The sequence below is a fragment of the Suricata suricatta genome, chromosome 9, assembly GCF_006229205.1.
Source record: "Suricata suricatta isolate VVHF042 chromosome 9, meerkat_22Aug2017_6uvM2_HiC, whole genome shotgun sequence".
NCBI lineage: Eukaryota > Metazoa > Chordata > Mammalia > Carnivora > Herpestidae > Suricata > Suricata suricatta.
The window spans coordinates 25910286-26021547 of NC_043708.1; the positions used below are offsets into that span (position 1 = coordinate 25910286).

Consider the following 111262-nt stretch of genomic DNA (forward strand, 5'->3'; position numbering starts at 1 on the left):
ATTTGGGAAAACCTTTATCTCTCCTTGTATTTTGAATGACAGGCTCACTGGATAAAGAATTCTTGGCTGCATATTCTTCTTGTTCATCACATTGAAGATTTCCTGCCATTCCTTTCTGGCCTGCCAAGTTTCAGTAGATAGGTCTGTAACCACTCTGATAGGTTTCCCTTTGTATGTTAAGGCCCTTTTATCCCTAGCTGCTTTCAGAATTCTCTATCTTTATCTTTTGCCAGTTTCACTATGATATGTCATGCTGAAGCTTGGTTTACGTTACATCTTAGGGGAGTTCGGTATGTCTCTTGAATTTCAGTGTCTTTCTCTTTCCCTAGATTGGGGAAATTTTCGTGTATAATTTGGTCCAGCACCCCTTCAGGACCTTTTTCTCTTTCTTCTTCTTCAGGAACTCGTATGATATGGATATTTGATTGTATCACTCAGGTCTCTGATTCTCCTTTCGTGCCCTGTATCAATTTCTCTCTCTTTTTCTCAGCTTCTTCTTTTGCTATAACTATGTCTTCTAATTCACCTATTCTCCTCTCTGCTTCTTCAATCCGTGCATTGGCAGCCTCCATCTTATTATTCACCTCATTTATAGCCTTTTTAAACTCATCAGAGCTATTTTGAAGGTTCCTAGTCTTTGTGTCTATATCTTCTCTGACAGATTCTATGCTTTTTTCAAGCCCATTGATTAATTTTATGATAATCGTTCTAAATTCTTTTCAGTTATGTTGCTTATGTCTGTTTTGAGCAGTTCTGTCGCTGTGATTTCTTCCTGGAATTTCTTTAGAGGAGAGTTCTTTCATTTCATCATTTTGGCTAGCTTTCTGTCTCTTACCAGTTTTAAAAGCTCTTTCTGCACTGTGCACCTGTTAGTATAGCTCTATTAAAGGAGGCTCTTTGACTATCCAGGGCCTGTCAGGAGATGTTCTTTTAATGGTGTCTCTCAGTTTCTCTTGTTGTGCTTGTGATTAATATATTTCCTTACTCAGTGATATTTGAGACTTTTCACTATGTGTGCTTTGGCCTGTTTTTTGAGGTAGCCCTGAAAAGGAACACAGACAAACACAGGGAACACAAGCACACAACACACTGACAGAACCGATAAACAAGCAAACCAAATGGGAAAGGAAAAAAAGGGAGCAGGAAAGAAAAGAGAGGACAGGAAAGGGGAAAGAAAAAAAACGGGGGGCACAGAGACAGCCAGAGATAAAGGACAGTCTGAGAGCCTAAAACCTGCGGAGGATAAAGATAAGAATGAGATAAGCGAAAAATATCTGGGTGGTAAAGGTTAATCTAATCACAGCAGTGTTAAATGTTGGTCTTTCCCAGACTCCAGGGGAAAAGGGAGAGAAGGATGAAATAGGAAAATAGAAAAGAGAAAACAAGGGAAAAAATTATGGAAGCTTAAAAATTAAAAATAATTAGGATAGAAAAAATTGAAAAAAAACCTTAAAAATAGCACAAAGAGAAGAATCCAGCTATCCAGCATGGATGGGCGTGGTTTGATGTGAATATGTCAGGTCTCTGGGCCTGGTCTCTGAGGCCCTGCCTTAGTGGATGCAGGGAGAAGAATGGCGGTGCCTCAAGTCCCTCTCAGACCATGTGTTGCCAGCCACTGTCTGGAGTCCAACCTCCCCGTGCCACGGGCGGGTCACGTTGTTTTGGTTTTCTAAGGTCCGCTAGGCCTTCAAATCCTAGTCCACCCACTTTACAAGTTTCCACCACCATTAAAATAACCTCTGGCAGCCAGGTGGCTTTCTGGTTGGGACTGCGCAGGGGGGTTGGAGAGACAGCCCTTCCCTGGCTCCACCTGAGGTCTGCGGGCTGCCGGGCCCACTGGATCGCAAGCCCGCTGAGGGGGTCTCTCCCTGCACCCAGTGGCTGCGAATGGAAAGTTTGTCTCTCCGCCACACCTCGGGCTAAGGTCTCCCTTCAGTCTCTCCTCTTCCCCTTGGTTCTGTACCTCCCTGGGGGCTGGTTCCCACCCGGCGTCTTGCGTGTAGAGCGGCCGGCTCGTGTGCAGCTCTCAAAATTCTGTGCCAACCTGCACGGCCGTCCTGCGGGCTCGCGGCCCTGCATAATGTTGTGCAGCCTTCAGACCTGCACTCTCTGCGGCCCGGGGCTAAGTCTCTGGGCACTCGCTTTCCCAGCTCCGCTTTGAGCCGGTGCTCCCTCCCTCAGAGTCTCTGTTCCCAGTTTTCACTCACTTACTCGGGCATCCGTGGGGCTAATATCAATAAGGGGTCAGGGCGCGCACCTCCGCTCCTAGAGATCAGAAAGTTGTGGCTTTTAATTCCTCTCATTTTGATGTTTACAGGCGTGCGGAGGTAACAGTGTTCCCTACCTCTCCGCCATCTTGCCACTCCAACTAGATCAGTGCCTTGTTTTTAAAGCTCTTCTAGCTTTTAGTTCTATTTAGAGTGAACCAGGGCTGGGAAATATGGTTCAACCCTTGGCTTTGCCATTTATCAGTTTTACGTGTCTGGACAAATTTGTTTCTGTGAGTCCTGGTTTCTCACCTAAAAGAGGAAAATAATACCATCTATTTTGTTATGGTTGTTTTGAGGATCAAATGAAATCATGTCTATGAAAGGACTTTGGGAAGCAGTATACTCACTTGAGGCAAACATGGGGTGGTGGGCAGCTGTAGCAGGCAGGAGGACTGTTTGGCTTAGGGCTGTCTCAGTTTTATTTATATTTAATGTTTATTTTTGAGAGACAGTGCATACACATGTGTGCGTGATGGAGGGGCAGAGTGAGGGAGATAGGATTTAAAGCGGGCTCCATGCTGACAGCAGTGAGCCAGGTGTGGGGCTTGAACTCACGAACCACAAGGGCACCTGCGTGGCTCAGCTGGTTAAGCATCCGACTTCGGCTCAGGTCATGATCTCACTGCTCATGGGTTCAAGCCCCGGGTCAGGCTCTGTGAAGACAGCTCTGAACCTGGAGCCTGCTTCAGATTGTGTCTTTCTCTCTGCCTGCCTCTCTCTCTGTCTCAAAAATGAATAAATGTTTAAAAAAAACACCTCACGAACCACAAGATCATGACCCGAGCTGAAGTCAGACATTTAACCAACTGAGCCACCCACGTGCCCCATGCTTGTCTCAGTTTCAAAACAGAGAGTTCTGAATTCCAGAAAATCCTACAGTCACGGGTAAATAAACAGTTGGTCACCCTGCCTGCAGCGAGTGTGACGATGTTGGCTTTATTTAAGGTAGCATTATTAAGGTATAATCTAAGGTAGTATTATGAGCTTCTCACAAAACTGTGCCTACAAATCTTTAGAGGTCAACATTAAAAACCTCGTCCTGGACTGTGGTGACTGGTGGCAGTATCGTTAATGTGGAATTGTGTTTTGTTTGGACAGGAGGGGATGCATTCCAGAGGAACTCAGACTGCAAAGGAAGAGATGGAAATGGATCCAAAGCCTGACTTAGATTCAGATTCCTGGTGCCTCCTGGGAACAGACTCCTGTCGACCCAGCCTCTAGTCTCCTGAGCCTGTCCGGCCTCCAGGAAACTGGGATCCAGAGAACTTCACAGCACACTTACTGAATGCAGAGAGCGCTTTCCTGGCTTTGTTCACTTGCAGACAAGGAGTGCAAGGCGGAGGCTCTGAAGCACTTTCCATGTACACTTGGAGAGTGGCATTGCCTCTTAGATAGGATCTAGGGGTGGTTTTGTTTGGAGAGTGGAAGGGCCCCCTGGCCCTGGCTTTGTCCTCAGTGACTGCCATAGCAGCAGCTCTGTACCTCATCTGGTGATCCCACCTTTGAAGAGGAGACACAGTGCTCACCTTAACCTTGCTGGTAGCAGCTTATATCTCATTTATCATTTCACCATTACTTGGAAGCTGCCTTGGGGATTCAACACCAGGCATTGCACCTCTGGGTGGAGGAGGGGAGAAAGTGTAAAACTCGAGCGGGCTGGAAGCAGATGGGGCCCGTCCAGCATCGTCTGGAGAGTGGTGAAGTGGTGAACCCTCTCAGGAGCCCTGAGTCTGGGGAAATATGTCTGGTGGAGTCAATCTAGGGCTTATTTTCAGAAAGTTCAGTTACTTTGCGCAGCTAAATGCTTTAGGAGGAAAAGTGGGCTTAGATTGCTTTTCCTCTGAGGGTCGATTGAAGTTTCTTCAGTGAGGAGTAGAGGAAGAAGGCTAGGTGCCGCCTCCTCACACAGCTGCAGTTTCCGTCTGTGGCCAATGCAGGTAGGATTTCCTAACTTTGGAAGACGCCTCTAAAAGGCGAGGTGTTTCATAGAGAGCTGAGTCAGCGGGGCAAGAGGAACAGGCTGAAGAGAAGACCGTGAGGGAGAGAGGTCCTCCTGTAGCCGCCTCTCCTTGGTATCTGTAAGAAGGTCTGGGGTGCCTCTGCCTTCGTGGCGCTGAGGGTTCTAACCTTGACTTCAGCAGCCCCAACCACTCCCTTCCTGTATGTCTAGTCAGTATTTTCCCCTTTTGGTGTTTTATGAAGCCATATCAGTGAATCTGTATCATCTTTCCTACTTGAGTGGCCCAAAGCCAGCACCAAAACCTGGTAGTCCCTAAAGCCTAACAAAACAGGTAGAAGCCAAGTGAAAGGAATTGGGCTGAGAGCTCCATTCTAATCCCATAGTCATTGTGTCATTAGGGACAGGAACGAGCCAGCTTCCCAAAGAGAGAAAGTGTCTCAAAGCTTTTGATGGTTTTATTTAAGGATATGAGCTTTGTGTTTCCACCTAGCCTTATGAAATGTTCTGTTAGTGTTTTGGGTTATAGGAGCTGCCTTGATAAGACTCACATGCTACCTCCCTAGAAACAGCTAAATTAATTTTTGTTTCATTTTCCTCAAACCCAAAAAATGAATGTTTGATATCTCTATAATATTTTGGAAGGACCTATGCAATGGAAATTTTGCCATTTCCCCAAAACTGGTGGTGTAAAGGCTGATGCTGGGGGAAAACCCATGGCTGGGGACGGGCAACTCTGTCCAATGGGATCTTCTTTGGTTTGATATTCCCATTGTTTTCTCAATTCTGGGAAGCCTAGTACAATGGTACTAACGTAATCACTAAAGCCTTTTCTTAAAATAAGGGAAGGGGCCAACTCCAGATTAAAGTTACAAGTTCTGGGGACTTTGAGAGTTTGCTGTAAACCCTAAAAATGGGTTTTGGTTCACCGTGTAAATGCACCTTTGATTTTTTTAAGGGCTGACTGGCCTTTCACGTTCCTGTATCCCTCATACTCACCATCTCAGCAGGCCTGAGAGGCAGGCTCAGTTTGGGTGTGAATCCTGAGTATTGCTTCTGTGGAATGGAGGAACAGGGGCGCATTGCTGAGACAAGGATGGAAGCAAGCATTGAAGGGAGGGGAGAGCCGTGCTCTTGTTCCGGAAGGGAGCCATTCTCTAGCAGGGGAACGCTGGTCATTTTCTCTGGCATTTTCCCTTGGGAAGTGTAGTTTGCTGGCAATCTGGCTGAGAATCTGAGTTCTGTGCCTTAGAGACAATTTGCACTTTCCCAAATTGTGCCTGGGACAGCCGTATGATTTTTTCCCACCAAATAGCTATGCAAACAGAAACCGATTCAAAGGTGGGAGCCATGAATTAGATAAAAAGTGAAAGGTTAGGCAGCAAAAATGCCTTTGAATGGTTTTTTATAGCTAATTCTTTTAAAGTTTGTCCTGCTGTTCTTTCTGCCGTGCTAGGTGTTTTCAGTTTTCTAGTAGTATTGCTTTTGAGTTATAGTATAACCCAAGTTACTCCTCTGCTCTGACATTGTCGCTGAACAGCTAGCTTATTGTTAGCCAGATGTTTGAAAGGTTGAGGGTGGAGTGGTTTGGCATTTCTGTTTTAAATAAACATTTAAACTCTCAATCAGTGCTATGCCTGCGCGTGGACCTTAGTCACTGGGGATGAAACACCCAGATTCTAGGCCTTCATGAATCTTTGATTCAGTGAGTCTTTATATAAATAAATAAATGCCCTTGTAATAGAAACAACACAAGGGACATTTGCACAAATAATCTTTAGCTTTTTTCCAGTTTCTTTTTCTTCCTAATAGAATCATTTCTGCTGCTACAACACCCCCCTCCCCCAAACTTCTCAAATATAGTGCTTAAAATGCAGAAGGAGGGGGGGAAATTAGCCACTGAAAGAGGAAGGGTCATTTCTTGCACTTACCCTCTCAATCACAGTGGACTTTTTCAAGGTATAATGTGTGTCTATGTTTATAAAACTGTTTTTCGTCAAAGAGGGTGAACTGTATTTGGTCTCCCTGGCATATTAAAGTTCAAAGCAAAAGCAGCCTTAAACTCAAATTTCATTTGATTTGCCATATATTTGGAAACATTCATAAAAGAACAGCTCTGGCACGAGGATGTATTATAAATAAAATTCTTTCAACTGAGAATCCCTGGGCCTCCAAAGAAGTATTATTCATTAGTGTCAGGGCGGGCTGGGTTGTAGTCAGGACTACAAAACATGTTCCTTCCTGCCACAAAGCCAAAAATCATTTATTACATCAGTGATTAACTACAGAAATAAACATGCTGATCACTAAATGTCACGGAATCAGGAACATTAGAGAGAAAAACACTATATCACATCTGTGCTACCTCCTTTGTAGTTGTGAAGAATGGTAAATTAATGACCAAAAGCAAATGTTGGCCAAAAGATACTGTGCTGCATTAAATACACTGTTGTTAGGAAATACTCAGCACATCTGCATATACTTTTATATGAAGTGAATTTCACCATGAGATTTTTTTCCCATTGTTGAACCTTTTGAATCTTAAAATTTATAATATTTGCATGTACTGAAGGTTCTTGGACAAAGTAGTATAACACATGGATATTAACAAGCAGCATTTATTTATCCACTATTATTCTCTGCTATCCAGGAAGGGACTTAGATGGAAAAAGGGTTCTGACCTCTTCCCAAAGATCAGATCAAGCTAAATTTAAAAGACTAATAGTTATTCCTAATATAATCAAGGCCTAAACATGTTGAGAGTGGAGGGACCACTAAGGCATTGACTATTGTTTTACTCTCTAGCAATGTAAGAATGAATAACTGCTTCCTGTGTCTGAAGGAAGCACTCCCCGTACATCCATTTGTTCCCCCGGAGGACCCTGGTCTGTGAACTTAATAACATCATTCAGGGATCCCAAACCCAAGTGCCTGTTGAGCCAGGCAGATAAGGCAGATAAGTGAAGCGGGCCTGGTGGGGCTGTGGTGACCCGAGAGGCCAGCCCCTCTGAAGGACACTCAGTGGTGCTGTGTAGGGTTGCTGGCCTGGGTGTTCCAGAACTTCTGGCTTCTCAAGAGATTCTCCATATCCCAATTTTTATTTTTATTTATTTAAAAAATGTTTTTTAATGTTTACTTAATTTTGAGAGAGAGAAAGAGAGCACAAGCCGGGGAGGGGGTACAGAGAGGGGGAGACAGAATCTGGAGCAGGCTCCAGGCTCTGAGCTGTCAGCACAGAGCCTGAACTGGGGCCTGAACCCACAAACCATGAAATCATGACCTGAGCTGAAGTCGGACACTTAACCAACTGAGCCACCTAGGTGCCCCTCCATATTCCAATTTTTAAATGTCAATTTAATTTTAGTTCCACACCAGCCAAATAAAACACGTCTGTAGGACAAATCAGTCCATAAGCTACTACTTTGTGATCTTGGCCACAGCTCACTCTTGTCACCTATTGCTTTTACCGTCAAGTGTGAAACTTACAATTTGTACTTCACTAGACTTGCCTGGGGGATGAATGTATATATTGGTTAAAAGATCCATTGTGTGCATGAGGGCACTTCAAGTGGCCAACCTAAAGCTCCGTATGTGATCTCTCTTTGCAACAATTAAGAAGAAGGTAAAGCAATTTAATATGTACCATTTTTAAAGTATGTACATTTTTTTTTCAGCCTAGTGGCCTGCCACTTCACAGCTAAATTTTAAATTCAGATTTCATATTGGTCTGATCTGTTAGCCCAATCACTCAGCAGAAGCTGCAGAGGAAATGGAACAAGGGTGAGTGGCCATTTATTGTTTAGTAAAATACGGCTTTATTGTCTGCCTAGTCACGTTGGTCCAGGTCAGGTTGAGTGGTTTTTTTCTCCAGTATTTTTTTTAATGTTTGTTTATTTTTCAGAGAGGGAGACACAGAATCAGAAGCAGGCTCCAGGCTCTGAGCTGTCAGCACAGAGCCTGATGTGGGACTCGAACCCACGAACGCTGAGATCATGACCTGAGCCAAAGTGGGATGCTCAGCCAACTGAGTGGTGGCCTCAGGACAATAATCCCAGTTATTTCACATCTGTTGTGCAATCTTCACCCTATCTGATCTGATACTACCCCCGAGAGGCATTACCTTACCACTTCTCCCATTTGACCAATCTAGGACTTACTCATTTTATTATTTAATTTTATATCTCTAAATCCCATTTATTGAAGGTCTCATTATGAAGGTTACTTGGGAATATGCACAATTCTGCACAAGGAAAATTAAAAAGATCTGGTATCTTTTTTATCAGTTTATTTTCTAAAATAGGGGTCCACTGTGGTATACTGGGGAGGGACATGTGACACTGCAGTGTCTCAGCTTGCTTTGATGGTAGATTTTGCTCCTCATTTAAAAAGCGATAACAAGGGTTGGCTTTAGCTCAAGCGGTTACTCCGCAACTGGCTGTCTAAAAAGCGATACAAGCAAGCTGGTTTCAAAGCAGAATGCTAGCGGTAGCTGAAGCTGAAGTTTTTTTTTTTTTTGACATGAAATCCATTAGAAAAGAACAACTACTGAGACATACAGGGTACTTCCCCCCTTCTTACCCAGTAAAGCACATAAAGATAAGGTTCCCTTTTTTTAAGTAACCACAGGCGCATTTAGGATACACTGGACCCTAACCTGACCTGTTTGTATTGGCTTTTGGCCAGGACCACGCATCAGGGAGATCAAGGACAAATGATCACTTGCCTTACAGTAAAATCGTATTATCTTTCATAAGAGATACCACCTGGGTGATCCTGATCCTCTGAACCAACTCAATCTAATGAACCAACTTCTTGCAAGAGCAAGAGTTAAGTGGAACCACAGACACACAGAGAGGCCTGCCAAGAAGGCACAGCGGACGCAGGCACTTAACGAGCATGAATCACAAGTCAGGCTCGCGAGAAGAGAGCTTTACTGTAGCCAACTCGCTGCCCTTGAGTGTCTTCACCCATCAGTCCTTAGAGCAATAACCAGGCACATCAGCCCGAGGTGGTACCTTAGTGGGAAGCTGAGGCTTCCTTTGGCCTCCTGCCACTTACCATGGGGGTCTCTCACTGGTTTAAGCTCTGCAGACGGATGTGGGAGATAGGAAACAGTTCTGTTTTCCATCAAATTCTTCTGCTCCCGTGTACTGCTGAAGAGAAGCAGAGCCTTCTGAATGACCAAGGAGGCTTCCGCTGCTGTCCGCTCAACTGTAATGCCTCCTTGGAGGTGGAGGCCGGTTCTTGATGGTCTTACACTTGGGAATGTGCCGCTCGGCCACCTTGGGGGCAAAGTGGCGACTGCAGTGAGGACACTGAATATAATCTGGGTTTTCTGCAGGCAGGATAGGAGGCAAGTCTGAAGGGTTCCCACCTTTGGCAATGACCTGCTGGACCTCTCGAGCCTGACGGAGGGTACGGATGAACGACTCGTGCTTCTGTCTCCAGTTGCTCTTCCGAGGAGGGTCAGCCTGTAAGCAGGAGGAAGACTCGTCATTCAACTTGGCGTTTACCTCATCTCCTGAGTCTTCATCAGAATACAATGTAGGAAGGCAGTGAGAAGGGTGCTCACCCATAAGGTCGCAGAGCACAGGAAAGGAGCAGCAGAGCTGGCTTGCCAGAGTGGAGGCGCTTAAGTTAAGGGCCCGCCCAGGAGGATAGTACTGAGAGGCTCAGTGAGCCAAGTACGTGCATGGTAAGAATAAACGACCCCTGGGCCCCCCTGCCATCTTGCACATCCAAGTGTCCATCACTCCCAGCACCCTTACAGGAGAACAGGGTTTATTCTCAGGAGAGACTGAACCAGACGGGTTTCAGACTCAGGAAGTTCAGGCATAGCGGAGAACAGGGCTAATATTGAGGCTGAAAATTGGGATTAAGTGCAAGTGTACATGACGAATTATGGAACTGTTGGCCTGTTTTCCCCACTCAGCTCCCAGGATCCAACGCATCGGCACTCTAGTAGGAGACAGGAGTTCTCTGGATGCACCAAGCAGTTGAGAGAAAATCCATTAGATGCTGACCCTGAGTGACCCCAATGAAAAGGTTCACTATTTGATAACCCGAATATGAACAAGCCCCACTTAAGCTTAAACACAAATGGACAGCCTAGGATCACCAGATATCTGAGTGAAACTCTACTGAGAGAGAAACAAAAATAAGTACATGAACTTGTTCCTGCTCCCTCAGGAAACCGCAACAAAGCAGGTGAAGGAAAACTTAACAACCAGAGAGCCAGAAGGAACTATTATAAATTAAAACCGTGATAGCTAGAAATAAAAACAGAAATGTTGTAAAATACTGTCATGAAAATTACTCTGAATGGGAAAAAAAGATAAGAGAGAGAATACAGAAGACTAGAAAATTAGAAAGCCAAACCAAGAAGTCCAACACCTGACCAACAGAAGTTTCAAAAAGGACAGAAAAAGCACAAGGAGGAAATTATTAAAGAAATAATACAATAAACATTCCGAGAATTAAGGTCACTGCTCATGAAACTGAAGTGGCCTACCAAGTATCCAACACAATCATTGTAAAATTTCAGAATTTCAGAATAGAGAATCCTGTAAGCTTTTAGAAAAAGAGAAACACCAGAAGAGATTTCCTGTTGGGGAGCAGAAACAAAATGGCATCAGATTTCTCAAAAGTAACATTGGATGCTAAAATCTACTGGGAAAATGCCTTAAAAGTTCTAATAGAAATTTATTTTCTACTTAGAATTCTATACCTGGCCAAATCATCAATCAAATAGATTGCTATTGTATAGATATTTTTATTCATCCCAAGGGGGGGGAAAACATGACTCTCATGCATATTTCTTGAAAGCTTCAGCAAAGAGTAAAGCAAGAAAAAGACATAAGAAGCTGGAAATAGGACCCAAAACATAAGAGAAACAAAAAGAAGTCCTAAAACAACAGGTCTGCACCAGACCTAGAGAATAACCAGTCCAGACTGACACAGCAGGAAAAAGAGTGGTGGGACAGAGGTTTCCAGAAGTAAAAAAACAAACAACCAAAATTAAACTGATGGACTATAAGAGGTGTCTGAACATTTACAAAAACAGTAACAGGCATCAAACATCAAGATGGATCAACTAGGGGGAAAAAATGAGAGACTGGTACGTAAGAAACCAAGCAAATGAAAACATGAGTCAACTATTAATTCCAGGTGCATGTGGGCAGAGGCAGAATTTGTTCACTCATTAATGAACAACATTTATATTATTATAGTGGAAAAGCTGATTACTGGCTTAACTCCAAATTGTGATTCCACTACAATGGAATGAGAAGGGAAAGAGAAAAATAAGAGGAGAGGAGAGATGAGAGTTTTACCCACAACACTCATAAGAGGAAGTCAACAGAAAATGTGTACAATGGATTAATCAAGAAAATAAGCATATTATTGAGAAATATGAAAATCCATACCAAAGAAGTCATCTGGGGCCAGGGTAGGATGGAGATGGGTAAGGCAGGATCCTGCTTATCTGCCTTATAGGTCACTTGGTTCAGGATTTTTAAAAATGTATTCAAATATTATTTAGATTACTATAAAATTAATTCTTAAAAGAAGAAAAAAGAAAGAAGGCAAGTAGCTGCTTGGTGATCTCACATCATCAATGATGAATAACAGGATATTATCAAAAGAGAAGGATCCTTCAAGAGAAAGTCTTACTGAATGAAACAGACAAGGCGGCAAGAGAATCTGAGTGTTAGAGACGGAATCCAGGAACTTTAAGAAGAATTGAATTAGGGAGAAGTTCCTCAACTATATGATAGCTACACTTGAATTCATCAGATTGAAATTAACACTCATCACTCACAGAGCACAAAGATGTGGTTGGTCCCTGTGCTCAAATGCTTAGGGTCCAGTGGAGAGACGGGAGGTACAAGTCTGCTGGAAGTTATGGGGAAGTTTAAGGACACAAGGAAAATCACCTATTCTCATGAGTACACTAGAGAGATAAGAGGGAGACACAAATCACTCAGCTTCCAAAGGCATAAAGCTTTCAAATAAGACTTGGGACATTCCAAGGAAGGGATCGCATCTCAATCCAGACCCTTCCTGCTTCGGTGTCTTCAAGGCAACATACCTCCCCAAACCAGTTTCCACGAAGTTAGGAGGTCTGATTTCAGAAATCCAATTCTTTTGCTTCACTTCTAATATATTTAGGAAATTAAGAAACACAAAAACTCTTAGGTGCTAGCCAGAAATAACCGCTATAGTGGTATAGAGAAGACCCCATTGGATTATTGCGTTGACCAAAAATAAACTGGGAAGGAGCAGGAACTGGTGATCATATCATTATCTGCAAGAGCAAAATGTTGGAAACTGGACCTCAGGCAGATTATCTCTAAACACAGAAGGGAATTTCTTGTGGTGATCTTCCAAACTGTACTGAAAAAAATAACTGCAAGTGACTTCTCCTAACAGCCACCACATAAATTTGAGTTTTCAAAGGCACCAGCAAATGTGCATACAAACTGTAAAGTGCTTAACGGACAAGAGGTGCTAGTGCAGCAGAGGGAGTGTTGAAAAGAAATGAAAACAGAATATGCTCTCATATTTTGTTAGAAAATTAGAGTTGAATGGGGCTTTGAGGTCATGTGATCTGGCTTTCCCAAACTTTGCTCATTTGCATACATACCACTTTCACTCTATTCCCCTTACGATAGGTTACTCATATTTTTCTTCATGATTCCTAGACACCACGGGCTTCATATGATGTTCTATTTTTCTAACACACACTAAAAACTACTAAAATAAAAAGTGTTTGCCAGCATGCCACACTTTCAGAAACACTCATTTACAAACCAAGGGGCAAAACCTTGATGGGGTGGTGGACTTATCCATGAGACAATCTTCTCCAGATCTGACTGTCCAAACGTGACTGTGAGGTACCCCAAAACTTACCACAGAGTGTCTCACAGTTTTTTTACAACCTACTTTTTCTGCAGTTGGAATGTTACCCGAAAGTGAAGTTCTCTACTTTTAAGGTGTTTACACTGTAATGGGGAGAGACAGGATTGCAAACTTAATTGTGTTTTATGCACTTACTAAGAAGGTATATAAAAATTGAGCTAATCTTGAAAAAGCAGATATGGTTATAGGTGAAGCAACAAATCCTAACCTTGGGAGGTGGCATATTGCAAAGAGCAAGGAATTCTCTCAGAGGGATGAACTGCCGAATCATTTTTTGTCTTTATATTTTTCCTATCTTTTACATTTTTCACAGTAAACATTTATTACTTTTATAATCAATAGGACATAATATTTTTAAGTCTAGATTTTGAAGTCATTCTAACCCAGAATTATAGTCTGACTCGGCCATTCAAAGCCTTTTGTGATCTCAAGCAAGTAAAATTCTCCGAGACTTGATTTTTGAATTGATAACATAAGAGACAATGAAACCCCCAAAGGGCTGTGGTGAGTATCTTATGAAACGCTCCCATCACAGTGACTGGCCCACAGTAGTAATCAATAAATGTTAATTCTCACTTTCTCCCTATATGACACATGAACTTTTTCTTTAAAAAAAAAAAAACTGATATAACAGTCCCTTTACAATGATCCCCACTCAAAGTCAAATCCATAAAGCCCTTGCCTTGTTACCTTGACTGAGGCTGGTCCCTTCCAGTTCAAGAACTGCTCTAGTTCTGTGCCCTTGGCCCGGGCCTTGGAGGAGTCAAACACTTTCCTCTTCGAACTCTGCACCCTGCTGCAGACATTGGAGTGTCTCTCCAGCCTGAGCAAGAGAAACTTGCGTCCACAATGCCTACATTCGCCAAGTTCTGGCTCTTCAGTAGAACAGGTGGAAACTGAGGAGTCTGGTGCCGTCGGCAGACTAGAATTGCTGGTGGATCCCTGTAGAGCACTGCCTGGCACTTCTAAAGACTGAGAAAACTCTTTTGGTGACTCCAAGACCAACTCTCGGATTTTGTTATTGCTTGCCACCAGTCTCTCCCTTTTGAGCTTCTGTATTCCATCATCAGAGAACTGGAGTGGACTAGAATTTTCTTGAGGCCATCCTCTAGTTTCATCCTCTCTCCTGTGTCTACTGAAGACCTCCTCAGCCCCAAATTCTGGGGTGAAGGTGGACTTGTATGTGGTGTTGCTATTACCTTTAACTCCCTTCCTGGGGAGTGTCATTCTCTGTAGCCCTCTGTTTTCATTCTCCTTAGCTTGTTCCTTTTCTTTCTGGATCCTTCTGAGTTCCTCCTCTGTCTTCTTCAGCTTTTCCCTTAGGAGGGTCTCTTTTCTTCGGATTTCCTCCTGTAAGCTCTCCCCTGCAGCTTCTAGTCTTTGGATCTGCACCCATTCAGTCCTGGTGGGATCTGCCATGGCCCTCTCCTCCCGTGTGGCAGCAACAGCACGAGCCCCAGAGGAATTCACCCAGTTCCTTGAGCCAACACTGCTGTATGGAAAGCCTCTTGGTTCCGGGGGTCTTGGAGAGACATTCTGGTCCCCATCAATGGCAGCCCCACTTGTACTATGAAACTTCCTGTGGAACACAGGTTTCAGTGGGTATGCCCGGTCCACCCCAACTCGCTTCTTTGTAAAGGGGATGAATTCCTGGTTATCTGCTTTGGGATACCAGGACTGAGGATCTGATGAGTAAAACCAACCCTTCACTTGGCCCTGGGGATTGCTTCTTGAATCTTGCTGGCTGATTCCAACACACTGGGGATAGGAGTAGCTCCGAGCTTTGCTGTACGTGTTCCATTTGGAGGGAGTGGAGAAGTTCTCCAGCGTCCGCTCTTTGTGGCTCAAAACCTTCTGCTGGAAATTGTTCCTCAGGGGCCCCATTGAGGACCGCTGAGAAGAGTCACCGTTGTCACAGGGCGCTTGCTTAGCTGAGAGGAGTCCTGGAGCTTCTGCTTTATTATATGGGAGCATAACGCCCACAGGCAGACGCGGCGCCAACTGGAGTCCAGCCATTCAGGGACTGGACTGAAGCCTAAGGGAGATTTAAACCAGATATATGTGATGGGTTTGAGGTTCACCCCAGCTGCTAAAGTAAACTGTTTCCACATTTGTCCTACCTACATATTCTCTTGAACTTTTTAGGGACAGTGGTGACGGGTTGCCAGAGCTTTCCTCAATTAAGCATTTGGTGAGTGCTTATTATTTCCTGTGGGTACTTATTAGGTACTGAGGACAGAAAAATGAATGTGACATAGGTGTTCCTGCCACCTGGCTTTATTCCAGTACCAGCCTCTGCCATACACAGTATGCTCCCTAGTGGGTGGAAAGATTTAATGGCAAGAGCTATCGAATTGAAAATCACGGTTTAGGCCTGTGACACAGGACAAGCAACTTCCCCCTTGCTGGCTCGTTTCTTCACCTATAAATTGAACGTTTCGCTCAGCTACATGACTTGCATTTAGGGACCTTAGGACTCTGAATCCAACCCTATCATCTCAGAGGTGAGCAAACTGAGGCCCAGAGAGCTCTAAGGGCTTGCCTCCTGCGGGAACCGTGCTTGACCCCAATCACAGGCCTGCAGCAGGTGCCTGGCGGCCGAACTCTCACCCTGGAAGTCCCCGCAGTGCAGACGGCGGAAGGTCTGTAACCTGAGAGGTGGGGGCCACCTCACCTGGCCGCCGCAGCTTTTAGATTAGGAATGCCGAAGTCACGCTCCGTCCTACAGCGTCAGTCGCGGCGTCCCCACTGGGGATTCCGCTGTGGGAACAAGCCCTCGCTCTTCTGTCCATGGAGATCTTGGGGGGTCGAGGTGCTGACCCCATGTCTGTCCCCTCTTCCGCGTACCTGAGGCACTGACGACCGTTTCTGCTCTGGGAAATCCCTAGGACTTTGGTTTCCAGACCAGACCCTCCCCACCGCAACCGACCGCCGCGCAGGCGCTCTCAGTGGCCTCTGTTATTTCCGTTGCCTGGAGACGGGAGCGCATGCGTACCCAGCCCCTTCGCTAGTGGCGAACGCGGACAGCAAACGCGCGCAGGCGCCGTCCTCAGGCGGTCGGGAGCCGCCCGCGAGGTGGGTGTGGTCAGTGTGAGTGTCACTTGACCCGGTGTCCCGCCAACCCTGCAGCTCTGTCCCGCCCCTGCCCTTGGGGAACGGGAGAAGGGGCGGGAGAGGTCTTCTGGGGCTCCATCAAAGAACTTGTATTTTTCTGAAAACGATGCTCCCAGACCCTAGGGTGTGCCCTTCTCTGGCAAAAGACAGAGCCCCTAGATGTGCCTTGGAGTCGTTCAGCCGCAGGATTCCGGTGTCCGCCCACTTAGCGGGAGTGGGCCTGCTGATAGCCTTTCTTAGCACGCTCGGCTGCTTTGTACGGGCCCCAGGTATGGCTGTCCCTCTGCTTTTCTTCCCCAATAGTTTGGAGCTTGCGGTCAGATTTTAGCAACTTGGCTAGGTTTTGCTACTCAGTGTCTTTCCGAGGTAGTTTTTGTAGCCAATCTAATTATTTTGATATAATGTTTTACTCTCACGTGGTAACTTGGCTGTCTCTTTGTGGGGCCCAACAGTGACTCGGCCAAGTGTAATGATAATAAAGTTAACGACCAGATCGAAAATGATCCGTATAACCTGGTTCCAACACTAAATGATATTCTATAACTTGTTAACATTAGAAGAGGATTTATTTGTCTTCATGCTTCAGTTCATTCGTGTAAGCTGTTTGAAAACACGCGGTTTACTTTTTTCCTGTAACTACTCAAAAGATTAATGCACATGGGAAATAAAATGGACAGCAGTAGTCGGTGTTAATGCTTCAACATGTCGTATTACAGCTTTATGCGTTACAGAGAAACTTCTCGGTGGGCTCTCCAGGGCAGTGCTTTTTGATTCCTCGACTTCTTTCCTAGATGATTCTACTGCCTTCTCTGTACATGCAGTTTCAGACATTTCCCGCTACTCTGACGGTCCCAATTATCTCAGCATCTGGCCTGCCTGTCATCAACTCCTACAGCTCCCCTCCAGTTGGCCAGAATTTCCCAGGGTGCTTCCGTCCATCTTGAATTCCTTCCCTCTTGTTTCTGAGGAAAAAGGATCTTTATCTTTCCGTGGGTTCTGTTGAATTAGACCCCTTCCAGTACCCTCCAGGAATTGACTCCATCCCTTTATTCCTCCATCCTGTTCACTTCAAGCTGTATCTACCCACACACTCCTCTTTGATTTTAAAATATGTTTAACCTTCCTCTGCAAAACAAACTTCATTTCCCATGACCTGTTGCTCTCATCAGAGGGTTCCATTCATTTCTTTTCTTCTCCACAAGACTTCTTAATAGATAGCTGTACATTTGCAGTCTCCACTCTCCTCTGCCCCTCGTTGTCCAGTCCATTGTGATCTGGCTTCCGCCATTTCCATTTTATGTAACTGCCAGGTTGCCAGTGACTTCACAATGGCCAAAGACAAAAGCTGCTATTTCTTCAGCCTATTCATTTGCCATCATTGAATTTTCCCTCCCTTGGAACTCTCTTCTCACTTGCTCGGGTGCCTTCTTGGTTTCTTTCATGTTTTTGCTCCATCTTCTTCCAGGTCTCTGGCATTTGTGTCTTTTCCTCACCTGCCCCCCAAATTTGGTGTCCTCCAAAGCTCTCTTATTTCTCATATATACACAGTTCCAGACATTCTCTCCCTTAATGATTTCAACCAAATGCTGACATTTCTGGTCTCAGCTGTGTTTAAATGATGCTCAGCTTAGCACTCTCTCCTTAGTTACAGACTCAAATTTCCCACTGCCCATTTACCACCTCCACATGAGTGTTCCTCAGGAACCTCAAACTCAGTATGACAGAAAACACACTCATGATCACCTCCCCATTTTCTCATCTACTTCTTGTCCAGTGTTCTCTTCGTGCTTTTAGCACGTCATATTCCAGTCCTCTTTGTCACCCCTTCTGTTTAACCAGTCAGCAGGTTCTGTTGAATTTATTCTGCATTATCTCATACGTGACTGTTCTTTTGTTTTTTACATTTATTTATTTATTTTGCGAGAGAGAGTGTGTGTGCCGCAGAGAAAGAGAGGGTGAGAGAGAGAATGCCAAACAGGTTTAAACAGTGCAGAACCCAATGCAGGTCTCAAACTCACAAACCATGAGATCATGACCTGAGCCGAAACCTAAAGTTGGTTGCTAAACCAAATGAGCCATCCGGGTGCCCTTATGACTGTTCCTTTGTATTTCTGCTGTCCTTGGCGGGTGCTTCCTTAGACAGCACTCTCTTAATCACTATTCTTGCTTTCAACATCTGTTTCCAAAGCTCGTTTTTTATGCTGCTGCCAGAGTAATTATCCTATTACCTCTGACCCCTGTCATTTGCCTATGTAGTGGTTTCTTCTTTACCTATATCTTTACCTATATGTTCTTTATCTTTCCCTTTCAAGTTGAAACACATAATTTAATGTGGTGTTTGAATCTGCCAGATTAGTTAGGTCCAGCCTACCTTTCCAGCCTTGTCTCTCCAGGGTCTACCCCAGTGGATAGCAATGCTGGCTGGGCTTTAGGACTCCCCGGAAAACAATTTCTGCGGTGAGGCCTGGGTATTGGTACTTTAAAATTATTTTTAATGTTTTTTAATTTATTTTTGAGAGACAGCGCAAGCAGGGGAGGGTCAGAGAGAGGGAGACACAGAATCTGAAGCAGGCTCCGGGCTCTGAGCTGTCAGCACAGAGCCCTACGCAGATCTCACGAACTGTGAGATCATGACCTGAGCCGAAGCCGGACACTTAACAGACTGAGCCACCCAGGCGCCCCGGGTATTGGTACTTTTAAAAGCTTCCCCCAATGTCCTAGTATTCAGCCAGGGTTGAGAAGCCCTGGTCTAGCCACACCTGACTATTGCACTTCTTTTTTTTCACTTTCTTATCTCAGCAGTACTACCTTGCCCCAAGTCCCGTGCACTGGAAGGTGGCAGAGCATAACATTTCTGGGAGTGGGCTCAGTACTCAGACTTCCTGGAAGTAAGTCCCAGCTCTATCACGTACTAGTCGTGGTTGTGTAACTTTGGATAATGTGCTGCTTCCTCCAAGAACACTTTCCCAATCTTCCTAGTCAAAATGAGTCTTTTTGCTCCTTTGTGCTTTCAGATATTTTCTGTCCTTGTGGTAGGCTGACTCATGATTATTTGCATGCATATTCATCCCTTACTAAATAAACTCTAAATTTTTGTAATGTTTTATTTAATTTTGAGAGTGAGAATACAAGTGAGGGAAGGGCAGAGAGAGGGGAACAGAAGATCAGAAGTGGGCTCTGTGCTGACATCAGCAAGCCCAATGTGGGGCTCAAACTCAAACTGAGATCATGACCTGAACTGATGTCAGACGTTCAACCAACTGAGCCACCCACGTGCCCCCTAAATAAATTACTTGAAGACAAAGATTATATATTATTCATCTTTGTATATTCTACAGTGTCCCAGATGTAGTAGACAATAGTTTAATTCTATAGAGAAACTAGTTGTTGTGGTTTTTTTTTAATGAATTTGAGGGGTGCCTGGATGACTCAGTCAGTTAAGCATCCACATCGGGCTCTGTGCTGACAGCTCAGACCCTGGAGCCTGCTTCAGATTCTGTGTCTATTTCTCTCTCTGCCCCTCTTCTGCTTGCGCTTTCTCTCTCTCTCAAAAACAAATAAACATTAAAAATGAATTTTAGAAAAAGAAATAACATCAGCCAGGCACTCTGTTTAGCATTATTTCCAAATATTTCCAAGTATAACATTCAATCCTGCTTCCCACATCACCTTCACCCTCTACTTGAGCACTAAGGTTATATGATTCCTCAGGATCTAGATCCTCACTTTTCAGTGGGGGAACAAGTAAAATGATTAATCTTTACAGCTTCCATTGCAAATCCATCTCCCCTCACCAAGTCTGCCCACTTGGAATATTCACATATGGTGCCTTCTGCTATGAAGGGGTGTAATGTATACAAGCAATCCCAAGAGGAACAATAAATGCCACATTTTCCTTCACATGCATTCTTAATCATAAGGGTAGCTGTGTTCCAATGCCTGCAAGGGGGCTGTACTTTTAACATTCATCAGCTACAACCCCTTTGACAATTCCCTTTTCTGAAAAGAAATTCATGAATTTTGGTCATCTGGCTTAGATTGATTGATTCAATAGTGATTCCAGGGTCATGGGGTTATTTTGCTTGTGCTTGTGATTGGTTGATTTAGATAAGCATTATTCGGAGTTTTCATAGTAAGCTAGAATCTCATGGGCATCTTCCAGGAGCACAGAAGGAAAAATAACCTCCATTGCAGCCGCTATTCACTTATCTCCCTTACTATCAATCCCAGATTTGGGCATGGCCCCAAATTTGAGAACTGAAAGAAAAAGGGCAGAAAGGTACCAGGCATACCTCAGAGAAATCATAGGCTCTGTTCTAGATCACTGCAATAAAGTGAAGGTTGTGATAACATGAGTCAAATAGAAATATAACCTTTATATGCACTGCTTTCCCAGTGCACTATATTGTAGTCTATTAAGTATGCAATTGCATTAGGTCTAAAAAAATGTACATACCTTAATTTGAAAAATACTTTGCTAAAAAATGCTAACCATCATCTGAGCTTTCAGTGAGTCATAATCCCTGCTCATTGGTCACCATAACAAATATAACAGTGATCAAAAAGTTTGAAATATTGGGAGAATTACCAGAGGGTGACTCAGGCACAAAGTGAGCAAATGCTGTTGGGGAAAAAAATGGTGCTGTTAGACTTAATCCATGCAGGATTGCCACAAACCTTCAATTTATAAAAAATGTAATATCTGTGAAATGCAATAAAGTGAAATACAGTAAGACGGGGTAGGCCTCTAGGCCTCCTATTCAACTCATTTATAGTATTTAGTGTCTCTCGTCTATCTCCCACCTCCAAAGTTTAAGTACCTCCAGACCAGCGATCCTTTTTGTCCACTAATGTAGAACCACTTAGAAATGTGCCTGGCACACAGAGGGCTTTCAGTAAATATTTGTTGAGTGAGTGAATTTATCTCAAGTGCTTCTTCATGTATGTCTTTCCCCCCACGAGAAAAATGAGAAAAGGGGTGCGCTTAGGGACCGAGGTGGGGTGAGGCCTAGGTCTGAAGAATCAGAGAGAGCTAAGACCCTGGACAGATCCCCGACCCGCGGCTGGCCGGCGCTCCCAGACTAGCCCAATGGAAATCCCGCCTTCTGGGCGGGCTCTGGGCCGAGCGCACCATTTATGATTGGTCGAACGAGGTGATGGGCATGAGAGGCAGCGAAGGAGGAGCCGTTCTCTAGGCTTCCGGGCGCCGAGGTTACTAGGTTGTGGGAACCGTTGGGGTGCGGGTCGCCGGTGTAGTCCCAGGCGCCTGAGAGGAGGACGTGGAGGGTGAGCCTGGGGACAGGGCCCTGTAGCGTGCTCATAGTTTGATTGCCCCTATCATGTTGGTAGAGGGGACTCTGGTGGCCGAGGGGGACCAGGTCCGTGGGAAGAGGAAGGGATGGAAAGGGAACAGGACAAGGGATGGGTTTAGGGAGGTAGTTGGATAAACAGGTAATTGCCCCCACAGGGGCCTCTGTGGGCATTTGCGACACGAAGCTCCTCGGCTCGGGTGATTTCCTGTCCCTTAGCATGCTTGCACTTGCACGTATCCGTTTCTGTGCCTTGAAGTTCGAAGATCATAATGTCAGAGAAAGGTCGCAGTGGTTACAGATGGAGAAGTGTGGGTATGGCCCTTTCTTCGGCAGGATTTGGGGTACTAGGGGATAGGATATCGAACCCTTTACTTTTCTGCTTTTCCGGTCCCTGACAGGTATGAGTATGAACATGGCAGACGGGGACACCCTGATATCAGTGGATTATGAAATTTTTGGGAAGGTCCAAGGGGTGTTTTTCCGCAAGTACACTCAGGTATGTGGTCTACAGGCTTTGGGTAGGCTATATGTATGGGAACAGGACACAGTGTTCCTAACAAATGTGTGTGTTGGGAGAAGCTGGCTGTTCGGTAGCTGCATGGTGGTTGTAGAGCAATGGGTCTGAAAATGCTTTGCAGTGGGTGAAATGCAATATAAATGGCAAAATCATCTGCTGTTATTATCAGTGTTTCCGACAATGGTACCAGCGTACCTAAGCAGATATTAATGAGCTTCTCTCTTCCCCAGGGGAATTGAGGGCTTCCCCAGTTCTCCCCAGATCACAATTCTTTTTTTTATTAAAAAAATTTTTTTTAATGTTTTTAATTTATTTTTGAGAGGCAGTACAAGCAGGGGAGGGTCAGAGAGAGAGGGAGACACAGAATCTGAAGCAGGCTCCAGGCTCTTAGCTGTCAGCACAGAGCCTGACACGGGACTTGAACCCACGAATCATGAGATCATGACCTGAGCTGAAGCCAGACGCTTAACCCGACTGAGTCACCCAGGCGCCCCCCCAGATCACAATTCTTGTAGAAAAGTTAACATTGGTCAGATGGCATTTAGACGAATGGTATTTATGCAATTAAGGTAATTGTTTCCTCTGTAGCTGCTGCACTTTCTTCAGCCCTCTTTTATTTCTTCAATCTTTCCCGTTCACCCACTTGATTCCTTCCTACTCGTTATGGCTTTGAAAGAAGAGTTACCTTTTCAAGCTGAAGCTTTTCTAGTAAAAATACTTTTTCTATTCCAGGGTAAGTAATGGTAACACCGAACATGGAGTCTAGTATTCCTACTAGAGTAATAGAGAGTAATTGTGGAGATGAACAAACCGTTGACAGCCAGACTCGACCTCTGCCTTAATGGCACTAATCTACCCTCAGCAAACACACACAACTGCAATCTCAGTTTGCTCTCTGTCTCTGTAAGAGGGTATCAGGCCTCCCCACTGTATTGCTGACCCCAAAGTTAAGACTGAAGAGCTATCTAAGTGGCACAGTCCTGGTATTGTGGGACATAAAATTCAATCCTGAATCTTTGAAATAGGAATGTTATATGTCATACCTCTTTTTCCAACACTTGCAAAACATCTCCTCTTGTTTCAGACTCATACATGAAGTGCTTGTTGAAAAAGAGTTACTTAAAGCAAGAACTATGTTCTAATTAGCTTTGGTACCAACTATGCAGGGTAAATTCCTGTGTCTTAGTAAATCGAGGTGATAGCATCAAAGATTAGTTACACTTGTTGAGGGACAAGGACCAGGCAGTAGTAAAGCCCATCTTTCTCTACTGTCCCCTCACCCCTTATGTCAGTACCATACTGTCTTGATTATTGTAGCTTTGAAGTAAATTTTGAAATTGGGATGTGTGAGTCCTTCAAATTTGTTCTTCCTTTTCAAGATTATTTTTTATCTATTCTGGGTCCTTTATGTTTCCATGTGAATTTTACAATCAATTTGTCAATTTCTGCAAGGAGGCAGCTGGGATTTTTAATAAAGACTGCTTAAAATCTGTAGATCATGGGGCTCCTGGGTGACTCAGTCGGTTAAACATCTGACTTCGGTTCAGGTCATAATCTTGCAGTTCGTGGGTTCCAGCCCTGTGTCAGGCTCTGCGCTGACAGCTCAGAGCCTGGAGCCTGCTTCCGATTCTGTGTCTCCCTCTCTCTCTGCCCGCATCCTGCTTGCACTCTCTCATTCTCTCAAAAATAAATAAACATTAAAAAAAATTTTTTTTTAATCCGTAGATCCGGGGTACCTGAGTTGCTCAGTCAGTTAAGCGTGTGACTTTGGCTCAGGTCATGATTTTGCGGTTTGTGGGTTCGAGCCCCGTGTCAGGCTCTGTGCTGACAGCTTAGAGCCTGTAGCCTGTTTTTGGATTCTGTGTCTCTCTCTCTCTGACCCTCCCTTGCTCATGCTCTCTCTCTCTCTCTCTCTCTCTCTCTCTCTCAAAAGTAAATTAAAAAGAAACACTAAAAATTTTTAAAAATGTTTACATAAAATAAAAATCCATAGATCAAATTAGGAAGTACTGTCATCTTAATAATATTATCGTCCGATTTTGAGCATGGGATGTCTTTCCATTTATTTACATCTTCTTTAATTTCTTTCAACAATATTTTATAGTTGTCCATACGTAAATCTGGTGCTTCTTTTATTAAATTTAGTCCTAAGAAATATATCCAATGCTATTATAAATGGAACTGTTCCCTTAATTTCATCCTTCATTGTTCACTGCCAGTATTTAGAAATACAGTTGATTTTTGCATATTGATCTTATATCCTGAAATCTTGGGAGCTTATTAGTTCTCATTTGTGTATATGAGTTTATCCCTTAAGATTCTTCTGTATATGGGATATGTTGTCTGTGAGTAAAGATAGTTTTACTTCCTCCTTTCCACTTTGAATGGCTTTATTTCTTTTTCCCTGCCCTGACTAGAACCTCCAGGGTAATAATGGGTAGATGTGGCAAGAGCCACTTGTCTTGTTCCTGATCATAGGGAGAAAGTGTTCAGTCTGTCATCATCAGGTATGATGTTAGCCACAGATTTTTCACCGATTCCTTTTTATCGGGTTGAGGATGTTCCCTTCTATTCCGAGTCTGACGCTTTGATTTTTGTCAAATGTTTTTTCTTCTCCTATGAGATGATCATCCGGTTTCATATGGTTTCTGTTTTATTTGTTAATATGGTATATTACATTGGTTTTTATTAATATAATACTTTAAGTAATATGATTTTTTTAAGCTTTGGTGTATTGATTTTTCTATGTTGAACCAATCTTGCATTCCTAGGATAAATCCCAATTTTTCTGGGTGTGCCATCCTTTTTGTATGTTGCTGGATTTGGTTTGCTCATATTTTGTTGAGTTTTGCATCCATATTTACAAGTATTTTTAGCTTATAGTTTTTGGGGGTTTTTTTTCCTTGTGATGTCTTTGCCCAGTTTTGATGTGAGGGTAATCCTGGCTTAATAAATAATTTGGGAAGAGTTTTCTTCTGTTTTGTGGAAGAATTTGTGAAGGATTGGTGAAAGATTCTTCTTTAAACATTTGGTATAATTTGTCTGTGGAGCTATCTAGTCCTGGGCTTTTCTTTGTGGGAAGTTTTAAATTACTAATCCAGTCTCTCTAGTTAATATAGGTCTATTCAGATTGTTTATTTCTTCAAGTCACTTTCAGTAGTTTGAGTCTTTTTAAGAATCTTTTCATCTAAGTTATCTAATTTGTTGGTACACAATTGTTTATGGTATTCCCTTATAATCCTTTTTACTTTTGTAAAGTTGATGGTGATGTCCCCTCTTTAATTACTGACTTTAGTAATTTGAGCCTTCTCTCTCTCTTTCTTTATCAGTTAGGCTAAAGGTTTGGCAATTTTGTTGATCTTTCTAAAGAACCAACTTTTGGTTTCATTGAGTTTTTTCTCTTTTTTTCTATTCTCTAGTTTATTAGCTCCTACTCTAATCTTTATTATTTTTATTTTTCTGCTTGTTTTGAATTTTGGCTTGATCTTCCTTTTCTAGTTTCCTAAGGTGAAAGTCTAGGTTATTGATCTGAAAGGACTTTCTTTTTAGATTGAGACTGGAGTTGGTGATTATATTCCTTAAAATAGTGTTTCCAGAATATGGTTATGAGGAGGAATTAGCTTCCTGTGATTTTCTCAGGAACACTGTTCACTTGTTTGATATATATATTCAAAACCGAACATGATTCAGCAACATTATGCTATCATTTAAAAATAAGAACAGAACAGAGGAACCTACGTGGCTCAGTCAGTTAAGCATCCAATTCTTGATAGCAGCCCAGGTTGTGATCTTACTTCTGTGAGATCAGGCCCTAAGTTGGTCTCTGTGGTGAGCAGAGGTTCCTTGGGATTCTCTCTTTCCCTCTCTCTCTCTCTCTCTCTTTAGAAAAGGTTTTTAAGTATGTATATATGTATTTATAGTGTATTTGTTTTGAGAGAGAGAGAGAAGCGGGGAGAAAGTGCATGCACAGAAGCCAGGGAGAGAGGGAGGGAGAGAGAGAGAGAGAGAGAGAGAGAGAGAGAGTGAGTCAGAGTCCCAAACAGGCTCCAAGCCTCATAACTTGAGTAGAAATCAAGAGTCAGATGCTCACCCAACTGAGCCACCCGGGTGCCCCTCCCTGTCTCTAATACTCCCCTCTGCTCTCTCAAAATAAATAAATAAATTTAAAAATAAGAATAAGAACAGGGCTTATTTTTTGGTTAAGCATAGTGGTGGCTCAATTGGTTAAGCATTCAACTCTTGGTTTTGGCTCAGGTCATGATTTCAGACTTTTGCAGGTTCAAGCCCTGTGTTGAGCTCTGTACTGACAGCCTGCTTGGGATTCTCTCTCTGCCCCTCCCCTCATTTGAGTGTCTCTGTCTCTCTCAAAATAAATAAATGAGCTTTAAAAAAATAATAAAAATAAAAATAAGAACAGAATCAAACGCACAAATAAAACCTATGGGACATTCCCATTCTCAACACCAGTGAAACTTGGGAGTGTTTTTTCACTCTCAGGAGTTCAGATAAATCACATTGCAATTTGAAGATAATGTGACTTTATAAACTGCTCACAACTCAATGTAAACGTTATTATATCTAGTTACCATACAAGGTAACCGTTAAGCTTTAGGGATATCAAACTCTCCTCGGTTATTTTGAAGCAGAAGAGGACAATTGTTATACAAAGTCAATGGGATGTAATCTTCCTTAAAATCCATTCTCTTGTGTTCTTTTTTTATGCCACCATTTTGACACTCAATGCATGCTGTAGGTATCTTCTATTTTTCTTCATTCCTTAATGTTCTCTGTATCCCTTAAATTTGTTATTTATTCTACTGCAGTCTCTTTGTTCATTATACAAACATGTCTTTGCTTTGAACATAACTGATTTGATAGATACTTTAGTTTCTCATCAAACACGGTTTTGCCGTGCATAACCTTTTCTTTGGCCAGTGCAGCAGTTTCCCATATTTACTAGGTCACTACTCTGGCATTTGGGCATGCAGTCATGTTAACTCCCATTTTCTTTTGTAACCCAATTCCTTCCATTTACATGGGTTACTTTAACAATAACTTTTACATCTCTGCTTGCAAATTTTACCCAAAAAAAATTACCTGTAAAATTACTACCTTTCCCAGTTTTTCAGTCATTCCACAGTTTAATGACTTAAAGGAAAGAACATTGTAAATGCTAAGAGAAAAGCAACTACAACAAACAGATGGTCTTCATAAACTTATTCAACTTTAGTATATGTGCTGCCGAAGCAAGCACTAACTTATTCAACCTTAAAGGTGCTGTGATTATTGAGCAGAAGAAAAGAAAGTCAAATGAAAACTAATAGTTATGTAGTCTCATGAAACTTCGATGTTCAGAGGCTAATCACTATATGCTTTTTCCTGCTCTAGGAGGAGGTTAGAAAGTGGGCTTTGGATGCAGCATAAAGACCTTGGGTTAGACAATTTTTCTACAGTGAGAGCAAAGGAATGAGTTGACCAGAAAATAATGATTTTTAAAGATATAATGGACATTCATTCATCTGGATTTGTTTAGGTGTGGTCCTGGCTAAAGACAAAGAGAAGGATCAGATAACTTCATGCTTTTTCTGTTTAATATACCCACTAGATTCTTGATTAGGAGAAGGGAAAAATAAGCAAGATACAGCCCAGTATCCTAACAACAATCAGCCTTAGGGAATCATTTTGAAAGCATCTGATTTGCTTTAGTACTTAAGTCTTTAGTACTTAACCAAACTGATTACATCATGAAAATTTCTAGTGCCTGGGTTTTATAGGGTAGAAGAAGGAAATGGCATCAAGCGGCCAACACTTCATGTTAAGGTCAATGAGATTCTCCTTGCTGTAGTTCTGTTTTGACTGTTCTGGACAATATCAAATTAGTTTCAGTGGCTTGATTCTAGGCCAAGATGCTGGCAGCAGATTGTAGGCACACTGTTTTGTTCAATCTCACTGTATTTTTCTCTCATATTTTTCTTTACCTTAGGCTGAGGGTAAAAAGCTGGGATTGGTTGGCTGGGTCCAGAACACTGACGAGGGCACAGTGCAAGGACAACTGCAAGGTCCCATCTCTAAAGTACGTCATATGCAGGAATGGCTTGAGACAAGAGGAAGTCCCAAGTCACACATCGATAGAGCAAACTTCAGGAATGAGAAAATCATCTTAAAGCTGGATTACTCAGATTTCCAGATTGTGAAATAATGGCCTGAATTTAAGTCTTTTGAGATAAACTCACTGTTTTGTTTTTATTGTTAATATAGAACTATTCTGTGTTCAGTATTAGAATTTGTCAGTAAGTTATGTTAGTATCAGATGTTTGAATATTACTGTATATGTATGATAGAAGAATGACAGCTATACACAATTCTAATAAGTAAAAACACATTAGAATGTTCTGTGTACAGTACTTTATCTTTGGTGACCTTCATTTTGGGCAAAATAAGAGGTATTTACTCAGTAAGCATCTATGGGAAGAGAATTTTAAGGTAATTTAAAGAGAACTGAAAGAAAAAGCAGTTATTTTGAATCATTTTAAGAAATGGCGTTCGTGAAGTTTTCTTCAGGAAATTGTACACCTAATAAGGTTAGCTGTTTAAATGACATTTTGGACTAATTACTTTTACTTTTCTGGAGTTCCTGCTGTCATTCCCTTCCTCTGGGCAAGGATTTCATATAAGGCAATGTTATGGGCTAAATTATGTCACCCTTTCCCAAATTCACATGTCAACGTCCTACCCTCAAATGTGACTCTCTGGAGATGGAGCCTTTAAAGAGGTAATTAAGGGTAAATGAGGACATTAGAGTAAACCCTAATCCAATGTGCCCCAGTGTCCTTTAAAAACGGGAAATCGGACACAGACATGTATGTGCACTGAGGAAAGGACGTGTGACGACAGAGGGAGAAGAATGCCATCTACAAGCCAAGAAAAGAGGGCTCAGGAGAAATCAACCTGTCAACACCTTGATCTCAGACTTCCAGCCTCCAAAACTGTGACAAAATAGACTTCTATTGTTTAAGCTACTCCGACTGTGGTATTTTGTTACGGCAGCCCTACAAACAATGATTGAGATGTTGCCTCATCAGCCCCTCACATTTCTCAATGCATCTCGGTCAGCCATTACACAGGTGTATAGCAAATGGCTACTGAGTTTAACAAGTTTGTCTTAAGTTACAAATTTTGGAAATACTAGATTTCCGTGAAAATGAGACAGAAAGCAAAAACTGAGGATTGATTGGTAATTCCCCAAACATTGGGAGACCTGAGTGGCTCAGTAGGTTGAGTGTCAGACTGAGGTTCAGGTCATGATCTTGGAGTTCACAGGTTGGAGCCTGCTATCGGGCTTGCTGCTGTCAGCTCATTGCCTGCTTTGGATTTTCTGTCTCTATCTCTCTGCCCCTGCCCTGCCTGTGTGCTTGATCGCTCTCTCTCTTTCTCTCTCAAAAATAAGCATTAAGGGGCACCTGGGTGGCTCGGTTGGTTAAGCATCCGGCTCATGATCTCTGGATTCATGGGTTCGAGCCCAGCATCGGGCTGTGTGCTGATAGCTAACTCAGAGCCTGGAGCCTGCTTTGAATTCTGTATCTCCCTCTCTCTGACCCTCCCCTGCTCGCACTGTCTCTGTCTCTCAAAAATAAATAAAAAAATAAATAAAATAAGCATTAAAAAACCCACAAACATCTATTCTCACAGTGTTCTTAAAGTTCTTATTCAGTTTGAAAAGAAGCTGCAGTGGCATCAGGAACATAACAAAAAAGTCAGTGAAAGACGTCTTGGTGTCCTCATTTGTAAATTAAGAGGGTTGAGCTAGTTTCTCGGTCTTTTCCAGCTCTGAAATGTTGTAATTCTTAAGATGCATGGCTATGGATTTACTCAGCCATTGAGTGCCTCACAGTCCAGGCACTGTTTCTGGGCTGAGGGATACAGCAATAAACAGAATAGATAAAATCTCTGCCTTCAAATAGTTTGCATTATAGTGAGAGAAGACAAACACAAATAAAATATATATTGAATTAAATGGTAATACGTGCAGAGGAAAAAGGGGGGGAAGGAAAATGACAAAAACAGAAAATTGCTGGAAACAGCTTTTCACATCACGCTAACGGGATAAGGATGGAGAACTAGGGGTACGAGTGTGAAGAGACCCCGCCTAGCTTTCCAATCAAACGACAGCTGGTGCGCATGCGCATTCGGGTGTCTCCGCGAAAGCGCGTTCCCTGCGAGTCGTCTCTAAAGCGCATGCTCGTGGCGCGTGCATGAGCCCCGCGAGAGAACGTGCGCGCGCTCGGCGTCCGAGGCGGTTGGTTACTGGGGGTCGGTGAAGCGCGGTTCGAGGTGACTTGGGGGAAAGCCCGCGTCGGATGGATGACTCCGGGAGCCCTTCTTACAGAGGATAGGCAGTGGTGGCCGCAGCGAACGTTTTACCCACCCCGCTGGGCAGGGGCTCCGGGAGGCCTCTTGCGTTGGGCGGCCGGGTTCGGCCTGCGAGTTGGGGGAGGGGACGGGGTAGAGCCTGAGGCTGGGGGTCCTGAGGTGGTGGTCCTGCACCCCCGCCTCCGCCCGCCCCGCGGCTTTTCCCAGCTCGAGACCCGGGCCGAATCGTCCTCTCGGACTGTGGCCCAGAAAACACTGGGATGTGATGAGAAAATCGTGTTGGGTAACCGTCGGAATACCTACCTGTTAAATGATTACCTCTCATTTGCTGCCGGCTGCAAAGTTCCTTATTTTGAAAAACATCAGATCTGCGATTGCAGCTGTAATTACAACTGTGATGTACGGGCTTGAAGAACTAGCCCTACTTCCTTAGGCCAGCCCGTGCTGCTCTCTCCCCTCTGAAGGGACGAGACCTTTAATGACATTATGACCTTCATATTTTTTACCTGAAGGGAGACCTTAAAATCAAGTTTGGACAGCCCCTGACCATCACTTTTATTGTGAAAGTAGTTTGTGGCCGGCCATCTGTAAATACCAGAAGAGTATTAATACAGGGACCTTCTGAAAACTTTTTATCAGCGTAATATGTGGACAAGAGTTAAAAATCGAATGATACAGAAAAGTTCATAATGAAAATTCCTGCCTTATCTTTTTGCATTCCCGGTCTCTTTCCCCTGAGACAACATTTAACCAATAATAATAATAATAATAATAATAATAATCTCTTAATGCCCATCTCTTCTTGATGCAACCATGTGATTTCTTCTGTCTTCACAGTTCATTATAAGTTTTTACTAAAAGTCATGGTTATTGTGTAATGTATAAATATTATGAAACTAGCTTGGACTTTTTTTCATGCATTTCTAGCTGACTTTCATTTAGACATCTGTTTTTGGTGAAGTGATTAGAATTGTGCACACTGTCTTATGGGTCAACTTCAAGCGTGATTATGATTTCACTTTAGGGCATGTGGGATTTAGAAAGGAGCAGTGAAAATTATGAAATTGTGAATGCTGCTTTGGATATTAAATCCACTGCACTAAACATGAGCTGTGTGATCTGCGTAGGGATCAAAGCTCTAATTTGTTTTGTTTTTTACAGTGTGGTTTAATAAGCGATTTAATTTACCTCAAATGGTATTTCTCCATTATGCTTGAGAGAAGTGGATAATGCTGTGTAACTCTGAGGGTTTGATTGTGTGTTTTTTCCTCCTGTAGGCAATTATTTCCAGTCAGAGAAGGAAGCCAGTGCCTGGCATTCTTAGAAGCTTTCTACCTGCCATGATCAAGTGCTTGTCAGTTGAAGTGCAAGCCAGATTGCGTTCTGGTTTGGCTGTATGCTCCTTAGGCCAGTGTGTTGAGGAGCTTGCCCTCAACAGTATTGATGCTGAAGCAAAATGTGTGGCTGTCAGGGTGAATATGGAAACTTTCCAAGTTCAAGTGATAGACAATGGATTTGGGATGGGGAGTGATGATATAGACAAGGTGGGAAATCGTTACTTCACTAGTAAATGCCACTCTGTACAGGACTTGGAGAATCCCCGGTTTTATGGTTTCCGAGGGGAGGCCTTGGCAAGTATAGCTGACATGGCCAGTGCTGTGGAAATTTCGTCCAAGAAAAACAAGACAATGAAAACTTTTGTGAAACTGTTTCAGAATGGAAAAGCCCTGAAAGCTTGTGAAGCTGACTTGAGTAGACCAAGCGCCGGGACAACAGTAACAGTATATAACCTATTTTATCAGTTACCTGTAAGGAGGAAATGCATGGATCCTAGACTGGAGTTTGAGAAGGTTAGGCAGAGGATAGAAGCTCTTTCACTCATGCACCCTTCCATTTCTTTCTCTTTGAGGAATGATGTTTCTGGTTCCATGGTTCTTCAACTTCCTAAAACCAAAGACATATGTTCCCGATTTTGTCAAATTTATGGACTGGGTAGGTCCCAGAAATTAAGAGAAATAAAATTTAGATACAAGGAGTTTGAGCTCAGGGGCCATATCAGCTCTGAAGCACATTACAATAAGAATATGCAATTTTTGTTTGTGAACAAAAGACTCATTTTAAGGACAAAGTTGCATAAATTAATTGACTTTTTATTGAGGAAAGAAAGTGTTATATGCAAGCCAAAGAACGGTACTGCGACTAGACAAATGAATTCAAGCCCTCGGCAGCGGTCTAACCCAGAACTCCATGGGATATATGTGATCAACTTACAATGCCAGTCCTGTGAGTATGATGTGTGCATGGAGCCAGCAAAAACGCTGATTGAATTTCAGAACTGGGATACTGTTTTGGTTTGCATTCAGGAAGGAGTGAAAATGTTTTTAAAGAAAGAAAAATTATTTGTGGAATTATCAGGTGAGGACATTAAAGAATTTAGTGAAGACAATGATTTTAGGTTATTTAGTGCTAGTCTTCAGAAGCATGTGCCCTCTGATGAGAAGGGTGACCAGGACAGTTTCCAAGAAGCCTGCAATAGTATTTTGGATTCCTACGAAATGTTGAATTTTCAGTCAAAAGCTGTGAAAAGAAAAGCTACCATGGAAAATGGAAGAAACACACAAAATTTTAGACATTCAGAAGCCATCAGAAAAAACACAAATGATTCCTTTTTGCACATTTATGAATCAAATGGCCCAGGACATGGTAAAGTGACAGAGTCATCTTTACAAAACAACGATAGCTGTTGCTCAGAATCCAGGATCTTAGAACAACAGACAGCTGACGAATCAGAATCAGGAGAAAATGAGAAACCTAAAAAACTTTGCTTAGAACTTAACTCTTCAGAAAATCCATGTGGAGTCAGTTCAGAAATGTTTGTCAGCCCTTTTCAGACATCACACTGCTTTGAGAAGAATAGAGAAGATCTAGAAATACAGAAGGCAAGTACTATGGTTAATGGCATGGCTGCCAGGACCCTAAACAATAATGGAGTTCAGAATCAATTAGAGAGATTTAAAGATGCTACCAAAACAGGATCTCAATCTCTGCCTTTTGAGACATTATCGAGAGTACATGGTGCCCAGAGAGAGAAAGAGAAAAAACAACAACCTAGTAATTGTGGAAGAATAAACATTTTTAGTTATGGACAAGTTAAATTATGTTCCACAGGCTTTATAACTCATGTGGTACAAAATGAGCAAACTAAATCAACTGAAAGAGAACATTTACTTAAAAACTGTATTCAACCTGGTCCCGTGAGTGCCAGAGAAACATTTGTAAATACAGCATGCCATTCAGTTGAGACTCCAAACATCGAAGATATAACCAGCACTTTAAGTAAAGACTTTGCTCAACTGTCTAACAAAAAATTGCACAGAACAAATACAAGTTATGGGCTAGAAAACAAACCCATAGCAACTTGTAAAAATGTTACCATTTCTCAGGAAAATACTAAAGAATCACACATAGATTGCTTATTACAGGATACATCCTCTTCTTCCCCTTGGTGTAGACAGGTTTCAAATGGTGGTAAGAAAATAGATAAATTGATTGGTTTCTCCAAACCCATAAGCCGTAAGAAGCTAAGCTTAAGGTCACACTTAGGATCTTTAGAGAAGTTTAAGAGGCAATATGGGAAGGTTAAAAATCCTCTGAATACAGAGGCAGAAGAAAATAATAGTTTTGAAATCTCTACCAGTCTTAGTCCTCAAGTTGAACCTGACATTCCATGGAAAGACAAGAATCACTTAGACAACTCAGGCGTTTGTAAAATCACTGCTGTGGAACATAATGATTCAAATAACAGTTGTCAGCCAGTAAGTCATGTCTCTTACCCAAAGAAGTTCCCATTCTCCAGTGAGGAAGATTGTTCTGAACAACAGATGCCTTGCTTAAGAGAAAGTCCTATAACTCTAAAAGAGTTAACTGATTTTAACAGAAAACCTTTGGATGCCAAGCAGTTTCCTAAATCTTTAGCCTCTAAATTATCCAGAATGAAAGGTTCTGAAAGAGAGACTCAAGCAATGGAATTGATGAGACATTTTAATGAACTTCCACAATTAGATTCTAGTAGGAAAGACCATGACCTGTCCAGTGGGTTAACCCTAGATTCTTGCAAGTTATTTAAAAATGAGTTTAAAAAAACAGAGAGTGACATCATTCCAGTGTTGGACTCTGTCACACAGAATAATTCCTTCAATAAAGACAGTGAAGCATACTCTAACAACAGTATAACAGGGAACTCAGTGATACCCAAAACTCCTTTGGTATTACCCTGTAATCATTCTACAGCTGTCAATAAAGACTCAGATGTTCTTATAGCTTCAGACCCACAGATAGGAAGTCCTGACTCTCCCAGTAAGAGGTTAATGAGTCACATAGAAGATTCCACAGCTGACAAAAAAGGAACTTGTTTTCAGAGTGAAGAATCGATAGCAAGAACTTGTTCTGAAAATGAAGAGACAAACGTGTCCTCTTTGGATTGGCAGCAGCATTTTGATGTAGCCCTGGGAAAAATGGTTTACATCAACAAAATAACGGGACTTAGTACCTTCATTGCTCCTACTGAGGATGTCCAGGCTGCTTGTACTAAAGACCTGACAACCGTAGCTGTGGATGTCGTGCTTGAGAATGGTAAGTATAGTGTAGTGTTTACTGGCATGGAATGCTTTTGAAGATGGTAATAATGGCCAAAGAGTAAGGTAATCGTTGTCCAAAGAGATTATCTCAGCTGATAGATCATTTTGAAGTTTAATTCTAAAACGTGTTCTATGGTATCTAAAGATTCTCTAGTCCCAATACCATTTATATCTAGAAATACAGTAAAAGACCTAATAGAATGGAAGTGTATGTGTATGTTATCTATGGATGTATGGATGTGGAGGAGGGTGAGACCATTTTTATTTTATTTTTTCCTGACAGATTAAAGTTTATTTTATTTATTTTTTTAATAGTTTGTTGTCAAATTGGTTTCCATACAACACCCAGTGCTCTTCCCCATAAGTGCCCTCCTCCATCACCACCACCTCTTTTTCCCCCTCCCCTGGTGAGACCATTTTTAATGAAAATGGTACTATTAATAGTTGAGAAGATCCATGGTGCTTCCCTACCCTCCTTTCTTCTCTCTCCCAAACATACAGCTCTCCTAGAAATTTGGTAAGATACCTGCTGTGCCAGTGTGATATTTTTCTCGAAGCTGCTCTCTGCAGCTCCCAGGTGAAGAGCCAGAATGACCCTGTGATCATCCTAGGTTTTCCCCCAAATCTGTGGCTCAGTACAGTACTATATTTTTGAACCTTTTTTGTGTTTTTAGGAAAAAGGACTTGCATAAATTTTTGGGGATGTAGATTAAGTGTGTATTTTCCTAACTATACTTTTCAAACATAATTTATTATAATACATATGCTAATCCATTTGATCTGTTTATGCTATAAGTAGCCGTTATTCAGGAAGACAATAAGGTAGTTTTAAATCATACCACAAAGTTACATCAGAGCCTAGATTGGGACTCTTTGGGTTCTCACATCTCAGTCAACATTAAAAGTGACATTGTTTTGGCAGTGTGTTGAGAGCCAGATGTTGAGAGATGGTAAAACTGATTTCCATCTGGCTATAATCTTGGTTTTGCATCAGGAGGATAAATGTTAAATGTGCATCCATATTAAAAGCCTTGAATGTTGCAGAAGAATGTAAACTGTATGAATGTAATTGTAAATTAACTTGTAACTCTCCTTAGCATGAATATCTCTAGTAGGAGGCTCTGATTTATCTGGAGTTCATAAATAAGGCCTTTATTTTTCAGTGGTTTCCCATTTTTTTCTCATGAAAAAATAATCACTGTAGTAACTTTGAAAGTTTTAAGTCGGAGAACTGTCTTTCAGTTCTGTTTCTGGACTCTCAGGTTGCTCTTAGGGACGTATGTGTTTTTCAGTCGATGTAGTTTTATGTCCTGTTTTATACTGACTGCTTATCAGAAGTAAACCTAAGGCCCTGGCAGCTCATCTTCCTGAAATGCAACCGCTTTTAAGTGGAGACAGAAAAGACCGGGATTAACCTGAGATGGTTGCAGCTAAAGCAAAGGGGGAAGGAGTCTCGGCTGCCATACGGAATGTAAACACCCGCTCCTATTGAACCAGGCTAGATGTTGAACACACTTCGGCCTGCTTAGCTTTCTGGATTAGCGAGTCTTGTAGTGAGCTTTGAAGTGTCATGTTAACTCAATTTCATAAGAAAAAAATAAAAAGTATGTTGGGTATAGAAACAAGTTCCATGGAAAGATGACTCCTAAGCCCCATCCATTCACATCGAATAGTGCCGTCTGGGGCTCATGCACGGTGGGACACTGGGACACTGCTGAACCGTACCAAAACGTTACCTAAGAGGAATTGTGAAGAGGTAAAATGAATTGTACAGAAAAGAAGATCTATAAAGGGAATTTAAGAGTATGTCAAGTCTCCAAGCCTTGACAGTTTTTTTCTTTAAAATGGCTTCAATTCTAGGGCACCTGGGTGGCTCAATCGGTTAAGTGTCTGACTTTGGCTCAGGTCGTGACCTCACTGTTTGTGAGTTCGAGCCCCACTTCAGGCTCTGTGCTGACAGCTCAGAGCCTGGAGCCTGTTTCAGATTCTGTTTCCCTTTATCTGCCCCTCCTCCACTCATGTTCTGTCTCTGTCTCTCAAAAGTAATAAATAAAAACTTCAAAAAATTTAAAAAAGAAATAAACATTAATTTTAAAAAATTTAAATGCCTCTACTTCTGTCTTTTCTATTACCAGTAACACAGCCTTATTTTACCTTACTCTTTAATCTTATCATTCTAAATTAATCTTTTCAGTTCTGGTCCAACAGATTTATTGTTTTGAAAAAATAGTTTCATCATGCTTTGCCCCTATTCAGAAACTCAAATTCAGGCATTGTTTCTAAAACGCAATCATCCTTCAGAGAGGAGAGCAGAATTTGGGCCAGATATTACTGGACTTTGGAGTTTATTTATTTTTTTAATGTCTGTTTATTTTTGAGAGAGAACAAGCGAGCAGGGAGGGACAGAGAGAGAGGAAGAGAATCCCAAGCAGGCTCCATGCTGTCAGCACTGAGCCTGATGCGGGGCTTGAACTCACCAACTGTGAGATCATAACCTGAGCTGAAATCAAAAGTCGGATGCCATACTGACTGAGCCACTCAGGCAACCCTGGACTTTAGAGTTTAAATTGAGAACTTTTATCTGTGCATGTATTCATTCATTTATTGTTCACACTGCACTAGATTGCAGATTCGCTGGCTTGGCTTTCAGGAGTTCACAATCTATCAGGGAAGACAGCCATCTAAACGTAATATCAGATAAATGTTGTAATAGAAACAAATTGAGTACAAGAGACATAAACTGGAGACGTGTGAAGGTTGCGCCAAGTAGTGAAGGCTAACAGTTAAGGACCAGTATATGTCTAATACCAGCCATGTCAACCATGGCACTGTTGACGTTTTGGACTCATAATTCTTTGTCATAGGGTTCATCCTGTACATGCAGAATATTCGGCAGCATCCCTAGCCTCTATCTCTGCTAGAGGCCAGTAGCGCCCCTTACCCAAGTTGTGGCAAACACATGTTGCCAAATGTCCCCCATACAAAACTGTGCCCACTGAGAATCAGTGATCTATTTTAGGTGCTTATTCTGTCTGGTATTTATGGATAATGGGACTAACTAAGCATTAATGTAGGTTCCTAAATTAGCATAACTTCATCAAAGAACTCTGGCTCTCAATCCGGTGCTTAGTAGTCTGCCTTATGTCTTGACTCAGTTTGTGCAGAAAGATTTTATGTAACATGACTTCTTAATAATTTATATTTTGAGTTCAAATGTCTAGGTTTTCTTTTTTACATTTAGGATCTCAGTACAAGTGTCATCCTTTTAGAAGCGACCTTGTTCTTCCTTTCCTTCCTAGAGCTCGGGAAGAGAGGACCTTGATGAGACAGACTAACAGAGGTAGGGGCAATGACAGAGATTGCCAGGACATCTGGTATATACTGTACCACCTAACTAAAAAAATTTTTTTTTAAAAAGCAGGGTTGTATTATTAAGCTTGATCGGAGCCAGCTGTGCCTTACTGGAACCAGTAATTCCCCATGGTCCTATTTAACAGCAGAACTAAGTAATTCAGTGCATGCATTTAGCTCAGAAATTACTTTTCCAGACTTGAAGTCAATACTGGGAGATTATGCGCAGTTGTGGTGTCTTGCGATTGAGCAAATATCTCTCATTTTTAAAGATTGGAGTTGCACTCCCTATTGTAATAGTTTTATGTAAGCAACATCCTTATTTTCAAAAACTGCTACAGACACTATGTTTGTTCTTTGTTTCTAAAAATAGGTAAGGTATATTTTTACCTAAAGGAAGTGAGACTACTAATTTGAACCAATTTCTTCTGGATTTGTATCCTGTAATATCTATGGAAAATAGTTTGGCGAAAAAGCTATAATGCCAGAAGATACAGTCATCAACTCTAACTTAAAAAGTAACAGATCAGAACAATTTAGAGATCCAGCAAACACTGAACATTTGTAGCGTATTGGAACAAGATGTCTGATCTTTGATCTTGAGGCTGTACCACAGCAAATAGGAGTGCCACTCACCTTATTTTCTGTGGCTCTTAATGCCAGCTTTATCTGTTCCCTTTTGCCCTAGGTGCTGTGGATGATACTGTTGGGAGAGAATCACTTCAGTCTTTATTCTCAGAGTGGGAAAATCCAGTATTTGCCCGTTATCCAGAGGTGGGTCTGTAGCAGCTTTTCTTTGCTCGTTATTTTAAAATTTGTACCTCATTTAAGTTGGAAATGGGCATGAACAGCTATATTAATTTTTAACTACAAGTGGAAAGTGGGCATGTTTCCAAATAATTTATTTGGAATACTGTTTAATAGAGGAGAAATCAGTACCCATAGCATTTGGGAGCTTGGACATTTTGGATTAAACATGTGTAGTCAGTGTGTAATTAGTGAGTGTGTTTACCACTCTTAGAAACCCTGCCTTGCAGCTTTGGCAGGGTATTTAGGGTGGTGATAATTAAAAAAAAAAGAACCGTTACATCATTAAATAAAGTAGGAGTCTTCTACCGAAGGAACAGTTCATCACTGGACCTGAGCGTATGTCTTCCCCCTAGTGCATGATCCCAGAACGTACTTTGTGTGTTGTGATAAAGGTGTAGAATAAATGAGCACCCGATTGCTGATTTTTCAGCTAAAATATATTTAAGGACCTCATCACGGAGCATAGACAAATTGTTATTCTGAAACACCATTGGTTTATGTTAGTAATTTTGTTCTTGCCCAAAAATTATTATTGAAGACTAATAATTCACAGAGCCTTTTGAATTTCTGATTCCCTGATTTATATTTTGAGTTCAAATGTCTAGGTTTTCTTTTTTACATTTAGGATCTCAGTACAAGTGTCATCCTTTTAGAAGCGACCTTGAAATCAGTTTCCCTGATTCAGCCCACCTGTAATAGGTTCTATGAAAATGAATGTTCTAAAGCAGTTTGGGATCTTTGGTAAAATAGTTCTCCAGATATAAAGAATGAAAAATTGAAATGATGTCTGTGCTGGGTCTTTCTAGGTTGCTGTTGATGTGAGCAGTGGCCAGGCCAAAAGCCTAGCGGTTAAAATTCACAATGTCTTGTATCCTTATCGTTTCACCAAAGAAATGATTCATTCAATGCAGGTAAAAGATTGACTTTGAAATCTCATAAAAATATATATAAGACCTAAGCTGGGCTAACTGTTGTGAAATTGGATTCATTTAATGATCTAGACCACCTTGGTCAAGGCATATGTGGTTTTTTAAAATCTTACCAGAACTTTTATTATCAGAAGAAAAAGCGGAGGACCAATTTTAATTACAAAGGAAAAAATAGCTTTAGTAGTGAGAGCAGGTTGGAGGGATGAATTATGGATTGAGGTTCATGGTTTCAAGGATTATATATTAACTTTATATTTTGACAGTAATTTCTAAATCAACTAAATACTGTAGAGACATTGTCCTTAAATGTGCAACAGTGTCCCTTAGTAAATGACCATGTGCAGTATGAGGCTACCAATGACCTGGCTTAGGAGACTCCAGGTTGAGGAGCTCTCTTAACAAAAGGGACCCGTTGTCTCATCTGCTTTGCTAGCTTGCCCTCTCCCTACACCACTCAGGCCGTCTGCCTGCATCTCCTTGTTTTCGGTGTGGGCACAAATTAGGAGGCTGGATAGATACAGGTAAACCCCTCACCTGGCACTGACCTGGTACCAGAGCGAAGCAAGTGTGATCACTGGAAGTGGGGCATGTGAGCTTACCTGACACAGGGCTCGAGCTCACGAACCGTGAGACCGTGTCCTGAGCCGGAGTCAGATGCTTAACGACTGAGCTACTCAGGTGCTCAAACAACAGTCTAATGTACGTTAGTTTTGGGAGTGGGGCAGGGAAGTGCAAGGACAACCTTATCTGTCCTGGACAGAGAGGAGTCCCCAAGGGTTAAAGCCCCTGATGGCTATTAACTTACTACGTTAAGGGACGAGCTCCTCTGAAATGGTTTTTTTTACTTTTGCATAAGTGTTCAAAATTTGTTTCAGCCCCGTTTGTTAGCGGTCTCTGGTCATATTAATAGTTCTCTGGTCATTACCTATTAGTAAGAGTCATTCCATTGGGAAAATTTCAGGTGTACTCTGGAAAGTTCTGTTGCATGTTCTTTTTAGAATCTTTAGCCTGTAGTCTCCTTCCTTTTCTGTCTTCTGATCCCTCTATTTGTCCATTTTTTTAATCCTTCCTAATGACTCCCTCAAGATCACCAGCACCTTATTCCATAGTCTTAGATATGACTATTATAATGCAAATGACTCTGAATTAAGTACAATTTTTTCTCTTTATATGCAGATAAGGGTTTGTTAATTTTTATTTAGTGTTGCACCACTTATTTGAATGTATGGCAGGTTCTACAGCAAGTGGATAACAAGTTTATTGCCTGTTTAATGAGCACCAAGACTGCGGAGAATGGTGAGGCAGGTAAGAAGGGAGTTTAGCCTTGATTAACAACCAGCTGGTCTCCTGACAGCCTCCTTTTAAGTATTTTTTTGTTTTAATGTTTATTTATTTATTTTGAGAGCATGTGTGCATGCAGGCATGAGCAGGGGAGGGGCAGAGAGAGGAAGACAGAGAATCGTAAGCACAGCACAGAGCCCAATGTGGGGCTTGAACTCACAACTGTGAGATCATAACCGGAGCTGAAATCAAGAGTGGGCTGCTTAACCAACTGAAACATGCAGACACTCGTAAGGTATTTTTAATATGTAGTGCTAGTGGCAATGATTTGGACAGATTAAAACTAATTAGGAAAACCAATCTAAATTAATATTATGAAACAACAGGTTTCTTTTGGTTTTGTTTTGTTTTTTTTGAGAGAGGGCACAAGTGAGTGAGGGGTGAGAGAGAGAGAGGGTCAGGAGACAGAGAGAATCCCATGAGGGGCAGACAGAGAGAGAGAGAGAAACTGGGATCACCCGAAGTGGGGTTAGTGCTCCCCAGAAGCAGAGCTCGCCTGAAGTAGGGCATGAGCTCACCTGATGTGGGACTCGAACTCAAGAACCATGAGATCATGCTCTGAGCTGAAATCAAATGCTTAATGACTGAACTACCCAGGCTCTAAAACAACAGTTTTAAGGTACATTAGTTTTATATACATATGCAGAGATATACATATATAAGATACATTTTAGACTATTAATAGTGGTTAGCTGTGGAGTAACAATGGGAGTGAGCAAAGGGGAACTCTTTTACTCTTTAAAATGATATAGTGTTTGACTTTTTGATAATGTTTTCATGTGTTCCCTTTATAATAATAGAAAGTTTACATAATGAACCCTACTAAGTTTATCAGAAATTACATACAGTATCTTGATGACCTACTTTAAGAGAGCAATAATAGTTTGTAAATAATAACATTAACCCATTCAGCAAATATTGAGTACCTGTTGCATGCCAGAGACTATACTAAGCCCTAGAGCTACAGTGGTGGCAAAAAATACACATGTAAGAGAAACAGAGAAGGACATAAACGTTCAAGTTTTAATTCAAGCTAACGTTACAGAAGAGAGAAACAAGATGCTGTAAGAAACTGTACAGAGAGATTTGAATTAATTAGGGAGGCCTGGGAAGGCTTTCTTGGTAAAGTGAGTATGAGTACGAGGATTTAACTAGGTAAAGAAGGGAGGGAGGAGTGTTCTGGGCTGAGGGAATGACATAGGCAATTTGTGTTTCCTCTCCTTCAGCGAGAGGAAGCAGGGCAAGCGCAGCTGGAGTGAGTGCAGAGATGAGACCGCAGAAGTAGGTCACAGCCAGATCTTGAGTGCCAGTTACAGGCTTTGTATTTGTCCTGACACCAATTGGAAGCAGTGGAAAGCTTTTTGTTTTCTTTTTTATTGTTTGTTTTCGCAGTGGCACATGTCACATTCCATTTGTACTTTGAAAATACTGCTCTGCTTGCGGTGTGGAGAATGGGCTGGGGGTGGGGTGGAGTCCCAGTACCTGCAGAGAGACTGGTAGGGAGGATATTGCAATATATAAAAATGATCGTTGGTGAAGATCCAGGTGGACTAGAGAGAAGTGAGCGCCTTGGAAGGAGAGAGAGAAAGCCAGCAGGCTTTCGTGGTGCATTGGCAGTGGGAAGGGAGATCAAAGATGACTCCTAGTTTTCTGACCTCCATAACTGAGTGGATGATGTTCCAGCACCAGGTGACAGAGATCACAAGGAGAGACTCAGAAATCTGTGACATTGAAGAGAAGGACTGAAGGGTGAGGGTGAAAGGCTTGGGTTTTTTGGTTTTGTTTTGTTTTTGTTTTTTTTTCACCTGGAAGACTGTTGGGCACATTTACAAGGCGTGCCTGGTAGTGTGGGTGGCTGAGGGCCCTGAGCACCAGGGGAGGCTTTGGGCCCACGCAAGCAGACCTGCAGGTGACTGCTTCTAAAGTTTGAAAGCAGTTCATTCTCCTTGTATTTCAAAATATTCCCTCTTACCTTGCTTACATTGTAGATTTATTTAGTAAATGTCATAATAGACCAGAATTGTCATAAAAATTGTCAGGGAAAGTCAAATTCTAGTAGTTTGTTTTGGAAACATGAATAGATTTTTTTTTCTAAGGTTTTAATTACCTAGAATTCTTTGTTACTTAATACCAAAATCTCTACTACGGGCACCTGAGATGGGTAATAGATGAGTATAGCCACAAAATCTGAGATGTTCAGAGAAGCAAAAGGAGCCTACTTTTTTTTCTAATTTTTTTTCAACATTTATTTATTTTTGAGAGACAGAGAGACAGGGCATGAGCAGGGGAGGGGCAGAGAGAGAGAGAAAGGGAGACATAGAATCAGATGCAGGCTCCAGGCTCTGAGCTGTCAGCACAGAGCCCGACGCAGGGCGCGAACCCACAAACTGCGAGATCATGACCTGAGCCGAAGTTGAACACCCAACCATCTGAGCCCCCCAAGCACTCCAAAGGGGTCTATTTAAATTTCTCTTAAGATTGTGTATTTTCATTGGATTACAGTTGACCCTTGAACAATGCAGAGGTGCCCCAGACTCCTACACAGTCAAAATCCATGTATAACTTCTGACTTCCCCCAAAACTTAACTGCTTAAAGCCTACTGTTCACCAAAGCCTCACCAATAACAGAAACACATATTTTGCATGTTACATATATGAAATGCTGGATTCTTACAATAAAGTAAGCAAAAAATTTCTAAAGAAAATATGAAAAGAGAAAATACATTTATAGGACTGTACCATATTTATTGACAACAATCTGCCTATAAGTGGACCTGTGCCATTCGCACCTCTGTTGTTCACTAGTTGCCTTTAGTTAGATACCACCAAAGAGTACTTTTAGATAAATACATTATTAAAATAAAAATGTAAGTGTTTTGTCACTCATGAGTACTAAAAGCAACCTGTTTTTATAATTGACCTATTTTATTTTATTTAAAATTTTCTTTTAACATTTATTCATTTTTGAGAGACAGAGAGAGACAGGGGCGAGTCAGGGAGGGATAGAGAGAGAGAGGGAGACACAGAATCTGAAGCAGGCTCGAGGCTCTGAGATAGTCAACACGGAGCCCAGTGCAGGGCTTGAACTCACAGAGGGCAAAATCATGACCTGAGCTAATGCCAGACCCCCAGCTGGCTGAGCCACCCAGGTTCCAATAATCAACCTATTTTAATAGGTGCACATATTTTTGTAATTGACAGTTTTTTTAAGTAGGCTTCACGCCCAGCATGGGGCCCAACACAGGGCTTGAACTCATGACCCTGAGATCAAAACCTGAGCCGAGATCAGTCAGACACTTAGCAAACAGAGCCACTCAGGAGCCCCTATTACTGTTTTAAATTATAGTGAAATTAATACCATATGTTGGCATTTTGTATTGCATGTTTCCATTGTTCAGTTATGATACCCCAAAGAATGATTCATTTATTTTTCTGTAAATATTTGAGTGCCTATTCTATGCCTGGTGCCGATAGACATGCTGGGAGTACAACAGGTAAAATTCCTTGCCCTTGGCATCTGCGTGGCTCCATCAGTCGAGTGTCCAACTCTTGACTTCAGCTCAGGTCATGATCCCATGGTTGTGGGCTGGGGCCCTGCATTGGGCTCCATGCTGAGCATGGAGCCTGCTGAAGATTCTCTCTCGCTCTCTCTCTCTCTCTCTCTCTCTCTTTCTCGCTCTCTCACTTTCTCTCTCTCTCCTCTGCCCCTCTCCCCTACTCATGCTCTCTCTCTCTGAAATAAAAATAAATAAATGAAAATAAACATAAATAAAGAGAAAAAAAGAATCCCTTGCCCTTATAAAATTTCTGTTCTTTCGTGTTAGGATATAAAAAATACAGCTTCTGATACAATTAAATTACTTTCATATATCCTACTTCATTCAAGGAAAAGAAAATGTTGTGGATCCCATGTAGACTATAAATCATTCTGCCACCGTCAGGTACAGGATTGATTTCTGAGGGTCCTTGACTCTTGGTAATTCACACCGACTCCGTTTTCAGGTTTGAGATTACTCCTTCACAAGTTAGTTATTCCATTGTTTTGCCCAATACAGGATGTTCAGTATTCATCACAACCAGCTGCAACTGCTCCTATCCTCAAAGGAATTTAACAACATTTTGGGGCCTCGTCCTATGGTTGAACATACTGTCAGAAAAATTAGTTCCTTTTTTTCCTTAAGTCTTAAGATCTCATGCCATAAATTTGATGGTGTCATAAAAACATTATATTCTTTAGTAGAAATGGGAAAACAGGTATTATCTATTTTGATCAAATTCAGGAGGAGAACCTTTATTTCAAAATAACTGATGGAGATAGATCTCAGCCTTTGGACCAAATTAATAAAATGACAAGATAAAACGAAGTAGTAGTGTAATTGGGAATCGGTTCTCCGGTCAATGAGAAGGAGATTTCCCTGTAGGTTTGGCTTTTTGGGTCAGGACATTCTGACTTCTCTCTTGTACTTGAGAGTCCAAAGCCTTGCTACAGTTGGGAGTTTGTTAGAGTTGCAGAATCTTGTGTGTCATCTCTAACCTACTGAATCAGAATCTGCATTTTAATAAGATCCACAGGTGATCTGTATGCCCATCAAAGTTTGAGAAACCTGGGTCTAAAACAAGGGGACGTGTGGCTGTGTGTCACATCCTACCGCTGCCTGCTTTTGTGCACTCAGGGAGACAAGAATGGTTTTTACACCTTTAAATGGTTGAAAAAGCAAAAGAATAATAATATTTCTTGACACATTAAAATTACAAATTAATATTTCAGTATCCATAAATAAAGTTTTATTGGAACACAGCTACAATGTTCACATATTGTCTATGGCTGCTTTGGTTCAAAAGGAATAGTGAGTAGTTGTGACAAAGTATATGTCCTAAAAAGCCTAAAATATTTACTATCTAGCCCTTCACAGAGAAAATTTGCTGACCTCTGATCTAAAGTGGACTAGATCTGGGGCGCCTGGGTGGCTCATTTGGTTAGGCATCCGAATTCAGCTCAGGTCATGTGATCTCACAATCTGTGGGTTCAAGCCCCACATCAGGCTCTGGGTTGACAGCTCGAAGCCTGGAGCCTGCTTCAGATTCTGTGTCTCCCTCTCTCTGCCCCTTCCTTGATCTCTGTCTGTCTCTCTCTCAATAATAAATAAACAGGGGCGCCTGGGTGGCTCAGTTGGTTAAGCCGCCTACTTCAGCTCAGGTCATGATCTCACGGTTCATGGGTTCGAGCCCCGCATCAGGTTCTGTGCTGACAGCTAGCTCAGAGGCTGGAGCCTGCTTCAGATCTGTTACTCCCTCTCTCTCTGACCGTCCTCTGCTCGCCCTGTCTCTTTCTGTCTCTCAAAAATAAATAAAATAAAAATAAATAAGTAAATAAACAAAAAAAAAATAACAAAATCGATAGTAGTTGTGACAAAGTATAGGTCCTAAAAAGCCTAAAATATTTACTATCTGGCCCTTCACGGAGAAAATTTGCTGACCTTTGATCTAAAGTGGACTAGATGTGGGGCGCATGGGTGGCTCAGTTGGGTAAACATCCAGCTTCGGCTGAGGTCCTGATTTCACCATTCCTCGGTTCGAGCCCCGTGTCAGGCTCTGTGCTGACATCTCGATGTCTGGAGCCTGTTCAGATTCTGTTTCTCCCTCTCTCTCTCTGCCCCTGCCCTTCTTGTGCATTGTCTCTCTCTCTCTCAAAACTAAATATTAAAAAAAGAAATGTTTTTAAAGTGGACTAGTTCTGGCCCATGCCTTTTTAATATGTAAATGGTTTGTGAGAAAAGTTTAAACTGGCCAGAAGCAGCCTGTCTTTTGAAAAAAACTCTAGTTACACTTAAATTTAAAATACATAAATGTTATATAATGTAAATCAACAAATTGAATTTATATGTTTGGTTGTAATGTTTCTTAAAGTGAATCACATCTGTCATTTATTAAAAGTGCAGTCTCTGGAAACAAAAAGTATACTAGAATTACATTCTCCGTGGGCTCCAGGGCAGCTTGCAAATCAAAGTCAGCTGATTTTGATAATGTGTTTAAGGTCCTTCATTGTATCAACTTGAATTAATAAAGCAAAATCAGTATTTAAACATTACAAACATAGGGCTTTAACCTTGTTTTATAAATGAAATGCCAATGTAATAAAAAAATTTCTCATTAGGAATAAGTTTGTCATTTTCCCCGTAATTTCAATTTTTTAAGAAATGAAAGATACTAAGTACAGATGTTTCTCTCTCTCTTTTTTTTAAATAATTTTTATTTATTTTTGAGAGACAGAGAGTGCGAGCAGGGGAGGGTCAGAGAGAGAGGGAGACACAGAATCCGAAGCAGGCTCCAGGCTCTGAGCTGTCAGCACAGAGCCTGACCTGGGGCCTGAACCCACGAACTGTGAGATCATGACCTGAGCCAAAGTCAGACGCTTAACTGACTGAGCCACCTACGCGCCCCGGATGTTTCTCTTATGCTTATGTCATTAACTAGTTAACCTTTTTTTCCCCTCCACACAACATGATTATTTTAATCTCAACTTGAGAATTTGATATTCCAGTAATCTTTGCTCCCGTTCTAGGTGGAAACCTGCTAGTCTTAGTGGATCAGCATGCCGCCCATGAGCGCATCCGTTTAGAGCAGCTTATTAGTGGTAAGGATCTGTTTGGAACTAAGAAAATATTTTGAGACCGCCCTGCACGATTAGTATACTGAAAGAGTTTTTCTAACTGTGACTATTGTGAGGAAAGATGAATTGTATGTTTAAAAAATTAAGCTGAAGTCTTTGGTTTGGCTTCTTGTTTAACTGAAAGACTATAGTGATTCACTTTATAGATTCAAATTTGGTGGTTTTACATGGTCAAAGACATATTTCCCGTACATTTATCATTAACCCTAAGGGTTGGGTGTCTAAGGTTTAGCCTACTTTATCGTGACATCCTTCACAAAGATAGGCCTCTCTGTGTGCCCATGTGGTCTTGTGTACCTTCTGCACAGTTCATGAGGCAGAGACCACCACCAGCTCAGAAGGCCCAGTATATTGTTTTTACTTTAAAATTTGTTTTGGAATAGGTGGTATAATGAAATAAATTAAAGTCTGATAGGTACAGAATGGAATATAATGAAGTCTTCTTTTTACCCTTGTTCCTCCCCCCACCTAGTTTCTCTCCCCAGAGACAACCAATATCACCGACTTGCTATATGTTTTTCCAAAGCCAATATGTGCTTTTTAATCTTTGCTAGCCTCCTTTCTTACCATGAGGCAGTGTATTCTCCAAGTGGTAAAATCCCAGGAAAATCTTTACTCTTGTGGTCAAATAATGGAACACTATGTCAAAGAGTTAGGTGAGGACCCAGGGAGATAGTTCATGGACTAAAATGGCAATGATATTACATGTCCACTTTTCCTTATGAAAAGACCTAACTGTTGGGAAAGATATGGTAAAACACTGTTAGAAAAACTTGCTGTAGGCTCAGGACCATCTGAGACCAGTTCTCTTCAGAGACTGGGAAACCTTTCAGAAGGAATGGGAAGCCTTCTTGAACCATAGAATTGTACGCTACACCAGTTTTATTTCTTCAGTAATCAACATTATTCACCCCTTTATTAAAACCACATTTATTGACTACCTACAGGAACATTGCATTGTTCATCTGAATGTAAGACTTAAGTCTTACACATCTTATTTTGGAAATACTGCTGAAATGAATAAATGGACTGGACATTTACTCGTTTGACTTTAATAATGGAAATTCAAAGCCTAAACCAGAACACAGTGCTACACAGGATAATAGTTACCATGGCTGTGCCTTCTCATGCGCCTTTTGAAATCTAGAAGACTTCATTTCCTCTTCTGAACCCATTCATCTCTTTTCCAATAGATTCCTATGAGAAGCAACAGCCACAAGGCTCTGGTCGGAAAAAATTACTGTCCTCCATTGTAAGCCCTCCACTAGAGATAACAGTGACGGAGGAACAAAGCAGACTCTTACGGTTAGTACTACCATGAGGACGTGATACTTCTAGTATAAACCCTCACAGTAATTCCGTGCGGTACAAGCGTAACTGTTGTCCCTTTTCTCAGATGAGGCACCTGAGACCAAGAGAGCTTACATGACTTGTTCAAGGACATGGCAACTCTTGAATGGTGTAGCAGGCTTTCAGATGCAGGTCCTCTGACTTCAAATGCTGTTCTTTCCACTGTATCACAGCTGTTGAGTATAGGATAGAGTTTCCTTGATAATTTTTTCCAGCAGTTGGCTTAGAATACTCTTACCATTTCTTGGAAAAGTCCATGTTTATGCTGTGCTGTTTCTGAGAGCAACGTTACTGCAGTAATTGCTTCCATTCTGCTTTGCCTCAGTGCATCCTAGATTCTTCGTTTTCATTACCATAATCATACTGGGAAAAAGTAAAACACTGGGCCGCCAGGAAGGGGCAAATCATATGGTGAGTCACAAGATAGGACGTTTTCCCACTTTGGGGCAACACAGATTATTGGAAATAAAGAATTGTCTCTGAATTTATGTCAGGTTTGGGACTATGCTACTGCCAATAAATCTTTTTCCCTGGAGCATAATCTCTAGTAGAGGCAGATCCATTTATTTACATCCCGCTAATCAGGACTTCTCAGTTCCTTGGGCTGTAAATTACCTCCCTGGTTTAATGCTGATTCAAAACATTCTCAGCCCTTCTATTTATGCCAAACTCCTTGAAGTGCCAGCAGCGAGAAGAAGTTAGCAATTCTTCAGTGACGAATAAAAACTTAGGAACAAGACTTAGAAACAAATTGATTCTCTTAATGGAAACAAGAAGAAAAAATGAAAGTTACTGTAATTTGAAAAGGAAATTTGATAATAAAATCCCAAACAAATGTATGAGAAAAACAGTACAACTTTTAAAATTTGTGGCAGCTTGTGAAAAACCCTTCAGTGCTTGGGGCTAGTGCTGAAATGTGAATGAAGTAATAGTTTCATAATGGAAGCTCTCTCTTTAGGTGCTACCACAAAAATCTGGAAGATCTGGGCCTTGAAATTATATTTCCAGACACTAGTGATTCACTGGTCCTTGTAGGAAAAGTACCACTCTGTTTTGTACAAAGAGAAGCCAATGAACTTCGAAGAGGAAGATCTCCTGTGACCAAGAGCATCGTGGAGGTAAGACAGAGCTTCACATGCTGAGGAAATTGCTACCTGAGGGCAACCTCCTGTTTTCTTGGGAAATTCTGTGTTCATCTTTTATCCAACAAGCATCAATACCTGCTATGTGCCAGGTGCTAGAGATTAAAAGATGAATTAGCTCAAGGTGAAGAAGAAAGACATTTAGAATAGTTAGAAATACAATGAAATTTGGCCACAGTTAGAGGTATGTTGAAAAGTGCTATGGAAATACAGAATGATTACTATCCCCGGGGGGTGGAGGTCAAGGAGACTGTCACAGAAACTAATTTTTTTCCTTAGGAAAAATCTTGTAGAACAGTAGGAGCCTGCCCAGTACGGAGGAGGGGAGAAGGACATTTAGACAGAACCGCAGGTGTCAGAGACCTGAAGCAGATACTGTGTTTAGGAACTCCCAGGATACTTGGCTCGAATTAAGACATACACACAGTGGGACCTAGATGAGGCTAGACCAGCCATCAAGACCAAGCCAGAAAGGGATTCAGCGTATTCTGCTAAGTGGTTCTCATTTCACCCTCTGCATTTGTGTTTTGATAAAGATCTGGAAAACTGCTTTTAGGATATGACATTGGAGGTGTTGAGGAGAACCATTACTTCTTTACTTATGTGTTCCACTTTTTTCTTTTAATAACAAACAGTTTATTTTGTCTTTGTTGCCTTTGTTTTGTTTTGTTTTGTTTTTTGCTCCTTTCTGGTTTTCTATTAGAGTTTTCTTTATTTCTCCTTGTTTTTTTTTTTCCTCTGCTAGTTTAGAAGTTACATATTCCAGGGGCGCCTGGATGGCTCAGTCAGTTAAGTGTCCGACGTCAGCTCAGGTCATGATCTCACAGCTTGTGAGTTTGAGCCCCACGTTGGGCTCTTTGCTCACAGCTCAGAGCCTGGAGCCTGTCTTGGATTCTGTGTCTTTCTCTCTCTCTGTCCCTCCCCCACTCAATGTTCTGTCTCTCTCTGTCTCTCAAAAATGAATAAATGTTAAAAAAATTGTTTTTAATGTTGTTATGTATTCCATTTGTATTACTTCAGATTAGCCTTGTATTTTAGCCTTAATAAAGTTTAAGGTAATTTGCTTCTCTATTCTCTTCCTAAACTGTACCAAAACCTTATAATCCTTTATCTTCTGTCACTCCACTCCCATCTTCCATGTTGTTGCTCAGTATTTTAACTTGACCTTGTATTTTTAAAAATTTTTTAATGTTTATTTGTTTTTGAGAGAAAGAGACAGAGAGACACAGAGTGTGAGTAGAAGAGGGGCAGAGAGAGAGAGAGAGAGAGAGAGAAGGAGACACAGAATCCGAAGCAGGCTTTAGGCTCTGAGCTGTCAGCACAGAGCCTGACGTGGGGCTCAAACTCATAGACCACAAGATCATGACCTGAGCCAAAGTTGGACTGAGCCACCCAGGCGCTCCAACTTGACCTCGTTTTTAATCTCCCTGGTAGTCATTAATTTTATAGAATCCGTGTTCACCAGAGTCTTTGTTCATTGTTGCTCCTTGCATCCTATTATTCATTCTGTGTTCAGCTTTCTTTTTTCCTGAAATCTTTTAAAAGGTCTTTTATTAAGAGTCCATACATGATAAATGACCTTTGAAAATGTCTTTCTTTTGCCTTCACACTTGCATGATTGTCTACATCGTCAGTCATCCCTCAGCGTTTTGAGAACTTCGACGTTCTCTATGCCGTTGAAGCCCATGGTCCATCTAATTATCACTGCTGTGTAGGTAATATGATTTTCTCTCTCGTGGCTTTTAAGGTTTTCTCTGTCTTTGGTGTTCTGGAGTTTCCCTATGATATATCTTTGTTTTTATTTCCTTCTTCAGATTCATCATGCTTCTTCCACTTGGAAGTTGCTTCTGCCTTTCTCTCTCGTTCCCTAGAAATCCTGTCAGATGTCTCCTGGAGCTTACCTTTTTAACTTCTCTATCATATTTCCCATTGTCTTATCTGGTTGTGATACATTACCTTCCAGGGAATCAAATTCTCTCTTCACCTACTGTTAAATCAGATGGTTAACTGACTCACTGGGCTTTTTATTTCAGTGACTGTATTTTTTACTTCCAGAATTATGGTTACTTTTTTTTCTCATATCTAACTTTTCTTTTTTCATGGTGTCCAATTGAATTCATTGTGGTCTCTATTCCTTATTCATCTCTAGCTCTTTCTATTTGGAGCATGAGTAAACCTACATGAACTCAGTCTACGATTTTCCTATAGATCTGAATTACTTTAGTCATATCTAAAAATAAAAATTAGAAGATAGATTTCGTGGACAAATTGTATGATGGACCGATATGGGAAATGATTGAGGCAGGGAGTGCAGTTGAGAAGCTGTTGCACTAGTTCAAATAGGAGACGGTGAGGACCTAAGTCAACAGCACTGGGTAATTGAGAGGAGAGACATATTTGAAACATAGTTGGAAAGTAGAATTAAGAGGACTTGGTGAGCATTAGAAAGTATAAAAGGGTTAAAGGAGAAGAGATAAGAGAGGATTCTGAAGGTTCTAGATTGGATGACTAGAAGGATGGTAATGCCGTTGACAGTACAGATCTGTGCCTGGAAAAGAAGCCTGGGCTGTGTGTGTGTTGGGTAGTTAACGGTATATATATTTTTATAGCATCAGAAGCTGGAGAAGGGTCTAGAGGAAGTGTGAGCGTATAGGGAAAATATGAAGAATACGAAGAGAGGAGAGCACAGGGTGGAGCTGGTGGAACCCTGGCATTCAGGGTGCATATATTTTGGCAGAGGTCAGGAAGACTGCTGGTGAAAAGGAGAAAGTGTAAAGGATAACTGAAAATATTTGGTCGGAGAGAGAGGAAGAAAATCAAGAAAAAGTAATATTCCTAAAACCACTCAAAGTTTTACATGGGAAGGTAATCGTCAACAGTAGCTATTAAGCCTGAAAAGCTGTATTTGGCAGTCACAAGGACAGTGTCTGTTCCATGGTGGCATCTGCTCGTGGGGGTGGGGGCGCCAAGCACAGGTTGCCATGGGTCAGGGAGGCAGTGGAGGAAGAAGAGGTGGAGCTAAGTAGACCACTCTCTCAAGATCTTTCAGAAGAGAGAGAGGGTGAGAGCTAAAGGTAGTCTGCCGTGGGGGGCAGGACACGAAGTGGAGGAAACAGTTTGGTTTGTTTTCAGATGGGAGAGACTTCAGCATGTCTGTAGGCTAAGGGTGAGAAGGCATTTGAGAAGAAAAGGCAGTTAATAGTGCCAGTGCTTGGACCATCGTGAGTTTAGCCCTTCCAGAACTGCCCTCTGATCAGACAACTTTTGCTTTGCTTTCAGCAGTGCTCTTTTTCCCAGCATAGCCTTTCTTCTCCAGGGCTCCTCCTCCAAATTGTCTTAAATCCAAAAGATAAGATCTGTTAGAATCTTTCATTGTAATTCAGTCTCTAAGTATTTAACCAGAAAATTATAATAAAAACTTTTCCCAGAGTGACTTCAAAGACTACTGGTAAGGAGTTTACTTCAAATTGAAATAAAGCTTATGGCTTCAGAAAATCTTGACTAAGTTAAGTCACACTGCTCAGGAGAGATTTTGGTAATTCTGGAAGAAGCTGGAACAGTTCTGGTATCTTGAAAAGGAGGTAGCTACTTGGATTCTAACAGTTAAAAGATCACGAATATTTTGTTTATTTATTTATTTTTGAGGGTAAGACAGAAAGAGACAGAGTGTGCATGGGGGAGGGGCGGGGAGAGAAGGAGACACAGAATCCAAAGCAGGCTCCAGGCTCCCAGCTGTCAGCACAGAGCCCGACAAGGGGCTCGAACCCACAATCCGAGAAATCATGACCTCAGCTGAAGTTGGATGCCCAACTTACTGAGCCACCCAGGCGCCCCTAAATATCATGAATATTTTCTATGAAGTTCTGTTCTTTAGCCTGATGAATGCACCTTTTTAATATTAAGTTATCTGGTATTAACTGAACCATTGAAATGTGAAATGAACAGAGATACAATCTATCCCCCCTTCACCAGGCTTAGAAAATGATGTGTCACGAGTCCCAGATGACCAAGCACAAGAAAGAATGGCAAAAAGGTTACGTTTGATCTCTGTCCACACTAAGCTTTGCTAATGGGTCAGGTGTTATGAAACATCTCTCTGTATAGGTTTGTTCGGAAACGAATGCAGCCTATAAAAAATATATGGGGTCTCCCACCCAGGTCCTGGTAACTGTGCTCATTTATCAGCATGGTGGACTAGGGTGTCTTTGAGGAAAGGAGAATTTTCTGAGTCTGATTTTTCAAGATCTACCATGTTGTAATCTTAGGAAGGTGATTGATACATAGCCAATTCTAGGAGTAAAAAAAATCTTGTGTTTTCTTATAAAGAAATTATGAAATGTGCCACATGTCAAAACAGTTTTTTAGCTCTGATGGTTAAACAAATTGGTTGCATGAAAAATAGCGTCTACTTTAAATTTCTTTGAAGTCCTTTTGTAAATATTAACATCTGCAGAGATAACTATTATAAAGGGTACTAGAGGGAAAGAGATATGCTAGTGAGGAGAAACTCTCAACAAAATGCCCCAGAAAAGAAGCTTTTCAACCCCGAAGGGAATTGTAAAAATAATAATAATAATAAATAATAATAATAATAATTAATAATAAGTCTGGGGGAATTAAAGCGACTACTTATGTTTATGATATATCTAAGCAAGTGTCCCACTCAGTGCTCTATTGTGTTGATGATGGTTGTGGATTTATTCCATTTGAGTGTAATGTTACACTTGCTCTGGCTGAGTTTGTAAATACAAGCAGCCTCTTAGCAAGAGGCCTCTCTGATATTTAGACTCCGTTGAGTCATCAAAGCTGCTCTCAGCAGTTACATAACCTCATGAGTTAGGAGCTATCTCTGGAGGAAGTTACAGTAGCTAAATATATTCTCTCTTCAATAGGAGTTCTATTAAATTGTCTTGGAATTTCATATTCAGAGTGCCTCACAACAAATTATTTGCACCTAAGTGCTATATTTCTGGAACTCTCTCCTGTATTTTTTAACTTTCCTTTTTTTATTTTGAGAGAGAGAGAGAGGGAGGGAGGGACAGAGAAAGAGGGAGAGAGAGAGAGAATCCCAAGCAGGCTCCATGCTGTCAGTGCTGAGCCCGACACAGGGTTCAGTCCCTAAAATCAAGTGTCGAACACTCGTCTGACTGAGCCATCCAGGTGCCCCAGCAGGTGTATTTTTAAACTTTAAAAGAACAGCTATAACAATGGATTAATACCTGTTTTCCTTCCTGCTTTGTAGGAATTGATTCGCGAACAGGTGGAGGTAAGCCTGTTATTTTGGGGTTTCACAAAGAGGCACTACACACAAAAGGCTCTATTGTCCCATTTCCTTTTCCCGTTAATGAAGAATGTGTTTATGCATCAGCTACTCCAGACCACCGGAGGCATCCAAGGGACTTTGCCACTGACCGTCCAGAAGGTGCTGGCGTCCCAAGCTTGCCACGGTAAGACGCGGCACACCGGATAGTGGGTGCTTCTGTACGCCGAGCACCAGCGGGAACACCACAGCTATGCTGGGAGTAGGAGGCACATTTACTGCTCACCTCTCGGAGGATACAATTTATTGTTTATTTTTTAAAGTTTCTTTCTTTTGAACGAGAGAGAGCATGAACTGTCAGTGTGGAGCCTGACATGGGTTTCGGTCTCACAAACAGTGAGATCATGACCTGAGCCAAAATCAAGAGTCAGTGCTTGACTGACAGAGCCACCCAGGCGCCCCGTGGAGGGTACAATTTACATCAAGAAACTGAATACACTAAAAGTACACACTAAAAAATTGCTTTAATAAAGCAAAACACCAGCACATACATTTGACCATAATTCAGACTGACATGTATGAGTGGAGGGGTACCTCATAGAGGAGATGCATTTTAAGTCAAGCTTTGAATGAACTGAGTGATATGGATTCAGAGGATGGAAGAGAAGGTTTGCCACAAAGGGTAGAAATAGTCTATGCACAGGTCCAGAGGGAGAAAGAAATTAGTTATATGAGGAGCAGCGAAGGGTATCAAGAAATTAGGCTGGTAAGAAAGATTAGAAGCCTACAATAAAAATTTCTAATTATTGTATAATTATTTAATGTTTGGTCTCACCTGTTAAACCCGTTAGATCATAAGCTCGTGGAGGCAGAGACCATGCGTCTCATTCTCTGCCTGACACGCCCCTGCCGCACAGAGTGTACACTTAGAAATATTTGTTGACGGAGTGGATTCATGTCTGCATAAAGGCCGGTTCTGACAACATGAGAGTTGAATTTCTTTTATTATTATTTTTTAAGTTTATTTTTTATGTTTTTTTTATTTTTGAAAGACAGAGAGAGACAGCGTGAGCAGGGGAGGGGCAGAGAGAGAGGGAGACACAGAATCTGAAGCAGGCTCCAGCCTCTGAGCTAGCTGTCAGCACAGAGCCCGAAGCGGGGCTTGAACCCACAAACCATGAGATCATGACCTCAGCCAAAGCCGGACGCTTAACTGACTGAGCCACCCAGGTGCCCCAGCATGAGAGTTTGGATCAGGCAGATTATTATGGAAATAGAGAAAAACAAATAAAGTGGACATTATAGGAAAAACAGCCTCTGTGATAGACTGGCTGACAGATGATCTTGATTTTACAGCCTGTAAGAAGGAAGCAAAACATTGCCCTTGACTCTCTGAGGAAAAGTCTGAAAGCAAAATCCTACCAAGTGAAGGAATGCCTCCTCTAGGGATTAGGAAGATAGTGATTCCATAAGGAAGAGCCGAGACACACACGAGTCATGAACCCATGACGTGCCAATTTCAAGCAGTATTGGTCACAAGAAAAAAGCCTAAGACACATTTTACTTTTCCCAGATATCTGGCGCTGGCCTAGGGTCAGCATGGGCTTCCCACTATAGCCACCACATCTTCTTGTTTCTGTCTTCTGTTTAGGGGCCATTAAGTTCAATGATGGCCTGAGCCCGGAGGAGAGCTATCGCCTGATCGAGGCCCTGTCGGGGTGCCAGCTGCCTTTCCAGTGTGCCCACGGGAGGCCTTCCATGCTGCCGCTGGCTGACATAGACCACTTGGAGCAGGAGAGACAGGTACAGTGATGACTAATTGGAGAAGGGAGCAAGGTTTATCTTCTCTTTCTTCTCCAGCTTCTGTCAGCCAAAGGTAATTTGTCTGAAGTCTTTCCAAAACACCAGAGTTTTGAAAAGTATGCACTGAAAGTTTATTTATATAAAACCTCGCCATTTCATCTTCTAGCTCAGATTCACAATGGAGCTCAGGCTGCACTGTCAGATTACCTGATGCCTTTGTATTCTTAAAGCTTAACACACATACAGACCGGGATCCTGAACACCTATGGCGTCCTAGCTCTAGGTTTGATAAGATTAGAAGGTCTCTTTGGGGCTACAGGAAGTTGATAGAAACACAGCAGATGTACTGCTAGCAAATACAACCCCAACAGCCAGGGTCTTGATGGTGCCCTTGCTGGAAATGGTAGCCATTTCTAAGGATCTCTAGAGTTATGATTTGGGGATCATCGGGCAGGAAACCAAGCTTAGAAGATTTTCACATTATGGTTTGGCCTTGATTCCTCAGCAGCCCAGGAACAATGATGTGGATAATGTAATAAAGGCACAGAGTGGTTTAAATTAAAGAAATTTTCTGTTCTTGTTATAATCTTAAATGAAACAGAACACAAAAGCATAATAGGAATGTCCATGTCACTGCTTCCCAAAATCTGTTCTTTTGCTGGCCTTTCCTTGTAAGGGCTGTAAAGTCTTTACTTGCCTGGAGTTTTCTGGTGCATCTAGTAGGCTTTACTCCATTAAAACCTTACTGTTTCAGACGACAATGAAAAAAACTTTGGTCCTCATTCCTGAAGAGATGGGGATCTAGACTTAAAGTTTGTAGTCTCACTTATCCTAAGGAAATATCTCATCTCTTCTGAATCCCGAAATTAGAAATCTGAAGAGATTGGAATAGCCATAATTAGGAAATTTTTATATGGTACTTGGCTTTTCATGCTGCATATGGGAGTTATTCTCTTTCTTCCCACAGATTAAACCCAATCTTGTTAAACTTCGCAAAATGGCCCAGGCCTGGCATCTCTTTGGAAAAGTGGGAAGCTGTGAAACAAGGCAAAGCCTGCGGTCATCCATGCCTCCTTGTGAGCCACCATGAGAACAGAATGATGGATCCGTAAGGAACCAGAGGGACGCTAACTGCCTCCGAGCAGAGCTTGGGCAGCAGGTGCCAGCAGAGTCCGAGTCCCCTGGGACCCCCAAGCAACACGATCAGTCAGTCCTGAGCAGATGGTCCCTCCAAGCTGAAGACCGTTCATTCATCCACAGCCGCAGACACAGGACATTGCCCTAAAATATCTACTTTTTATAATTTATTTAGAGATTAAAAAAATTTAATAACTAATTGGTTCGTTTGTGGGGGGGATTTTGGTGGGAGGAGGGGAAGGGGGGTGGCTTGGTTTTGGTTTTGCAGTTTTTTCCCCGCCTCGTAGTTTGCATTGATGTAATTTACCTGATGCTGAACTCCTTGGGACCCACTCTGCCTTCCTAGAAAGCCCATTGCCACACTCCGTTTGTCCCCTCCTTCCCCCTAGTCGTCTTTATCCCTCACTGCTGCTGCCGTAATTTACATTCTAGATCTCAGACTTAAAGAGTTTCTCTACACTGAATAAAAACATCCCCTGCAGTCTTTTTTTTTTTTTTTCTGTTTTTTATTTATTTTTGAGAGACAGAGAGAGACAGCACAAGCAGGGGAGGGTCAGAGAGAGAGGGAGACAGAGTCTGAAACAGGCTCCAGGCTCTGAGCTGTCAGCACAGAGCCCAACGCGGAGCTCGAACCCACGAACCATGAAATCATGACCTGAGCCGAAGCCTGAGGCTTAACCAACTGAGCCACCCAGGTGCCCTGCCCTGCAATCTTCCATCGGACCTATAGTTAGATTATTTTAGGGATTAAAAACTGTTGATAAAAAGAAACAGGGTCGCCTGGGTGGCTCAGTCAGTTGAGCCTCCAGCTTCAGCTCAGGTCATGATCTCGCGGTCCGTGAGTTCGAGTCCTGCATTGGGCTCTGTGTGACAGCTCAGAGCCTGGAGCTTGCCTCAGATTCTGTGTCTCCCTCTCTGTGCCCCTCCCCCTCTCACACTCTGTCTCCAAAAATAAAATGTTAAAAAAGAAGAAAGAGAAAGAAGGACAAGGATACAACAGAGACAATTTAAACTCTTGTCCTATTGTGTGTGTGTCTTACTGTCTCTGGAAGACCTCATTCAGTCTGATATGCTCACAGCCCAACTGGTAAAATGGTCAAAGTACCAGGACTTGTTTTTTAAACTGATTTTTTTGGTACTTTAAAAGTATCTCTTTATGTGAAAACAATTTTCATATCAAAAAGCAGCATTTATTCTTTAGCCTAACCAGATATGTTCTCTTTTAGGAGACAACAGTTCTTTTGGTCCCTTTCAAATTATATCATAGTTTTATTACAGAATACCTGTCTAATAGGTCTCATAATTTCATTTGAGACCAGGACTGATCTTTGTGCAAATGCTTTTTATGCCATCCTTAATCTGTATTTCCTCTACCTTTTTAGAAGGTTTGATTTCTGGTTAATAAGACTCAATAGCCTGAAGTTTTATAGAAAACTTTTATAGAAAAAGGAAAGCCAAACACCAGCTGGTAGTGTTGATTGCAGCTGGGATCCCATACAACGAGAAAGATGCTGCAGTGAGAATTTCCACTTTTGTATTTTGCAGCCTGCTGAAATTGGCCTTTGTATCAATGGAGTGATTTTTCTCATTTTTTAATACAGGAAACACATTTGTACTCATGGAAGAAAACTCTGTTTGCCAGCAGCCCTGCAGTGAATCTTACAGGAGCAATGAAGTATTGCATTCATTACTGTGTGTCTCAGAGAAGGTTCAGGAAAAGCCTTCACTGGTTTTCAAGGGGATCCTTGTAGAATGACGTAATTGGAACCCTGAAGAATAGGCACCACTGTCTAAAAATGGCCTTTATTCTTCTTAATACATATAAACGGTTACATAGCCTGGGAGACATGACCTTCAAAAGGAGGGTGTTTTCAGGGGATTTGCAAGGCTGTCAGGGTCTTTGCCTCCAGGCCCAGTGGGCTGCTGTGGCCTCTGAACCTCTGCCGTCACTCTCCAGAGCGACGTGGAGGCCAGCTGTCCTGGGAGTTTAAAGTATTTTTCAGGTTAGACCAATTGGTGGGATTAAAAAAAGTGTTATGATACTTCTTATGTTTAGGTGATGAGTGCAGTTTCAAAATGTTTTGCTATAATCTCAGACCACCATTTTTTTGAGAATAGCAGATTAGCAAAAGTTCTCCATAAATAATGTAATAGCCTTCCTGGCTAGCCTGACTCAAGCAATGCAAGAGATCATTATACTGTTTTCATAATTTATAAACTCAGTTGCATGCATCAGCATAAAACCAACCTATTAGCCAAAAATATCTAACATTACTTTTATTGCCTGTTAGGATTTTGTTTTGTTCTGTTTTTAACTTTACTTGCCCCAGTGCAAAGACATAATTTTCTAACACATGATAGTAATCATTAACACCTTTGTGGTGCTTCAAGGTTACAAAATAATTTTTGCATGTCTTATTTGAATTTCTTGGCAGCCCATGAGATAAAGTGGTGTTATGCTCCTCATTTTACAAAGGCTAAAATATATTAAGTGATTTGTCTAAGATCACACAGGTACTAAGTGGTAAACTAATGGTAACCAAGTTTTCTGGCTCCAATAACAAGAATGAATGTTAACCGTTTATTAAGGGCCTACTGTATATACCCAATGCTGTGTGTACATTATTACTAATCCTTAAGCCAGTTCTGTTAGCACGCTAATATCTCTCTCTTTTTTAAGTTTTATTTATTTATTTGGGAGAAAGAGAGAGTGTATGCATGAGTGGGGGAGGGGCAGAGAGAGAGGAAGAGAATCCCAAGCAGGCTTTGCCCGGTCAGGTCAGTGGAGTGGGGCATGAACTCACAAACCATGAGATCATGACCTGAGCCGAAGCCAGATGCTTAACCGACTGAGCCACCCAGGCGCCCCTATAGCTGTGGTTTTTACTGGGATAAGAGGAGATAACCGTTCTGTCAGGAAGAAAGGCTATAGATGACAATAGGGGCTAGACTCAGAAAAGCTTAAGGCAAAGCTTAGAGTGTAGGCTAGACAGGAAGGAAGAGACAGGGGAGAGAGCTAGGGAAAGGTCCAGAACCTAGCTGGTGGTCTGGAACTCCGTGAGCAGTTGAGAATGGAGAGGTTCTAGCACTCACACATCAGACAGAAATGAACAGATGGGATCTGAACCTAACAGTGGAAAAAAACAAGGCAGCCAAAACCGGGACCGAGCAAGAGGGGGCCCAAGACCAAGTTCTAGAGATGTGTAGGGGCCTGAGGAAGTCATGCCAAGTGAGAAAACAGATGCAGCGGTCAGCTCCCAGGGAGCTCGGACACCTGTGCTCGGCTCGAGCTTCAACCAGGAGCCAGCAGTGGCAGGTCCGAACGAAGGGAAGAACAGTTTCTGGAACAAACAGTCGGATTCTTTCTACCTGTTTTCCATCAGAACCTTTACAAAAGCAGGCTAACAAGGAGAACTGACTGCATTGTTTGCTGTTAACTTGTCATGCCTTTTCACACTTTCTTAGCTGAAGTTGCTCATCAGCAGTGAGATGGCAACAAGATGGGCTCAGAAGAGGTGCCAAAACTCTAGATAATCTCACCAAATTATTATTCCTTCTCTTGTTCCATTTCTTCATCACTCAGTAACTCAATGTATGTATCCCTTCTAAACATATCAGAAGTTGCAGGCATATAAAGAAAAAAAGAGGCTATCCTACGGCTTAGGATCTTTCAGACCCTTGGATCATTTTCACCCTGTGCCCATTTATCATAGAGCACCCTGTGCTCTGAAACATCTGGCAGAGTCAGGCAACCTGATCAAAGTCTGGAGGGCCCAAGTGTCTTACGTATCGGAATCTGTAGAGCCTGCTGGAGCCTGGAAGCCAGAGTGACTCAGATAGCAATCTGAAGAAGCTAATTTGGCCCGACTTTACCCTTTCAACTTGCCTGACTAAACAACTTGCTCTTACTTACCGCGAAAGCAAGGGGTCTGCAGTGGTGGTTGCCCGCCCACCCCCTACCCTGGCAAAAAAAAAAAAAAAATGAAAGAAAGAAAGAAAGAAAGAAAAGATGGTTTGGAGTTAGAGTTAGCTACTGCTCTTAGTGTATTGGTGTATCATTATTATTCAAGGTATTTTATCACCTCTTTTATAGTCAACTGTAGAATTTTGCATAGAAGTTATGAATTTTAGGAAACTTGTCAAGTTTTTGAGTAGCTCCCTTCTCGAGGCAGGTCTTAATTCTAAATGTAACATGACTGACAAAACACTACTGAAAGTCTCCTCTTCATCTTGGTATTTACTATAAACATCAAGCAATCACTGGTGCAAGTGTGGTTAGGCTCAAAGGCTGCCCTCCATCGTGTGAGTGGTGTGCACAAGACTGAAAGCTTAGACTGTAAGCTCTTTATTAATAATAATTGCTTAGCCATTGCACAATAACCTGGAACAGCTGTTTGGTGAATGAAAGACTAATTCAAAGCAAAGGAGGCCAGATATAAAATACTTCCAACCCACATTTCAGAATAGCTCCCAATTGTGTCAACTAGGTGCATATCTGCAGAGGAGGTTCTTGCAAGGACAGGTGGGTAGTATGGGCCTTTACAGTAATGACATCACCATCTGGTACTATCTTTATAGCAAAACAGTTCTGAGGTCCTGAGTTCTACATATGTTTAGAATCACTTAGCTCAATGATGGAACCACAGGACTGGCAGTCCTCATTAACCCAGAGACTGAGCCAACAGATTGCCCCGAGAAATGGTTTTGAAGCACATCTGTGAGACGCATGATTCTACCCATACCGGCATTTATTTCTTTGAGGTATCACTTTACACTTAAGTTTTCCTTGGTGGAGTAGTTTTCAGAAATTTCTGAGGCTAAATTAGGAATTTCTGTTCCTTATTTGAGTTCCAGGAATTGTGCCTTTCCTGCCCTCCGCCTAAATTGGAAGATATAAACCGTGGGAAAAGTCTCTTTACAAACTGTATTGAGTAAGTTATCTAACTTGGTTTATTTGGCATATTCAGGAGGTCTTTCATAGCCATGGAATTCTCTTTCTACTAATTATTTTCAAGCTGAAGCTGTAAGTTTTTGTCCTTAGCTTCCGGGTCCTGCTGGCAAAGGCAGACACAAAGGCGAAAAGGTAGGAAGTTGACATGCAGCTTGTCTCTCCCTGTTCAGATAAGGCTCTCCCCTTCCCAATATTTACGCCTTCTCCAATTGAAAAAAGGAGAGAAGGAAATAGAGAAAATGAGGCATATAAATAGCTTTGTGGGACTTAAGCTTAACTGAGGTCCTAAAGAGCCTGAAGAACACACACTGGTGCCGTTCTTCTGTCCCAGGCACTTTAAAAAACGAGACAGCCTCTACCCTTGGAACCTTCATCCATCTCACTTATGCCTGGGAAGAATGTGGGTGCTAATTTTAGACCCAGAGACTAAGATGCACAAAGGACAAGTATCATAAAGCATTTTTAGAGCCCAAAACAGATTTCAGTTCCTTGACTCACTCTGCTTTTACTCCAGACCACACAGTTGTACCCAAGTGAATTGCTGTTAGAATTGGTGCCTTCAGAGGAGACAATTGCTCCTAATTGGTAGCTGTAAGCCGCTTCTCGGGGAAAGCGCGGGGTCTTAGATGCTTTCAGAAAAAGAGCTGACAGACTGAGGCCTGAGTGAGTCAGCGCTTTTAGGCCCATCTTTCAGACTCACCCTCTTCAATCTTGTTTTTTCCCTCTCTCAGGGAAAACAAGAGCCCTAAGGCAATCTCAAGTTGATGTAGAAGCCTTTCCCTCGTAGCCTACCTCTGGCCAGTGTTTTCCAAAGTGTGGTTATCAAATCACCTGTTCGAATCCCTTGGGGTGCTGGTTAAACATGCAGACTCCTGGCCCTCCCTCCCTCCACCCCACAGACAGCGCCGCAGGAGACAGGAAGCTGGCCTGTGACCAGGGTCTCGTGGGGTTCCTTGGTATGCTCAAGTCTGCCCTGGACCAGTCAGTGGTGCCCAAACATGGCAGATCATCTGGATTACCTGGGGAGACTTTCTGAAAAGGTAATTGCTAAAGGATACATAAAAAATGGAAATAACATACGAACATACTAAAGAAAATGAGAAGATAGCCTCCAGCTTGCCACTGTTTGGTATTATTCTCCCAGACTTTTGCTGTTGCACGAACATATTGTTTTGTTTTAATGAAGTAAAAGTCACCTGCACACTCCTCTGCAGCTTGCAACAAGCTTTCCCCTGGCTTGTTTTTAATTAACAATATTAAACAGACTTCCTTACACACCTGCCCTATTCTTTTAACCCAAGGCTCACCAATCAAATGCCTAGAGGGGTTAGGCAGATAACATAAATGAGTTAAATGGACTCAGAGGAACTGCAGAAGAGGTTTTCCATGTAATGGAGTCAGAAGCCCACCCAACGGGTGCCATTTGGGAATGTGGGTGCAGAGGTGCCAAAGCTGCTGTGTTCCCAAGAGAAGCAAGAAATCTGAATGTGCTTAGCATGTGATCTTCACATTTTTATTATTCTATTTTATTTTCACATTTTTATTATTTTTTAAAAATGTTTTAACATTTATTTATTGTTGAGAGACAGAGAGAAACAGAGTACGAGCAGGAGTGCGGAAGAGAGAGAGAGCGGGAGACAGAAGCCGAAGCAGGCTCCAGGCTCTGCGCTGTCAGCACAGAGCCAGATGCAGAGTTGGAATTCACAAACTGCGAGATCATGACCTGAACTGAAGTCAGATGCTTCACTGAGCCACTCAGGCGCCCCTATTTTCACATTTTTAATTATTGGTAACTAATTCAAATTATATACAGGGTGAACCAGCCAAAGTGTCCTTAATCCAAACACTGCCATGAAGCCACCCTTTTGAAACCTTTAGTGCAGTGTATACATAATGTTCCACAGTGTGTCATGCTTATCTAAAAACCTCCCTTGTTTCTAATTAACAGAATACAAAATGCTATTGCTGGACACTTGGGCTGTGCTGTAGACATTCTTCTCTATGTCCCCATGTACTTGTACAAACGATCTGAGAAATGCAGGTTCAAAACTGCTGTAGAAAAGGTCGTACCAGTGTACAGTCCTTTTAACAGTACATGAGAGGGTCCTTTTCAGGGAAGCTTTAAGCAGATTCCCAGGTGCCATCCCTGAGATCAGATGCAGTAGGTCTGGGGTAGAATCCAAGATGATATTTTTCTTAGGCCCCCTGACGGCTCTGAGAGGTTTTGGAACCACTGTCTTAGATTACTAACAAGTTGTTTGGGACCACTGCCAGTGAATTAGGAAGGAAACTGTAAATACTTTCATTTGCATTTCTGTCTTAGCCGGTTCCCTCTAATTACAATTCTTTATCACAGCACCGAAAGGGCTCTGCTGCTGCTGTTTCAGGCAGTCCAGTGCAGAACAATAAATAAACCAACTCAGGAATCTTCAAGTAGCTTTTATTGGCACAGCCCAGGAAAAGGTGTGGTAGCCGTTTCTGAGCAAAAACCTGTATCCCATCAAGGTCTTCAGTTTTGTGTTTAACACCCCACTGAACCAGAAAGTTTAAGTTCCTAAAACAGACTCCCCAGGTCACTAAGAGGTTCCAAAAAAAAATTTTTTTAAATAAACTCTATGCCCGGCATGAGAACAGGGCTCATAACCCCAGCACTGAGAGTCGCACGCTCTGCTGCCAGCCAGCCAGGCGCCCCAAGAGGCTACAAAATTAACAGGTCAAGGCCCGCTGCTCCTGTTAAGATTGGGAAGGCAAGGGACAGACCTGAATGTGTGTCCTTGTTATGGGACGCCTGCAAAGGCAGGAAACAGCAGTAAGTTTTTAAGTTGGCTCCAGTTCACTCCCCATTACAAGGACGAGGTTTTCAGCAGTCGCACTGAGGTCGCTCTCCATTCCATATTTGGCTTAGCAGCTTCTGCTCAGAATGAGTGGTGGTCATAGGACATGATCATCGGGATGGTAGAGTTCACTCATCAAGCGGTAGATGTAGGAAGGCGCATTCCCACCAATGTTGGAGATAAAGAGGGTAATGAGCTCTGGGGGAACGTAGTCAAACACAGGGCAGTGAACGCTGACCTTCTCCAGAATGTCCCCTGAAAAGCAATCAGTCACACATGCTAAAGGTAAAACTGAGGATCCTGCTCTAATAATTAACACCTAAGTAGCATATAGTGTCTTGGCCCAAGGGTAGCACTCCATGCTTAAAACCCCCAATGCCTTTGCATAGCCCTTAGAATAGATCCAACTTGGGAGAGCAGCCCTCAAGATCTGGCCCCTCCCCACTTGCACTGCACTAGTTACAATTCATCCCCCTCTCTCTCATGCTCATTCCTCCCCCGCCATATGGCCATCTGGTTCCAACTGGCTAAGCATGGACCTAACTCAGGCCCTTTGCACCAATGCCTAGAAGACCCTTTCCTTGAGCTTCACATGGTGGGGTCTATTCATTCTGGACTCAGCTGAAATGTCCTCCCAGTAAGACCCTTCCCTAACTAACGTGGTCTTCTACAACCTTTCAATCACATCATCCTCTTTTGTTCTCTTCCCCGCATCCCATGACTGGACAGACATATTCTTGTCTGTTTTCTGCAACAGAATGTAAGCTCTGTGGGAGCAGGACCTATTTGTGTTGTCCGTTGTTACATCCCCAGTCGCTAGAGTAGTGCTGGACACACAGGGGATACATACATAAAATAATTCGTGAAAGGATGAATGTGTGAATAAATGAAGTTATTCAACTTCTAAGAATTGCACCCCAAGTGCTTGCTTTGCTCTCAGATGGTGTTTAAGGCCATGTTAGGTGGATGAGGTGGCAGGCTCAGTGACCACAGCTGCTGCCTTCAGAAGTCAGAGAAAAGGGCCTCAACACACAAAGATTACTGACAAGTTTTACGATAGGAACATTTTGGAGACTACTTCCTTTGCCAGTGACGTCACCAAAATGACCCCCTACAGCAACTGAAAACAAGTCTATTTTCCCACTGGGCTGTCGCCTATGTCAAGCAATGTGCAAAGCCAAACCCAGTCAATGCTGGGTGACCCAAGCCCCCAAGGCCCCAACACTCAGTTAAATCTGTTAGTCCCAGAACAAAATGAACATGGACTAGATCAGCTCCCCATCCACTCTAAGACTCTAAAGAGTAGTCTCCACAAGAAGTACAATAAAAAGCACAATCTGGCAGCATTCAACCCTGACTGGCTACCAAAACAAACGCAAAAGGATACACCCCCCTCACCCCCACACACACCCTTCTGTACCTTCTGTGAAAGGCAGGACTTCTTCAGGAGCCACAAACTTGTGAAATGAATCTTCTTCATTGGGGAACTAGACAAGGGGAAAAATAAAAAGAGTGAGAGAGACCTAGCAAATTCCACTTCTGGGTACATACCCAAGGGAAATAAAAATCATCTCCACAAAAAAGCCTGCACACAACTGCTTACAGCAACATTATTCACTAAAGCCAAAAGGCCGAACAACCCAACTACCCAAGGGGTGAATGGATAAATTGTGGTATATCCACGCAAGAGAGTATCATTCAGCCACAAAAAGAAAGTTTTGCATGGTGGAAACATCATGCTAAGTGAAAGAAGTCAAAAACAAAGGACACATATTGTATGATTTCTTTTATATGAAATATCCAAAACAGGCAAAGCCACAGAGACAGAAAACAGACCAGTGATTCCTAGGAGCTGGGGAGAGGAGGCAATAGGGAGTGATTATGTAATGGGAACAGAGTGTTTTGCTGGACGATGAAGGTCTGAAACCAGAGAGTGGCAGTTGCACAACGCCGTGAATGTAGTAAGTGCCCCTGAACTGTACATTTAAAACTGGTTAGTTGTAGGTTGTGACTATCACCTCAATTTACAAAAGAGACCTACAAAGAGCTTCTATTGCTAATGATACCACTCTTCACTTTGTAATACTGTTTGTATTCAGGCTCCAGAGGACGGGCCCTCCAACTATGACAAATAAAACGGATTCTATGTTCCTAGTTTCAACTTGTTTGGCATTTTCAGAAATGGTCAGGGTGATGGGGAATCGTGGCAGTGGAAACAAAGGGCCTTCCCCAACTATGTACTACCCTGACCTTACAATTTTGACTTCTCAAAGCTGACAAGTTCTAAGTACCAATTTTTAGGGGGTGCCTGGGGGGCTCAGTTGGTTGAATGTCCAACTCTTGATTTCAGCTCAGGTCATGGCCTCACAGTTGGAGCCCTGCATCTGGCTCTGCACCATCAACTTGGGATTCTTTCTCCCTCCCTGCCTCTCCCCTGCCCGTGCATATGCTCCCTCTCTCAAAATAAATGAACATTAAAAAAACTTATCATTTTTTTTCCTGGTTCACGAGTGCTGTGGCTTTTTCCAGCCTCTACTGGTCTAATCCATTTAGCAGACACAGATAAAGAAAAGCCCCATCGTGAGTAGGTTGAAGGCCTTGAGTTCAAGCCTATACTTTGGCTTCCTTCTCTCTGTTGGCTACAGACAGACATACCTGTGGGGAAAGCTTGAACATGGGAGCACAAACGATGAGCGGGGTGGAATGGTGTTTTGCTGCCAGTGCTAGAGTGTGAGTTCCTGTCACGGCTCTCAGGGCACCATTGGCCAGGATGGTCTTTGTGCCAATGATTACCTTTGGAACAGGAAGCAAAATGTGAGTCATCCCGGGGAGAGAGCCTTAAGTAGGCCCCTGGGCACAATCGGCTGAATGCTCAGGCCTCCGTCTTGACACCGTGAGGGCCACACAACAGTAAAGGAAAAGGGATTCTAGGCTAAGGAGTTCCAGCTCAAAAGTGGCTTCCGAAAGAAAGAATGAATATAGTCTGTGACCAGAAGCTGCATCACCTCCTGCTCTTAGCCGTCTTCTAGGATCTGTAGCCACAGCTCCTGAGAAGCCTGGAGCCTTTCTAGTCATCCACCACCACTGCCAAGCTCTCTGATCAGAAAGCAGGGACCCCCCTACCCAATTCCTAGCAGCTGCCAAGCTTAGCTTAGCTCTATTTCATTCTCTTCAATGCTTTCACCAAAAAGGAAGTACACAGAAATGCCTGGCTGGTTCAGGCGTAAAGCATGTGACTCTTCGTCTTAGAGTTGTGAGTTTGAGTCTCACGCTGGGTGTACAGAGTGCTTTAAAAAAACAAAAACCTTTAAAGGAAAAGAAAGCAGATACAAAAAGAAGCAGATACAGATAAAGGGAAAAGAAATTCAGTTAATATATTTAAAAGGCCCAAGTATGTACTTTCAAAAGGTGTTAGAAACTTTCGTTTCTCATGGCTATTACAGGAGGGAAAAAATAAAATCAGTATTTCAGAAGTACAGTCTTCATGAATTCAGTAGAAGTCCAAACACACCCACCTTGTTGACTCTTGACATAACAGCAAAAATGGCAGCATCAGTCATGACAGTTGTCTCAATACCTGCTTTGGACAAATTGACTGCCATTTCATGACCCTGCAACAGGAGAGCAAGGCTGATGTTAGGAGAGAGAGGGAGAGAGAGTGGAAGGCATCTCCGTGGAACTGGATCTGGAGAGTTCTGTGATACTGAGCACAGCTGACACACCAGTGCCACCAGAAAGCCCCTTGTTCTGCCCATCATAGGCATTCTCTGGTACGCTGCAGGGAAGCCCAAGAGAAGCTAATAAATGCTGAGTTCTCCACAGGAGCACTAGAGCGGCCACAAAACTGGAAATACCGCTTGCTTGTGTAATTGGGCAGAGCTGACAGGACAGCGCCTGGCTCGCTACTTTACAACATCCTGCATCCTTACATTTTTCCTTTGGAAAGACCTATTATTTACACAGGGATGGAGTGAGGTCAGACCAAGCATCAGTCATCCCCAAGGTAATTTACCCTACTTTGATCCCCAAAAGAACCAATATTATTTCTTTCCTTGAACCCAGCATCTCACTTAACCCTCCTAAACCAATGTGTAAGAATGCTGACAGGATGAACCACCTGAAAATTCCCTTAATGTTTTATTTTACTTTATCTTCTCAACGTCTTGCTTAGCAAGTCAAAGTTAGCATGGAGCCCATCTATCACTTCTTTGTTCCCTTTTCATTTTTCTTAGCGACTCCAGCAGTCCCCGTACCTGACAGAAAGGAGCACACTCTGCCACAATGACATGGAATTTCCTCTTTCGGGCAGCCTCTTTGAGGAAGGCCTCTACTGTTCGGGAGAAGCCAATGGTCATGATCACCTCATTGGAGTGGATGTGCTCCAGAGCCTGGGCTGCAATGTTCTCTGTTGTCCCTTCTGCAAGAACAGTCAGTTTTGCAAGGAAAATATGAAACTACCGGCTACAACACCAATGTGATACAGCATGAAAGAGACGGGGGCCCTTCACACAGCCGGCCCACCTAGTGAGCCCTGGTAACACAGGGTAAATGGACTTAATATGAATGAAGGTTATGTTTTCCTAAAAGTCCCATTCCTCTGGGATCTTCTACCTCCTACGTTCTCAGTCTACCCTCTTTCCCAGGAGAACATCCAACTCATCCACTAATTCCCCCAACCCTGCCCGGCTACACCACCAGCTCCTTCCAATAGATTTTGGAGACACTGAATTCAGGCAAAAATGGTCCAATTTGGGAAATCATAAAATGCTGAGAGTGGGGTAAACAGTTTCCCCCTAAAAAGGACTCCTCCTCCTCCTCCAAAAGGTGGACACAACACCTCCACCTGAGAAGGAGGCCTCAGAAGAAAAATAGGGGAGAAATTTGGAAGCAGCGGCTTCAGATACACAGACCCAGCCTCTTCCTTCCATGGGGGACTCTGATTGTAATGAGTATCTGCAGATCTCCCGGGTCACAGAGACAAGGGGAATGGAGGTGGTGCGTGTGTGCATAAAAATTCAAGAGGAAGTTTAGGGAAGAGTTTATCGCCTGCAGTTTTAGGGAGTTCATCTTTAAAATGAAAACAAAGCTCTGTCCTAACAGTCTCTGCAGCAGTCTATAAAGGGCTGGTCTGTAAGGAAATGTAGAGAGGGTTATCTTAGTCCTCCTCCAACCCTTCCTCTTAGGATGGAGGACAAAGCTCAGAGAGGCACATAACTGGAGCGCTCCCATCTCTGCTAATGAACGACTTTCAGGGTCTTCTCTTCCTTCATCTGCCTATAACTGGTCCTGAGCACCAGGCATCAGGGCTCTTACCCAGTTCCACGAGCAACTCATTAATTGCCTCAATGATGTTGGACTGGAGTTGGGCATAATGGAAGCTGAAATCCTCGCTCAGGCCCTCGGATGTCAAGAGTTTGTGCAAGGACTCCTGCTGATCGCTCTCATCGCTGCGTCCATGGAGTCTACGGAGGCAACAAGACCCAAAGAGGGAGGTAGGAGGAGGTGTAGTCTTTTAAGTAACTGGGCCTGCTCACCACTAAAGGTTCCAAGCAAGGGGAGGAGCTCGTGCAAAAAGGCCCAGGTCCTGACCTGCCATACTCCTCCCGGATGATCCTGAGCACTCTCCGCACCATGTTGCCCACCGTGGTCTCAGAGGGCTGCGAGGCCGTCATCCTCTGGCCTTCTCGGCGAATCAGTTCCATCAGCTCCCCTGCAGTCCGCGGGAGAGAGCGTGAGAGGGCAGGAGCACGATGAGGCCTGGGCAACTTTCCGCCTGGGGATCTGGAACGGATAGCGACGAGGGACGCGACAGAACTAGACCTGCCTCACCTGCGTTGGTCCAGCGGTGGTCCGTGATGATCCGGCGCAGCAGTCCCAGGGTCTCTCGAGCCATGTCCTCGGAGCTGCGCCGGCCGCCGCCCCGCTTCAGGACCTCCACGAAACTCTCGATGCTCTCGTACAACTCCGAGCCATTGGCCGCGGCTCCCGGCATCTCGATACGAGCCGCCTCGCCGGCGAAATCCGCACCTGTACAACTTCGATCCTTGCACTTCCGGGGCGGGCGAAGTCGGCTTCCGCTCCGCGAGAAAAACTCCAGCTTCAGTGTCCGCAGGCCACGCCCCTCCGTGCCACATCCCACCCCCTCCGTCTGCCTGAGCCAATCAAAGACTAGGAGCTCAAGTTGTTGGGTTAATAGCGGAGCGTCCGCGAGCCTCGGAGGCTGGAGGAACGGAAATGGCCTTTCGTAGCTGCTCTGAAGCTGAGCCGAGGTGAGCTGGGAGGCCTCGCGAGGGTGTCTAGTTCCGTTGCTATGGAAACAGCCGGTCTCGGCGTTTCCCCCACCCCCCTTCCCAATGACCTGGGGCTGTGCTGTGGAAGTTGCCGCCCTCCCTCCTGGTCCCTAAGCTCCAGTGACCACCGGGTGTCCTCACACACGCTGAGAGTGCGCGTCCAGGACCCGCTGCACCTGGGGCAGACGCTCCATTATAATGCTGTTTCACTACATGGAACTGGTTCGTTTGCACCTGTGTCTAATAGATTTAGCTCCCCGAGGGCAGGGACCACACCTTTTTTTGCCTTTGCATTCCCAACGCCTCATACACCGAATGCAAGACAGGGATCAGGAATGAAGAGAAGACAGGGTATCAGGGATGAAGAGATCGAATACTCACCAATAAGGAGATTCAAAATGGGAGTTTCCAAGGGAGCAAAGATGATGTCTTTCCATTTGGACAGACTACAGATAAGGGTAGAGAGTGTAACATAATACCAAGAGCGGTTATTGACTTAAAGTTTACTATGTGTTCGGCACGGTGTGTGAATTATATCATCTACTGCAGTCTGTGAGGTAGACCCTCTGATCCACATTTTACAGGTTAGAAAACAGCCCCAAAACTCAAGCAGTTGGTAAGGGGATGATGCATTCGTATTCAGATCTATGTCTCTCTGAATCTACAGTCTGTGTGTAATGAAAATCATTATTTCCTTAAGGTAAGTTCTTAGAATCTTTGGGCACATGCATTTTTTAAGACATTTGTTACCGTTGACATAATGCTTTGCAAAAAGGTACATCAATACCAAAATCAGGCAAAGATAGAACAAGACAACTGCAGACCAATATCTCTCACTAACACAGATGCAAAATCTGTAACAAATTATTAGCAAATCAAATCCAACAATACGTGAAAAAGATTAATAACTACCAAATAGAATTTAAACGTGGGTTGCAAAGCTCTTTTAATATTTGAAAAGTAATCAATTTAACAAGCCATATTAATAAGATAAAAACTGAAACCACATGATCAGATCTTATGATGCAAGAAGCATTTGGCAAAATTCAACAGCCATTGAGTTAAAAAAAAAAAAGAAAACTCTCAGAGAACTAGGAATAGAAGGGAACTTCTTCAACTTGCTAAAGAACATCTATAAGAGGCTGCACTTAACATCATACTTTAAGGGGAAAGACGGCCTTCTTTCTAAGATCAGAACAAGCCAAGGATGTCCACTCTCACAACTCCTGTGTAACATTATATTCAAAGTCCTAGGCAGTGCAATAAGGTAAGAAAAAGAAAGTTTAAAAACATACAGACTAGAAAGAGAGAAAACAGCCCCTAGTCACAGAAGACATCGTTGTCCACACAGAAAATGCAAACAATCAACAATGACAAAAAACACCCTCTAGAATGAGTAAGTGAATTTAGCAAGGATATAAGTTTAACACACAAAAATGAATCTTATTTCTGTATACTAGCAGTGAGTAATTAGAAACCAAAATTGAAACACCATAGCTCCCAAAAGCCATGATATATTTGTCAATTTTATTTGTGTTAAGTTTAAATTGTCTTAAAAATTGTACTAATTGACTTGTGATCACTTATCATGTTCTGGCCAATTTTGGATATTGTCCTTCTTTATTTTTCCAGGCATCAAGCCAGTAAAAAATAAGGCATGACTATTCTATATACACAAAAGAATGCATGTTGTGTTATATGTATATAATGTATGCATATTAACATATTATATATTTATATTTATACTATATATTATGTATATTTACATATATGAAACTACCACGCTACAACACAGACTTGATAGAGCGTGTCTAAATATATACATATGAAAGTTATGAAGCCTGACAAAATGAACATGCATGAATCCATCTCCCAACTTAAAAATTAAAATTCTTAAGTGTAAGTAGAATGGTGGTTTTCAGGGGTGGGATGGGGCATAAGTTATTATTTAATGGGTACAGAATTTTGGTTTTACAACATGAAAAGAGTTCTTGAGATGGATGGTGGATGATGGATGTACATTAATGCCACTGAATTTTGATTGATATTGATTTTTTTTTAAATGTATTATATATTTATAATCCCTGAGCAACAGATCGTTTAGTTCAACTTGATTTTAAATTTTTGGCAATGATGTTATAATGTCAATTTCTACAATTTGCTTTTTTTCACTCGATACGACGTTCCCAAAATGGGTGTAGTTACCTGTATCTGCAGGTCTTTCATTAGCACAGCCTCATCGCAGCCCATCATGTGCCCCTCCCACAATTCATGTATGCGTTTTTCTTCAACAGATACTTTGGTTGTTTGCAGTCTTTTGGGGGGAGTGAGAGAATATCAACTATAAATATGCTTGTGTATATTTTGGCATACCTACAAGTAGAACAGCTAGAGCATAGTCTGTGTGAATATTCAACTCTACAGATAGTGCTAGGTTTCCAAAGTGGTTAAATCAATGACTGCTGTCTCCAGTAGGACTTAAAGAGTTCCAACTGATCTACCTCATTAGCGACACTTGGTGTTATCAGTTATTTTATTTGAGGAGTATCAGGTGGATATAAAAGGTTGTATCATTATGATCTTCATTTGTTATCCGGATTACTAATGAGGTGGTTCGCTTTTTCATACGTTTATTGGCCATGTATTTTTTTTCTCTTTTGTGAAATACCTACTTGTGTCTCTTGCCTAATTTCTTAAAATCTTTTTAAAATAGACTTGTAGGAGTTTCTTATATATTCTGAATACTAATTTTTTTCAATTATTTGTTTTATAAATATCTCCTCTCAGTTCATGACTTGTCGTTTCACTCACTTTGAGATGTCTTTCAACAGAGTTCTTGAAATGCATCAATCTTGTGCAGTTAATACTTTTCATATTTTATTTTAAAAATCCTTCCCTGGGGTGCCTGGGTGACTCAGTCAGTTAAACAACAACTCTTGATTTTGTTTTTTTAATTTTTTTAACATTTATTTATTTTTGAGAGACAGAGAGAGATCATGAGCAGGGGAGAGGCAGAGAGAGAGAGAGAGACACGCAGAATCAGAAGCAGGCTCCAGGCTCTGAGGTGCCAGCACAGAGCCCAATGTGGGGCTCGAACCCATGAACTGTGAGATCACGACCTGAGCTGAAGCCGGACACTTAACCAACTGAACCACCCAGGTGCCCCTGCAACTCTTGATTTTGGCTCAGGTCATGATCTCATGGTGTGTGAGATCAAGCCCCTTGTGCTCTGTGCTGACAGCGCACAGCCTGCGTGGGATTCTGTCTCCCTCTCTCTCTGCCCCTCCCCTGCTCGCTCGCTCTCTCTCGCGCGCGCTCTCTCTCTCTCTCTCTCTCTCTCTCTCTCTCTCTCAAAAAAAAAAAACACTAAAAAAAACCCTTCCTTAAAGAAAGCTTAAAGATGATCTCTTACTTTTTTTCTTCTAAATAATTTAAAATTTTAGATTTACATGTAAGTTTTGGGGGCATCTGGGTGGCTTAGACAGATGAGGGTCTGACTCTTGATTTTGGCTCAGGTTATGATCTCAAAGTTCATGAGATAGAGCCCCTCATCAGGCTCTGTGCTGATAGCACAGACCATGATTGGGATTCTGTCTCCCTCCCTCTCTCTCTCTCTCTCTCTCTCTCTCTCTCTCTCTCTCTCCCTCTCTCTCTCTCTCAAAATAAATAAACATTAAAAAATTTTTACACATAGGTTTTCTAGGTAGGGTGTAAGGTGGGAATCCAATTTTACTTTATTTTTTCCATTCTTTTCCCCTTGATTTTCAATGCTACCATTGTAATATATCAAGTGTCTATAATGTGTGAGTCTGTTTGGGGGCTCTCTGTTTTGTTCCATTGCTAAATTTGCCTATCTCTGACCTAATATCACATTATCTGATTTACTACTCTCTTATTTTATAAAAAGTATTGCTCTCTGGTAAAAAAAAAAAAAATTGCGTTGCGATATTTCTTTCTTTAAAAGGTTCTTAACTAGTTTTAGGTCTTTGCTCTTTCATATATATTTTAGAAATAATTTGTTTATTCCTTAAAAAAATTATAAGGATTTTGCATGGAATTACCTTAAATCTCTAAATCAATTTGAGGAGAATTGACATTTTAAGATACTGAGTCTTCTTATCCATGAATAGGGTATATATCTCCATTTATTTACATCCTCTTTAATGTTCAGTAAAATTTTGTAATTTTCTCCATATATGACTTGCACACCTTACGTACGATCATTCCTAGGCACCTTGCATATTTATTGCTGTTGTAGATGATTATCTTTCTTTTTCATCATTGGCAGAAATAGAGAAAATACAAAACTCCTTTCAGTTTGAATTTCTTTGTTCATTAATCTAGGTGAACATTTCTTTTTTCACGTTTATTTGTCTTTGCATTTCTTCTCTTATGCATTCCTGGTGCATGTGATTTGCCCATTTTTTTAAATATGATACATGACAGACATTCTGGTTGTCCATCTGACATACATTTCTTTCTTCTTCTACAATGAAAGAACTAATTTTCTTTGGTTTCTACCCACATTGAAAATGGTTTTAGCTTATGGGTAAATCCTGATTGGTCTAAGCCAATCACGGCAATTCCTTTTTTTTTTTTTTTTTTTTAATAATTTGCTGGGAGGGGCGCCTGAGTGGCTCAGTCGGTTAAGGATCTGGCTTCAGCTCAGGTCATGATCTCGCAGTTTGTGGGTTCGAGCCCTGCGTGCTGACAGCTAGCTCAGAGCCTGGACCTGCTTTGGATTCTGTGTCTCCCACTTTCTCTGACCCTCCCCTGCTCACGCTGTCTCTCTCTCTCTCTCAAAAATAAATAAAACATTAAAAAAAATTTTTTTAAATAATTTGTTGCTGGCTAACCCATTTTCTAGCCAGCAGGATGCGAGGGAGCTCTTTTTGAGACTCCCTGGGAAGGTTTCTTTGTTTTTAAGTAACAGAGAAGACTACTTAGTCTCTTCTGTCTCCGATTGTCTGAAATCTGATGCCTAGAATTACTGCAGCTGTCTTGTGACCATAAAGTCTCAAGAATGAGGATTAAGTTAACATGCCAAGATGTCAGAACAGAAAAACAGCAAGAATCTAAGGTCTTGATAATATCAACACTTAATGGATATTTTATATGTATAAACTCTTTCATCCTTTCAGCAGTCCTATGAGATAGATACTACTAATATAATCATTTTCAAAACAGGAATCTGAGGCATAAATAGGATAAGTGACTTGCTTAGTGTCACACACCCAGTAAGTGGAAGAGTTGAGGTGTTAATCCAACAGTATAGCTTCAGTGTTATCCTGTTAGTCCATGTACTATGGTGCCTCTTATTAAAGCTGTTGTGTGAAAGCAACACATCCAGAAGCTGCCCTACCTTTAGAATTCTTATTATATGAAGTGATACATTTCTCCATAAAATTTTGAATGGTGTTTTCTGTCACCTGCAACCCAAAGCACCTTGATTTGGGTATTTAATCTTTTTTTCTGGTTGATTTGTAAGGTCTATTTATATATTAAAGATTCCAATCATTTGTAATTTGTGTCACAGTATTAGTAGTTTTAGAAACTTTGCCCAATTCTCATATATTTCTGTGGGATTTTAAATGGAAACAGCTTTCATAGGACAATTTGGGGGAAATAAAACATAACAAAAGACTTTAAAATGTTCATTCATACTTTTAAATTGGTATGTTTAAATCTAGAAATTTATCCTAGGAAGATAATCAGAAAAAGGTGCAAAGATTTATCCACAATAACATTAAAAAATGTTTTTGATGTTTATTTATTTTTGAGAGAGAGAGAAAGACGGAACACGAGTGGGGAAGGAGCAGAAAGAGAGGGAGACACAGAACCTGAAGCAGTCTCCAGACTCTGAGCTGTCAGCACAGAGCCCAAAGTGGGGCTTGAACCCACAGACTGTGAGATCATGACCTGAGCTGAAGTCGGCCACTTAACTGACTGAGCCATCCAGACGCCCCCGCAATAACATTTTTTTACTTTATTATTTATAACATAAAATCAGAAATATTCATAAATATTCAAAATTAGAAAGTTTGGAAATTATGTACTGCCATACATGTTTTAGAAAAATATTTAATGACATAGAAAATACATAGTGGTAAGAATTATTCACAACATATTGTTAACTTTTAAAAGTAGGGTGCATACAATCACTCTGGAAGACAGTGTGGCAATTCTTTTCAAAACTGAAAATGGATTTATACTACAATCCAGAAATTGCACTCTTGTGTCCAAATAGCATGAATGTTCATAGCAGCTTTATTCATAATAGCCCCAAACTAGAAACTTCCTAAATGTCCTTCCATTGGTTACTATTTAAACAAACTGGGGCAAATCCATAGCATGGGGGATGGCCCAGCAATGAAAAGGAATAAACTATGATATCTCCAACAACTTAAACGAACCTCGAGGAACTTATGCTGAGTGAAAAAAAAGCCAATCTCAAAACTATACATAGTGCATAATTCCATTTATGTATCACCCATGGAATAACATAGAGAGATAAAGAATGGATTAGTAATTGTCAGGAGTTGGAGTTGGGAGGCGGTGGGAGATGTATGTAGCTATGAAGGAGTGGCACAAAAGATAGTACAGTTGAGTCTCTTCATCTTGTGGGGATGATTATGCAAGGCTACACATGATAAAACTTCACAGAGCTATACACGCACACACATACCTGAGTGCATGTGTAACTGGTGAAATCTAAAAGTATGGATCATATCAATGTTAGTGTTTCGGTTTTGGTCTAGTTCCATAGTTGCCTAAGTTGTTACCATTAAAGGAGGCAGGGAGCGGGGAGGGCGCATGGGACTTTGGTGTACATTCCTTTCAACCTCCTATGAATTGTTTTGAAATAAATAATTTAATAAAAACTTCATAAATCAGGATTTGTAAAATAAAAACATCCATTTAAAAAATATAATGGGGTGCCTGGGTGGCTCAGTCAGTTGAACATATGATTTCAGCTCAGGACATGATCTTCCCATTCACGGGCTCAAGCCCTGCATCTGGCTCTGTGCTGACAGTTCAGAGCCTGGAGCCTGCTCCATATTCTGTGTGTCTCTCTCTTTCCCCATTCCTGCTCATGATCTGTCTCTGTCTCTCTCAAAAATAAACATGAAAAAAATTCTTTTAAAGAAAATTATAATGGGGCACCTGGGTGGCTCAGGCAGTTGAGTGTCCAACTCTTGATTTCGGTTCAGGTCATGATCTCACGGTTTGTGGGGTCAGTCTCCACATGGGGCTCCACACTGACAGTGTGAGACCTGCTTGGGACTCTCTCTCTCTTTCCCCCACCTCTCTCCCTCTCTCTCCGTTTCTCCCTCTCTCCCTCCCCCCTTCTCTCTCGGTCTCTGCCCCTCCCCTGTTCATGCTTCTTTCTCTCTCAAAAATAAATAAATAACCTTAAGAAATAGAAGACTATAATAAAAAATTATTTAACAATAAATAATAAAAGTGGTGCCTGGCTGGCTCAGTTGGCAGAGCATGTGACTTTTGATTTCAGGGTCATGAGTTCAAGCCCCACATTGGATATGGAGCCTATTTTAAAAATAAATAAATAAAAATAAATTTGAAAAAAAGAAAAGAAAATTATAAGGGCACCTGGCTGGCTCAGTGGAACACATGACTCTTAATCTTGGGGTTGTGAATTCAAGCCCTACGTTGGGTGTAAAGGTTGTTTAAAAATAAAATCTTTAAAAGAAATTATAATAGACATGTTACATTGTCTAATTAGTTACATTGCTCTAAAATAGAATTTTTCAAAAAGAGCAACACGCAAAAGTAGTGCATTTGGTAGGATCTCAATTTCACTTAAATATTTTTATGTTAGGGGTGCCTGGGTGGCTCAGTTGGTTAAGCGTCTGACTTTGGCCCAGGGCGTGATCTCACAGTTTGTGAGGAGACCCACATCAGGCTCTGTGCTGACAGCTCAGAGCCTGGAGCCTGCTTCGGATTCTGTCTCTCTCTCTCTCTCTCTCTCTCTCTCTCTCTCTCTCTCTCTTTCTTTTCCTCTCTCTTTCTTTCTCTGTCCCTCCCCCACTCTCAAAATTAATAGCCATTTAAAATTTTTTAAAAATATTTATGTTATTCATATATATATACATACATGCAGTATACACCCACACCTATATACACACACATATATACATCATATATTTGTATATGTAAATAGATGTCTGTGTATATATACATAAAGGTATGGTGTGGATATATGTATGACATATACCAAGATGTTAACTGTGGCTTTCTCTGGATGGTATGACTACAGCTTTATTCGAGACTCCTAATTGCCTCCCAAGCCCTTCATCTATAGTAATCAAGTTCGGGCTCTGCAAGTAGTTACCCAGGACGGAGACTCCATCTCCATGCTCCTCAGCAGGTAGATGCTGTCGGGCCGCCAAGTTTTCTGTCTGCCTCAGGCAAGGATTATGACTCCGTTGAGTGAGCCAGTAAACAAGATTTGCATCTGGAGGCTGGAGATTGCCATTTCCTGGTCAAAATAACTTTGGCGACTGTCTTGCTGAGCTAGACTCGAGTGGCCAAGGCACACAAAAGATCAAAACCGTATTCAGTGTTAGTTCTCCATCCCCCAAGATGGCTGAGGCAAAAGTCGGGGCGCTTCTTTGATATGCATTCGACTCTGTAGCCTGCCTAGGTCAGCTTGCCTTGTTTCCCCCCCTGAAGACTATATAAAGAACAGTTCTTGGAATAAACGGTCTCTTTCGCCTGGGTCTCTTTCACCTGATCGGAGAACCCTGATCGGAGAACCTTGAGTTCTGTCTTTACTCTCTGTGTCTCCCTCTCCTGCCCCCTTTTTCTCTCCCTCAGGAAAAGGACCTGCGACGATTCTCCGCCCTGCCGGTTGGGGTGGACGAAACAGATACCGCCAATCACTGGGGACGAGCGGCCCCGGCCAAAGGGTTATGACAATTGGTGCCTCAACGCGGGGCTCAGTAAAGTAACGCGACCCTGAGCGCGGGTTACGACAATTGGCGCCCAACGTGAGGCTCAGTAAAGTAACGCGACCCTGAGCGCGATTGTGGCCTCCTCCCTCAGGAGATTACCACAGATGCGGCCAGGTGACTAGGTTCTTACTGACGAGGGAGCATAAGGCAAGCTGAGGGCAAAGCACAAGCTAAGAACACCCCCCACCCCAGGTGGGGTACGTGTGATATTCTTCGGACACCTCTGGCCACCTAAGGAAAGGGAAAGAAAACAAATGGTTAACTGATAAAAGTCACAGTCATCCAGGACATGAGTCTCCATCAGTTTACAAATATCTTAGTAAATTACAAAAAAGGAAAAAAGAAGAGAAGGCAAGGCAATCTTATCAATAGCCTAATCTCCAGGAACTCCCTACTGTCTTCATGTTAATGCTATGCTATTTTACTCTAGGGAAAAACAACCTTAGCTTGACCATAACCAGGCCTTCAGTAATCTGCGAGTCTTCTTTAGCATATGACAATCCTTTATGAACTTTCCCTTGACTTCACCTCCCCCAACTCCACAGGATATAACCAGTCACTCTTCACAACGCCAGCGCAGCTCTTTCTGCCCACAGGTCCTGTTCCCATGCTTTAATAAAGTCACCTTTTTTGTACCAGACATCTTCAGGAATTCTTTACTGACCATTGGCTCTGAACCCCACCATCACCCCAAAACGCCATCATCACCATGGTGTTGTGTTGTTGCTTCTGAGAACCTTCCCTGGAAGATAGCTGGCATGTGTCCTCTGGCCTCTTTATCCCTTTCTCTTTCTAGCTGCCTTTCTGCTCTGTCAGCCTTGATAATGAGGACCAGGCCGCACTGCAAGGAGTAGTGAGCTGGAAGGGGCCTGGGCACCCTGAGGCCTCTGTGGAGCAAAACTGTCTTACCAGCCTGGACTTTTGAGCTTCATGTAGCAACAAGCAAAATAAACTCCAGTCTTATTTGAACCACTGTTCTCTTGAGGTTTCCATCCTTCTTAGTCCCACCCTATTCTGACAAACACAAGAGTGGTTTTCATGTTCATTTGTGTCCTGTATTTTCCAAAATTTCTACAATAAACACATCCCATTTAGAATCAGAAAAAAAGTTGTTTGTAGGAAAAATAAATCCTTCATCGGGCCCACTCTCTCAACCAGGATTGATATGATTATGTTCACCAAATCTAGATTTTCCCAGCGTGTCCCAATTTCAAATATTCTGGCTGATTGCCCTTAGAATTATCCAACCACAGTTTCTGAGCTTAATTTGGAGAGTAGAGTGATTATGATGATAATTCTCAACTGTAGGGAGGGACGCTGACCAAAATATTTGTGTCTTTCTCCTGTTCTAAAGAATCTCCTTAAGGCCATCAGATCACTTCCTTTTCCTGAACCGCTTTGACTCAACGCTTCGGCATGCAAACGCACTACTGTTTTTTATCCTCCGATTGTTTTGTGGATAAGTCATGTCTCTACGCAAGCTGAGAACAAGTGCTATTGTCAGGGGCACCTGTTGTTTTTATCTGCCCCGCACCCCCTTTCCTTTGGGAACTCTCCCTCCCCATCTCATGTCATTCAGGTGGAACTGTCATCTCAGGGCCTCTTGGCCAGCACACCACCCAGGTCTACGCAGCCACCCCAATTCCATGCTGTCTATTTGTGCAAAGCCTTTCAGTCCCTCCCTGTGATTTGCTATATGGACCCCAGAGGAAAGCAGGTTTCTCTCCTTTAGATCATCTGCTATAAGGAGGTGGGCTTGGGACTATTGGTGGCCAGCTGTCCTGTTTCATGGAGGAAGATTGTCTGCAGGAGACAATCAGGCAACTGCTCCAAAAGAAGTGAACAGAGGCAAGTCCTAGAGAGAGAGAGAAAGGGCAAAAGAGCTGATGATTTGAAATGAACCAATGGAGACCTGTAGGCCTAGCCAGGCTTGAAGGTAGAGCCATCCTTGGACTTCTCAACAAGTCCCCCTTTGGCTTAACTTTCTGAGTTGCCGGAGGATTGACTAAGCTTCTCTTTTGTCCTCCAAGGAGGCCCAATCCAATTCTCAGATATTATTTGATTGATTCTGCTAAACTAGAAGCTATTCCTGGTCTAAATGTAGATTTATATTTTAATGGACTCTGGCTGTGTTCTTGAGATTCCCTCCCACTTTGAACTGGTCAATTGCTAGGAATTTAGAGGAAAAATTTAATGACAAACACAGATAATGGTACCAGGGCATGTGATTAGGAAAAAAAAAAATACTACCCTGTTGTTACTAGAACTGCGTATCAACACTTGGTCTTCATAGATCAACACATACAGTATATGAAGAATATTTGTTGAACATCTTTTCATACCAAACACCGGATTGCATATTGGAAGATAGCCCCTATATTAGGGGAAACTTAGTAATAAAACAGCATCATCCTTTAAACTTAGAGGATTGTGCCTTTTATTTATTTATTTAAGTTTATTTATTTTGAGAGAGAGAGAGAGAGGGGAACATGAGTGGGGGGAGGGGCGGGGAGAGAGAGAATCCCAAGCAGGCTCTGTCCTGTGAGCTTGGTGCCAGATGTGGGGCCTGATCCCATGAACAGTGAGATGATAATCTGAGCTAAAGACAAGGGTTGGACAGTTAACCAACTGAATCACCCAGGTGCCCCATAAGGAGTGTTTTACCTTTTAAAGATTTTTAGGGGCACCTGGGTGGCTCAGTCGGTTAAGTCTCCGACTTTGGCTCAGGTCAGATCTCACGTCTGTGGGTTCGAGCCCCGTGTCAGGCTCTGTGCTGACAGCTAGCTCAGAGCCTGGAGCCTGCTTCCAGTTCTGTGTCTCCTTCTCTCTCTGCCCCTCCCCCTCTATGCTCTGTCTCTCTCTGTATCAAAAATAAATAAAACATTAAAAAATTAAAAAAAAAGATTTTTATATTCCTGGGGACCCTGGGTGGCTCAGTTGGTTTAGTGTCTGACTTCGGGTCAAGTCATGATCTCACGGTTCATGAGTTCGAGCCCTGCGTTGGACTCTGTGCAGTCAGCCCAGAGCCTGAAGCCTGCTTCAGATTCTGTGTCTCCTCCTCTTTCTGCCCCTCCCCTGCTCACACTCTGTCTCTCTCTCTCTCTCAAAATTAAAAATTTTTAAAAATTTAAAGGTTTTCATATTCTTTATCCCCTTTGGTCTCTAAAGAGCCCTGTGAAGTAAGCTGGTTCTGATCAAGAGATCAGTTATACCACAATTGATAGGTCTGTCATCAGTGACGATAGTACCGAGCACATAGGTAGACAAAACAAATAGTCTCTGATTCTGAAAAAAAAAATGTGGAGACTAAGCCCACTAGCCAGTTGTCCTTTCATGTTATGTTAAACTGTTGAGAAGCTTGGGCTTGGGGACACCTGGGTAGCTTAGTTGGTTGAGCGTCCAACTCTTGATTTTGGCTCAGGTCCTGATCTCACAGTCATGAGATGGAACCCAGATTGGGCTCTGTGCTGGGCATGGAACCTGCTTAAGATTCTCTCCCTCTCCCTCCCCACTCCCTGGATGAATGAATGAATGAACGAATGAATGCATATTTGGGCTTGGAAGTCATATGAATCTCAGTTCAGATCATAGATCTGCCCCTCTCAAGCCAGGCTATCTTGTCTGTCAGTGGAGATGATAAGAACAAGGACATTAGATGAATGATAGTAATTTTAAATATTTAGAGACACCCTACCACTATGGAGCTTTAAAGTAGTAGGTCTGGATACCCATTACCTGATCAAGAGAATTTTTTAAAATCTCCCTAAAAGATGATTCTAAGGTACTTAATACAGATCTGGTTGTATTTTAAAAGCTAGATAATCCAAATAAAAATAACACCAGCTTTTATTTCTATAACTCCTCTCTTTCAAGAGTGAATGAGTTATTGTAACGACCTAAGAGCATTTCAGAACAACAGACCTTGCATGAGGCTACGTCCCAGTCAGGAAGCCTGGGCCCTCGATCGGACAGCTCCTGCCACTTCCTGGTGCATAAGTGACCCTCAGTGACTAACCTGCAGACAGGCTTTGAGAACCCAGAGGCTTAGCCTCTCCCATCTGGATCCCCTCCTTGCCTGCAATAGTTGCTATCCCTGGTTTGATGCCTGTGGCCCGCAACATCCGTAACAACAGACATTCGTTGTCTAACTTCAGAGGGTAGTTTGCTTCACTGGTTCCTAACGGGAGCGGAAAAAGAAAAGGTTGGGGGACTCCTCAAGTGTGCCGTCTCCACTGTGCAGAAATGCCATAGGTCAGAAGAACTAAACTGACCGTTGAGATCGGAAGGTTCTTTCAGGTCTCAGCTAATTTCATTTCTTGGGACTTGTATATTGAGAATTACAGCCTCTTCCCCTTTTTAAGTATTTACATTGTGCCACAAACTATATATGTCACACCCAAACCTTCCAAGACTCTGCAGTGGAGGAAGCCAGAGAGGGTAAGGAACGTGCCCAGTCATAAAGCTAGCGGGACAGAGCTTAGGTTCTAGCCTGGGTCTGTCTGTCTCTGGAGACCTCCCAGGGCCTCCTAATGCCACACCGTCCACACCTCTCATGGTAGAGTGACAGGAGTGGCCTTTAGGGGTCAAAAAGGCGCTGGGCCTCCAATTGTCTCTGCGGCCCCTTAGGTTCTTAGGGATATGAGCCCTGTGTCCCAGCTCTGTCTCATGAGTACGGAGCCAGTGGATGCAGCTGGAGTGGGTGCCGAGACAGCTGAGTAGCAGGCCTCTGAGAGCCGTCCCCCAGCCTTGCTGGCGAGCCCAGCACACACCTGAAAGAGCCCTGGTAGGTTCTGGATCTGCCTGCCAGCGCCTCTGCCCTGAAGGGAAGACTGCATGGAAAACTCCCAGGACTCCCTGTCCCTAGCCTGGGTGGATGGCTCCACAGGGCCCAGTGGCCAGTTGCACCCCGTGGGAAAGCCTTGGCCCTGGCCTGCCTGGGAGCCACGGGGGTGCCGCCTCCTGCCCACGGCTTGGCTCGGCTCAGTTCAGCGGGTTCCCAAGTGGCTTGACTTCCTCCCCTCTAACTCCCTCCACCCCGCAGTCCCCAAGGAGCCAGGGAGGCCACTGGCAGAGTTGGCTCTCAGTCCCCCAGGCCTCCCTGAGCCCCTTCTCCACACACCTGGGAGCCAGGTTTCTCCAGGGAGCAGGAGGAGACCCTCCAATCTCCCAAGAGCACCCCTGCCCCGAGGTCTCTTTAGGACTGGCAGGCCCCATCCCCACTCCTTCTGCTGCACATGGAGGTTCTGCTCTGGGCTGCAATAACAGGGCTTGGGGTATGGGATGTTGTTTTTGCAGCTGGGCTGGGGCGGAGCGGCAGCGGGAAGGCGGCAAGGGTACTGACCGTCTGAGAAAGCCCCGAGCCCGAATTCCCACTAGCTGGGCCGGCCCCTTCAGGCTGGTCAGTGCGCTCTGCCTGCGGAGAGGCCCCACGACGAGGCTGGAGTGTGGGGGAAAGGCAGAGAAAGAGGCCAGCCAGTAGGGGAGTGAGAACTTGGGCGGACCCCGAGCCAGCCCTCCCCGCCCAGCATGCTGTGCTTCTCCCCTGTGTCCAGCCGCAGCTGGACCAAACCTCTCCCCCTCCACACCCCCGCACATCTGGGAGATGCCGAAGCAAGCTTCCTTAAAACAAACAACAAACAAAACAAAATATCGCATTTACTAGGGGCAAATGTGGGAAACTTAAAAGAACAAAGGTCACCCATAATCCCTTCACTCAAAAATACTCATTAAGAACATTTGATGTATTTCCCTATGACCTCATTTTTTTATTGTGATAAAATGTACATAACATGAAATTTATCATTTTAATCATTTTTAAGTGTACAGTTCAGTGGTGTTAAGTACATTCTCATTCTTGTACAACCATCACCATCTCCAGAACTTTGTATCTTCCCAAACTGGAATTTTGTGCCCATTAAAAAATCACCGTCCATTCTCCCCAGGCCTGGCAAGCACCCTTCTACTTTCTGTCTTTAGGTATTTGACTCTTTTTTAGGGGCCTAATGTAAGGTAGAACCATACAATCTTAGTACATTTCTGTCTGGCATATTTCACTTAGCATAATGTCTTCAGGGCTTGTCCACATTGTAGCAGGTGCCAGAATCCATTCCTTTTTAGGGCAGCATAATATGCCATTTTATATTCTAGATAGATGCCATTTTATATTTTAGATATCACATTCTGTGTGTACTCAGAACATATCTTTTCACATAATTAAGATTATATTTTGTCAGCAGTTAGATATCCTGTTTTTACTCTGTTGCCATGTCATTAAAATTTTTCCCTAAACATAATCTTGAGTGCTTACTCTTTAATTCCTTATGGCATAGGTATAGCATAATAGATTTATCCAGTCTCCCTCCATTAGCTACTGAAGTATCTTCTTTGTTTGTTTGCTATTATAAGTGACACTAAGAGGGTTGCCTGGGTGGCTCAGCCGGTTGAGCATCAGGTCACCATCTCGTGGTTTGTGAGTTCCAGTCCTGAGTCAGACTCTATGCTGACAGCTTGGAGCATAGAGCCTGCTTCAGATTGTGTGTCTCCCTCTCTCTCTGCCGCTCACACTCTGTTTCTCTCTCTCTCTGTCTCTCAAAAATAAATGAAGATTAAAAATTTTCCTAAATAAAAATGACCCTGAGGAAACCACCTCTGTAGAGATATGTTTGGACTCTCCTGCAGCTCTGAGTTCTGGCATTTCAGATTAGTTCCCCAGGGAGAGTCCCAGGCATGGAGTTGCTCATCAAGATGACCAACACTCCTCAGTCTTCTTGATAACTCTCACCTCAGACTTGTCAGAAAAATGCCTGTTGCTTCTCCCACAATCAATACAGAAAATCCAGAGCCTTTTCCTTCCTTCACCACACGTTCAGATTTCTGCGCGCTCCAGTACCTGGCACTGGGCAACCAAGACGCTCGTGCTTTGCATTCTGGTTCCCTGGAGAAAGGTGAAGACCTCCAGAATCAGGGATTCAAAGTACCCAACCATCTTCGGATGCCTTCTGAGACTGCTGTGCCCTGGCAGGCCAGCCTGTTCTCGATGGCCACAGGGCACAGTGGCTCAGGAGAGAGCCAGCCCAGGCCTCAGCCTCCTCAGGGGGATGGCAGCAGAGAACCAGCCTGGAAGCAAAGAAATGGGGTAGGGGTGCAGTGTCAATCCTCGGTGTGGCCTAGGCTTGGGTTCCTCTATTGTTGCCAGTTTACTGGTAAAGCCACTGAGTTCCACAGCCATTTTGGTACTTTGTTCAAGGCACACAGCTGTATGTAGTAGGAGTGGGGTTTGCAGTCAGGCATCTAGAACCCTGGGCTCTTCCTATTTCCCGCTTCTCACAGGGGTTATGCTGGGGAGGAGAGAGGAAAGAGCTATAGATCAGTGATGGATGGTCTGTGGGGTGGGGTTTGGCTCCCCTCTCTGCTTGGCCTTCCTAAATCCTAGGCCAGAGACCCCTGGCCACTGGAAGTGAGGAGTGCTTCATGCCCCAAGGGAACCTGGCTGGGGCAGGGATGGGGGCATCCAGAGAGGGAGTGGCTGGAGACTGCACTGCACACAAAGAGCCCGATTGTGTTATAGACTCTGCTCTTTGGGAAAATAAGTATCACTAAGTGGTCTTGTTTTGGACACTCTGGTGTCCCGGAGATCCGAGCCAAAGAAAACATGGACTGAGGAACAGGAGCCAGCAATGCCGAAGCCCACAGGTGAAGCCGGCCCTTCCAGGGTTGGGGCCGGGAGCTCCCATGGGTTCCCAAGCTGGTGCCACTGTCTGGAGCAAGCTCCTTGCTCATGGCTCCGTGGGGGCCAAGCCCTGGACTGGGGAAATTCTTCCACAGACAGATGGAAGAGGAGATCAGGGGAGATCAGAGCTCCCTGTGGACTGCCAGCCTCAGGAGCCTGGGTGCAGAGGGGCCTCACCACATCCAGGAAGCCCTGGGAGCTTCTGAGATCTACAAATTATGTGGGCTCGGTGCCTGAGCCTGGGGAACATGCGTTGAGATGAGCCAGGTTGGGGGCTGGCCAGGCCTCCAGTGTCAGAGCACCCTACAAGGCAAGGGAAGGCAGCTCAGTGGGAACCCAGGCGGGGAGGGGTGATCTTTTTTTTTTCCGGAACAGGATTCCCTGTGGGGCACAGAGCAGAAGTCTGTGGGCAGCAGAGTCTGGGACGTGCCTATTGGACTGGGCTGGGGTCAAGAGGGCGGCCCACTGGCCTGGCCTCATCGGCCAAAGCCAACACAGGAAATGCCAAGCAGACCTCAACGTCCGGGCACCTAATTTGCTCTGGCTGGCAGGGAGCGCCTCCCCAGCTCGGGGCAGCACCGGCGGGCGGCGGGGAGGGAGCGGTGGCCTCGGGGCTCTGGGGGCTGCGTTGTCCCCGCGCCGTCCTCGCCGCCGGCCCTCGGCGGCGGCGGCGGCGGGGCCAGAGGAGCCGGGCAAACACTCCAGAGGCCAGCAGGCAGCGCGAGGAGCCAGGCGTTACCCTGGACGGCGGCCACCGGCTTGTTGCTGGGATCCAGTTTCCCGCTCCCGCTCCTGGGAGAGGAGAGCTGCAAGGGGTCAGCCCCTCCGCCAAGCCCCAGGAAGGAGGCTGGTGGGCAGACGGTTGTTAACGCCGCCGCCGCCGCCGCCGGGGTGATTAGCTGCTTTACCCGGCCGGCCGCGCAGCCGGGCCGCGGGGGCCGCAGAGGAGCCGGGAGGGAGCAGCGTGTGCGGCAGCCGCCCGCTCGCGCTGATCTAATTAGTTGGTGAACTGACACTCAGTCCTCCTTCGTGATTTCCTTTCTGCGGCCCGGCCCGGGCAATGCCGTGGCGGTGGCATGGGTGGTGGGCAGAGAGGAGACTAACGCCTTCTCCAGCTGGGGCGGGGGCCGAGGGTCTTCACCCCGGTGCCGCCTGAGGTCCTCTAGGAACCGCTCTGCAGCCTCTCAGTGGCTGATGGGCCAGCCTTGTGTGAAGGGATGGGTTCTGCTCTTGCCAGTGGGGACCCTCTCTCCCATATGCCCAGGGGCTCTGGGGCAGCGGAGCCTGGGAGGTGCAGTCTGTTTTCTCAGGCCCAGCATGGGGCCTGGCACAGAGTAGGTTTGCCAAGGAGGCTGGCAGCATGAGTGGATCAGTCTTCCCCAGTGGGCCTGACTGCCTTGTGAGAGAATCTCTGATTCCTTCCAAGGTCTGGGTGGCCCTTGTGGGAGCACTTTTCCAGACAGTCTCAGGAATGGAGAGCTCTCCAAAGGCCATCCGGTCCATTCCCCTGCCTGTAAGCAGCATCCCTTAAGCCGCCTCTGATGGGCAGCGGTGCTACACTTGGGCCAAGTTCCCCTTTTGGCATTAGGGTGTGTGCATGCACGTGGGTGTGCACATGCATCCGTGTGCCCGGGTGTGAGAGCCCATGTCTGCCCAGTAGGAGCACTAGATGTTTTCTTCCTTTCCCCACCCTCTGCGTTCTCCCAGCTTCCCGGGTTCCCTCCCTTGGAGGTCTCAGGAAGGGAGGAGGAAGGCTAAGTGTCTGGTGTGGAGGCTACTGGGTCACAACATTTTCAGGGTTGGTGTTGTTTATACTTTAGGCTGAGTCACAGGCTGGATGGGCCTCCCACCTGCCGGTCCCCTCAGCTGCCTTCCTAGAGGTGCCCTAAGTCCTGTGGGTAGGAGCCTGTTCCAGTTGCTCAGGGTCTTGGCTGTGTTAAGGGGGGGCCTCCCTCCCCACACCGGTGAACATGCTGGGGCCAGGTAGCCAGGGGCCCCAGGGGAGTCTAGGATGGTAGTCCCGGAGGAAGAACACAGGCCTGTCTGGTCAGTATTAGGGGGCAGTGGCAGTGACCAGCACCCACCAGTGGTGTCCAACAAGAAATGTCCCTTGAGGCCAGGGGAGGAATGCGTGTTGCAGGCATGCTAGGGGCTGAAATGGCATCTTTCCTTCCTTCTTGACAGCTTTGGTTTGAAAACCGCTCTACTACCCGCTAACCAGCCCTGCCCAGTCCAAGCCTCCAGGGCCCCAGAGCCACAGAGGACACTGAGGGATCCTGGGGGACCAAGCAGAATCTGCATCCACTCCTAGTTCACCACTTCCTTCTCATTCCCAGGCCCTAGCTCCCACCCAAACCTTCACTTAGGGGTTTTCCAGCCTCTCTGCTCTATCATATCCACCCTCTGCAGGGAAGAGGCTTGAAGCTATGGCAGACTGAGAACAAGGCCTGGCTCTGCAGTCTGGGACAGCCATTAAATCTTTCTGAACCTCAGTTTTCTCATCTTTAAAATGGGAGTGAGGAATACCCACCTTCTAGTTACTACCTTGGAATGGTGTCAGTGATGCATTGTTGGGTGAGAACAGCAGGATGTGGTGCAGAATGCACTGAAGATGGCCTGGAAGGGGATCCCATACACTGTCACCCCTGGAGTATGGGAGTAACGAGGGAGGGGCAGATAATGGGTGTGGGGGAGAACTTTCACTTTTACTTAATATACCATGATATTGCTTGAATCTTATTTCAGCAAGTGTGGGCCTCTTTTGTAATTAAAAAAAAAAAAATTAAGGGTTCTGTCTTAAAGGGTTGTTCCCAGTTTTCGATGTTAATTTGTTGAGTGAATGAACGATTGAATGAATGAGGCCTAGTGCACATCTAGCTCAGGATATGTTTCTCTTTTCCCGTCTGAGCCAAAACTCAGGGTCTCCCTCCCCGCTCAGCCACGTTCTTACCCTGAAGGAGTTAAAACAGCAGCAGCACATGCAAAGCAGTGTAGAGGGATCCAGAAGCCTGTGAGGCCCCGGTGGGATGTGCACAGCATCCCCTGTTCCTCCTCAGTCCCCAGCCCCCGCAGGCCACTAGGGCCAGCCCACTCTGCTCAGCTCAGGACCTGCTTCCAATTACCCATGAAATCTGAGCTGGAAGGGACCTATTAAAGCCCCATTTAGTTTGATCCCTCTAGGGGCCAGGGATCTTTTCCGGCGACATTCCCCTCCCTGTCCGACTGGGACTCCAAGCCCTTTGGATATTATCTCCTTCTGGGTCAGTATGTTGACAACTCCAGCTGTGACCCAGGCCACCCTGGAGCCAGATCTGATCTAAGCCTGTTGTGGCTGAGGGGGCCCCAAGCTCAGCTCTCTTCCTACCTTAGGGCTCTGTGAGATATAGGACAGCGGAGCAGGACCGACCTATCTCCAGCCAGAGCCCGGGCCAGGCTGCACCCCTCTTTCCAGGCTGGTCTGCAGGTGGCCCTCTGGCTCCTGGGCCTACCTGCTCATCCCACAGCAAGCTCTTACTAGTAGGCCATCTTTCACGTATTCCCACTTGTGCCTGGTACAAGGTCCCATGTTTCATAACATGGGTTACATAAGAAATAATAACGGTGATTAATGACCTCCTCCCCTCATCCCTGGGCTCGCCTTGGCCAGACCTCCCAGGGAAGGCACAGGAGCTCGAGGAGGAGGAGGTGGAGGGGGGCCCAGGGTGTGGGGGAGTCATTCACCCTCCCTTCTCATCCTCCCCAAGCACCTCTGCATGTCCTCTCCCATGGCCACTCCTCGGGGAGCCAGAGGAGACCGCCAGGAAAAGCGAGGCAGGAACCCCAAAGCCCCTGAACCTGAAGAAGGGGGGCCTCCAGCCCAGAGGCAGTGGCCCCAGGGCTCCTCTGACCTCAAGTCAGGGTACGCTGTCACATCCAGTTGGCCTCAGGTCCCTAAGGACCACCCGGTGAGGGGATCGTGCCCACTGCTGCCAAGGCCACTGTCTCCCTACACCCACTTCAGCACCCCTCCCAGTTTGAGCCTCTAATGGCCTTTCTACTGGGTGGGAGGCCCAGGGCTGCACTCCAAAGACTGGGCGGGCCTGGGCTGGGCCTTTGGGGGTGGTCTGCTGGGAGCAGCAGGGAGGGAGTGAGGAAGCCACTTTGGGGCCAGGGCTAGGGCAGCCACTTGGAGGTGAGAGGAGAGCAGCAGGAAATGAGGGATAAGAAGCTTCTGGAGGAGGGAAGGCTCTTGGGAGCAGTGCACGGAAGTATGCCTAATTCTCTCCCCAGATGCCCCTCTGGGCCCCCTATGAGCTGCAGAGGACAGAACCGGGACAGTGGGAAGGGGCACTTCTAAAGGTCCTCCAGGCCAGTCTCTCACCTCTGATCCTCTCCACTGGCCCTGTGGGTGGATATGTTGTTGGGATCTTTGAGGACGCAGATTTTGGTCTTTGTCAATGAAGGACACTCTTTCCTTAGGTCTGGCCTAAGCTTCCTCACTGCACTTTAAGCCTTTATATCCTTGTTCCATCTAAAGTGAGTTCCCATTAACCTGTTGCTTTGTTTTTTCAAAGTTTAGTCCCCTGAGAAAGGAGAACCAGAAACTTGGTATTCTCTGGGTACTCTGGCCCTGTCACAGTCCCCTCTGCCGGGGCCCATTGTAGGCAGCTCCTCACAGGCCTAGAATGTGGGGTCTTGTTGCCTGGGGACCAGGATGGAGCCATGATCTCTTACTGGATACCCACCCCCCCAACCCCAAGCCTCCTAGTCCAGGTTACCAGCTCAGAGGGGGACAGGGGATACTGAGACCTGGAGGCCAGGGGCCAGGTCACCATGGAACCAGACCCCTGACACTCACAGCTGCCCATTGCCATGGCCTAGCGACCTCACAGGAATTCTGCATTTATCTCCGTCGAAAGTTAGGATGTCACGTACAGTCCCTCCTCATGCTCCTGGGAGTTGGGAGGTGCATGGAAGGGAGACTGAGCGGCCTTGGCCTTCCCCAGTAACCTGGGCTGGGCCAAAGGAAGTGTACCAGGACACATACACCCAGGGCACAGACAGATTTGCCTGTATTGGCAAGCACCCACCTTCACACACACAAGCCCCCGTAGAGGTTCACATGTGCTCATGTGCTTTGGCACACGGGCACGGGTTCACCTGCACAGGCTCCGACGTGCACACCTGCTCCCACATGTGGAGACGCACATTTGTTCCCACATATTTCTAAACACGCACATCATTCCCTGTGCATGTGCTTGCTGATATCCTCCCATGACCATACATGTGGTCATCCACACACAATGACCCCCTCATTTGCACTAACACAGACATTAATGGGAAGTTGTCAGCTCCTGCTTGGTTCAAATTATGGAATATATGATGCAGGTTGTTCAAAAGCCCTTGGCTCTGAAGATCGAGGAGGGGGCAGAAGAGGAAGCCTGGGCCCCCCCCCCGTATGCCTTTCAAGAGCCAACAGCCTCCCAGGGCCACGTGACACAAGAGTGGGCAGGATTTCAGTAGGTGAGTGATGGTGTGTGTTCTAAAAAGAGGGGATGGCCTGAGCAGGGGTGGGGGGAGAGGGAAAGGCTCAGACCAAGTTTGGGGAAGGCTGGGGAACCACTTGACTGGAGTGGAGGGTTCTCTGGCACAGGCTAGGGGATTGATGAAGCCGAAAAGGGCAAAAGGCCTTTTCACAGTGGGGAGCCATGGCAAGTGTTTGAGCAGGACACTGTCAAGACCAGAAGCCTTTTTTTTTTTCCCCTTTGGGAAGCATCATTCACTCAGTGATCTGTGCTAATGAAGCACAGAGCAGGAAACGAGTAATTCTTCCTGGACAGATGGGGAGGGGCATGAGCTTTGCATCTGACCTGGGCCTCAAAGGATGGATAGGAATTGTTTAGACAAGGAAGGACAGAAAGAAGGACCAAAGCTGAACCTGGCAGCTAAGGGCTAGGGGAAGGAAGACTGAGTTATTATCACACATGCCCTGTAGAGCCAAAGAGAGGTTGTCCTGAGGAGCTGACCAGTGTCTACACCAGAATCAGGAGTGCAGGCAGCTATGACCAGGCCCACCAGGACCGTTTCCTGGGGCAGGCTGGCCTGACCTTGGGGAGCAGGGGAACTGGTCTGAAGAAGGGAGGGTATAGGGTGAGGATAGAGAGGGAGTTTCAGAGCCAGTTGGCTGGCCTTCCAGAGGGATCCACTCAGGGCTCAGAGGCACCCAGATAAAGAAGGGGCAGAGTATGGGGACCACCTGGCCCTAATCCTTTGTCACATCCCCTCCCTGGGAAATCTCACTAAAGACTGCCCGTTCAGCCTTCACCCACCCATGACTGCACCATCGTGCTGCGATCCGTCACTGAAGGACCCAGCACTCCAGACTCCACCCCCACCACGGCCCCATTGCCAACCTCCATCTCTTCGGAGCGGGAAACACCACAGCCCAGCTGTCTGTCCCAAATCCACCTGGAGGCCAGCCAGCTTGGCTGAAGCCCCACTTAGTTAGGCCAGACCCTGGAGACGCTGCCGGGAAGAGGCCAGGACTAGAAGGAAGCGGCTGGGCCAAAGTCGAACCCCTTTCTGGGCCCTACCCTGTAGGGTTCCCCCCGGCACACCCACGGGCTTGCCCATTGCCACATACTAATGAGCAACTGGTCCCCTGGGCTGCAGACTCTAGGCCTTTCTGTACAGTTCCGAAGAGATATAGGTTACCATGACAGCTGGTGGTTGGATTCCACCCTGATTGCCAAAGGCCCGGAGGCCTGGCTTTGAGCCCCACTTAGGACAGGCGTGAATCTGTTGAGAACCCAGAATCCCATCTTGCAGACTTGAAAGCTTGTCAACAGGCTTGCGCAGAGACCTTCACTCTGCAAACAACTTCCTCCTCCTTCCCCGCCCTCCCATCCTCAGCAGCCCAAGGCCATCACTGCGGAAGAAAGGTGTGTGGGGGCCCAGGGCTGCTGCCCCCTCCCTGGTTCACCCTCTCATCCTCTAGATGCCAGCCCCACTGGCTCCCCAGGCCCTGAACTGGCTCCTCTTTCCCTTCCCCTCTGCTTTATTCTCTACTCCTTCAGCTCCCAGCTGGGAGACACTTTTCTGCTGCCCATGGCAACTGGGTGCCACAATTTGTTTGCCACATTCCATGCAAATTCCCTTTGTCCCTTTTGCCAACCAGAGAGAGGAGCCAGAGAAACTGAGTCAGGGCAGGATAGACATCTGGGGGGTGGGGGTGGGGGGTGGGATGGAGACACACAAAAGGATGGTGAGACAGAGGCCCAGGGCACTGAGCAGCGCTGTTTGAGGAACAGCTCAGGTGCTCCTGTGGGGTCCGGTTGTCAGCGCTGAAGTCCTAGAAGGGTCACCTGGTAGGCCGTGTCAGGGGAGAGTTAAGAGTGTGATTTCGCACTCAGACACACAGGTCTGCCTCTTACAGGCTGTTTGACCTAAAGGAAGTGCCTTCACGCCTCTGTGTTTGGGTTTCCTCAGGGAAAATGGGCCTACCCACCATACCTGCTATACATGCACCCCAGCAGCTATGCGGAGTGAGTGGTGCCTTCAGTAGATACCATTGACAGTGGGATCCCACTCCTGGCTCGCCTGCTCCAGGCCGGCAGGTCCCAGCCCCACACCTCGAGCTGCAGCCGAGGTGCCCCCGGGGCAGGCCCTAAGCCCAGTCAGGCAACAGGTGGCGGGGCTGGCGGAGCACAGGTGCAGCCTTGCAGGGGATGTGGGGGGCGGTCCTGTCCGTTTCCTCCCCACGCACTGCTTCCCCCAGCTGCTGGCTGGGCAGGCTGCGCCTGGGAGGAAAGCTGGGTGGAGGGAGGTGGCAAACACAGCCATGTGCAGCCTGCAGCCGGGGCTGAGTAAGCCTAGTTTCCTGCGGCCACCGTCAGCAGTTTGAGCAGCAGTGGCCAGTGGGCGGCTCACAATGCCTGCCGGGGCAGGAGCTCTGCTACCGGGCAGGGTCACTTCCCTGAATTGTCCTCACGCCAGCACCCCTTTTGCCCCCCCAGCACATCTGGCCAGCCTGTCTGCTTGCCGGCCTGGGGGGCCATGGAATGCCCAGCTGGAACCTAACTCCACCGTCCTGGGTGGCAGCCAGAGCCTGGGCCGCACTAGGCCAGGAGGGGGGAGGCTTGGCTGGGCACTTGCTCTGGGGCCTGGACACAGCATGAGGCCGGGGCCCACGGAAGAGCCAGGCTGGGTCTGAATTGGCCCCAGGCCCACGGTTCCCTCAGTCAGGCAGCAAACATGAGTGTCCACTCCGTGCAGGACTCTGCACAAGGACCAGGCTAAGGACACCCTCTCTACAGCCTTCATCGGCAATGTCTCTCCCTCTCCTGGTGGGAGTAACCCACTGGATGGCCTTGCACAGGCCTGCGGCCTCCTACCTGAGCTTTCTCAGCCAGGGTGTAAGAGCCCAGCAGACATACAGCTGGCAGAAATGCAAACGGCTAGTACTCATAGGGAAAAATGTTCAAATTGACGGCCTTATAACCAGGAAGCATGTCCAGAGCCAACCCTGAAATACTGCTTTCATAGAACTGATGGCAAAGAGGTAAAAGAACAGTAATACTGAGGTGGTTAGGGGTAGGGATCTCCTCGCTCTTGGACCTTGCAGGGAAGAGTGTGGACTGGAACAGCCTCTCTGTAGGACAACTTGATGACAATAAGCATCAAAAAGTCCTTGACCTAGAAATTCTACTCCTAGGAATTTAAGGGACCTGACCAACAGATATGTATAAAGATGCTCATTGTAACATTGTTAATAACAGAGCGAACATTAGATAAAACCTGAATGTCCGATTATAGGTAGATTTGAAAAGAAAAGTTTAGCCATGTGGTTGCAAGTATCCCTTGAGGATATGATCATTAAAAATGACACCAAATAGCACTCTCAAACTTCACATTTTTTTTGGACAGAGAGAAAGCACGAGCACACATGGGGAAGGAGCAGAGGGAGAGGGAGAGAGAGAGCGAGAATCCCAAGCAGGCTCTGCACTCAGTGCAGAGCCCCACAAGGGACTCGATCCCACAACCATGAGATCATGACCCAAGCTGAAATCAAGAGTCGGAGGCTTACCTGACTGAGCCACCCAGGGGCCCCAGCACTCTCATTCTTCAAGATACCTAAGAATTACTGGGGATCTTGTTAAAATGAAGATTTAGGTTCAATAAGGCTAACATCATATCTAAAACCCCCCATTTCCAGCAAGCTCCCAGGTGATGCTAGTCTGCTGGTCACGTAGAATTTTCACCACTGGTATGAAAAGGCGTCTCTAAAATACGATAAAATGGAGAAAAGCATGCTACCAAACAATGAGATGCCATTTTTATAAGAAAAAAAAAAGATATGTGAGAGGTGCCTGAATGGCTCAGTCAGTTAAGTATCTGACTTCAGCTCAGGTCATGATCTCACAGTTTGTGAGTTCGAGTCCCACATCAGGCTCTGTGCTGACAAGCGCAGGGCCTTCTTGGGATTTTGTCTCCATCTTTCTCCGCCTTTCCCCCAGCTTGTGCACACACACGCTCTCTCCCTCTCTCAAAATAAATAAATTTAAAAAAAAAAGAAAAGAAAAGATATATGAGCATTAAAAACACCTAGAGGGATATACAACAAAATATTAATAGGGGTTTTCTCTGGGTGATGAGAATGGGTGATTTTTATTTTATGCTTTACACTAATTCATACTTTCTACAATGATGTGTGTTATTTAATGAAAGTGAAGTGACTGTGCGTATGTTGCTAGGCCACAGCCCGAACATGAGAGGTGGGTCTCACGGGAAAGGGAAGCAGTGCCGAGACCAGTTATGAGAAGTGTTTCCTTTGGTGCAAGAACCAGCCCTGAACCGGAAAGACCTGGCCAGGCAGCCTGGGAGAGAGAGTCCTTTAGACCTGGCCATAAAGGGGGGCAAAGTTAGGGGGACCCCAGGTGGTGGGCTAGCAGACGGGCCATATGTGTGCAGGCAGGCACAGGCCTGGAACCAAGGCCCCCAGGACCCTGACACTGGAACACAGACGTCTCAGGCTCTCGCACTGACCAATTCCTGTTCCCTCGGTGTTTGTGTCTCTTTTGTCCTCCCTTCTTTGGAGTACCCACTGGAGCCAACAGGGTGGGAGCAGACGGAGTCAGGAAGTGAGACACCCAAAGGGAAGGTGAACCTAGTTTTGAGGGCCGAGATCAGATTCCTGGGATGATCTTCTCCCAGGATCAGCCTCCACGGATCTGGGTTTTCTTTGATGGGGAACAGGTTTTCTACGCAAAGCGGATGCTGCATTCACCTGCCTCAGGATGGGGAGCCGGCGGGGGGGGGGGGGGGGGGGGGGGGGCAGGGTGCTCTAGAGAGGACCGTTAAAAGCGTTTGTTCGGTATTTTGTGTTGTAACTTGCTGGATTGCTTAGGTAGCTTTGCGGCTTCCTCAGCCATGATAGAAAGGAAAATGCCCTGGGGGGCCTTGGGGGCCTCCCAAGACTGGGAGCTTCAAATACTTAAAAAAAAATTCTCTTTTCAAGTTGTAAAGGATATACCAAAGCTGAGAAGCCCGCCAATCCTTTTGTTCATTTTTAGAGAGAAGATGACACGACCCTTCCATATCGCACTGTGGGGTCACTCCCCAGACATCTTACCTGCCCTGACCACAGGCACTAGAAATTTACTTTTCCTATGCCACTACTTCTTAAAGTATGAGCGGCATATGAGATGACTTGGGGCATTTTTTTAAACTTTTTTTTAATGTTTTATTTATTTTTTATATAGAGAGAGACAGAGCATGAGAGGGGGAGGGGTAGAGAGAGAAGGAGTCACAGAACCGGAAGCAGGCTTCAGGCTCTGAGCTAGCTGTCAGCACAGAGCCTGACGCGGGGCTCGAACCCATGAATGTGAGATCTGACCTGAGCCGAAGTCGGATGCTTAACCGACTGAGCCACCCAGGCGCCCCTTAACTTTTCATTTATATATTTATTTTGAGAGAAAGAGAGACAGCATACGCACAGGGGAGGGGCAGAGAGAGAATCCCAAGCAGGTTCTGTGCCATCAGCACAGAGCCCGACACAGGGCTCAAACCCACAAACTGTGAGATCATGACCTGAGCCAACATCAAGAGTAGGACGCCTAACCTACTGAGCCACCCAGGCACCCTGATTTGGGGCATGTTTGTGATGATTTTGGCTGGTCTTTAATAACATTGGAATTATGGAGTGAGAAGATTATCTGCCTTCCAATCCTCTTTCCATCTTCCTAATGAGGCAAGGAGAAAGCCTCAGTTAGGGGCTAATGAGTCTTTAACGCCTCATAAACGAAAAGAGAGCAGGCCCCAGGCTCAGAGTCTATACTAACAATATCTACCTAGAATTTAATTTTTTTCAATTTTTTTTACTGTTTATTTTTGACAGGGTGAAAGAGGGAGAGACAGAGCATGAATGGGGGAGGGGCAGAGAGAGAAAGAGAGAGAGGGAGACACAGACTCTGAAGCAGGCTCCGGGCTCCGAGCTGTCAGCACAGAGCCCGACACCAGGCTTGAACTCACAAACCGTGAGATCATGACCTGAGCTGGAGTCAGACGCTTAACCGACTAAGCCACCTAGGTGCCCAACCACCTAGAATTGAATTGATTTTTACAGTTACCTTCCTAAGGTAGTGGTATGAAGTTTCCTTTAAAGCTAGTTTCTTTTTATGTTAAGAATCAATATACACAACTAAATAAACCTTAGTGTGGGTGATATTTGGATATGGCGAGCATCATGAATGTGCCATCGCCCCACTGGAGAGAGGCGGGGAGTGGTCCCTCTGACGGACTCCTCTGAGTCCTCTCCTGAGGACCCCTGCCCCAACTGCTACTTATATCAGCTCTGGGTCTTAAGGGGTGATGCCTTAGCTTTTCTTCAGAATATTGCTGGTTTTGAGCATGTCAAGGGCCAAGAGTGTGTCTCAGGCCCTGGTACCCAGAACAGCGTAGGTGTCATTCAAAACGTGCTGAAAGGCCTGAGGTCAGAGGTCAGGGCTGAGAAACTGAGTTTGGTCCAGGTCCCTCGCCAGCTGTGTGGCCCCAGACAACTCACTTCCTTCTCTTCACCGGATTGCCTCACAGGGGTGTTTTCAGCACACTAAGTCTATGAAAGGGGTTTGGAATCACCAAATCTCTATAAGTGATTGTGAATATTATTATTGGTTGAATTATAAATCCAGGGTCACTGAGAACTGAGTGCAGATAATAAGTGAAGACAAGGTGGGAAGAAAAGAGGGGGTGGTGAGATGGGAGGGGCACAGGGGAGCTGGAGAGGCAGGATGCCCAGGCCCGTGCTCCTCCTTCACAAACTGATCTAGGTTTGGGAGGACCTGGAAACTGCCCCCTGTGACTTCAGGCATAGCCCCCCCACCCACGCAAGCCCATCCCCGAGACTCCCCAGAAACGTCTGGCATGGAAAGCTGGTCTTTGGAGTCACGTAACTAGTGTTCGAGTTCCAGCCCAGCCCTTGGCTGGGTGACCCAAGATAAGTTACTCAATCTGTTTGTGGCTTATCATTCCCCTCCGCTAAAAAGGAGCCGATGCTCAGTCTCAGGGCTGCTGTGAGGATGGAATGAGGTCAGACATGTGCACATGGGATTGCCACACCGTAACCACTCAGTAAGTGTGCGTTCTCAGCGGCTCCTGCAGGTTCCTGGAAGAAAGATAGGGAAGTGATTCAAGGTACATGAGGTCATCTGGTGCATCTGATTAGCACTAGAGGAGAAGTGAACTCCCTGAAGATTCCCTCACCTGAAGCTAGAGCTGGAAAGTTGGAGAGTGCCGTTGTAGGTACCTGCCTCTAACCCAGCTGCCCCTGTGCTCTCACCCCTTCCATTTCCCCCAAGGCAGGAGGCAGTGCTGGCCCTTAGAGCCTCCAGGGCGATAGCCTCAAAGAAAGCCCCTGTTCTTCTCAAAGATGAGGGGAGCTGGGGGCAGAGGAGGATCTCTGGAGAAGCAGCCAAATGTTCTTTGACTCACAGAAGAGCCTGGGGCCCAAAGGGCCAGCTGGAGGTCCACTGTCTGTCTGCTGAAGGCTCTGCTAGACTTTCTGTCTCCTCCACCCCTGGGAATCCAACCATAAGAGGAACTAATCTGGCTCCCCTCTGCACCCCTCGCCCCCAACAGTTTCCTTCCTGTGCTCTCTGGGGGAAGATGAGCGCTGGGAAGGGAGGGGTGTGGCTGGCGAGGCAGGTCCAGCTCAGCTGGGCCACATCTGTATCCTTAACAGTGGCCTCCCCGTTCCTGCTTCAAGCTGCAGGGGAATGGGGGAGCCCCAGTCCTCCCCAGGAAACAGCGATATGACTCACTCCCCAGGATAAGCCATGGAAGAATGCAGCCTTTTTTCTATAAAACTCATGTAAAACTGTGGAACTCATTTTTCCCCCCATCTTTATAAGGCAAACTGTGGAGCAGGACATATGTTAACAGAAAACTCCAAAAATAACTGTGACTTGACTGAGACAGAAGTTTATTCACCTCTTTCATAAAATAATTCTGAATATAAGCAATCTGGGGCTGGTATGGCGACCCTGTAAAGTTACAGGGATCCAGTGTCCTTCCAACTCATCTTTCTGGTCCAAGATGACTGCATGCGCTCCTACCATCATATTTGAGTCCCAGGCAAATACTTGACAGATAGAATTGCGTCTCTCTTTAAGGAGACCTCCCAGAGGTCAACCCCAACGCCTCTACTTATTCCCAGAACCTTAAGAAACCCCGAGGGGCAGAGATTGGCCAGAACTTAGTCATCAGGCCGTAGCCAGTTGTAAAGCAGGCTTGGAAGTGAACTTTTATCTGGGTAGCACTGTCGCATCCCCTCTCCTCCCGCAGCCACTGCCTGTTTCAGGCGGCTCTCAGTTCTGCAATGACCACAGACCTGAGCTTCCTGCCTCCAGGCCAAACCCACCACCTGCCCTGAGTTGTTTCTACAAAATGCACATTTGGCCATTTCACTCTCCTGCTCAAGAACTTTCAATGGCTCCCCAGAGCCCTTGGAATAAACTATGAAGTCTCAACACTGCCCTCAAAACACTTCACAGTCTGACCTCAGCCTTCCCTTCCACATCTTGCTCATCTCCAGACACAGTCCCTCCCCTTCCTTGCACACAGTCCAGCCCCACCAGATTTCTCGATGGCCCTCAAATAATTCATACCTCCCCTTGACTGCAGTGATCCTTTGGCCTTTCAATTCCTGATGAACTTCCATCTATCCTGTAAGATGCTGAATAAGTGTTACCTTCTCTGTGCAAAGCCTTTCTTACCCCTCTGCAGGTCTCCTGGGAATTTTCTGCAACATTCTCTTTCAGAAGCCTGAAATTCCTCAAGAGGATAGGCCACTTAAGATTTAGAGCTGCTCACCCGTCTATGAGCATGAGTCGGTGGCAGAAGCTTTGGAGGATTTTGTTGGCACAAACTTGGTATTGTTTAAGACCACATTAAACCCTTCCCGCTGGACCAGAAGCTCCTCGAGGGCCACCACCTTGGTGTCCCCAGCACGGAGCCCAGGGACTGGCACTGAGTAGGGCTGAATGTGCAAAGAGCCCAGAGAAGATGCAGCCCCTTCTCTCCCCCATCGTTAGCTTGAGTCCTGCTGCTTCGCCAGCCGGCCCCACAACAACCTGCCCAACATTCCCAGAGATGACATTACAAGGCAGCGGATACGAGCCATCAGGCGGATCCTCACCCACTCCACGCTGTTCCAGTGATGACATGTTTAGTCTGTCCTGTCTCCCCTGGCCTTTTGGCTCACAACGGAGACTGCATAATTCCTGACAGACACAGAAACCCCTCTCCAGCCCCCGGGTTCTCCACATCAGGGTGAGCACAGAGCAAACACTCCAGGCCTCTTGCCTCCCTGCCGGTTCTGGGATGTTGAGGGACGGCCTTCAGACCAGAATGGCTCTCTCCCTAGACTTTGCAGCCTCTGGACATGGTGTCATGAGGTTGAGGAGTTGGGGCTGTTTTCCTCAACCTCCCTGCAGGTGCCCAGGGAAGTCCTTTGACGACTACCTGGAAAACAAGCATTAATTTTTTCTTTCTTTGGGGTAGTCCCTACAGAAGATTTTTGTCCCACTGCCACCTTGAAGACATGGCTGGGGCATGAAGACTTTCTTCCCCAAGAAGCCCCAGGCCCTGGTTCTAGGGTCCATATTCCTTCCCCTTTCACAGAATCTTCCAGCTTCTGGGGTGAGTGCCTTCTCTAGGGGAAAGGATGGCCAGGGTTCCCAGGCCAGGGAGATCCAATGTGTGTCTCGATTGTCCCACCACCATCACACACACACACACATGCCAGCATCATCTTCCCCACTCTTTATGCTGCCAGAGCACTTTGCACCTTGATTCCGGTTGGTTTTTCAGATGCGAATTCACAATTATCTGTGATTGTCTATGAAAGAGAATCATCTCTGTCTCCTTGTATAAGTGACACAGAGCAGGGGCCCAATGGTTGTGGGTACTCTCTTCTCTCCCATCTTCTCCCAGGGTTCCCACTCAATGGAGAAGCAGGACCCTGAGGTTAGCTCCGTCCCTTGGAGGGCAGAAGAATAATCTAGAAGATTATCTAAATCTAGAAGGATATCGAAAAGCCTCCTCTGGAATGGCTTTTCTGCTATCTGTGGTGACCATATCCTGGTGATCATGGTGAGGTCAGCGTGCAACTTGGCAAGGGGTGATCTGGCTTACCTCTTTCCCCTTGATCATAGCTGAACTTGTGAAGCACATACCGTGTCCCAGGCGCTGTGCTTACGTGATGGACTTCCACTTTCTCATTTAAACCACACAGTCAGCCATGGAGTTGGAGTTAGAAAGCTGAAATGACTAGCCTCAGGTCACATAGTAAGCGAGAAGCAGACTCTCGCCACTGCCTTCTTGAACAGCCTCAGCTGGTCCTTGTCCATCCCTCTGCCTCCTGGGGCTTTGCAAGCTGAGGGAATTCATGTCTCTGAAACTTCACTTCCTCCCCTGATGCATGAGTGCTGCAATACTTCCCTCAAAGGTGCCTGTGAGATTCCCTTATGTTCAGCACATCAGGCACAGAGCCCAGTGCACAGTGGGTACCCCATCCCCCCCCCCCGCCCCCGCGCGCCACCATCCCTCAGGCCTCCCCATTGGGGTGGGGGAGGAGAAGAGTGACCTGCTCTCCCCAACCACCCAGCTGTCGCAGAGGCGGGACAGCCCCGAGCTGTCGCTCCCTGAGCTCCGTTCCACATCACAGCCGATTAGTTACAAATAGCTTCCTCTCCTCCTGTATCACTTACACAACAGAGAGAAAGAGGCGATTGTTCCTGAGGAGGAAGGTCCCCCAGGCTCCTCTGACCAGGGCAGCTGAGAGACGCAATGGGGGAAAGAAGCGAGGCAGGAGGAGAAGCAGGGCATAGTCACAAGAGAGAAGGATGTGGAGGGTCTCCACAGCTGGGCACCCAGCCTGGCGGGCAGCATGCAAGCAAAGGACCAAGGCTTAGCAAGGCGCCTGGGCTGGGAGGGCAGGAGAGGGAGGCGGCTTGGGCACCGCTCATGAGCCTGATTCCTCGACAGCAGCTCGCCCAGTGGCCCCAGTTGGGAAGGGGCTGGCCCCCTCCCTGGGTAGCCGGAGCACAGCAGGTGCCTGGCCTCTGGATTTCTCGAGAGCTCTGGACACCACCAGGATCTGAACAAATGCCCTCCCTCAAAGCAGCCGTGACTGGCCAGCCCTCCAGCCCCTCTGGTTTCAATAAAGCACAATCTGGGACTCAGCGTCAGAGAGGCTGCTGAACACGAGGTGCTGGCTGTGGCCCCAGAGCCTCCCTTTGCCCATGGTGGTCCTTGACTCTGCTGTCACCACTAAGCTAGGTCCCTCCATTAAAGCCGAAGGCCAGGCATGCACAGAGGACCCCTTTGTCATCCTCTTAGCCCAGCTGAGCCCAGCTGGCATTTTCACAAAGGGCTTTACTAAATACTAAGGGAGAACAAAAGGGAAATAATTACAGAAAACACGAAAAACCCAGCCCCGGCTGCCAAGTTCCCAAAGTACAGGTTTCCGATCCTTTGGTGACGACGCGTCACCCCAAAGGCCTGGGACAAGGCGGCGGGCACCTTGCCTGGTTTCCCTTGTTCTCAGCCCTCGTGGCGGGTGCCATCTTGTTTCCCGCCCCTGGGAACCACTTCGTCACCCATGGGCTCTGTTTTTGTCTCCTTTCCAACTCAACCCCACCCCAGGCCCCCCACTGGGTTCTGGTCTCTGGCCAGAAGCATGAGCCTTGTCCCTTGGGGGCTGGCGGGGCTGTGGTGACCAACCCAGGGCGTGATTACATAGTAATGGGAGGTTGTCCTCCCACACTTACCCCTACCAGAGAGGCCCACCCAAGTTGTGTTGAGCATGGGGTCTAGGAGGGCTGTCTCTGAGGACTGAAGGACAATCGGGTAAGGAATGGGCAGACTTGGGACGTTTTCCCTGTGGGGAGAGGACAGTGTGCTTGGAGGATTGACCCAACTCAACAAACATTAAGTGTGCCAGACACTGGACAAGGTGCTGGAAATCCAAAGGTGAACAATTATCTGCCTTCTCAGACCTACAGTCTGAGGGATGATGGACAAGCAGCTGGGCACTAAGAGACTAAGAGCCAGGTGCTCTGATAGGCGATTCAAGGCACTGGAACCTGGAGGAGGGGTGTCTCGCCCAGTGGCGGTGGCGGTCAGCAAGGCTATCGAGCCTGCCTGAAGACGTGTATGGAGATGGGGTGCCTGGGTGGCTCAGTCGGTTAAGCATCTCACTCTTGATTTTGGCTTGGGTCATGATCTCATGGTTTGTGAGTTGGAGCCTCATGTAGGGCTATGTGTTGCTGATGCAAAGCCTGCTTGGGATTCTCTGTCTCCCTCTGCCCGTCCCCCCCCTCTTAAAAATAAATAAATAAACTTAAAAAAAAGTGCATGGAGAGAAGGAAAGGGCTCAGTGTTAAGACTGGGGTGGGCCCACAGGAGATCCCAGCCCAGGGGGTAGGAGGAGAAGGCAGACGAGACTGACCAAGCAGCTTCCTGCTGGTGACCTTGGCTAGTAGGTGGCTACAGCTCGTCCAGCCTATGAAGTGGAAAGGCCCTCGGCCCAAGCTGCTGGCTGCTGCTATCCCTGCCAGCCAGGAAAAAAGAGATTCTAGTCCTTGGATATGCTACTTCTCACCCACGTCTGCCATACCCAGGTCTGGGGCTCAAGGACAAGGTCACAGGGAATGTGCTTACCTAGTGCCACCTGAGACAGATGCTGAATTGTCATCAAGGGAGTAGGAAAAGTCATCATTGGGAAATAGTTCGGAGGATCAAGACAATGAAAATGGGAAAATGAGTCAGGAAGCTGAAAGGCAGGACATTGGGATGGGTTGAGGCAGGTGTTTCATTCAAAACCATGACTAATGCAAGGTGTGGGAAGCCATGTGTTTTGGGGCAGCCTGGGGAGGAAGGGGCCGGCCTGGCAGCCTGGTGCGCAGGACTAGAACCCACAGCTTCTCAGGGTGACTATTGTCATGGCCCAGTCCCTGTGTTTAGCTAGATTTGTCCAATTCTCTGTGACAGGGTCAGCTCCAGGCCTGGGGTGAGGGCTGCCCCTGCCACACATCAACCTTACGGAGTCTGTCAAGCACCCACTCTGTTCCAGCAAGGGGAAGCCTCAGAAAATGTTCAAGACATGGGCCTACCTTCCAAGTAGGTAATCTGGTTGGCACAGAAAGCTATGCCCACAGTAAAGAAGTTGGAGAAAGACCTAGGCTGACCTTCACCTTGTTGCTCTCTTAGTGGCTAAGTGACTATGGGGAAATGATTTGGCTCACTGCACCTCCACCTTCCCATATTTTAAATGGGAAGAGTGACAATGCTCCCAGTGTTGTGGTGGCATTCAGCTGAGCTGAGTGGCTTGGGCACCAGGCACGGTGCTTGGCCCACAGTAAGTGCTCACCAAACACCCCTTCTCTCCCCGCAACAACACGTGATTGCAGCGATACACAGTTCCTCTGTGGGCTTTCGAGCATTGACTCTGCCAGTGGATCTACTCAAAAGGCCTTGGTAGCAGCTGGGACCCAATCGCCTGGATGGGGTGGGGAGAATATAGGGCACGGGAGGTAGAGGAAGGAGTGCCCATGCATTCACGTGGACAGGCAAGTCCCTCCATCATCCTGCTCCTCAGCTATTGGCAGAAGCAGAAAATTCTTTGTTTTCTATCTATCTCATGTCTGTGATGCCAAAGACCCTGCTCTGTAACAGGAGTGTTTTTGTATCTCTAATAAGGATCCAGAGTTGAATCAGAAGTCAGGCTATTAGGGTTATTATTCCCACTTAGGGTGGAGGAAGCGGGGTGGGGGTGGGGTCTCTGAGAAGTACAAGAAGTTACTTTAGGTTATTGGGCTGGTAAGAACTGGGGGGCACAATCCAGGAGAGCAGAGCCACCCGCACGCCTGCCCTGGACTGGTATGAGCAAGAGTAAACTTCTGTCCAACTCATGGAAAGGTTGGGCCTCATTGGTTTTGGCCCCCAGCCTACCCTAGCTAATTCATCTCACAACCCAAGAAGCCAGGTTTAGCTGTCAGGACAGAGCCCGACTCGGGGCTTAAACCCATGAACCGTGAGGTCATGACTCGAGTCGAAGTCAGACACTTAACTGACTGAGCCAACCAGGTGCCCCTCAAGAAGCCAGGTTTAGAAGGGTGTGGTCCCTAGTTGAGTGACAAGCAAAAACAAAACACAAAACACAAAAACCAATCACACTTGTGGGAACCACAGATGTGGTCCAGGTATTCCGTTCACTCAAGGTGTAGAAGGAGGGTGCAGCATCTCCGGCTGTCTGTACTTGTCCCGCATGAACTGAAACTTTGAGGGAACCCCTGTGCCATATCCCCAGCAGCTGGGCCAGTGCCTAAAGCACAGGGGGACTGAAGCAATATGTGTCAAATTAAAGAATGAATGAATACAAACACATAAATAATATATGCATCCCTAGACACACACGGTTACAGGCAAATATGCCCACTGCTTAAGTGCTGAAAACACTCAGTTATAGACAGTCATATACAATACGGATATTTAAATATACACACTCATGCACAGCACACGCTTGTGCCCACCTACACAAATCCAAATCTGAAATAAAAACACATGTACTACTCAGACACAGACATCATGGACAAATGTATATGACCCGGAGACGCAGGTACAGCTGTCAACTCCCCCCCATACACACGCGCAGCAATGCCCAGACACCCTCCACCATGACCCTGGGCCCCGGAAGGAATCTGTCTGCTCCATCAGTCCTAGCATGCTGGAGCTCGTCAGAAAGTTCTCCGCAGCCCCCGCTTAGCTGGCGGGTGACTGGCCCCGGGCTTGGCCAGCAAGGGAGGCAACGTCTCCGGCAGCCCCGCGTGGGTGGGCGGGCAGGCAACGGACACAGAGGTCACTGGGGTGAGTGCTGGGGCTGCCCTGGCCCCTCTGCTCCTGGCTGGAATGTGAGCGGCAGGGGCTGCCTCCCAGGCCTCCCCTCTCCCACATTGCCCCAGTGCCCACCAGCAGCCCCAGGCCCAAGCTAATCCCTGAATCCCACCAGGTTCTTGTGGCCAGGGAGCTGGGCATGGAGGGTGGTGGGGTGATGAACACTCAAGAACCACGGGAGGGTACACACAAATGCAGAGAGGCACTGGTCCGGACATTTATCCACATGGAAAGACACACACGCAGACACACAGGCAGGCATACAAATTCCCGATCCCACTGAAGTGCATGTCCAGACACACTTCCAAACACACTTAAGACACAGCAGACACACACAATCACACAAGCATGCAGAGATAGGGGAGATAGCAAGAGTAAACTTCTGTCCATCTCATGGAAATACATACATACAGCAGATTCACGCAGACAAGCAGATCACATAGACTCAAAGCACATGTGGATCTCCACAGTCACACACAAATGGCCACACACGTGCACAGACAGACACACACAGACCCCTAGAGGCAGACCCCTGCTGAGTTGGAACATTTCCTTCTCCTGGGATCAGGAGGAAATGCTGCACTAGGCCACTCTCAAGCCACATGTGGTGGCCTGAGAAAACTGCCTGCCACAGGAGGAAATAGTGCTGGACCCTTAGCCTGGTGCCCACAGCTGGGCTGCTCTACTGTCTGGGTGCCTGGCCACGAGGATGGTGCCTGGGTGCAGAGACAGTTTTCGAGTCACATGGCTTGCGTTTTGTTTCTGTCAATTCCTCAAAAACACACGCGCTCAAGAGTGCATACATATGTACAACATATACCGGCAGGGGTACTCTGGGAACCTCAGTTTCTTCATCTATAAAATGAGGTTAATAATCCTTTCGCCCCTGAGGGTTGTGGGGATGGCATAGGCGGCACCGTAAAAGGCTGGACCAAACTGCTGCCTTCCTAGGGGTCTGGAGTTGCAGTTTTGGCAGAGGCCGCTAAAGTCAGGAGCCTTGTTGGCAAACGTAGCGCTCCACTACCTGGGTGCCCGCACCCACGCCAGCCTAGAGGAGCGGGAGCGCAGCCGCGGGCCCCTCTCTGGGCCGGCACCGGGAGTCGCCTGGGGCACTGGCTCCCCGGCGGGAAGCTGCGGGCCGTGGGGGCGGCGGGACTGCGGGCC

At 44.9% G+C, this 111262-nt stretch overlaps 5 protein-coding genes across 16 annotated transcripts in view; 3 read left to right on the forward strand and 2 right to left on the reverse strand.

The window, feature by feature from the left end:
* The window catches only part of NEK9 (NIMA related kinase 9), a 42691-nt gene extending 36304 nt beyond the window's left edge, over nucleotides 1–6387 (forward strand). Inside the window, exon 22 of the mRNA XM_029950850.1 lies at nucleotides 3369–6387. Within this exon, the coding sequence (XP_029806710.1) occupies nucleotides 3369–3491 (123 nt within the window). The 3' untranslated portion in view covers nucleotides 3492–6387. The remainder of the gene's footprint in view (nucleotides 1–3368) is intronic.
* Nucleotides 6388–8697: 2310 nt separating this feature from the next.
* ZC2HC1C (zinc finger C2HC-type containing 1C) lies at nucleotides 8698–15983 on the reverse strand. 5 transcript variants are annotated; one of them, XM_029951343.1, is made up of 4 exons: nucleotides 15821–15983; nucleotides 13829–15181; nucleotides 9602–9698; nucleotides 9351–9509 (listed from the first exon to the last, which is right to left on the reverse strand). In XM_029951343.1, the coding sequence occupies exons 2-4, from the start codon at nucleotides 15160–15162 to the stop codon at nucleotides 9435–9437; spliced, it is 1506 nt and encodes a 501-aa protein (XP_029807203.1). In that variant the 5' UTR covers nucleotides 15163–15181; nucleotides 15821–15983; the 3' UTR covers nucleotides 9351–9434. The 5 variants fall into 5 exon arrangements, with proteins under 5 accessions (XP_029807199.1, XP_029807201.1, XP_029807203.1 ...); XM_029951344.1 differs by having other exon boundaries at nucleotides 9391–9509; nucleotides 13837–15181; XM_029951339.1 differs by having other exon boundaries at nucleotides 8698–9698.
* A 298-nt stretch (nucleotides 15984–16281) lies between these two features.
* ACYP1 (acylphosphatase 1) lies at nucleotides 16282–29108 on the forward strand. Of its 3 annotated transcripts, none has more exons than XM_029951161.1 (3): nucleotides 16282–16529; nucleotides 21971–22068; nucleotides 28073–29108. In XM_029951161.1, the coding sequence occupies exons 1-3, from the start codon at nucleotides 16367–16369 to the stop codon at nucleotides 28286–28288; spliced, it is 477 nt and encodes a 158-aa protein (XP_029807021.1). In that variant the 5' UTR covers nucleotides 16282–16366; the 3' UTR covers nucleotides 28289–29108. The 3 variants fall into 3 exon arrangements, with proteins under 3 accessions (XP_029807021.1, XP_029807024.1, XP_029807022.1); XM_029951164.1 differs by lacking the exon at nucleotides 16282–16529 and adding an exon at nucleotides 19060–19148; XM_029951162.1 differs by lacking the exon at nucleotides 16282–16529 and adding an exon at nucleotides 21462–21546.
* A 1237-nt stretch (nucleotides 29109–30345) lies between these two features.
* MLH3 (mutL homolog 3) lies at nucleotides 30346–59088 on the forward strand. 6 transcript variants are annotated; one of them, XM_029951484.1, is made up of 13 exons: nucleotides 30346–30420; nucleotides 31737–35091; nucleotides 38338–38436; nucleotides 39136–39221; nucleotides 40064–40168; nucleotides 41419–41491; nucleotides 48090–48161; nucleotides 49391–49502; nucleotides 50506–50665; nucleotides 55932–55955; nucleotides 56040–56136; nucleotides 57601–57752; nucleotides 58720–59088. In XM_029951484.1, exons 2-13 carry the CDS (start codon nucleotides 31800–31802, stop codon nucleotides 58840–58842), a joined length of 4395 nt encoding a protein of 1464 aa, XP_029807344.1. In that variant the 5' UTR covers nucleotides 30346–30420; nucleotides 31737–31799; the 3' UTR covers nucleotides 58843–59088. The 6 variants fall into 6 exon arrangements, 5 of the variants coding, with proteins under 5 accessions (XP_029807344.1, XP_029807345.1, XP_029807346.1 ...); XM_029951485.1 differs by having other exon boundaries at nucleotides 56058–56136; XM_029951486.1 differs by lacking the exon at nucleotides 38338–38436.
* A 7175-nt stretch (nucleotides 59089–66263) lies between these two features.
* EIF2B2 (eukaryotic translation initiation factor 2B subunit beta) lies at nucleotides 66264–72751 on the reverse strand. Its single transcript, XM_029952042.1, has 8 exons — nucleotides 72504–72751; nucleotides 72264–72384; nucleotides 71988–72136; nucleotides 70928–71091; nucleotides 70190–70285; nucleotides 69330–69467; nucleotides 68095–68161; nucleotides 66264–66929 (listed from the first exon to the last, which is right to left on the reverse strand). The coding sequence occupies exons 1-8, from the start codon at nucleotides 72664–72666 to the stop codon at nucleotides 66772–66774; spliced, it is 1056 nt and encodes a 351-aa protein (XP_029807902.1). The 5' UTR covers nucleotides 72667–72751; the 3' UTR covers nucleotides 66264–66771.
* Nucleotides 72752–111262: the final 38511 nt, after the last annotated feature.

Coding starts and splice junctions, on each gene's coding strand:
- ZC2HC1C (XM_029951339.1), bottom strand. CDS start 15,162: ATGGCTGGACTCCAGTTGGCGCCGCGTCTGCCTGTGGGCGTTATGCTC. Junction 9,699..13,828: donor GCCTCAGTCAAGGTAACAAG/GCAAGGGCTTTA, acceptor TCCTGCTTACAG/GCTGACCCTCCTCGGAAGAG.
- ACYP1 (XM_029951161.1), top strand. CDS start 16,367: ATGCTCCCAGACCCTAGGGTGTGCCCTTCTCTGGCAAAAGACAGAGCC. Junction 16,530..21,970: donor CTGCTTTGTACGGGCCCCAG/GTATGGCTGTCC, acceptor GGTCCCTGACAG/GTATGAGTATGAACATGGCA. Junction 22,069..28,072: donor TTTTCCGCAAGTACACTCAG/GTATGTGGTCTA, acceptor TCTTTACCTTAG/GCTGAGGGTAAAAAGCTGGG.
- MLH3 (XM_029951484.1), top strand. CDS start 31,800: ATGATCAAGTGCTTGTCAGTTGAAGTGCAAGCCAGATTGCGTTCTGGT. Junction 48,162..49,390: donor TTTAGAGCAGCTTATTAGTG/GTAAGGATCTGT, acceptor CTTTTCCAATAG/ATTCCTATGAGAAGCAACAG. Junction 50,666..55,931: donor TGACCAAGAGCATCGTGGAG/GTAAGACAGAGC, acceptor CCTGCTTTGTAG/GAATTGATTCGCGAACAGGT.
- EIF2B2 (XM_029952042.1), bottom strand. CDS start 72,666: ATGCCGGGAGCCGCGGCCAATGGCTCGGAGTTGTACGAGAGCATCGAG. Junction 72,385..72,503: donor CCACCGCTGGACCAACGCAG/GTGAGGCAGGTC, acceptor CGCGGACTGCAG/GGGAGCTGATGGAACTGATT. Junction 66,930..68,094: donor AGTCCTGCCTTTCACAGAAG/GTACAGAAGGGT, acceptor ATTGCTTTTCAG/GGGACATTCTGGAGAAGGTC.